The sequence below is a fragment of the Camelina sativa genome, chromosome 16 (genome assembly GCF_030686135.1).
Source record: "Camelina sativa cultivar CO46 ecotype springtype chromosome 16, ASM3068613v1".
NCBI lineage: Eukaryota > Viridiplantae > Streptophyta > Magnoliopsida > Brassicales > Brassicaceae > Camelina > Camelina sativa.
Genome location: NC_141895.1, coordinates 7,847,937 through 7,959,409, shown reverse-complemented (window position 1 = coordinate 7,959,409; position 111,473 = coordinate 7,847,937). Strand labels below are relative to the sequence as shown.

Genomic DNA, 111,473 nt, shown 5'->3' with positions numbered 1-111,473 from the left:
TAAAAAGTTTTTTTTTTCAAAAATATTAGAACAGCTAATTAAGAAAATAACATTATATCTACATAACATTACATGTTTATATAGAAAACTTTGATCTTTGATTTTTTTTTCTGATATAATTTTGTCAATCTATTGCGTGGGTCTTTCATTCGTGCGGGGTTTTTTAATGGAAGCTATCAAATGCAATGAAATGAAATTGAAGCATATAAGCCCACTAATTTAATTGAGGATAGAGACACTGATGGAGGTTCCAGAAGTGATTGTACAGTTAGTAACATTATAAGTTTGGTAGATAAGTCGGTCGTTGATGTTTTTGGTCAAAATTTAGAGTTGTCTTTTCTGAATAATGTTGATGATTTCGGTACTGAAACAAGAGCTGCTTGATCGAGTAATTGAGAAGCGGTTTCAAATTTGGAAAGTTGGTGCGGTATACCATTTTAAAATTGGTTTCAAATCGGATTTATGTAGTTTTCTATCGGATTAGGTTTGTAAACCGTTTAAACAAGGTATATAGAGAAATATATGAGAACTTTTGATTCGGGTAAAAATATGCTGAGAATTTATGATTCGAGAATATTTGAGACGAGGTCATAGCTTTAAGTTGTTTTGGTACAATTAGATATTTCTGAAGAGTAAATAGGTCATTGATCCATAACGTGATTATGACATATGTCATGTTTTGGATTATATATAAAATTTCTATTTTGTATATATGAGTTATCTAAGACTTATATATACCGTCCTGATTATAATTTTCAAATCTTTATTTTTATTATATTATATTAACTTTCTTTCAATTTCTCAACTTTTATTGAGTTATTCATAAAAATCATTGTAATCGAGTAGATAATTTTCACCTGTTGTTCATCCAAAATATCTTTGGAGTAAAACAAATTTCATGGTTAAAGAAATTATGTCACAAAACAATTTTAGTAATTATAATAACTATAATTATGCCAAAATGAAAGTAAAGCAACATAAAATTTGTTTAATTTGTTTAGAAGACATTTTATAGGTGGTGATAAAGAGAATACTTTAACAATAAAATAATTTTGGGTATAAGAACATATTTTTAATGGTTAAACATAGAGTAAAATTATATGTGGTTACTTATTAGATGTTGCTTTGATGAATTTATTGCATGTCAAATATTTTGTGAATAAGTTGTGAAACATTTTTGAAATTTGACAATAATAATATTTGTAATGATAAGTATTTGGCAAAAGTTTTAGTGGCATATAATTAGTGATATGATCCTCCCAAGGATTCGGCACCTTCGAGTTGGTTGATAGAGACACATTGATTCTAAAGACGACGAAGCCTCAAGAATAAGGATGGTGGAATGAATGGTTGCACAAGAGTTGCGGAAAGACTCTTGATATACCGGTTTGATCTTTCAGCCTCGCACCAAAAAGATCGGATCTCTCAGCCTCGCACCAAGGAGATCGGGGTTTTGACTATCGGAATCACACCAAGTAGTCGGTTTTGATTGTTGGAATCACACCAAGCAATCGGTTTTGTTCACAAAGAACAGAAGAGAATCACTCTCAAAAAGAAAAGGTTTTGATAAAAAGTTGGATTGTTCATTATTTCTTTACTCTTACATGAGTTTATATAAGATAAAAAAAACTTGGTAACAAAGCCAAGTATTATTCTTGAAACTAAAAACAATAAAGATAGATAGTTGAATGAAGATTCAACTCTTGAATTTTGTCTTCCCAAGGTTTCCTTCCCAAGGTGAGTTGAACTCCAATTTTCGTCACTTCTCTTTGACCACAAAATAAAGTGATTATTTTGGGCTTTCTTGGACTTGAATTAGGCTCAAACTGGACTGGACTTGATAGGTATCATCCCCAAAATAATTTCTCATGCTCTCTTTTGCCATAAGTTCTTGTATTAGCCCATTAAGTACCTCCTTGATCTTTTTAACTCTCTTTGACTCCTTGATCCAATTTGCTGATGAGAAACAGCATGGGCTGTATCATTTCTTCATCTTGGGCTTAGTAGAAAACAACTCCTGGTTGCCAAACATAATTCTGGAAGCTCTTAAACCAACTGGACCTGAAACTCATCAAGTTAAGAAATAGATCCACCTCCTTTGGCAAATGGGACGTAACTCTGTGGTTTGTTGGCCAAATCTTGTGTTCTTGAGCTTGTTGGAAACATAAGAGATCCATTGACATCCTCCAGTTTATTTCGTGTCCAAATTGTTTCTGAGTTGGTCTGTGTAACACGATCTTTGGCTCAGACGCGAAAATGGAACTAGGACAGATCCACTGACTTGAAATATCCATATCTTTCAAGTATGAACTGATTTTAACGTGCTTCCAATTCTCAGTGGTTCTAGGATGGATCAAGATTTCAGAACAGTTTTGTTCATAGCTTGAGTACTTCTGGCTTGGTCGGAATCCTCCTTTGAATTCTCGTAGGTCTAAGTCGCGTAGCCATGAGTTCACCTGATTTGTAAAATGAATAACTCCTTCACCTAAACTCTGATTGGACTGATTCATAACTCCTTCACCTAAACTCTGATTGGACTGATTCAACTTCGAGATATGCTCTAGATGAGGTAAGAATGCATCCCAAATAGCAGTTTGGTAGGAAGAGTTGATCTTTGACTTCGTTCGTGTTGAGCAAGACTCAAGGGTCGTCTTGGATGGTCTCATGATCATATCAATTAGGCTTTAGATTATTATAATAGTTGTTTTAATATATTTAAAATATATAAATATAAATAAATTTATGAAGGTAAATACAAATATTCTCTAACTTAAATTATTTATATATTTACTTTAAAAAATAAAATTTATTTATATATTTTCAAAAAATAGTTTAAGATTTAGGATTTATTTGCTTCAATAATTTTTAAACCAGCACAATAAATATGCTGGCCATTATCTAGTATATTATACTTTTGGGTAAAACTATAATTGATTTGATTATATTTTAAATTAATGTACTTGATTTTTTTAAATGTTATGATCCGAGAAAGATAAGACACTTAAAGTAATATTCGTTTTAGCCATTGATAGATTATGATATGAGCATCATCATAAGTTCTATTTTCATTCCTTAGCATAAAATACATGACCTCCCTAATCTTACCAAGTAACCATTGTTTTCACCAAAATACGTTATGGACAAAAAGTCTATGTAGAAGGCGAAACAACCGAGGAGCAAAAGGCCTTTATGTACAATATTCATTACAAATGTTGGTGCACGAACTATTACCCACGATATACCGATTTAAACCAAAGACAAAACTGAATAATCTTAGAATTTTATTAAACTAGGAATCTCGGGCAAGTCATGTTAAATGGACTAGTGGGCAAAAACCCACGGATATCACTAACTCGACCTTCCACATTCAAGCACACAAAAAGAAAATATACAGCAAAAAACTACAAAGGAAGTTTTAGTCCTAAATTTTAAAAAGTTTTACTTATCTTGTGATCAAGGCATTCATACAAATAGAGGGATACCCATTCCTTGTAATCCATGCAGCAATTAATACAAAAACCCAAGTTCTACATTGTTTTTCAAAAAGATTATTAAGTGAATTTATTTCCTCATTAAACAAATTCATTATGTGAATCCTTGATGCAATTGGCCCTGTCTGTGGAGATCGTTACACAAGAGTTTTACTGTCTTTTCTCTCTCGCAAAGCTAAGACAAACCAGAATATCAACAAAAAGTTCAACCATCTGAACCGCCTCCTTACAAGGCGATTTCCCGGCAGCTCCCGACGAACTGGAAGAAGAGTAACCCATATATGGATTGCCCAGAAAACCAGCTTTCCGTAGAACTTAATTTCGTTTCAATCAGAGCTCTCTTCCAAGAGATATCGTAGTTTTTTTGCAACATACTCTATCCTTCAAATACAAATCCGTCCATTTTCGACCAATCTGTCTCGAGACCGATATCCCAGCTGAGTACAATGAACCAGGTTATGAATAACCTACTCATAGATGGCCCCGAGAATCAGATTTCCATAGAATCCGGTTTCATGTTGATCGGACCTGTCAATTTATTGAAACACAGATCCGTCTTTATCGCAACAGTCAGCTTCCGGATCGATTTCCTGAAGAAGTACCATGAATCAGATTACGCATAACCTATCCACGGATAGTCCATAGGATCAGCTTTCTAGAAAGACCAATCTCAACTCAATTCGAAGTGTCTACATAAATATATCACCCTGTTTCCAGAACTGATACATCCTGTTTGAAACTCTAGTTATCAGCTCGTCATCAAGACTTAGGAGAAAAATTTATTACTAATATAGAAGAAAAAAAAAATCAATATACATATCAACTTGAATCCCCAAGGTTTAGCTTTCTAACAAGATCGACAACGGCTCAATCGGTGCATCCTATCTAAACTGATGACCAACTTCCGCAATTGTCAAATCGTCCCACATCATGACAATATTCCCAGCGATCCAGATGGAACCTGTAGTCGATCTGCATATCATTGTGAAGCCCCAAGACTTACAGTTCTAAAGAAACCAAGCTCACCTGAATCTGAACTGTCTCAAAAAATGTATCAAATTTTTTTCTCAACAGGTGTGATATGTCAAGAGAACCAATTTGAAAGACAATTTTCTGGCATTCTAGAAAAAAGAAGGCACCGTATTATATATCAATCTGAAGCCCCGAGGCTTGTGTTTGTAAAAATATCGACCTTGCCTCCATATGATCTGTCTGGTAAAACTTATCACTGATTTATTTAACATGGAGTAATCTGTTAAAACTCTAGGTGACAGATCCGACCTGCCAAAAGAACCGACTTTGAAAGCAATTTTCCGACACTATAAAAAGATCCAGACGCCGATCTATATATCAATTTGAAGCCCCAACGCTTCTTTTTCCAACCAGACTGACTTCATGTCGATCGGCTATTCCTATCGACAGATGTCACCGTGTTTCTGAAACAGGCTCATTCTGTCCGAAACTCAAAAAAAAAAAAAAAAAAAGAGTTCAGCCATGCCTCGCATATATATACCAAGTTCGTAAATCCGAACTCGTTAATTCTTTATAAAAGAAGCCACGCTAAGTCAAAGTCGGGCTCCACGCTCGAATAGTCCCTATTAAGGACAACCTCTACCTTGCAACGCGCTCCTAAAATCTGAAACCCGAGTTAGACACTCGTAACGAAACAATTATGAAATACGAGCTCTGCACTCGCAAATCAATGACAAACTCTCCTTTAAATAGACATGTTCATTTTGTCTTTAGAGAGCTTCAGTTCATCTCGTCTTCAGATAGCTTTTGAGCTCTTCTTCAAACAGCTTCAGTTTTGCTCGTCTTCAGATAACTCAGTTTCAGTTTGTCTTCATATAGCTTATGTTCAGCTCTTCTCCAGATATCTTCTATTTAGTTCGTCTATTGACAACTTCATTTAAGCTCGTCTTCATACAGCTTCAGTCCAACTCATCTTTAGATAGCTTCAGTTCAGCTTGTCTTTAGACAGCTACAGTTCAGTTTGTCTTTAGACAGCTTTAATTCAGCTCGTCTTCAGACAGCTTCAGCCCAACTCTTCTTTAGATAGCTTCAGTTCAGCTCGTCTTTCTACAGCTACAGTTCAGTTCATCTTTAGACATTTTTAGCTCAGCCCGTCTTCAGAGCTTCAGTTCAGTTCGTCTTTAGACAGCTTCAGTTCAGCTCATCTTCAGATAACTCAGTTACAGGTCGTCTTCAGATAACTCAGTTTCAGGTCGTCTTCAGATAGCTTCGATTTCTCCAGATAGCTTCAGTTCAGCTTGTCTATAGACAACTTCAGTTTAGTTCGTCTTTAGATAGTTTCAGTTAAGCTCGTCTTCAGGCAGCTTCAGTTTAGTTCATCTTTAGACAGCTTCTGTTTAGCTCGTCTTCAGACAGCTTCAGGTCAGCTTGTCTTCAGATAACTAAGTTTTGGTTCATCTTCAGACAGCTTCAGTTTCAGTTCGTCGTCTTCAGATAGCTTCAGTTTCAGTTCGTCTTCATTTAGCTTCATTTTGTTCAAACAAAGTCGAGCCTTGGCTCGCTTCAAAAAAAACCGAGCAATTCTTTGCTTAAAAAAAAACAAAACCGAGCAATGCCTCGCTATAAAAACCAAGTAATGCCTCGCTTCAAAAACCGAGAAATGCCTCGCTTCAAAAACCGAGAAATGTCTTGCTTAAGAAAAAAGCAAAGTCGAGCCAAGCCTCGCATATATTGTAACACCCACAAATCAAAACTGTGCGTTTTGGGGGAGGGTGTCGATCGAAACCAAGGTGGTGTCGGTCGACACCACTTATTCCTGGTTTGACCAGATTGACTTAATTGTCGATTTTTGGTTGGTTTGGTTAGGGAAAACCATTAAACCAAAACAATTAAACCAAGATATTACGTGTTTGTCGACGAAAAGAAGGGTTTTGGGCATTTTTCTTGGTCTCCCTTTAACACTTTTGAGATAGGAAGGGAGAAAGCATTGTTCTTGAGCTTTTGAGAGAGATTGGTGAGATTCCTTTCTGTTTCTTGAGAGATCCAAGGCTAGGAAGGAGTTAGAAGCTTGCTAGGAGGGTTGGATTCGTTGATGTTGGTCAGAATCTTCCTGCAAAGAGGTGAGTGCATGACCATGGCTGATCTAAGCCTGTGATTCCTTGTTCTTGCTTGTTTGTTGTTGTTTTGTGTGTTTTTCTTGCTAGGATTGGTTGCTACAGGTTCCTACAGACATTTATTGTATGGGTTTTGAGTATTGGGCGATTTGGAGGAGGTTGGGGGCGAGATTTGACTCTCGGCTTCGAGCGGATCGCGGTTGCATAGGGAGTGTCGATCGACACTTGGTTGGTAGTGTCGATCGACACCTCCCTTCCAGCGAGATGATGTTGTTTTTCCTGGTTTGTATGTTTGTTTGTGTTGATTGTTTGGACATTGGAATTACAATTGCTTGTGTGTATAGCCCAGTAGATGAGAGAATTGTCTCACTGAGTGTTTATCAAATACTCATGCATCTCAATTTGTGTTTGTGGTGCAGGTAAAGGCAAAGTGTGATCGTGGAATCAAGGCAATGAAGAATACGATGTTCTAGGGACTTGATTGGTTGTTGTCTGGGATTGCTAGGTTGCTAGAGTTGGGTCATTAGAACATTGTTAGGATTGTTGGTTCTATGTTTCATCATATTATTTTACGTAGGATTACATGATGTAAGGCGGGAGACGTCCTGCCACTTGTAAAGTTCTGAATGCAATAATTATTGGGAATCCGAAATGAAATCATTGGACGAAAGTGTAATATCTTCGACAATGACACCTTGAGGCAAAAACCTTAATTTGATCTCTTCATCGGTCACCAGTTTGTCCTTGGAAATTCATGCAGAGGAAAAAAGGGATTAAAGAAAGGGCCTTCGATTCAAAAGTAATCCAGTTTCTATTATCATCCCGATCTGAATCATCATTCAGTTCGGAGATCACAAACTTAATAGCCCGTGAAGATTGAGCTTCGTCTTCCGACCTCCGAGCTTCGAGTCATCAATGAGGAATGAACTCAAGTATTTATGTAATGAAAAGGGCGGCTAACTTACAAAAAGTCATCATGAACTACGACACGTCTCAACTTGGATTCACGTCGGCAACCACGTGGGTGCTCAAAATTCGGTTTTCCTATAGTTTAGATCAAATATTCTTTCCTATAGTTCGGAAACTCGAATGAATAATCGAATCTACCGAACTGGGGGAGACTAACTGTTGGTGCAGGAATTAAAACCCACGACATAAAAACTGGATAATCTCGGAATCTTATTAAACAAGGAATCTCTGGCAAGGCATGTTAAATGGGCTAGTGGGCAAAAGCCCACAGACATCAGAAAACCGACCTCCTACCTTCAAGCACACAAAAGGAAAATATACAATACAAGACTACAAAGGAAGATTTAGTCCTAAATTTAAGGAAGTTTTACTTATCTTGTAATCAAGGCACTCATATAAATAGAGAGATACCCCCTTCCTTGTAATCCATCGAGCAATTAATACAAAAACCATAGTTTTACATTATTCTCGAGAGAAAACCTACCTTCTTCATTAAAAAATTTCAATTCATTTTCTATAGGGCTTTGATCTAGGTTTTGAAAAAGATTATTAAGTGAATTTATCAAACAAATTTATTGTATGAATCCTTGATTCTACAACAAATTATCCAATAAAAGAAGTACTGGTGTGACCGACTGATAACCCGTCAATGCAATAAACATAAAAGTCAATCTTGATGTGAAGCCAAAAGTACTTGTGATACTTTAACATAAATCACAATTCTATCCAGAAAAAGATATCAAGACGTCAATGCAATTTTTCCGCGTAAGAGAGTCCGATGACCAATTTTGATAAGAAGTTCGTCGGGGAAGAGAATCGTCTACAAAACAAAAAAAATCCAAAAAAATTCAGTCAACGCTAGCATCATTTTACTGGTCTCATTAAAATTGTTATAATAAGCAACATAACATATATTTCTCTAGACAGTTTTTTGTACTTGATATTTAGATATTGGGGAAATAATATTTTACCAGGTATGTAATGTGTTACTGCTTGGAGGCTTGGAGCCTCATTCGTCGTAGGTCGCTCGGAATGTAATCAAAGGAATGTGCAAGACTTTGTAGTAATCTTCACCGTCTTCCGAAAATCTTTCCTCCCATCTCTTGTCCATATTTAGATGATTTAAGGAAGTGATGAATAGAAGCTCAGCTGGAACCTTCTTTAACATTTGACAACCCCAGATAGACACAGTATGAATCAAGGACATAGAGTCTTCTTCTACTATCCAATCTTCCAATCTATCTAATCCAGATAATCTGAGCTTGTGCAATCGAGGAAATCCACCCCCCAAGCAAACCATTCTCTTCCCACAATAAGAATTATAGATTAATTTGACCTCATATAAGTGAAGCAGCTTTCCTAGACTTGGCATCGGATCGTCCACCAAACGACAACCGTCTAAAGATATGGTTGTAAGGTTGGAAGGGAAGTGTTGTTTTCTAGGAAGCCTTGGCATATACATACGCAAACTCAGCTTTTTCAGATGAACAAAATCCAATACAAGTCCATCCATGCTGTTAGACATGTGATCATCTATCTCAAGATTTTCCAGGTGTCTCAGCCCACCTATTGACGCATATAGAGTTTTCAGAGTAATATCACTAGTTAAAGTTATTACAAGAGTCCTCAATCTGACCATACTACGAAGATCTTGTACGCTGCTGTTCTCTGTTGTAAATTCTTCCAAGGTCTCCAAGTTTACTAGTTTACTCAATTCTAACTTTGTGCCCTTATGCATAAGAGTTGGCAATGCAAGATATCTCAACTCTTGCATCCCCATCAAGACATTTGGCACATATATTGACTCCATATGTCCCATGTATACATTGATATTTAGATAAATAAGCAACATTAGATTTCCTAGAGAAGAAGGTAGATGAGATACCTTAGCCTCTTTTAAGCTTAAGAACTTTAAGTGGATGAGCTTTCCAATGCCATCAGGTAACTTCCCTCCTTGAAACTCGGCTTTATAGAGATCCAAGACCCTCAGAAGTTCCAACCTTTTAAAACTTGAACCTTGTAGCGTCCAATTTTCTCCATAACAATCCAAGACAATAAGGAGAGATCGAAGTTTAAAACTACTTATATCTCTCTCAACATGTAATTTAGTAGGATACTGGCAGACAAGTCTACGAGATCTACAAGGAGATTGGGAGTCTATGGTCGGAGACGAAGTACCGGCAATGTGTAGGAAGTTTTCTTCTTTGGCTTTAACTAAACAAAGTTCTCTCATCGTGTCGTGCAAACGACAAGTTTCAAATCTCAAAGTCCTTTTATCTCTTTCGGAAATAACCATATTCCTCCTAACCAATTCGTCTATGTAGTTGTCTCCAACATCTCGAATAGTCTCTCCATCGTAATTCCTAGGTTTGAGTATTCCTTCTGCAGCCCAATAGTAAGCCAAACTAGACACAACTATTTCATCATCTTCTGGAAAATGGGCCAGGTAGAGAAAGCAATGCTTCAAATAACTTGGCAACTCTGCAAAACTCATACATAGTACATGGTAAACCGAACAGTTGTTACCATCATTTAAATTGGCTCTTCCCATGCTACGAGATCCAATATCCTCAAATACTCTTTTCCAATCAAGCATTGTATATTTCGCAGCTAAAAAACCTCCTAACACTTTGATAGCCAAAGGCAATCCCCCACAATGTTTTATCATTTCCTTACCAATATCCTCCATTTCCTCATTAACCATAAATCCTGCACAACATTATCGCCATGTTAAGTAGTATTACATTTTGTATCATAACTCAATAATACAATTCAACCAGATTATGTTGTGGTCATCCTAAAAGAAATTATTTTTTTTTGTTATCAAATATAAAAAATTCACTAAATACGTACCCGATGAATTTCTCTTTGGAAATGCTATTAGTTGAAGAAGTGTCCAACTTTCTTCAATACTCAAGCATTCTGATTCAAAGTTGATAAATGTTGTATCACCACGTACTCCGACACTCTTATTTCGAGAAGTAAGTAGCACCTTCCAACCTGTAGAAATTCTATTAATATCCAAACACAAAGAACATAATAAGATGAATTATTTTCATCTCTCTTTTTGTTAAGTACCATAAAAAGGTCACCTTTTTCGGGTGGAAATATTGGCTTGATTCGGTCCCAATCTTCTTCTCTCCATATGTCATCTAGCACAATCAATGATTTAGATGTTTCCAGCAAACGAAATAGTTTGTCTTGGAGTGTTGATTCTGTCATCTCCAAAATTTTCTTTTCCTCTTCATTAGGTCTAAGATCCCGCAAGATTGTTTGCCACACAAGCTTCCGGGTAAACTCTTGTGAAACACACACCCATGCGAGTCCATCAAACTTTTGCCTAACCATCTCATTGTTAAAAACAAGTTTAGCAAGGGTGGTTTTACCAACACCACCCATCCCAGTTATAGAAACAACTTGAATGTTATCTTCCTCGACAAAATATCCAACCAATTTCTTAACCTTTCTTCCCAGCCCCACAAGATTGGTTTCATAGTCCCTCGCAAATTCTTGTCGCATCTCCCTTTGTCGTTCTTGTTGTGGATTTGAATAGCTGCTGCCGTCAACAATCATCTGTTGTACTCCAAAACTTTTCATATCTCGAATAACATTGGTGATCCTCTTACTTATGCCTCCAACATTAGACGCAAGTTCCCTACGATCCACTATGGTGAAAGCGAATTTTCTTACACGCTTTCTGAGGCCACTTGTTTTCCCGAGTTCTTCATTTAAAAGAAAGGTTTCAATTATATCCTCTGCATCATAGATTATCTCCTTGATCTCGTCAACACAATTTTTGACCACGGCGCTTGTATGTTTCTTTTCATCTGCATCTTTTAGAAAACAGCTTAATAAATTTAGATCACGTTTTAGTGCAGTAACTTGATCATTAGCTCCCTGAAATTGCTCGTATTCTTGGGTCAGTAGGTCCCAAAGCTTTTGTACTCCGAATGATACAAGTTCCCCAGCCATAATGACTCCTGCTAATGCAGTGTTATAATAAGAATCAAGCTACGTACTTTTGAAGAACATGTATATATAATTGTGAGGAGTCAAATACTTTTGTTCGACGTAGTAAAAACAAAAGAATGTTGGTGTTTCGATTTTACAATCAAATATATTAAAAGTGATTGACCCTAACGCATTAATATAGCATCTGAAAATACATTTTATACGATTAAATTCACATTAAAATAAGTGGATGTTATGATAACTAGGTCACAAAATAAATTATCATAGTTGGAATTGTAATGTGCAAATGTTATGAACTGTGTTCGTACAAAGGAAAAATCTCTTCATAAAACCTCAAAAGTATAAATCAATTTGACGCGGAGTATCATGCGGAAGTTTTTGATACAAGAAGTAACATTGAGATGAGTTCTTACAAGATTTAAACTTAGAACAAAAAAAATCATTTAAGTTTAAACAGAAAATTTATGTTATAACTATATATTTATGTTATAAAATTGACCCCATTGTCGTTATAACTATATATTTATGTTAACTTTCAACAGAAAATTAGATTATTTTATTAAATTTGTTAATTTTAACACCAATCAAGCCAGTAAAAATTATTATTTAATCTTTTTAATTAATTTATGACATACTCTTCTGTTTCACAAAAAGTGTCATTTTGACTTATTTCACACAAATTAAAAAATATTAAAATAGATATATATATATATATATATATATATATATATATATATATATATGTTTTTTATTTAATAATTGATTAATAGATTAATTTAGTTATAGATTAAAAATAAAAATTTTAAATTAAATGAAAAAAATGCATTGATAATATAAATTAACACTATTTGTGAAACAAAAGTAAAACTCCAAAATGACATGTTTATGAAAGTCGTATATATTTATAAGTTCACACTATTTTTGTATATTCAACCTTACAAGAATCTCTCTCGCCATACCTTAATGCAAGAGAGATTAAAGTAGCATCGATCCAAAAGTTTGACAGAGTTTTATTGTGAGAAATCCAGAATAATAGAGATATGTACTGTTCCCCGTTAACAAAAAAAATTTGCTATAAGGACTTGATTAACATTAAAGATAAAATGACTAACCTCTTGAAGACGCCAAGGAACTCTCCCGTCGTCGGGTTTTTAGGAAGAAGATTGATGATTGCTCTTTAGTAATTAAGTCTCTCAGGTTATGTTCTGTGAATAAGCGATTACTTAGAGATGAATAAAATGAGATCGTGCGAACTACTAAGAAATTGACAAAATGAAATAAGACGAAAGTAAAATAAAATCTATGCACATTATAACTTTGGTCAATTATAGGAAGAAAGAGAACATCAAATTACAAACATCTTCATGACTCGGTATGTGTTACCCACTTGTACAGATTGAGTTGACTCTAAATATAAGAAAACCATGTTGCCCACTTGATGAATAGATAAGAATGCAGTTTCCAATCAACACATAGCTCTTGCTGCTTATTCACCTAGTGTAAAATGTTAGTACTAAAACATTAGTGTTTCTTGCTGCTTTGTGTTACTAACTTACTACTGCCACCTATGGCTGTCTCATATGGAAGTTCGTAATTTTTTCGTATATAATTTCACGTTTCTGGGTGCACGTGAAGGAGATATGAAAAAATAATAATAATAATATCTGGTGAACGGAGTTAAGCTCTTGATACAGTTATAATTCGGAATGAGTGAAATGAATAAAAATGTTGAAATCGACTGTTCCAATGTTTATATATACAAACCACAATTTTTTTTTTCCCTTAGGTACTTTAGCACAAATCAAGAGTCTGATTACACAACAAACATGAAAATATATATATATATATATATATATATATATATATATATATATATATATATCCCCTCTCTTGGGATGATATTTCGTACCAGAAAATAATCTTATAATAGGTATGTACTCGGTACTCGGTAATTGCCGAAAGCATTCTTCATGATTCCTCTATGAACCGAACGTGAGGTATATGCTGGACTTTGTAATAATCTTCTCCCCCTTTGGACAGTCTATCTGTCCATCCCCTTCCCATATATACAATACGTAAAATCTTTAAGGAAGTGATATACCTTTACCCATCAGGAAGCGCCTTTAACATTTCACATCGATGAATCCTTAGAGTATGAAGAAGAGGCATGGATCCTTCTTCTACTATCCACTCTTCCAACTTGTTCTGTTCATCCAAATGAAGCTCCAGTAACTGAGAAAACCCACCCGCCAGACAAACCATTCGTCTCCCAGATAAGGCTCTGGTTCCAAGGTGGAGGTACTCTAAGTGAGGGCATTTCTCTAAAACTGACATCTGATCCTCCTCCAAAAAACAACGATTTAAATCTACTCTTTTAAGGTGAGAAGAAAAGTTTTCTTCATTAGGTAACCTTGGCGTATGTATACTCAAGTGCAAACTGTAGAGAGAAAAGCATTTCAGAATAAATGCTCCTGAATGACACTTACTGGAATTATCTTTCACATCCAGTACCATAAGGGTTTCAAGGTTTCTCAATGAACCAAGATTTGCAGATAAGGTTTCCATACTACACCCACCGAAATATACCAAAACGAGTAACCGAAGCCTCTTCATACAATGGAGATCTCCAACACTAGTAGCCTTAGTGGAGAAGTTCCTCAAAAACTCCAAGTTTACTAGATTACTCAATTCCAACATTGTAGTTCCAAGCATTTTATATGGTAATACAAGGTATCTCAATTTTGGCATCCACATCAAGCAGTTGGGCACGTTGATTCGACAACGTGAAGAAACACCAATATTTAAATAGATAAGCAACTTAAGATTTTGTAGAGAAGAAGGTAGATGAGATACCTCAGCATTCTCTAAGTTTAAGTATCTCAAGTGGATGAGCTTTCCAATGCTAGAGGGTAACTTCCCTTCTTTGAACTTGGTTCCTGAGAGATTTAACACTCTCATCAGCTGTAATCTCGAAAAATTTAAACCTGATGGCATCCAACCATTTCCCCAACTATAGAAAACCATGAAAGACCGAAGTTTTGGATTCTTTATCTCTGACTCAACGTCATTTAATGTAGTGGGTTGACATATAACAAGTCTTCGAGATGTACAAGGAGACTGAGAGCATGTTGTTGTTGACGTAGGACGACCAACTCTTTGTAGTAAGTTCTCTTCTTCAGCTTTCGAAAAACAAACTTCTTTCATCATGGCATTTATGTAAAATGATTTAAATCTCGAAGTGTCGTTGTTTCTCTCGGCAGTAACCATATTTTTTCTCACCAACTCTTCTACATAGCATTGTGCAATATCTAGAATGCTCGCTTCATCATAACACCTCAGATTAATTATTCTTCAGCAGCCCAATAATATGATGTTTCCTCAACCTCCATAACGAAACCGTCGGGTACATTGACTAGGTAGAGTAAGCAATGTTTCAAATAACTTGGTAACTCTTCAAAGCTCAGAGACAGTAAATGGTAAACCAAATTGTTTTTATCTTCATTGAAATTGGTTCTTCCCACGATATCAGATTCAATGCTCTCACATACTCCTTTCCACTCATGCAATGTGTATTTTGCAGCTAACAAACTTCCCAACACTTTGACAGCCAAAGGCAAGCCTCCACAAGGAATGATAATTTTCTTAGCCATCTCTTTTATTACCCCATCTTCCATAAATTCTGCACAACAAAAACATGAAATAATATTTTATCTCTGGGTCATAATACCAAGATGGTACAATGGGATGTGTTAACGATATATTATAGTACTTGGTTTCATTAGAGTTGAGAAATATTATGATTATCATAAAATTGATCGGATTATGATCAACATAAAAACAAAAATTTATTGAAAGCTTACCGGATGCATCTGCTCTAGAAAATGCAATATTTTGAAAAAGCGTCCAACTGTTTTCAGGGCTTAGGCATTCTACTTCAAAGTTGATATATGCTTTATCTTCACGTAATGCGAAACTTTCTTTTCGATAAGTAAGTAGCACCTTCCAACCTGTGAAATATTTAATATTTCTTACATTATCCAAAACATTAAGAGCTAGACCTTGTATCTCCTTTTTATTAAATAAATTATTTTATATGTAAGATAAGAGGTCACCTTTGTTCGGTGGAAATGCTTGCTTGATTAAGTCCCAATCTTCTTCTTTCGATATATCATCAAGGACAATCAACGATTTAAATCTTTCCAACAATAGATAGAGTTCATCTCGTAGTTTCGATTTTGTCATCTTCATAATTTTCTCTACATTTTCACCGGATTTGAGATTCATCAAGATTGTTTGCCACACATGCTCCAGTAAAGGCTCTTGTGAAACACACACCCATGCGAGTCCATCGAACTGTTGTTTTACCATCTCGTGATTAAAAACTTGTCTAGCAAGAGTGGTTTTACCAACACCACCCATCCCAGTCATGGAAACCACTTGTATATTGTCATCTTTCACCAAATAACCAACCAGTTTCTGAAAATTTTCACCCAACCCTACAAGATTGTCTTCGCAGTCCCTAGGAAATGTATCTTGCATCTCCCTTAGTTGATAAGAAAGAGGTTGCATATATCCGCCATCAGATAGTATTTGTTGTATGCCGAAACTCTTCATATCTTCAATCACCTTGGAGATCTTCTTCCTTATGCCTCCAATATCATACGCAAGTTCTCTACTCTTTGGAACAATGCAAGTGAGTCTTCTGATTCTCGTCTTGATGCCACTTGCCTTTCCAAGTTTTTGTCTAAGAATAAAGGTTTCAATTATATCCTCTGCATCAAAAATGATCTCCTTGATTTCTCTAATACAAATTTTTATCGCCACACTTGTATGTTTCTTTGCATCTGCATCTTTTAGAAAAGTGCTTAAAAAGTTTAGATCATTTTTTAGCTCAGTAACGTGATCATCAACTCCCTGAAGTTGCTCGTATTCTCGGTTCAATAAGTCCCAAAGCTTTTGTACTCCAAACGACACAAATGTCTCGGCCATACTGCCAAGTAATGTGAATGTACGAATCAACTATATTGATGAGAAAAAGAAATGAAAACAAAAACTATTGATGAGGAATCTATATCACACGCATCGATCGTGGGTATGGTCTTTTAACAGAGGCAATAACTGAACATGCAAATAAACTGAATATGCAAATAAAAAGGTGAAATTCAAACTAAAGTTGGTAATGATGTTGATTGAAAATACGACTATATTTATTAATGGCGTTATTAGGTAGAGTTTCACATAGATTAAAAAACTTGTGTAAATTAACAATTTGTAATTAATTAATTATTAGTTTAATAAGGTTATATTAACTGAATAAGGTTACAATTAATTAATTATATTGATGAGAACAATATCCATCGTCCCGTTTACTGAAAGGGATTGAGAATAAAGTTGAAAGAGATTTACGGCATATCGATCGGCGAATTTGGGATCCAGGCATAGCAAACTTATGGAGAAACGAATAATTAATGCAAGAGAAGATATTGAGTATCATCACTAATATTAGACGACTGTGGAGTTTCTTCCATGAGAAGATAGTCAAGAACGACGATCTCATAACTTTGAGATTGATTCTAGAGAGGAAAAGAAACAGATTTATTAATCTGTTGGCGAGTAAGGCTTCGGTTTCCAAAGCGTCTTGGAAATTCACTTCTCTATCGTTCTTTTTATTGATTGGTTATGTATTTGTGGATGTGTATTTTGATTTACTCAGTGTTGGTGTATCTCTAATTTATCAACTCTTGTACAAGATTCTGAATCAATGAATGAATGAGGTGTTAAAAAAAAAAAGGTTACAATTAATTAATTATCAGGTTACAATTAATTAATTAATTAATTGTAACCTTATTATAAGGTAAACCTCAGTTATCTGAATTTCACCTTATTAAACTTGTGTAACCATTTTAGCAAAAATTATAACTAAAGTTTCATAAATCTCTTATTATAAAATAAGTACTGTTTTTGTAAGCAATATGTTTCGTTATTAAATTATCCTCAAAAATGTAATTTGGTTTTTTAATTAGGTTATAAAGGTAAATAAAACAAATCAGTTAATACCAAATCATATAATTTAACTGTATACTAATACAATTTTATGATAAGTGAATCTTAGAAAATATAAATAATAAGATTCATAGTTGCTTCAAAAATTTAACATAATATTTTGCAAAAAAAATTATTTCTAAACTTTCTAACAAACGTATTTAACTTCCTAAAAACATTCATCAATTACATAGTCAAATCTAGTATAGAAACAAACTTATTTAAGTTATTTAAGTTCAACTGCTACGATGGGTGATGCACAATTAGGTAGGGAACCAATAAAAGAGAAAGAAAACTCTCACATGGATCAAGGCTTGTACACTTTTTCTGTACATACTAATTTTAAGGTTGAATTATATTGAATCTACATTATTAGGATAGTTTTCATATATAGAAATCTATAATATAAGATTTATAGTAAACTCTTTCAGAGAACACCCAACACATGCTGATCTCTAATCAAGTTATTTGGAATTTTTTTTTGTTTAATTCAAAATTTTCATGGTGAAATCCCATTAGGAGATACTGACGTTGGACATTGGACGAAAGCATATCACAAAAATGTAATTCAACTGCTAGAAATCAACTCTATTGTTTTTTCATCTCAATTCGTTCACCGCAAACAAATAATTTTGCTATAGGAAAACAAAATCACATAAAGTAATGAGGAAAAGTAAATTTACTAACTTCTTAAGGCGCCAAGGAGCTCTCCTGTCGTCGCCCTTTGCGAAGAAGAGAGATTCTTGCTTATAAAGTCCCAACTCACATTCTATGAAAGACAATGAGTAAAAGACTAAGCAATTAACAAAATAAACAAGACGATAATGAAATACAACCGTGCACGTTATACGTTGGGTCACTTTTGGTTTTGTACCCAACTTTTGTAATTCACAATGTCCTAATCACACTACAAATGCATGGTTATTGGTGGTTATCCACAATAGCACTTGAGGATCAATATATAAAGAAAATGTATCTAAGTCTAACACTAGCGCACGATCTATGTAATTTATTAGTCTAAAAATAGTAGAGTATAGACTGTATAGTGGTAGCTAGGATTAGCTATTTCCGAAATAGAGTAAGTCTTAAGGATAGTAATAAGCTAGAGAATAGTTTGGAATGCTATCTTGCTATTTTACTTTCACATCATCATTAGAGATATGTTGTATTTTAATATGATTATATTCAATTATGTGTAGCAATGGGATTATGATGATCATCCCATCAGTTATATATTACTTTTGTTTTGGTAATTGTTGAATTTACCGTTATCGCATTTACTGGTCAACCAATCCTAAAGCTTATGCAATTGCTCATGTTTTTTTTCCGACCAAACAGAATTTCAAGATTAGTTGTCTAAATCTAAGTTGCTTAAATCGAAAAAAGTTTACGAAAGTAGTTACAGAAATAAGAGATCTTGAGGACCTAGCAAGGCAGTCCGCCTTCTGAAACAACCCGACCTGTTTTTTAATAATAATAAAATAATATAATTAAATATCTCATAATACTTAATTAAACCAACCATCCAACAAATTATCATTAAACCAACAACAACCAATATGCATGGTAAAAACATACCAACAACATAACCATCTCCAACCTATCATCAATACAAAAACATTCCTAAACTTTCTATCCATCAACCTAACATATTTCTATTCAAGGTTCCAACAACATAGCAAAACATAACCATCAACACACAATCGAGACCCTAGATCATCCTCCTCCTTATCGTCATGATTCCACATCACATATCTGCACCACAAACAACAGTTGAGATATGTAAGTATTATCACAAATTCTTAGTGAGGTGATCCTCTCATCTGTTGGAATATACACACAAGCGAATACAAAACACACAAAATTCACAAAAGCAACCAAACCAAACAACTCTGAACACACGCGTCGACTCTGCACACTTATGTCGACCGACTCACTCCTTGCACGAAACATCGGAGAACAAGATCTCCTCCGTCTCCTCCCGGCTCCATGATGTCGAATCCGATCTCAACAGGCCACAACCACCACGACAAGCAATCAATCACCCAAAAACACACAAAACACACATCTAAATGATTAGATAAGTCATGGTCACACACTCACCTCTTAACAAAGAGATTCTGAACCAAAACGACAAGAAACACACCATAACAAGCTTCTCCCACGACCCTTGCCTCATATCTCAATTTCCACTGACAGATCTCACAAGAAACACCCACAGAAACCTCACAAAATGGTTTCTCCACGACTTCTCTTTGTCCTCTCTCTCGGGAACAAAAATGGCTAACCAAACCCCAAGTTCTCCTTATATACACGAGCCCTAGGTTTCCATCAACCAAACCAAGAGAATGAATTTTAATTAATTTTCGGTTTAACTAAATTCATGTTTATTTTAGTTAAACCAGAAGTCCTAGGTTTTTTGAAGTGTCGCCTCCTTTCTTTTGGTGGAGTGTCGATGTTGGTTGCTCAAAGAGTAAGAGAGAGAGAGAGAGAGAGAGAGAGAGAGAGAGAGTGAGATCTTTGGTCATGTTAGAGAGAAGGAAAATGAGCAGAATCGTTAGGGTTTGGGAGGAAACAGTTTCGACATATAACATTGTTGTCAAAGGTAACAAAATTTGGTAGCGTTAATCCCAAGTCTTTTATCGTCATTCTCCATTTTACAAATGTGGATTTGGATTTAAACTAGATGAGTAATTGACCGTTTCATGAGACAGTTCTCTTAGACGCGAATTGAGACCAACGGGTGTTGGAGGCTTGATTTCGGGTTCGTCTGAGATCTGATCATTACAAGATTTTGTTGGAAGCTTCAGAACGTCTATACAGTGCTTTTCACCAAAGGGATTGGAAAGTTAACGGTTCGTTTTAATTTCGTGGTTTCATCTGTGAGATTGTTCTTTTCTGTTTTTTTTTTCCTAGCAGTTTGGTTTCAATGTTTGTTTGTTGATGTGATTGGTTGTAGGAACAATTTTGTTTGTTCCTAGCAATTGGAGAGACTCTCTTCTGGTTGTAGTTATTTTCGTGAATCACCTTTGTTAAAGTGAGTGCGTGACCATGAGCTTATCTGAGCGATTAGGTTGTATGACTTGTTTTGTGTGATGATGTGTAGGTGTGGTGAATGTGTTATTGGGTTTTCTGTTTAATGGCTGGTTTGTTATATCTTATTTATGATTTTACTCTTGATTTTCTTGTGTGTATAGCTCGTAGATGGGAGGATCGCCTCACTAGGTTTTTATGGTAATACTCATGCATCTCATTCTGTTTTGGTGCAGGTAGAGGCAATGTATGACCGTGTGAGCATGGCAATGAAGAGGAAGAAGTTCTAGAGACTTAATTGTTATGCTTTGATTTCTACTAGGTTGTTAGAATTGAAATTATAATGTTAGAACCATGATTTAAGTTGCTAGCACTTGGTATATGATTCTGCTTATTTTGTGACTCGAGTTTTTGGATATTTAAATAAATAGTTTGGGTTATTTTTTTATTATTTAAAAACAAAAACGGGTTTGGTCGTTTTAGCATAGGACTGTAAGTCACTATTCCGGATTGGTTGAGCTATACCAGGTAGTCGTTCGATCATCGCTTCCATTGCTTCCAAGTGAGAGAATTGTTTGTGCTCGATTCCTGGCAAGCGTGCAGTATTCCCTGCTCCTTGTTTATTCATGTTTTCTTCTGGAATGAGATTTTCACAAGCATCCCTCGTGTCATCGTTTGTTTCATCATGTTCCTGACCCGGAGTTTCCAACAATTCATGCACCATCGAGGGTGTTTGAAGATTAGCTCTAGGTATCATGTTAAGATTCTACATTATATTGACTTGCATGTCGTGGAATCTATAGCTTGCTTCAGTAAACACTCTTCCTGCTGTTACGAGTGAAGCGTTTTCCTCCCGTAGCTTTGTCTTATCTGCTTCAATATGTGCAAGCTTCTGCACAGCATCGTTCAGCTTAGTCGTCAAGGCTTCAAGCTCACCAGCAACATTCACGGTGATGTTAGTCGTATCACCTCTGTTTCCCGCCATCTCACGTAGCTTACTCTAGAGCCCCTCCTTCTAGCGCCAATTGGTTGGGCAAAAATTATCGATTCGTATAGAGTCGACGGAAAACAAAACAAAAATAGTCGAATAGTATTTTTATTAATCAAAAAATCGATTGCAAAGTATAAGAATCTAGCGCATCTAGTCAATCTCTAAACCCTAGCCGCGTTTTAGATTTGAGTTGTGCGTCTTGTCATATCGTATCAAGACAACACAACTCTCTTTTTATAGAGAAACCTTGCCAACCCTAATCCCCGTGGGACTTTGGTTCGTATAAGCATCTCTTCACGAAATAAGGCCGTTTTTCCAATATTCCTTTTACAATATAATATTATTTTCTAATATTCTCTTGATGAGATCAACTTCAAATATTCTCTTGAAAATGTCATTTTGTAGTCGGTGCCGAGGTCTAGTTACGGCCCGTATTGGTTAGATGTTTATCGTTACGCCCCGTATTGGTTAGATGTTTGTCATTACGGCCCATATTGACTAGATGTTACCGTTAAGACCCATATTGACTAGGTATTTGTCGTTACGGCTCGTATTGGCTTGATGTTCTTCATTACGGCACATATCAACGTCATCTTCTAGAAGAATTCATATGAATTCTTTATTTATAGAATTTATCATATAATAGAATATATCTATTATAATTGATATGATTAAAATTATGTCCAACAACGAGCTAACTTGATACCCATTATTTTTTGCTTTCTTTCAGCCTTTTGCAATCAATAACTCAGTACAAAGGATAAACAAATACAAAGTCAAAGGATTCTTTTAACGTAAACCCCGCTGAGGAAAAATGGAACCCCTAGGTTGACCAATGAGAAAGACTTGGTAAGAAACCAAACGAATACACCACATAATCCATCTAATCTACTTACTGTCAAAACCCATTCGGCTTAACACCGTTTTCAAAAAATCTCATTAAACTCGGTCATAAGCTTTGCTCATATTGCTCATGTTTTTAACTGCTAAATTAGTTATTCAAACTATTTAATAACAATAAAATCCACAATTGTGTACTTCAGCAAACTCCCACAACTGCAACTAAACTCAGTCCTTTTAAACCAGGCCAGCTTAAGTGGTTTTACAAGATTCTAGGCAGGTAAACAAAATCGTTTTAGGCAAATTCTAGACGACTGCCTAGACGATAGATGTTATGTTATATGCATTAATTGGAACTATGCATTTTTATTAAATGTATTTTAGCAGTTTTAAACGATCATAGACAGTACTACGAAGTTCTAGGTGGTTCTATAAAATCGTTAATCAAGAGAAAATGTCGCACTCTGTTGAGGACTGGAGCCTGATGATCACTCTCTGGTGCAATATATTGTGATAAAACTTAACATCATGTTCTTCGTGAAAAGATTGTTGGCATCCCATGTTTACCAGTTAATTAAGATAAATCATTGATTGATTATATGTCTCGACCATAACGGACTTCAGCAATTCACAATTTCAAGATTCAATATTCGTCGAGAACTACAGGAATTTAGAAATTCACGAATGGGGTTTCTATCTCTAAAAATGACCACATGAAGATAGGTCTTGTAAGCCTTAACTATGTTTCTTGTTCTAGTACAAACACTTGAGCACGCTTAACTACTCCTAAACCAATTGTGGTTCAATTAGTCTTCCAGGTTAATGTCCTTAACCAATGCTTCAACACCATGAATGTCTATTGGGAAAACAGCCAAATATTAGTCAAACGCTTTTTCATACCTAAACTTCAATACCTTGCAAATAACAACCTGAACTATATGAAATGTTGTCAATTTCAACATATGCTCGAATGGTGTTAAGTTGGAGTTTAACGATGCAAACTCATATTACCTGTGACATCCACATAGCACTGAGACATACCAAAATAATGTCGTTTTGGTCATTTTTGGGTATGTTGTTGCAAGAAATGACCAAAAATGAAGTCCCACAACACACACAAAAACGATACCCCTTTTTGTCAAACGCTTTGTTTCTTGCCACAACACAACGTGGTTTGGATAAGTCTTACTATTACGTGAAACGCCACGGGTCGTCTGACTTAACATCGTTAAACTCTAACTTAACACTATTCGAGCAGATGTTGAAATTGACAATAATTGAGAGAACAAATTTAAATTTTAATATGGTTCCGGTTGTTATTTGTAAGGTATTAAAGTATACGTTGGAAAAAAACGTTTGACAAATAGTTGGAATTGATTTTGGCCATTTTCCCTGTATCTATTGAGTAATATTCATATTCATACTCTTCACTAATGTTTTACAATTTTGGTAAAAGTTAATTCGAGTGATTTAGTCATTTTTATCATTCAAGTGTTAGGTACATGCAAACTTTTGATAACAATCAATCATGCCGAATCCAGGAGTAGTGAGTGACAAATTGAATCCTAACTTAAACAAGAAGTTGAAATTTTATTAGAGATAGACAAGAAAAAACAAAAAAAAAAAAAACAGAGATAAAGAGAGTTGAATAATTCTAACAACAAAAATTAAAGAAGTGTTCAATGATTCATTTCTATACTGTTTGTTTTTATCAATGTATCCAAATCGTCGAATTGAACGGAACATTTGGGATTTTCAGTTGACTAATGGTTTAATTTGGGATTGTTTTCTAGCTAAAGCCACGTTCGTATCAAATTTTAAATGTCCCAAATCCGAATCAAAATTCAATTTTTATTTTTTTTAGGTAGATTAATTAACACATAACACAAGTTACACACATCCTTTCACAAAGACATGTTTTACACTTTTTTATACAAAATAATTTGTTTACCATGTTTAACGCACCTTCAACAATAAAAAGCTTAGTAAACAAAAGGTGCCTATGGTGTTTTTCACCCTTAAACTTTTTTTAATATACAACTAAATTTTATTTTATGTCGAAATATTCAGTTATTCTGAAAAACAAATGCCTATATAATAGAACTCGGTCCCAAGCATTGACTTATAGGATGAGTCTTTTATCAATTTCAACAAATTAAACCTTTTGATCATACTTTCGATTTAATTATGTAATTTGGACAAATTAAAAATTGTATTTTTGGTCAGTAGGTCATTTTCAAAAAAATGTCTCATTCAACTGTCTATTTTCAAAAATACTTTTTTAGATCTGAAAACTATAATATTTATACAAGATGGTTATTAGTTGGAGAACTTGATCCAAGTATTTATAGAGTTTTAACTTTTAAGGTATTTTATAAGATATTTATAAAGTTTACAATGTATTTATAAAGTATTTCTAATGTACTTATAATATTTTACACGCATATACACATATTTAAATAAACCTCATATTTTTATAGGCAAATTTAATAAAATTTTAGGGAATGAATATATTTATAAAAAAATATAATAAAATGAACATTTTTGCAATTTTCGTAAAAATATATACAAAATAGCTAATTTTCTTAAGATAAAACTTTTATTCGGACATCTATAATTTTAAAAGAAAAAGTGAGAGGATCGGATAGATGTAAAAAAAAAGCATTTCATTTCGCGTAACTAAAAGTTGACCTATCCAAATTTTTACTACAAGAAGTCCGTATCACCAAGTCAACAAAAAACCATGTTCCACTCGTATATCTTCAACACGTTATTATTTCCCCCTTTCTCAAAATTGACCTTAAACTATAATCTCTCTACCTACTTATTAAAACCATTTCATGTTCCAAAACCAAACCCATCATCATCATTATTACATCAAAACAAAACACAAGAACAAAAAATGGGAAAGAGAGGAAAAAAACATAACAGGTTCTTAAGAATCGTCACCATGCCTCTAAAAGTTCTAAGCAAAGCTCGTGATCTCTACATGAGAAGCATCACAGGCTGCGCAGCTCGAACTCACTACTCTTCCGCCGTAGACGCCGCCTCGGTTCCCTTTCCGAGAAGCCGGAGCACTTCCTCCGCCTTCTCCTCTTCCGCCTCTTCTCGGAGAAGATCTTCCGATTACACCTTCGACGATGATTATAGCGAGCTGATTAGAGCTGCTTCGGCTAGGAGTTTGGGTCATAAGAACGAGATTGACATGATCATTCACCAACAGCTTCAGCAGCAACAGCAGCAGAGGCAGAGGCAGGAGATTCGCGTTGCGGCGGTTGCTGTTTCGGGGAAAGACGGTTTGCCGAAGAGCTCGAGCGTAGGGATGACAATGGCTAGGATTGATGAAGAAGATGAAGAAGAAGGATCTATAAAGAAGGGATCTGATTTGTTATATCCTCGTAGCAGATCACATGCTGTTACTATCAGAGGATCAAAATTTTAATTCACTAATTAATTGTCATTATTAATTTTCTTTTCATCATAAAAAGTATAAGTTCTCGAAACTAAAAGGTAATTAAGAAGAAGAAACAAAACAAAAATTACGATGTCATGTACTTTTTAGTTATTTCCGTGGTTATGGAATTTTGGTGTAAAGTTTTTGTAAACAAAAGAAAAAAGTAATTACTGTCAAATATTTTTGAGAATCTAATAAGTTTCATTTTATATTTTTGGTAAAGGAATCTAGAGTTGAGAATTAAAAATTGACTAATAAATTAAAGTCAAAAAACATGCAGTCGAAATGGAAACAACATATATAAAAAGTTGAAAATAAAAATAATATTTACTTTCACTTTCAGGTAATGACCTTTTTCTTTCTTTGTAAAGTATTTCAATTTACTTTTGTCTACTTTTTTAGACAAAGAAAAAAAAGAAAGCAAATGACTCTGAAGTCTTTTTTTACCGTGATCTATAAAATATAAAATATAGTTCAATCTGTTGACCAAAATATATGATTTTTCTAGGAAATGGTGGACCAGAATCGGAATACAGGTGGTATAGAAACGGTATTTAGTATTTACTCGCCAAGAATATTATTAATAGGTTATTGGTTTTGATTGGTAATCTCTTACCGTTTTGGTATGGATATACCACTATGATAGTTAATCATAATAATGATATTAATTTTTTTATTAAAAGTGTTACTCTTAGCTGTTTTATATCTTCTATGTACTATTTTTTGTTTTTACAATTTTTCAATACGCGGTAAAAGATTAATTCTTCAGCTTACCATTTTTTGTACACTTTTATATACACCAATCGCACATATTATGATTGTCATTCCAAAAAGAAAGAATATGGATAGCAAACTAATTAAATTATATAAGAACATGTGGTGGAGAAGAGTTCTTGTCGGTTCTCTAATGAAAACATAGCACTAGGCTATATATATAGATGTCACGGTTCTTATAATCAATTTCATGGCTTTAATTTGTATCACCAAATTATGTGTAGTGTAATCTCTGGCTTAAGGCCTTAAGCAATTTAAATGTAGTATATATTCTTATGTTTTTTATTAATGATATATGAGTTCTATTATTAGAACCTATGATGATTGGTAAAGTTAGAAAAGCGACGTTGTAACGCCTAAACACGGAAAAATCAATTATTTATTGAATTCATGTTTTCTAGTTGCACTCAATTCTCAATACTTCATTGTTTACACAATCACACACACATGTATATATATATACTCGTGTCGACATGTGTAGTTGCACTTGCATTTAGATAAATATAACTTATATTTCATTTTATGCTACTTAACTTGTGTGTGCATAATAATCAATTGTTCTCTTCCGAAATATTAATTTTGCTTTCTCTTTATTGTAGCTCAAGTCATATGTTCACCAAACGTTTTTGCCGTATTAACAAAATGAAACTACCAACTTGTTATCAAAACTTCATTTAATGTCCACCAGCATATATTTGTGATGGACTTACCGATTACGTAGAGAAGGAACAAAAACACTAGTTTAATAGTTTATCTTCATTTTTACATTCAATTTAGTTATTAATTAATTTATAATTTTCTAAAAAAAATACCAAAAAAAATAAAACCTTAGGCCAACGTTTTCCAATGTTTTATTGATGTATCGTGTTTTTAGTTTCCTTTATCCTTCATATAATATATGTTTTGAGTCATTTATCGTATCTTTATTCGTTTTCATGTTTTTCAGTCCTTTCTTGAGTTAGTGATCATGTGTGAAGATGATATGCTGAATTTGAAGTCTTTTAGTTGAATTTGAATTTAACTAGAATAAAGGAGCATGAAGTGACTTTTAGAAATCTCCATAACATAAATGAATTATGAATTCTGGACAAGTATGTTGAATTATGGAGAAGTCTGATGAAATATATGGACAAATCTGCTAAATTCTGATAAAATCTGTAGATAAATCTGCCGAAGTCTAGAGAAGTCTGGTCAACTTTGCTGTCTTTCTTCCTGCGACACTTATTGTTTTTTTCTGAATTATTCTATTTTTATTTTTATTTTCTTTCTTTTATTTTAATTATAAATACCTCAAAAACCTAATTAGCAGAACACGTTTTTCTGAGTTTTTGGCTGCACTTGAGACTTTATGTGAGACACATTTTGGGATTCTAGAGATCCATCATCTTTGATAATTTGGAGAAAATTTCTAAACTCTTTCTTTGTTTATTTCATTAATCTATTATTTTTTCTTCGTCTATTTGTGTTGTTCAATTCAATATGTGTGAGTAGTATCATTATTGGGTTTTAGGGTTCTAATTAGGTGATTCAATGAATTGATATTTTGATTGTTGTTTGGAGTTCTTAATCCTTAGGTTCTTTGATTCACATTTTCTTAATGTTAGAATAGGGTTTATCACTTTATTCTAGATTCTAGGTTTTTCCACGCATCAAAAGTGTTCGATAGATTGTCTAAACAAATATGAATTAAGTAATGTATGTCTAGCCTGTGAAAGTTGATGTTAGAACGCATTGTGAACTTAATGAATTTTTTTGGTAATGCGAATTTGGCTAGGAGGTTGCAAATTAAAGTTTAGCAAACTAATAGTTGAGTTTAGTGATTAATAGTTGAGTTCTGAGTTTAGCAAAAAAAAATTCCAAATTTGGTAAGATCTTTAATACTCTGAACAAAGGATGCTTGAATATGACCACTTGAGTCAAAGTTTTTTGGTCTTAGGAGGTTTTTTCCTTTTTTTTTTTTTTTTTCGGAACTTTTTGAAGATCTTAAATCATACACAAACACTTGTTCAAACTCTTTTCTAGTTGTGGTTAACATTCGTGTTGAGACATGCTAGATTTGGGAAAAACACCCAATGAACTTTACTAGTACTCTAGGCTTGATAAAAGTAAAACACCCAATGAACTTTACTAGTACTCTAGGCTTGATAAAAGTAAAACACCCAATGAATATGTTTTAAACCAATGTTCAAACTTTTCTTTTTAAGACTTTCCCTCTCAAGTTTGAGTTCAAAAATGTTTAAAAATTTGTTTTCCCAAAACGGTATTCCTTTTTGTTGTCTTGATAAGGTTTAAAAATATTAGCTTAAACCAAGTAATCGCTAGATCATAAATGAAAGTTTCCGGATCCGATTTCGTTACTTATCTCGTCCATTTTTCATGCAGTTTGCATCTGCTTTCACATACAAAACTCCTTCAGTACCGTCCTTGTTGTTGACTGACTGACAGATTTTTATAATTAAAGTCAACTGATTTTTGAATTTTTTCAACAAATGGAATTGTCAACTGATGTCCTTTGTGTAATATCGCTAAATTAAAGCACCAGTAAGAGCCAAAGTTATAGTTGATTAACAAACGACAAGTCCACAAATAGTGGAATTATGAAACAAACAATTTGTTTCCGTTCTGCAAATCGTGATGACTTAACCCTTAATCCACCCACGAATCTTAGTATCAAGAACTTTGCCAATGTAACTATAGGCAGCTTCCGATGGATGTATCGAGTCAAAGAACAGAAACTCCGAGCGATTCTGACACATGGGAGAATAAGCATTACACATGAAGCTCGTCTCTAAGAACCCTGTTCCACAGCATCCTCTCGTCGTCTCTGTAAACCCTGTTTTAATCCCACATACGAGAATGCTATAAATCTCACAAGAATAACTTGGGGAACAAGAAAGGTCTTTGATGTATACCGTATTTGGTAGGGTTTTGGATCATGTCCATCATAGGTTCATAGACATTAGAGTAAAGAATCTTGCTTCCTGTAAGTGATGCTTCGATCTTAGGTAAGAGCTTCTGAAGTTTCTGATTGTATAAAACAGAGTCTCTGTTTTCTTGTTCCAAGCAAAACCTTAGGACGTTGCGGAATTGTGCAGTCATTTGAATCGGTAAACATCCCATTGGCGGTAAACCTCCAACCAAAAAATTCCGGCAACCTAGACTATAAAGCTCCTGCACACATACCGAAAAAAAGATTTGAGAGATGAACAAGACTGATTATAGAAAAATAGGTTAAAAGCGTTTAGAATCAGTTCCAAAACCCTAATTTCTTGTAGAGGAAATATCTTATGACGTTACCCGCACGAAATTGTTAAGCCTATGAAGCACAAAGTCTTGGTAATCAGAAATGCTAGGATACACGCGACGCCATGAGGGAACATCGTAATAATTCAAAATGAAATCATTAGGCCCTGCACTCACAACCACGAAAGCATTGTTTATGATCTTCATAGCTTTCTTGTCTCCTACGATACTCTTAAGACGAGCAATGTAACTCTTGAACATATTTGGTTGTTCCGAGACTCGAATCGCTTGTGTGATGAGACTGGTTTGGTCATCGTAACCGGCACCTGCTGATGCAAAACAGACTCCGGTCACAATTTCTTGGTCAGTGAGATTTGGTTGTAAGAAGGGAGGCACAAACTGTTTGATGTTGAGTTTGGTTGCGATTATGTCGGAGAAAATTTTTCCGTTTGAGAATCTTCCGTTTGGTGAGTGGCTTGGGAAATCAATGCCGTAAGGAACATGTTTAGCTCTGAAGATTGTTTGTGAAGGGTAATTGTTGTTGCCTGTGTCAACCGTTGAATCACCAAAGATTAAAATCGCTGGAAAAAGTGGTTTGGCGTTTGAGGGCACTAGTAGTGTTGTTGTGATGAAGAGAGTGATGGTTATGGTATGAGCAGTCGACATTTTTTTTGTTGATTTTTTGTTTTATTGATCTACAGAAATGTATTGTTTGGTCATGAATATATAGAGTTTTTTGTTGGTGATTTTTTTCACCTCCTGATTAGTGTTAAATAACAACTTTAACTAAATCATATTTGTACTTTGGAGTTCACTTATTTTTCTGCCTCTTAAAATGGTTGACCAATTTTGTGCAACTTCATTTGTACTTGGTTATGAAATTTATTACAGTATGTTTAATAAAGACCAATACAAGGGTGGACAAGTACAAAACAGAGATGACAAACATTTTTAGCTTCACCGAAGAAAGGGATCTGAACCTTCTGACTGACCGGAAGTAGAGACTCGAGAGAGTAACATCGGCGGATGCGAGAGGCACGACTTTGCGGCAAAGGCTCTGGATTGGAATCATCGTCAAAATCATTCAGAATCCAACTCTGCTTCCTCACCTTCGACTTACCTGACCTGTTACAAGTCTCCCGATATGCTCAAATCTCTGACGACAGGCTAATCGCTATTAATTGTTCTTCGCTAACATTAATTTCACATTTTTCACCAAACCTTTAGGTAGCATTAACAAAACGAAACTACCAACTTATTTTCATAACTTCGTGGTGCATTTACTATTTAACTACCCGCATATAAATGATGGACTTGTCGAGTTGTGTGGGATTTTTTTTTTCTTTTTGGTAACAAGTTGTGTGGGACTTGTTAAACCTACTATATATTTATGGCTCCATTTGAATTTAATCCTTGTCTGTTTTAAATCTACAATATCCTAACAAGTGATAGCAACATAGACCTATAAACGACTTCTGTGTTTTGTCATTTGCATATTACAGTATTACACACATGGACCACATGGTTTACATAATTGTCGACGGTTGCTTGTTTGGAATTAGATGAGGATGTAATAGGGTGAAATTGGTTACGATCACTCGGATCACCCGATAATTTTTTAAGCCCGGGAAGAGCCAACAAGTTTTAATCACTATGCAAGTTGGAATATCTTTGAAGTGTTGTAATCTAGTAATCGTTAAATACTAGAATTTACTTTTTAGAAGTGTTAAATAGATTAAGTTCGGTGACCACTCTAGAAGTAAACAGGCTAACAGCAACATTATTTTATTTATGCTCTGGCAGGTGTAGTAACTAGTAAGAAGACAAACACTACTAATAAAAGAAGACTAAAAGTGAAGGTCGAAATAATTAGGTTTCTATTTAAATGTAGTCAAAATCACATGTTGTGCATAATAAAATCTTTTAAAGCAACAATTTACGTGGCCAATTTTTTGCTCTATTTGCAACCCATCTGTAGAATTATGTGTATGTTAAGTTATTATGCACAACATGTCATTTTTACTACATTTAAATAGAAACCTAATTAAATCAAAACACAAACTTGCAGATGCTTACACACGAAACAAACAAGACTAAATTCAAAAATGGTTTTCACGGAAAAAAATTTTATAACGCAGAGACTTGGATAAATAAAAAAACATATGGTATACCTTTAGCAATAAGATACAATACAACGCATCAAAACCTATGTATATAAAAAAAAAAAACAGAGATAATCATTGCATTTTTGACATTTTTATACGTTTAAATAACACTAACACAAAAAAAACTCACGAGATGCAATTGCAATACACAACTTTCATTTTCTTTTGGATGTGTGACAGAATCAATCGGAACTATGAACATTTGGTTTCTCCTTTAACCGGAGGAGCTCTGTAGTATGCAGGTACAGTTGCTGGGAAAAACATCTGCCTAACTCCTTCCGCTTTTATTATCGGAAATATTATCCCCGATGCTCCCTGCGATTTTTCGCTTTATGCGTTAGGATCATACCGATACAACTAAAAAAATAGACTGATGAAAACTGAATAATGTTATTCGTACCAGTATCAATTTGGCTCCAAGCCAAATTCGTTTTGGGGAAGGGAATGGGATTAACAACCGTATGACTCCATAAACCGCAACCGCAAAGAAATGGCACACAAGTGTTAACGGTCGAGGGTTCAAACCCGAAAGCAGAGCTACTGGTCCACTTGTGCACATCCCTCCGAGGCCCAGATAATCGAAGCACGCTTCCCTCATCTCATTGTTTGCTTCATTGTCTGATGAACAGAACACTTGGTAAAGAGCATTGGCTAGGGTGTTAATTGTGGCTGCCACTGGCTGCAAGTGATCATTTTCAAACACTGGTCTTTGACAACAACAAAAAAACTTACACTATCTTGATTCTTATATAGACTAGAAATTAGTCTACAATTGATGTTTTTACCTTTCGCAGAGTGTAAAATGATTCGAGATATTTGCATAGACTAGCGCCGTCACTAAGATCACGTAGTGGTCTAAGAAGATTACGCAGGACAACAATGTCAGATAATGCAACTGTCATTCCTCCACCTGTTAAAGGATGACGCATGTTAAATGCATCTCCCATTAACAAAGCCCCTGGCGTAGGGTAAGGAGAAGCTGGCATGCTTCTATTTGGCATGGACTTAATGTTTCCTTTATCAACCGCAGCAATGAACGAATCATAAACCTCATGAGGCATCTAGACAAGAAGAGAAACACACAAATTTATTAACAGAGTTTAAGAAAAACGCCTTGAATAGAAGTCCACAGTGTGAAAAAAAAAAAGCTTCCATACCTGTGGAGCCACAACAGTCTTCAAATATTTTTTCATTTCACCATTTGCAATGGACGGCAATTTTTGGCCGGGAACATCGACTAGACACCGGACCTCTGTGCTACTAATTGGATACATCAAAATAGGTGATGGATCTGCTAAGACAACATGTCCATGGTTTGCATATGGAAGATTGCAATTCTCTAAGACCAAACCGACAAAACAAGAAGGCACCTCGACCTGTGAGAAGATAGCAGAGATATATAGTAATTACTTTTGAAGCTGATACAGTTTTTTTTTTTGCTTTTGTAAAATCAGCTGAGAGTAAACTCTGATACGAGAAAACAGAGATCAATATTAAACAGCATGTTACCTGAGGATTGCACAAAGAGCGACGCAGGTTTGAGAAACAACCGTCACAAACTATAGTCAAAGCTGCAAATGCTGTTTGTTCCTCCCCTGCTTTATTCTTATATCTCACACCTTTGATAGTCCCATTCTCTTCTAAAAGAGAAAGAACTGTTCCTTGCTCTAGCTGAACACTGTTGAGTATAGATATAAGTTGAAACAGTCATTAGCAGTACACAAAATTGCCTCGTATAAAAGAAAATCCGTGATTCAACCAAACAAGAACAATTTTAAGATAAGTGATTTAAAAACGATGTTTTATGCATTCATTATGTTTTAACACAAACTAATACTATTTCATAAAACTGGGATTAACACCTTGGAAATTCTAGTAAGTGTCTAGGTAGAGCAGGTGAAAAGGATAAAAGGCCAATAGGCTATATAACAACTGAAGGCATTTATAAAAAGAAGAAGCATACTTGGGAAGTGAAGCAGCTTTCTCCCGCATTCTTTGTATAAATCGTCCATTGTGAAAGCTCCTTCCTGATACATCTTCGTGAAACTTCTCCAAAGGATAAGCTAAGCGAATGCGTTTCCCATCCTTAAAAAGTCCATAACCATACACACGCTGAGCATCTATTCCCTCCACACAATCTGTATATACCACCCTTAACGTCATTTAACTAGTAAACAACTACAGAGCAAACTAGATGTCAACCAAATTTTTTACTTACCTTCAATTCCCAACTCTAGTAACTTAAGGTAACCCCCAGGTTGTAAAAGCTCCCCAACAATACGATCAGGCTCAGATAAATCTCTTTCAATCACGTGAACTCGTCGCTTATCCTATAACATCACAAAACAGAATACAATTCAGCACTTCTAGCACACTGAGACACATAAAAGTAGACAGCATATAAACCAATAGTAAACTAATTCTCCACAGGAACAACCATAACACATTTAACAACCTGCTCTGTAAACTAGTTTGTCCCTTAAAGTCAAAGAACAACAGCAAATTTTAACGTTTCCTGAAATCAAATAGTATTCGTTGACCCTGCTAAATAACCTCAAGAGCTCGTGCATTCCGCAAAACAAGTTGTTTTCGTAAAAACAAAATGATTCAAGTAAAAGGACAAAAAAGGTTTCGTGCAAAGACAAAATAGGTTTCGTGCAATGTGTCCAAAACGTTTAATATAAATCACAAAATAGTGTTGAGTTGACCAATGCAAATCTCAAGAACTCCTGCATTGGGTGTAAACCATCAAAATTGTTTTCAGAATCACTACTATGTAGCATTTCAAATCCAAATCCACGAAACCAGAACGAACACTGCTTCAATTCAACACAAACGAACACAATCTCAAATTCGCTTTCACTAAGAAATAATTAGCACTGCTTCATTCCTCATAACACCGAAATCAAAATCCTCTAAAACCATCCCTTCTCCTAATTACGAATCCTTAAAATTACGCTTTATCAAAATTATTAATAAAACAGACCTTTCCAAGAGTATAAGCAAGAGCAGAACCAGCAACACCAGCACCAACAACAATAACATCAGCAACGGTATCTCCGGTGATATTAACAGATCCGACGTCTGAGGTGACGGTGGAGACGGTTCGATCGTGACGACGGATACTATTCCGCTTCGGCTTCAATAAAAATCCGTACAAAACGAAGACGGAGGAGATGAAAAGAGCGGAGATCGATAGAGGCGACGAGATCCAATTCCATAAATGTGACTCCGTCATCGTTTTGGTTTTATCAGAGATTTTTTTGCTTTCTGCGGAAACAACGAGAAAAGAGAAGAGGTGTGTGTATGTAATGCAAGTAAGTAAGTGTATGTATATATATTTTTTATTTTATTTTTTTCTATTTTTGTTTTTGTTTTTTTGGAAAAAGCTAAGTTAGTTTACGCTGGCAAAGGTGGACAATTTTGTCATGTACATCCTAATTTTATTCGTGTTGGTAATCTCAAAACTAGTAACGATAAAAGTTGACTAATCGCTAGGTAATTAAAATATTTAACAACAAATATTGACGTTACTTTGTTGTTTTTTTTTATCACGAATTGCCACCACTGGAACAGTAGGTTATATTGGGCCACCTCGCAAAAATAGTGGAAAGCCCAATAAAGCCGAATTGAGAATCCGTTACAAAACTGATCCGACAATCCGAGTTACTTAAACTCGAAAACCGACACAAACAAAACTGATCCGAAAATTCTGAGCCGAATTTAAAACTCACAAATTTCAAATATTTAAACGGATCCTAAATTTCAAAATTCAAAAAAAGCCAAATCCGAACCTGATCTGAACAGATACCCAAATATACTCATAATGTCAATATATATATATATATATATTTATATTTGTGATGATACTTAAAAATATTTGGATTTTGAATATTCTTGAGTATCCGACAATCAAAATGATCTAAGTGCGAATTTACCGTATATGTAACTGAGCAGAGGCTAGCTCATGTAATATCCGAGCTTATGCTGCTGAGTTGAGGGAGCTAGCTCATTTTTACACCCTTAAGCATAATCCTTGGAATTATATTAAATAATAATGGTAAATTAGGGTATAATACTGCAAAAACGCAATCTTTTACTAGAGAGTCTATTGTGGTTACTGAGTTACCTTATTCGGATGCGGAAATATATAGAAATTAATTACCATGCTTTGATTTTCTGTTGGCAATCATATCTCTTTTTGTTATTACTTTTAAATGAGTTATAATGACGTTGACTCAATACCATGAGACTTTAATTAGATTTTTTTCAAGGTTATATATATTAGTATGTTGTTTGGAAAGCAGATTAGGATCAAAACAATATTCTATGGCTTTCTACTGGTTATTATGTCTTTTCATTTATCTCTTTTCTCATCATATTTCTCCAACAGTTCAGGTAACCAAAAGAAAAAGAAAAAAAAAATGATACTTAATTTATACATTATTTGTTTGGATGTACATATGTTGTTGACTCATGTATATCTACTGTTTTATGGCAGGGAGAAATAGAATACGTATGTGTTGATATCTATAAGCAACCTGCATTTCAACATCCATCGATGAAGAATCACCAAATCCAGGTATGGGGGTTCATGATCATTAGAATTTTGAATTTATGGAGATGCTTTGATCAACCATCAAAAATATTCCTCTGAATTGTTTGTTTGTCTCTATCCTAGATGAGACCAAGCGTCGAGTTTCAAGCCATGCTATCGATGGAGCCAGAAACATCAGATATGATTACTAGTAGTAAATCTGAAGAACGTTGTCCTAAAGGACAAGTACCAATTCACAAACCGCAAAGTAACTACACTAATAACTTTATCCATCCGGAGACAACAATTACAGCAGCTAATCTACATGTAAGTATTTTTAACAACGACATTAAACTACAGTATTATTTTAACAGAGGTTAAAAAGATTTATTTTCATAATTTTTAATGACATAATAAAAAAAAATTTTTGGTTAGTATGCAATTATCAAAACATTCGACAATTCCACAGAGAGATTCGGTGGAGCACAAGCGGTTTTCAGTATCTACAAACCAAGGGTATTAAAAAATCAGTTTAGCAAAGCTTGGGTTTGGCTAAATCACAGAGAAAAAGATATGATAAGCAGCATCCAATTCGGTTGGGCTGTAAGTATACTACGTACAAAATCCATATGTTCATAAAAATCATCATATGTCGATTTATAAACTTATGGCACAATTGATCTGTCTTTTTAGGTGCATACAGGGTTGTACCGAGATGATCGTCCAAGGCTAACAACATTCTCGGTAGGTAGTAAGTAATATTTACTTTATCTTTTAATTCAAAATATCTTTGGTTTTGTTGTGTTCTTAATCAAATAAGTACACATATAACAGTCAGACTCAGGCAAACACCAAAATGGATGCTACAACGCGTTGTGTCCAGGAGGATATGTCCAAGTCCATAAAACAATCTACCCTGGTATGGTTTACGACAAAGTTAGTGTTGTAGGCAAAAAGCAGCACGATGTTCATCTTCTCGTAGGTCAGGTAAAACTAAAACAAAAGTAAAGTAATTGAATTATATTTAAATTTTAGCAAGTTATACGGAAATTTAGCAAATTGTATATAATAACTATGCACCAATCATACAGGACTCCAAAACAAAGAGCTGGTTATTGATGACGAGAAAGACCTTGATAGGCTACTGGCCCTCTCATATGTATTCGATGGAAGGAGCATCACAAATTTATTTTGGCGGGTATACAGGAGGGCCAACTGGAGCTATCAGTCCTCCGATGGGGGCAGGGACTTTTCCGAGAGAAGTAAACCGTATAGACAACTTAGCAAGTTTCATGAAACAGCTTAAATCTTTCCAAGACAAAAGTCTGGTCGATATTAATTGCCATAGTTTTGAGGAATACGTAGATAGTCCAAAGTGTTATGATGTATGGTATCGTGAGTTTGAATTAGGCAGTGGAGAGATGCTCACGTTCGGTGGACCTGGTGGGGTTTGTGGTATGGTCTAATCAATGGTTTCTTTCTTGTTGTTCTTAATTTAGTTATTTTCATAACAATAATGCTAATAAATAATTTTATATAATAAGAGAAGGTTTTGTTTTTCTAATTTTGCCTATCAAGTGACATTTGGTGTCATTCTCACCAATTTTAAATTTAACATTGTTACAAAAATATATTTTTTCCATTTTTTAGTTTTGGCATCTAATATATTTCATAATGAAATCATACACCATAGAACCTAAACAAAATACTAATCAACCCAACTAAAAAATATAAACAAATTGAAACCAAATAAAAATAGAAAATGGTTTCAAACTTTTGAAGTAAAAACTGAAACCAAATTAATATATGATAGCCTAACTATTTAAAAAAATAGAATATTTTCACACACATATATATATATATATATATCTAAATCATATAATATTCAATAATCATATATAATGTATTAAAGACAAAACTCAAATTTGTATTTAATAGTATTCTATAAGTTACAATTTGACTGTCTTTAAAACATATGTACTAAAAAAATGGCTTTATAACATAATTGTTTTATCTCCCCCAAAAAATAATAGAAAACAATAGTTTCAAAATTAATTTATTGTTAATTATACTATTTATTTTAAAATGATTAGAAATAGAGACAAATTATAGAAGAAAATAATATGTATATTAAATTTGACACATTTTTATTTTCATGAATTATTATAAAAATTAGTTAGACTTAGAGTATAAGATAAATGTTTTGTGATATTGTTTTAATAAATTATTTTAAAATTAACTTATCATACTATAAAATTATTTGTTGTTAGCTATTACTTTTAGATATGAAAATAAAATTAATATATAGGACAACATAATTTATCTATCAAAGTAAGGTATTACAATTTTTTCTTAGAATACTTATCAGTTTTTTTTTCCAAAAAAAAAACAAACTACAAATAAATTAAATTATCATAATTATTTAACGAACATACAAAACTTAATTAACTTTGCTGTAACTAATTTTCCTATTACTATAAAATGGTTTCATACATTTCAAAATAAAAACTGAAACAAAATTAATTTATGAAGAATAATTTAATATAAAAGATTTTCTAATATTAAAAAACTCACATTATATTCAATAATCATATATATTGTATTAAAGAAAAAACTCAAATTTGTATTTAATAGTAATTTATAAGTTACATTTTGATTGTGTTTAAAAAACATAATTGCTTTACCACCCTATAATATAACAGAAAACAATAATTTCAAAATTTAATTTATTGTTAATCATACTATTTATATTAAAATGATTAGAAATAGAAACAAAATATATAAAATAAAAAATATATTAAATTTCATACAACTGGTTATAAAACTGGTTAAACTCTTTCGTGATATCGTTTTAATAAATTATTTTAAATTGACTTATCATATATAAAACTATTTTTTGTTAACTATTACTTTTAGATGATGACAATAAAATTAATATATATGAAAACATAATATTATTCATCAAATAAATAAGTAAGATCTTACACTTTTCTTTCTAGACTACTTATCAGTTTTTTTTTTCCAAAAAAAGAAAAATATAAGAAATATAATATATCTTAACTATTTAACGAAAATATATAGTTGACTTTGCTATAAGTAATGGTTTTATTATTATAGTAACATACTGTTTAAATCATTTCAACAATACATCGTCATCAAAAATATTTAGTAATATTTACTTTAACTTTCCTCTTTATCATGATCCTTCTATAAAAGATTACATAACATATATAAACTATAAATTGTAGTTGAGCCGAAGTATTATGAATACTATTTTTTAAGACATATATTAACAATTACATCTGTACATTTCAGATATAATTGAATAAAACTTTATTTTATATTTCAAGTTAACAATGCATACATAAAGCATGGAGTAGGCTACTTTGTAATTAATTATAAATTTGAGCTAAATTAATCTCTTAAAGACAAATTTAATCCATTTCTTCTTTATCTTTTCCTTGGCGAACTCGATGCACTTTGTAACTTCAATCCTTCAAAATCCGCCATGGATTCATCAGCCGTAGCTATAGCAGCAGCCAAAGTTTCTGACAAAGACGAAGAATTGGAGGAGGAAGATGGAGAAGTCATTGAATCAACTCATCCTCCCCAAATCAGAGAAGAAAGAGTTCTCGGTGCCTCCGACATCAAAAATAAGCTTCTCAAACTCGGTACTGGATACGAAACTCCTGAAATCAGTGACGAAGCCACAGGGTTCTCTTCGATTTCCTTTTGATTAGAAATCAAAATCACATTCACGATTTCAAATGATTGGAAACGGTAACGAATTTTTTTTGCAGTTCATTACGTTGGTACTTTGCTTGATGGTAGAATCTTCTATTCAACTAGAGATAAGAGTGAACCTGTGACTCTAACTCTAAAGGATGATGAAGTTTAGATTTGTTTCCTTTCTTGTGTTCTATTTTTCGTAGATTGACTGATCCAAGTTCAGTGATTTTGTAGTTAGGGATATTTGAGGCTTAGGAGATTGTATTATGACAATGAAGAGAGGAGAACTTGCATTGTTCACTTTGCCTACTGATCAAGGTTATGGAGCTGAGGGGTGTGATGATAATGTGCCTCCAAATTCTGTTATTCAGTTTGAAATCGAACTTTTCTCGTGGATTTCTGTTGTTGATGTTCGTAGAGATGGAAGTGTTATCAAGAGAATTGTAGAAAAGACAATAAGAATGGGAAGCCTAGTGATTTGGATGAAGTTCTTAGTTAGTATGTATCTCATGGCTAGTTGTCTTGTATGACTCATCTTGAACTGCTGATAATAATGACCAATATGTTGTATTTGATTACTGTAGTGAAGTACCAAGTTGAGCTTCTTGATGGAACCTTTGTGGCCAAATCACCAGATGAAGGCATTGAGTTTTGTGTGAATGATGGTAATTGAAAGTAATAGTGTATATGAGTTATGAAGTAGTCTTTTTCATTTCAATTCTAAATAGGTATGTGTTGGTTTTTAGGTCATCTATGCCCAGCATTGCCACTGGCAATTGTAACCATGTGTCCTGGAGAAAAGGCCAAATTGATTGACCAGCCTCAATGTATGTGGTGATGTCATTTCTAAAGTCTTAGGTTATTGCATATCTGCTGCTTAAATATAATAAATGTACAGATGGGTTTGAAGAAAAAGGAAGAAGTTCAAGTGGGAATATCAATGTTGTTCCACCAAATTTTGTGCTAAATATTGATGTAGTGCTGGTTTCCTATAAACCTGTTATTGATGTCGTGGGCGATTCAAAGGTTTTTAAGAAAATTATGAGAGATGGCGAAGGCACAAGTGTTGCAGATGATGGTTCCACTGTCACTGGTAAGTGTGTGCGTGGATGATTCAGTCACAGCTATTGTTTTGTCTATAATCTGAAACATGGTTTTACATTAGACAAAATGGGTTAGAGAACTCTCTTAGTGTTTACTTTCAATCAAGCATGACGTAGTTTGAAATTTCAATGCAGTCAGTTATGTTGCAAAGCTAGAAGACAAAACTATGTTCGAAATGAAAGCACTTGGGGACGGGGAGCCATTGGTTTTTGTAACAGATGAAGGACAGACGATGTAATCTAAGATATCTTTTGGCCTTATTAAAAGTATATTAATTTCAGCATTGACACAAACTTGAATTGCTTACTTCATATTTATAGAGAAAGTGATCTTTGGCTTAGACAAAGCTGTTGCAACAATGAAGCGAGGGGAAAAGGCGATATTGACAATAATTCCTGAGTATGGTTTTGGAAATGTGGAAGTCCAGTGTGACCTCGCTAAAGTCCCACAATGTTCAACTCTTATATATGAAGTTGAAATGTTAGACTTTGTCAAGGTAATAGCTAATACTGGGACTTGAAAGTACTTGATATTGAGTTTTGAGTTTCTTGTTCTGTTAACTCTTTATTATGTCCATAGTTCTGAACAACAGCAAAATTGTTTGGTATATTGCTTAACAAATTATGAAATGTCCTCCCTCATCCAAACAAACATTTAAGCTGAATCGTAGTTATCTTTCTGGATATGGAGGTCTTCATTTTGTTGGGATAATATTTTGCATAACTTTTATTTTATATCCGCAACATGGCTCTGAAATTACTCATGGAAAGTGACTATTTCAAATCTTCTAAACACGAATTTTTTATGTTGTTTCTTTGAAAACATGAGAAAACACCAGGGGAGATGAATAATGAAGAGAAAATAAAAACTGCTAACAGAAGGAAAGAAGAAGGCAATCTGCTATACAAAAATCAAAAGTACCAGCGAGCAGAGAAGAAATATAATAAGGTGATTCATGAGAAAATCTATTATTGAAAGTAGCCGTATTTACATCTAGAAAGTAGCCATATTTAATACTAAGGAGACATTGAGAAAACACTTGACATATACCATTGGAATCCCTGACATGATAATACATAAGCTTACAGGCTGTAGAATATATTGAGAATGGTAAATTTGAAGGTGATGAAGAAAAGAAAGTGGAGGCTTTGAGAGTATCTTGCTTCTTAAATAGTGCAGCCTATAGTCTAAAACTAAACAATTTTCTGGAAACTATTAGTTTATGTTCAGAGGTAACAAGTTTAGGAAAAAAGAAGTAGACTCGTGTCTAGTGAGACTTGGTGGCTTTTCTCTTTTAATTAAGTTATGCAATTTATAATCTTTTAGTAGTTTTAAAATCCAGTAGATGTTGTGTGTGCATGTGTAGACTGAGTAGTAAATTACTGCTATAAGATGACAAGATCTCATGTTTTTTTGGCACAAGTTTTAGTTTTTGAGTCCTAAAATGTGAAAGCCTTATATAGGAGAGCACAATCCTATATTGAGTTGAGAGATTTGATTTCAGCATAAATGGATATAAAAAAGGCTCTAGAGGCTGATCCTGAGAACCGGTAAAAGAATGCGTATGTTGTTTGTTGCATCTTTATATTTTTCTCCTGGACCTGTTATGCAATGACACTGTAAAATTTTCAGGGAAGTGAACTCTCTTCACAAGACGCTGAAACAGACAAAAGCTGATAGCAACAAGAGAGACGCTAAGTCTATGCAAACATGTTTGCACCATCTAAAGTAAGTTTCCTTTTTCCTTAGTTTTCAAGATCATTCTTTAGAGAAGTACATCCGATTTTGATTATAGACGTTGCGATGATATCTTAATATATATTCTTGTTTCAGAAATTGAAACTTATGGAGACAAAAGAAGAGAAAATGGCAACAAACATAGACACTACAGAGCATTCTAGTGAACAGCTCAGTTGAATAATACTGCCACAGACAGATAGGTAATTTGTGTGGCTATGCAAGAAAGAACCCTGCAAAAGTAGTTCAGTAAAAAGAACGGAATATGGAGTTTTGAAGTAGTGAAATCAGCTGATTTGATTCAGGCATATCTTTTGTGTAACTCATGTTGTTGCTCTAGAATATAGATTAGGAGCACGGGAACCATGATATACTTATGTCCTTAAAGCATAGGGTTCGAATTTTCTTCAATGCAATTTCAGATAATTGTCTCCGTATAAGGATTGGTTATCAAAGTTTGGTGAAGAAAATGCTGGTTAGAAAGGACTCTGTGCAAGAAAATAAATAAAAGTTGACATTGTAATATCAACTTTTATAGCATTCGAATTCATCAATTACAAAACGTAAATCACCATTTTCTATTATTTTTCTATTTTTTGTTTTTTTTTTTTTGGCTATCATTTGCTATGGCCGTACTCGTTATAGGTCTCTGCTAAAGCCAAAATGATGATTTGAGGGTGAATAGATGACATCGTGGTGGCACTACAAACCTCTAGATCACATATGTTCCATACAAATTAGTAGGTCACATGACTTTCAGATGCTTATTATCCTTAGTCAAAAAAAAAGAAAACAAAAATAGTTTAATCAACTAGTCAAATATGTATATATTCTTAATACAATGATTCAAAATGGTTTGATACATATATAAACTGCTCAAGAAAAGTGATACGTGGTAACATGTATTGCCAAAAGTTAGTTTCAAGCAAGAGTGAAGTCCTCGAACTTTCTTCTAGCTATGATAAAAATAAATTTATACTATTCCAATGTAATAACACAATGGATATAAGAATATTTCGGATAACAAATTGGATTAAAGTAAGAAGACTGTAATTAATCTAGTATCCAATGGGATTAACCGAGTTATGTACTGAAAAACCAAATATTTTAATATGTAAATAGGCACCGCACCTATAATGGATGGTGCAGGGTGTAGGTGTAAAGTGAAAAGAGTATAAGATGGGATATAAATTAATAGTACGTAAACATCTATTGCCACTATCACTAACCTATTGGCCCAATGTTCATAATCAGTAAGCCAACTGTCGATTATCTATTGCATGCAAGCTAAGAGTGTCCAAAATGAGTATTACGCTACATGACAAAAACATTTCTTAAGTTATGTTATTTCTCTGTCTTTTTGAGTTTTGGATTCGATCTGCATGTTTGGACTTGAAACGACAAAAGCAAAATAATTTTGTTTGTTCTCATACAACATGTCAAAAAAAAATATCACATCATCTTCAACCTCTAATGATATGTTTTAGTTTCTTATTGGTTGGACAACAAAAAAAGATCACATCATCTCAACCTCTAATGATATGTATTAGTTTCTTATTGGTTGGAGAACAAATAAAAAAAATAAAGAAATGTCAAAAATAAAAATATCACATCATTTCAAACTCTTATGATATTGATTAATGATTAGCTTTCTATTGGTGGAAAAACAAACAAAAAGAAAGAATGATCTCGGCTACAAACAAACTCTAACAAAATAAAAGCTTTTTCAAATTTGATTTGAACAAACGGTTTCTGTAATTATTGTTGATTGGTTTTGAATTGAACGTTAAAATTATATATATATTTTTTTAAATGGTAATAAGTCTAGTTATGGGTATTTTTTTGATAATGAGCTATTCCCGCCTTTTTATCTTGAAAAACATATGGTAAAATGTCTTATATCAGAAGTAGAATTGTTTATATGAAACTCTCCATCATCACGTATTAGTTTTGAGTTAAAAGTTCATATTGCCTTTAATTATTTTGAAATAGATAGTGACTAAAAAACCACAATTTGTTTTTGCCAACAATCATACATTTATTTTTGAATTTTTAAAATATAAATAAAATACTCAAGATATATGGTTATAGATATTTTGTTTCCAAACCAATACCCTTGTTGGCTGCACTGAAAGAGTATATCCTCTTCTTAAAGGCCTTGAAGCCTAGAGAGATAGAAAACAAATAACAAAAAAAAAAGAGTTTTTTTGGGAGAAATCAAAAGAAAATGGATATATCGGATTTATATTTCAGCGACGCGGGAGACTCAAGTTGGACAATGTACTTAGACCATTCTCCTTCTGTTTCACTGCATCGTCTAGATGATAACAATGGAGAAACAAGACAAGAACATGATGAAGATTCTTCAATGGTGTCGGATGCATCTTCTGGGCCTCCATATTACCGCGAGGAGACCATTCCTGAAGATCCCATCCAACAAAACACGCTATATTGGTGCAAAAACAAGAGCAAGAAGAAGGTTCATAAAGAACAAAGATGTAGTGAGAGAAGCAACTCTTCACTTGATGACACAGCTAGTTCATTGGTATTGTGAATTCTGAAGCCACATTTTATACATACATATGTATATATATATACGCCAGTTTTTATTTTATTTTGTTAATCTGTTATATGATAACTTATTATTGGATAAATGAGTTTTTACATATTTATCTATATTTATTTGCTTCTGAAGTTATATTCATTTTAATCTCAATATTTGGGAAAAATATTAAACAGCCGGTTGAAGAAGAAGTTTCAGCGTATAAGCAACATCTAGATGGGTATCAACGGCTTGATGATTTCTCTCGAAGCTACTCCACAAGAAGAATATTCAAGGTCTCTACATATTACTTTTTTTTGCTTCATGGTCACAAATTATAACTTTATCAGTGTGACCACAAGCTATACGTCTTCTTACCACTTTGGCTTCTCTAGAAGTTTAAAATTTCTATTTCTGTTGCAGGGAAACTTTAACTCGGGTTTCCTACAACAAGATTTCACAGTTGAGAAAGTAGCATTGGATAATCAAGGTATGATGTCCTCTTTATTTTTATTTTCTGTCTCGAACCATAATGCATATATAAGCCAAAAAGACATAATGCATAAAATATCATACATGGGTCGCTTTACTTAATCTTGCATAAACATAGATACATCAATATAGATATGTATATATATGTATATGTTTATATAATTATATATAATATGTATAATGTATCAGTTATCATGCATGCATGTATATGAATGAGTAAAAAATATGCATGTAAAAGTATAAATTAAATTAAGCTTGACAATATGTGTATCAGGTGCCAGTAATCAGAAGAAGAGGAGAGCAATAAAGAATGAACTTTGAATATGTATTATTTGTTTCCATTTTATTATTTTACATCTGCGTTCATTTCTCGAAAGTTGAAAATTAAGAAGAAAAAAAAAACAGAAGGAACACCTTCTCATCCTTTAATGTGTTTTGCTATCATGTACATTGTCTTTAAGAGAACCATGTGGTTTTTCTTTTTTCAATTAATATATGATAAATCTTATGTAATAAATATTATTGAATTGTAGTTGATTTCGACGTGTACATATACTCCGTTGAATTGAAGCATTTACATAACACTAGCACATATTATGTAAAACTTTCTAATTCGACTCTAATGCATTGAAACTAAAACCAAAATAGAAATATGCTTTTACAGAAATAGTTAGAAGATGTGTAGAATATTCTTCCATTCATTTGAATCATTTCTTATTATGGGTTTTGACGGTCCACTTTATTTACTCTCCATGCTATCTTCTATTGCCTATACTCTCAAGGCTTATATATCAGTTGCACACAAAAAAAAAAAAAAAAAAAAACTATCAAGACTTACCAATGTTCGAAATGCAATTTTTTATTTATTTATAACTCTATCGATTAATCCTGTCAGTTTTGGTAAAAAAGAACTAACTAATACAATTATATCATCCAATGCAACAATTCTTTTCTAAGATCTAAATTTTCCACCATAGAGTTTAAAAAGCAAAGTGAATTTAGGTCAATTTTGAAGTTATTTTATTTTATAACAAGAGAAATATGTGTGCACCTAACAAACTTGTAATATAATAGAGGTTATATGTCCACATGTGCACCATGTCAGAACTATAAATTGCTCTAATTATATTCTATCTGTTTTAGTTTTCTTTCAAAATACCTGTTATATGATTATTGATTTTTTTATTAGTTGTAATGTTGATTTAGAAGGAATATAAGTTACTATTGTTTTAGTTTCACACATTTATCTTTGTTATTTTAGTATACTGAACGTCTGAACCAAACTTCAACTTAATTATTACTAAATAAGTGCACTGTAGTTCGTGAAACTCCTAAGAAGAAGATTTGAGTCTTGAAAATTTTATGAGTAAGAAGTACATAAAGGGATAAATATAGTTACCCACGGAAGAAGCATAAGTACATTGATTGAACATGTAAATATATAGAGAACATTTCTACTTATTTGCTACTTTAAGTTTTCGTACTCCCATTTCTTGTACATTCCTACACAGCTGGTCATGGGCCCTTCTCATTATTGTACACTTTATGCGTATTACCAATTGGTCGCATTTATTTGTTTATACATATATCATGTTATGTTATCCATAAAGTTTTTTACTATACTTAACACTCAAAATTAGCAACCAAATTGACAAAGACATTCGAAACAAATTGGGAATTCTCGAACTCAAGATGCATTTCAAACTCATAATTCTTTTGGTTGTTCTGAGCAAAATTAATCCCTTATAAAAGTCTTACTAAGAAGCATTTATTGTAAAGTAGAAAAAATGTGAAAATAGTTTTTTGTTTTTGTTTTACAGTATTCAAAAGAAAGAAAAAGCACTTATATCATCAGGTTTTTTTTTTCTTCAACCGTTGTGGAACCGGACTAAGTGGTGGACACTTCTAAGCCTTAAGTTATATAGAAAATAAATATATATGACATAATATTTTTATGTTTGTTTTTAGTGATTTTTTAAGAACTAGAAAATAAACGTACGAAACAGAATAATCTTGTTATGATATACTCTTATGTGTAGATTGAGATGATTGAAGAGTGACATACCGATAACACTAATACAATACTATACTAATATGGTCTAGTATTTTTCTTTCTTTAGAATTTGTTCTAAAAGATTTGTTTTGACTATTCTTACGCACCTTTAAAGAAAATACATGCTTATATAGTTGTTTACCTATAACAAGACTTGGTTTAGTATATTATCTTTTTTCTTGGGCAAAAGTTTATTATCTTTAATTAAAGTTTCAAAATCCCAAGAGAAATCAGGTGTATTGATAAAATTGGAATGTACGTAGGAAATTACCTGATACGAAGTACGTTACTCAAAAAGAATGTATTAGAAAATAAAACGTCAATGAGAAAAGGTCATATATATCGTATGTTTCGGGTTTTTATTACATACAATGTTATCTACTATTGTTTATTATATAATCATGCAATCTCTTTATCTCTGATTCAATTTCTGTCATAGAGGAACGAGAAGATATCTAATCAGCCTTTCTTTGGAGCATTAGTATATAGCTAGTTAAGTACGTACATCGAACCGCACATTCTTAATCAAAGAACATGCACTTTATATTCAGGTTTGTTGCTATCTTGTATCTACTACGACTCAATGCATGTGATAACCGAAACTCACACATCTTAATTCCAATTCCAAATCTTGTTAATTAGGTTCCTAACTATAACACGTTATTCTAATAATTTTTCTTATCGTACGTAGTCAAACAAATTTTAGATTAGGATGAATGATACTTACTCCAATTTGCTAGATTCTTGCATTAACTATATTTGCTAGAGTGAAACCACTTAGTATCTAATTCTTAGTTATCCAGTCTTGAACTAAATATAATGCAATTGATCCGTTAAGACTGACAAGAAACCTATGAGGTTGTAAAGAAGATTTCTTAGTCTTATTCATCATGCCACAAACGGCTTATATACACAATATACATTAGACCTAGGTTGCAGTCATAAACCGAACTATGCTAGTACAAACAGAGACCCATCGGGCCCATTATCCCCCCTCAAGGTGGAATGTGCAGGTTACAAACACCCATCTTGATAAGAAATGCATCAAATTCTTTCTTTCCCAAAGCTTTAGTCATAATATCCGCAAGTTGAATCTTTGTGGAGACATGGAGAGGAGTAATGACACCACGCAAAATCTCATCCCTTATAAAATGACAGTCATTCTCGATGTGCTCCGTGCGAGCATGATAGACAGGATTCTTAGCCAGGCAAATAGCAGAGAGACTGTCGGAATAGAGAACCGTAGAAGCAGAGCAATCAATACCAAGTGCAGGCAGAAGTTGTCGCATCCACAATATTTCAGAAACCGTGTCAGCCATCGCACAATATTCAGCTTCAGCGGATGAACGAGAGACCACATCATGCTTCTTTGTCTTCCACGAAATTGGTGAACCACCCAATTGAATAAGCCATCCAGTAAGAGAACGACGAGAAACGGGACACGAACTATAGTCGGAGTCACACCAAGCAGAACGGTTTCTTGTCAAAGACTTTATTAATTAGTCCGCCAAAAACTGTAAAGTTCGCTAAAAGATATTTTTTCCTTTCCAAAAGGCTGGAACTTTGCCAAAAGGCTGCAAAAACAAGAGACAATTGACAGGCGATAAAAGGCGATAAAAAACGCGATCCCATTCCTTCTCCCTCCACCTTCGCCGATCTCGGCGCAGGCTCCCTCCAGCCACCATGGCCAAAAGCAAACCCAAAAAGAAACCCCCTCGGGTAATCCCCACTGGATCCCCATCCTCGATTAAATCCTCAGAGAGATCCTCATCCCCGCCTGTGTCAACCGTCGCAGCCGGTAGCCCCCCCTCTCTTCCCGCCAAGACGTTACCTGAGGCCTTAAAAAGCTCAGCTACCACAGAGATTTCTGCTCCCTCGCTTACAGAAACCACTCCACCTCCTGTAGCGATTGAAGCAAACCCTAATTCTGTACGGACTTCACTGGCGGCGACCACTGAAGCCGCTACAACGGCTGATACTCCATATCAGCCTCGCACGGAAACCCCCCCCCCCCCCGACCCCTCGGTTGAGTGCTCCGGTGTCAGTCAAACCCGATTTCCCATGGAAAAATCTGGTTAACGGAAGTTCCCTCAAATTGGAAAAGAAAGGTACGCCTTATACTCTCGATTCGGGTGAGGCTTGTGTTACTATTCCAAATTCGGTGATAGAGAAGAACAAAAAGGCCTGGGATAGTTTTATTCTTGGTCAATTTTATGATGAGCCGCCTCCACGAGGCGCAGTCCAGGCCATTGTCAATGGTATATGGAGTCGCCAAAGAAGAGACATTACCACCTCAAAGATGGAGGGTAACTCTTATCTCTTCAGAGTCCCCTGTCCAAATGTGCGAAGACGTATCCTTAGTCAATGCCTCTGGCAAATTGATGGACAAACAATGTTTGTCACCAAATGGTCTCCCGAAATCACTCCCTCGAAACCTGAGCTGACCATGGTTCCTATTTGGTTGGACTTCGAGGGCGTGCCGCTGGAATTCTTCAACAGAGAAGGGCTTGAGCACATAACAGGGTTGGTGGGTCATCCTGTTTGCCTCCATCCTCACACGGAAAATCTGACAAACATAGAAGTTGCTAGAGTCTATACTGTCATTGACCCCAGGAAGCCTATCCCTGAAGCTGTGAATGCCAGATTTGAATCAGGTCATATAAAACGCATCCAAGTCTCCAGTCCTTGGCTCCCCTCCCTTTGCTCGCACTGCAAACAGGTAGGGCATACCATCGCGCGCTGCTCAAAAGCCCCGATCACTTGTACTGTCTGCAACTCTGTTAAGCATCCTTCGTCCCTATGCCCACGAGCTAAAAAGGATAAACAGCAGAGTAAACAACAAGGCAAGAAGCCTATTCCGGAACAACTTCCAATCGTTGGTCAGCACACTAAAACAGGTCCCACTAACTCTCCATCACCTTCATCTCCTGCTACCTCTAGGGATTCTGGTCGAGAGCCACCAAAGTGTGATCATCCTGGCCCACCAAAAGAAATTCAGAGGGCAATTGTCCCAAACAAGGCTCTTCTTGGAAATCCCCGCTCCCCTTCTCGCCAAGGTCCACTGGTAGTACCCTCTTTGGGACTCGAAGAAGGAGAACTCTGTGTAGATTTGCGCACAAGCTTATTTTCTCAGTTACCTTACCAGAATCCTAACCAGGAATGCAATGAATCACTCTCGAGTCAAGAGCACCCCTCTGATGAGGATGATAACCCTGGGGGTGAGGATCGATTCCTGAAGGTGATGTCAAAGCGAATGGTGAGACAACAGTTGAGGAAAGCCAGGGCTGGAGGCCCTTTAAACCTCTAAAACCTTCCCCCCCCCCCCTTTTATGGATATTTTTTGTTGGAATATAAGAGGGTTTAACGACTCAGTAAAGCGGCGTAGCTTCGGGAAATGGATGCGTAGTAATCATCCTCTTTTTGGCGGGTTAGTAGAAATCCATGTCAGTCCAGAGAACACACAGAATATAATCTCGAGTGCCCTTCCTGGCTGGTTTTTTGTCGGTAATTATGAATTCTCTGATTTAGGAAAAATCTGGGTCGTGTGGCACCCATCGGTTCAAGTTTCTATCATCAGCAAGTCACTCCAAATGATAATGTATCTTGTGCGGTTACCTTTTGTTGCAAATGAGCTAGTCATCTCTGTGGTCTACGCATCTAGTGTCAGTAACATGGCTAGGAAGCCACTTTGGGCAGAGTTGCAATCTCTCGCATCTTCTCCCCTTGTGCAAGATAAGCCTTGGTCTGTGCTTGGGGATTTCAAACAGATTCTATATCCCCATGAACACTCAAACATGGACCAGCATGCTCAACCCCCTGGTATGTTGGATATCTCTCGATGCTTCTCCCTCTCTGCCCTCAGTGACCTGCAGTATTGTGGAAACACATTTACCTGGTCAAACAAACAGGATGCAGGGTTTGTAGCTAAAAAGCTAGATCGTATCATGGTAAATGATAGTTGGCTCTCACTCTTCCCTTTGTCTTTGGCGGTCTTCGGGGAACCAGGTTTCTCTGACCATAGTCCCTGCTGTCTGTTTCTTGACTCCCATAAGCCAAAAAAGAAGATACCATTCAAATTTCTCTCCTTGCTTAACAGACACCCTGAATTCGCAGGCCTTATAAAAGTTTGGTGGGACAATCTGAATTTCGACTGCTCAGAAATGTTGAAACTGTCAAAGAGGCTGAAAGAGCTTAAGCCAGTTATCCGAGAATTCAGCCGAGAGAACTACTCAAACTTAGAAAAGAGAGTAAGGGAAGCATATGACCGCCTAATCACATGTCAACAAAGCTTGCTCTCTGATCCGTCCCCTCCTCGGATACTGCAAGAATCCAAAGCTCATCAAACCTGGTGTACCTTGGCTCTTGCCGAGGAATCGTTTCTCAGGCAAAAATCTCGAATCTGTTGGTTAGAAGAGGGTGACAAAAACTCCAAATTCTTCCACCGGGCAGTTTAAGCCAGACAATCCCGGAATGAGATCATCTTCCTACTTGACGACCTTGGCCAAGTAGTAGACTCTAGTCAGGGAATCAAAGACTTGGCTATTACCTACTACAGAAATCTCCTGGGTGAAGAGCAGGTTTCCTCCATGACATCTGCCCAGGAAATAGCCTCTCTGGTCCCCAAGCGATGCTCCCCTGAAGCAGTAACACTTCTGTCCGCCCCTGTTACCCCTTCAGAAATCAAGGAGGTTGTGTTCTCTCTCCCTAAAAACAAAGCACCCGGCCCAGACGGGTACTATGTTGAGTTCTTTACGGCGCAGTGGGCAACAGTGGGCCATTCAGTCGTTCAAGCAGTCATGGAGTTCTTCCGCTCGGGTAAGATTTTAAAGCAATGGAACGCTATTTCCTAACTCTGATCCCAAAGACACCAAATGCTCAACGAATCTCTGAGTTCCGCCCAATAGCCTGTCTAAACACAGTCTACAAGATCGTCTCAAAGATCCTGGCAAATCGGCTCAAAAAAGTACTCCCTGATCTAATCTCGAACAACCAGTCAGCATTCATACAAGGCAGGATCCTGGTCGAAAACGTTCTTCTAGCCACAGAATTAGTCCAAGGATACAACCAAAAGCAAACCTCCCCGCGGGGAATGTTAAAGGTGGATTTGAGGAAAGCATTTGACTCGGTACACTGGGGGTTTCTATTCAACACTCTTCATGCTATGAACTTCCCACCGCCATTCATCTCCTTGATCACAGAGTGTGTCACTACTGCAAGCTTCTCCTTATGCATTAATGGCGAGCTCTGCGGTTATTTCAAGGGTGAACAAGGTTGCGTCAAGGCGACCCCCTATCCCCCTATCTATTTGTCCTAGTTATGGAAGTATTTTCACAGATGCTCTCACTTAACTACGCAAATGGTCGTATTGGAGTTCATCCCAATGCTAGTGCACCTCTGGTGTCTCACCTAGCTTTTGCAGACGACATTATGGTATTCTTTGACGGGTCTAGTCGCTCTCTTAGCTACATTGATGGGGTTCTCTGCGAGTTTGCAACACTATCGGGTCTGGCCATGAACAAGAACAAAACTGAACTACTTGTTGCTGGGCTGAACCAAGATGAAACCACCCAGATCTCCTCTCTCGGCTTCAAGTTTGGTTCTTTTCCAATCCGCTACTTAGGCCTACCTCTAATGCACCAGAAGCTTAAAATAACAGATTATCAACCTCTACTGGACAAGCTTTCCAGCCGTCTCTCCTCCTGGTCTGCTAGAGCTTTATCCTACGCGGGTAGAGCGCAGCTCATTGCTTCGGTGACGTACGGAACCCTCAACTTCTGGATGTCGGCTTTTCTCCTTCCAAAAGGTTGTCTGAAAAAGATCGAAAGTCTTTGCGCGAATTTCCTTTGGAATAGTGATCCTAACAAATCAGGTTCCGCAAAGGTTGCTTGGTCTAGTCTCCGAAGGGGGGCTTGGATTCAGGGACCTGCAAGCCTGGAACAAAACGCTCTGCCTAAAGTTCATCTGGCGACTGTTCTTGGTGTCGGATTCCCTCTGGGCACAATGGCTAAAGAATACGAAGGTAAAAGACGACATTTTCTGGTCCATTGACGCAAAAAAACAAGCTTCCTGGACCTGGAAAACTATCCTCAACCTCAGACCCCTGGCCCGCAATTTCATTCGCAGTCACCTTGGGAATGGCGAACTTATCAGTTTTTGGTTTGATTGGTGGACTCCCTTTGGCCCTCTAATCGACTTTATGGGACCTATAGGACCGTCTCAGACAGGGATTCCGTTAAATGCAACAGCCTCCAATGCTTGCTCTGATGTTGGATGGGCTCTTCGACCTGCTCGATCGGCTCAAGCAGAAGAACTGCACATCTACCTTACCTCAGTCCATCTTCCGCTGGGTCCATCTCCGGATATTCATGTTTGGTGTATTGATTCAGAGGAGCTTGACCAGTTCTCAACCAAGAAGACTTGGGAGGCTCTGCGACAAAGATCGTCTTTACAACCGTGGACAGAGCAAGTATGGTTTAAAGGTCATATCCCCCGCCATGCTTTTATCATGTGGTTGATGCACTTGGACAGGTTACCAACAAGAGATAGGCTCGCAAGATGGGGAATGTAACTCGATCCACGCTGCTACTTATGTGGATCGTATTTGGAATCAAGAGACCACATTTTCCTCCACTGTGAAATCAGCGAGGTCCTTTGGAGCAAAGTCACCCATCGTCTGGGCTATTCTGCGTTCTCCTTCCACACCTGGCTTGCGTTCTCAGTCTGGCTTGATACCAAAGACTCCATCTCCCCCCTCAGCCTCCGTCGTCTTGCTGCTCAGGCCACCCTCTACTCTCTTTGGCAGGAACGAAATAACAGATATCACAACAAGATCTCCACTGATGTTCTTGTTCTCTTTAAGAAGCTAGACCGCCAAATCCGGGATGCCCTCCTAGCAAAGCAACACCGGAAGCAGTTCGCGCATCTTCTCCAAACCTTGTTGGATTATGACTAGTTTCGCTACTCATTAATCGATTTTTTGATTCGAATTCTCTTTGTTTTTTTTTTTTTTGGACAAGGATGGCTTCGCTTGTGTATCACCTATCTGCATTTACTGCAGCTTTCATCTAATGAAATTCACATGTTTTTCAAAAAAAAAAAAGATATTTTTTCCTAAAAAATATATATATATATATATTTTTTCCTTCGACGAATGTACATGTACGTATGCATGTGACACTCTATTAAAATGTATTTATGTATATGTTTGTTGATGACTGAATTTATAAAATTGTAATAATGAAAATGGACCAAATGGTCCCTTTCGAAGTGAAATTTCATGTTCACATGGCAAATTGGTTTAGTGGCTAGTGGCCCTTTTGCCAGTCTATCGTCCGTAATCTGCGTCTATAGGTACACACACATCCATCGCTTCTGTCATTTTATCTCATGTATAAAATTTTCCGAAGATTTTTCAAAATACTAGAAAAAGTTGAAATAGTTAGATAATCGGGAATTATTTCTAAATGGGTCCAAAATATATAAAAACATATTATCATATTATCAAATAGTGTAAACATATATTAATATCATTTATACGTCTGAAATTATGTAAGAACTAAGATTTGATCAAAACTAAAAACTAAGTATTAAAGTACTCTAGTATTTTAACTAAGACTAAATTATGAATAATTAACAATTGAGGTAAATTTTGTCACTAATATAATATCTATGTATTATGTTAATTAATCAAACGATAAATAGATTTGGATTTGTTTTGTTAGATGCAATAATATGTCTAGGTAACAATTCTAACATATATTTGGAATTAAATATTGAAGTAACCCATCAATGTAGAGTCTGCTATATATATTACTAGTATATGACCTGTGCATACGCACATAATTATTATTTGTAATAATATAAAATAATAGAATTCTTATTTGTAATAAGATAATATATAGCTAATTATTAATTTAGATTAAAGTAATAGAATTTTAAGTAATTTTACAATATTATTTGGTTGAATGTTAGCAAAAATGTTACTGTACTAAAAGTAAATTAATTTGTAAAAAGTAATATATTTAAATATTCTACAATATAATTTGGTTGAATATTTGCAATTTTTTTATGTTACTACTAAAAGTAAATGTAACAAATTAAAGACTAAGATTTGTGTAACTTATATGCAACACCACATAAACTAATATTAATTTAATTTCTGAAATTATATATTTAAACGGTTATTAATATAAAATCAAATATATATATATATTTTTTGTCAACAATCAAATATATATATATATATATATATATATATAGTTTTTTTCTCACAAACCACAAAACGTTTCCTTTTACTCTTAGAAAATAAAATAAAAGGAGATAAGATAAACCCTCTCTGCTGTGAATTGACCTTAGTGCAGTGGCCAAAGGTAAGTCCTTAATGCACAAGGCACTATCACACCCAGGGATCGAGTCCCGTTCCCTATGAATGTAGGGATTAGGCTAATGGCCGGCCTGTTGTGGCCCAATGGTTGACAAAAAAAAAAAAAAAAAAAAACCCTCTCTGCTCAGTTGAAGATATACTTCGCCGCCGAGTTTCGATGTGCTCCACTGTCGTCCATCCCATCCTCTTTCTCTCACCACCGTTCTTTCGCCGTCTTCTTTCTTCTTTATTGAATACATGCTGAACATGTGTTCGCCAAACCCTTCATCTCTCCTTCCCACCAAATGAGCCCCAAAACAAATCATTTTAACTTCTAAAAATTGAGTTGAGGAATAAAAGGCTCCTATTCTCTCTGTGACTCTCCTGCACAAACATAACAACACACAACAATTAAAAGATAAACTACACAGACTACACTATGAAGATAAAGAAACAATCTTCAAATAAACATCTTTTAACTGACCGTGGCTCAAGCCCGTTTGCTATACTAGCATGAGCATATCAGAGTCCTTTGGGTGACTATTCATCTTTACAAAAACAAATCAGCATTTTTTTATTGAAGAATGTGCGTGTAGAGAAGATACATAAGAGACTTACGAGTGTAGAAAATGCTCCAAGAGCCAAGCACGGAGAATTAAAACAGAGGAGGTTGTGGTTGTTCGAACCGAAGGTATGGATCTGGTGGCTGGCCGTGAATACGGTGGTGGTGACTGGTAAAGTGGTAATCAAAGATAAAACTGGTTTTATCGTGCTATGATTTTTTGTGTTTTAGATTTTGTTTTATAGAGAAAGTTGAAGAGAGAATAAATTAAAATTGGATTTATATAGAAGATGGATTCGTTGTAAACCACCATGAACGTGAAGCTGTTAGTGGGAGTGAAATTAGGGACGGTTTTTTAAGCTGTTGTGTTTGTCGTAATGGAGAAAACGCTAAAGAACGTGAAAAATGGGTTTTCAGGCTTCTAGGTTCACAAAAGGTTGGGCTTATGGGCTTGTACTTGGTCTTATAATACACATACAGAAAATCGAAACCTCATTAATAAAGAGTCCAGAAGTTTGTTACAGTTTCGTACATGAAGTTGGTTAAGTTGTTTTTTAAAAAAAGATTCCTATTTTTTTTACACGATCTGGTGTACATTTGTTTTTTTTTACCAAAATAAAAAAATAACACAAAATCTGATGTGGCTTTATTTGATTGGACATGTGACTTGTGCTTTATAGGATAAAGGATAGTGGTTTTATCTACGACTTCAGTTGAGATCTTTCGGGTTTGTTGGATTCTTAGGTTTAGAATTACAATTTGAATTAAAAATAATAAAATTTGGTTTGATGATGGTCTTAAAATTTATGTGTTAAGTTTCTATGTTACCTTAACAAACTTGATATTATTATTTAGACCATGTTATTTATTCAATTGAAGTAATTTTTTTTTCAGCCACACGTTAATTAAAATACACAATTTATTTACTTTTATAAAGGAAATACGTCTGTTTATATTGATAAAGTATTTAAGGCAATAAAAAATCTTCTTCGATTTCTAATGCTTTTTTCTTGAAATCTTTAAATATATTGTATAACTTCTTTTATTTTAATTCAGAAGCATAGTACACAAGAATAGATAATTCATTGATTTACATCAAAGGTTCTATCTCGTACTATGCAAGCACAAGGTATTTTTGTTAAATGACTATTAATTTTGATTATAAAAAATACTTGGTTGTAAAAATAATTAATGATAAAAAAAAATTTAATACAATATTACTATCTTTTTTTTAACAATTTTAATATTACTTTTGATATATATTTAACATCCTATATTGTTTTGAGTTAATTTTTTTGATAAAAATAAAAGATCTTAGGTGAGTATTTTTTTCCTAGAAAAAATGAATTATACATATCTGGAGAGAGAAATGTTTGATTTTTTCTAATTATCTTTTAAAATATACGATAAATGAAAAAAAACTTTAAAAAAATATTATCTTATCTATCGATTTTACGAATTACAAAACATGTTGTTATTTAGAAGAAAAAAATTATATATACCATCCATGTTGGGTTTACAACCTTTGCATAAAAGCTTCTAAAAAAACAAAATGTGCCTTCACAATATTAGGAATTCAAATATGTTACTAGCAAAATAAATCCAATGCTAATACAGCTTCATCCAAGAGTGAAAATTCAAATGACGAAAGCGTGAATGCAAGATGCTAGTGTAATGAAGCTAATTCCAACCTTAAGTCTAGAGTTAAACTTCTTAAATGGTACTACTTTTAGAATGGTTTTCGTCTTTTGGTTTTTAATTTTCAATAACAATTTTCTTATCCAATCAAGATTATAGAAAAGTAGTTTCCATAATAGAGAATCTATAGTTTTTATAGTTTATACATTTTTTTTCAGAAAAGCCAATATTAGTTTTTCAGAAAATCCAATATTAGTTTTCAGATACTTTGATGAGTTTTTAAAAATAAGATTTGATTTTTGTTTTCTTCTTTTTCATTTATTTGCAGAATCCAAAATCCAAAAATATAAATCTAAAATCTATAATTTAAAACTCTTAAACATTCATGGCCTAAATGTTTAGCTTCCTCATGTTAACCTTTAAACATAAATATTCTATACAAAAATCTACTCATCCAAATTTTGTCATACCACTTAAGCTATCTTTTACAAAATTTAAATATTAAACCAAAATTTTAAAGATTATCTTGTACAACGAGCTAAATTTAGGGAGTGAGTGGTGACACAATAAAAAACGGAATTGACAAACAAAAAAAACCCGCATATGGTTACCAATCAACAAACCCATTAACTTTTTGCTTTTTTTTTTCTTTCTAAAAACAAAAAGTTGCGTATTAAAGCAAATATTACACATGGACCGCCTTTCATTGTGGAACAATGTTTTAAGCAGCGGTCGACTTGAATTATGCGGTGCATTTAGGCCATGGACCGCCTTTAATAGTAATATATTTATTTTGATTATTTAATTAAGTTATATATAGGTGCAATATAACTCTTCTTAAATCACATATATCTCTCCTTAATTAAGTTACATATATATATATATATATGTTATATATATATATATATATAAGTTTATAACTATATTATGATCTGCGGTATATCACATGGCAAATTTTTAACTTTTTATTTTTATTTTTTTAATGTACTATTTTAATATTAATTTTGCTAATGTACTATTATGTTAGTTCGACTGATTGACTATATAATCCATAGTATACCGCACAAAAAAAATTATTTAATACAATCTTAACTAAATCAATTTGATTTGATATATTTTATATTGGTGTTGTTAAAATAGTAAAATAAAGATTTAACCCATATTGAAGTATCATATCAATAATATTTTATTTTTAATATTTTCAATCCAACATTGTCATATCATATAACCCGCCATGCAATATCCGGAGAGAAAGTCTATATGTGGGTTGCACCTCCTCTAGGGATTAGTCTGAAGCCCTTCCATAGACCGGATGATTTATCTGAGTTATATATAAAAAAATTTCAGATATGAAATCTGCATCTCAAATAATTTTTCACCAATCAAACAGTTTTTATCCCGTTTATTTTGCATAAACCGCACTTATCCCCAAATATTTTTCTCCCGCACATACTGTAATTGAACCGTACTGCACCATCAAAGTGCATGTTCCGCACTACTAAATCCATTGTCACCATTCGGATACTAAATATATGAATGGTAACATAAATCAGATTTTTTTTCAATTACACACTTATACATAAATATCCTCTCCTCTTTTTTTTTTTTTTTGAACCAAATATCCTCTCAGAAAAAAAAAACTTAAAATAAGCACTTATACATATTACCATTCACATCCTAAATATCCTCTCCTCTTATTTTTAGTTTTATTTTTTTTGAACCAAATATCCTCCCGCTCTCTTCCCAACAAATAAACAATCATACTTGAGGAAAACATAATATAATATTTGGGCCTTAAATTGATAATGGCTTCTTAAGGCCCATATTCTACGTTGTCCATATAAATGTTTAAAAACAAAAAAAAACAGGTTAAACTAACTGAGGGAAGCTAAAAAGAGTTTTTTTTTTTTAACTTTTAACTCTCTTGTTTCGTCTTCTCTCTCTCGCGCCGTGTCAAATCAATCTACTGTTTCTCTCTCCTATCTGGTAAACTTTTCCTCTTCTCTTCTTCCATGGCTTTTCTAGGGTTTCTTTCTTCTACAGTCCTTCCCCCCCCCCCCCCCCCCCCCCCAAAATTTAGGGCTTTCTTTTTAATTTCTCAATTTCGTGTCTCCTTTCTCCTGTTTTTCCATAATCACTTCTTAATTTAGAATCCCCAAAACTTTTCGAAATTAGGGTTTCCGTACATGATGATTTGGGGGTTTCTTGATTTGATAATTCTAATGTTTTGATTGTGCAATTTCGAAATTAGGGCAATAATTTCGTCTAATCCCGAGATTTAAGACAAAGCCTGCAATTTTTAGGGTTTTCTTCTCTTTTGGTTTTTCAGGGTATGGATTATTATGATCGGTTTAAGTTGTTCGTTGGTGGTATTGGGAAAGAGACTAGTGAAGAAGCTTTGAAACAGCATTTTAGCAGATATGGAGTTGTGTTGGAAGCTCTTGTAGCTAAAGACAAAGTCACTGGAGTATCTAGAGGGTTTGGGTTTGTTCGTTTTGCTAAGGATTATGATGTTGTTAAAGCTCTTAAAGATACTCACTTCATTCTCGGTAAATCCGTAAGTTTTTTTTTCTCTTTAACACTTGTTGTTTCATCTATGTCAAGTTTGGTTTTTTTTTGAGGGATTGATAAAGAGTGTCTTTTGTATCTTTAACAACATCAGGTTGATGTGAGAAAGGCTATTCGGAGACATGAGTTTATATATCAGAATCGGTTTAGTATCCCTCTATTAGAGGGCAAAGTTCAACAGCAACAGAACAATGGTGGTTTCCATGAGATGCCGAGTAATGGTATGATGCCTAGTAATGGTATGATGCCGAGTAATGGTACGATGCCGAGTAATGGTATGATGCCGAGTAATGGTACTGCTACGCATAGGACCAAGAAGATATTTGTTGGAGGTTTGTCGGCTAACACGACTGAAGAAGAGTTCAGGAGCTACTTTGAGAAGTTTGGTCGGACGACTGATGTAGTTGTGATGCATGACGGTGTGACAAACAGGCCAAGGGGTTTTGGGTTTGTTACATATGATTCGGAGAAGTCTGTTGAGGTTGTTATGCAGAGTAGTTTCCATGAGTTGAGTGATAAGCGTGTGGAAGTGAAACGTGCAATACCTAAAGAAGGAATCCAGAGCAATAATGGTAATCTTAACGTTCCTCCTACCTACAGCAGCTTTCAAGCAACACCTTATGTCCCTGAACAGAACGGATATGGGATGGTTGTACAGTATGCTCCCGTCTTTGGTTATCATCAGAGTGTCCAAGCCCCTCAGTATCCTTATGGTTGCCAATTCAACCAATTCACAGCTCAAGGGCCTAATGTTCCATGGAGCAATCAGTTTATGCAACCCACTGGTTTTTACTGCCCTCCTCCTCCTCCTCCTCCTCCCACCAACACTCTTGGTTATCTCCCTTACATGAACGGGTTTGATCTTTCGGGTACGAGCATTCCAGGGTACAATCTTGTACCATGGTCTGTAACAGGGGATGCAGCTGGTGGGCTAATACATCAGTTTGGAGATTTGAAGCTCGGGGTCGCTAGTCAAGCTCATCAGAGAATGAGTGGAGGTAACATGGGAAACCCATTGCAGAATGATACATATAGATGACAGTTGCAGAATGATAAATGCAATTAGGTTCACAAGGTTAGTGAAATTCTTTGGACTCTTTAAAATGGTTTTTTTTTAGGTTTCTTTTCTTTCTTCATTAACTCTTTGGTAAATGCGTTGGTTGGTATGGTTGGCTTGTATATTTGTTTAGGTATTTGATTTTAACCCCAAAGACATCTGTAATATATTACTGCGTTGTAATATATCACACACTCATTTCGTTTATGTTGGTTTTTTATGGTTTTGTTGGTTCTTTAATTAGACACCTTTGGCATTGATGTTTTAAATTCTAGAGGGAATACAGAGAAAGAGATATGAGTTAAAATTATATAGTCCTCTTTATGGGTTGAAAGGGAGAAAATGTAAAAATGAAAACAAACGAATTTTAGAAATAGAACAGAATATGGAAATCTCTTGTAGAAAGAAACAATTCAAGATTGGAGAAACCGTCGAGCATCCTTGAGCTTTAAAGTTGGAGAAACCGTAGAAGTGTTTGAGGGTCTTTGTTGCAACTTGCAAGGTTAAACACAGAGATATCTAGGGATGAACTTTTCTGGTGACAGACACGATCGTGGCGGGTGAAATAGATGGAGTCTATTTCGATTAGTAGGCGCAGTGATACCCAAATCAAGAATCAAAGCCTCATCGCCAAGAGAAATCTGCCTTGACCTTTTGGGTTTGGGTTGTAGATAATATCATCGTCTAGATTAGAATCACTCGTGTAAAGGCAGAACACAAACATCATCCCCTGGAAACAGAATCAGCCATATAGATTCGAGTTTTAGATGTATCGTTTGTTTCGAACATAAATACCAAAATCGTGTGGAGGAAACCGACAAAACTCAAACGTTCGTACCTAGAATTGACAGTCTCCATGCTTCCAAAATTTTAACGATCTGTGATTTTTGCCAAGAGGGTTTAGCACTCAAATTTTAGTTATTTGCTGTAGTGTGGCCTGTGTGGGCTTCTCGTAAGATTTGGTTTTGGAAAGTCTTTCGTTTCTCTCTGTTATAGTGAACAGAAGTCATGGTTTTAACTTTTAACCATTGTTTCAATGTTTGTTTTGATTATTTTACTAAATCAATGTTTGTTTTTATAAGAGTCTTTAAATTATTTTATCGAATCTTTACATCTTGTAGTTTTTGGTATGTAACGCGCATTTTGGAGATAAGGTTATGCAAAAGTTGAAGTTTTTTGACTAATAAAATGATAGCTCTAAAATGCATGTGTCTCATTGTCTCACCATCAGAATATGCATATTTTATCTTCATAACAAACGAAATTTGAAATAATTTTTCTAATCTCATATATATATGCATATGCTGAGATATCATGTTCAACTTTTACTCTTTTTTTTTTGGGTTCTTAATCAATGTATGGTTATATTAATGAAATTGGTGTATATTCCAAACATAGTATATTCAAGTTATAAACCAATTTAGTTACCATTTTATTGTAAGACATAACAATTGAATTTCGTTGTCGTTCCAACTAATGTCAAAACGTAATAACTAATTAGAGATATCATAGAACCTAACAACTACAGTTCAATAGGACATAATTTAGCAATCCAACAAACAGAACACAAGATATATAAGCATGCACACATGTCTTTGAATTTGTAAAACACAAATAAAAATCTCAAAGCAGAAAACTAAACTAATCAAACAAGAGAGAATGAAGTTTCAAGTGTTATTGATCGCTTTGGTATTGATCGCCATCGAAGCCAATGCAGCCAAGCAAGGGAAAAACGCAACAATCCCAGCACTAATCGTGTTTGGAGATTCAATAATGGATACAGGAAATAACAACAATCTTCCAACTCTTCTAAAGTGTAACTTCCCTCCATATGGCAAAGACTTCCCTGGAGGCTCCGCCACCGGAAGGTTTTCTGATGGAAGAGTTCCTTCTGATCTTATTGGTAACCCATTTGAACTATTCTTTCATTTTTTTCTAATATCTAAATTATAGCTATTTATATGTATGTTATAAATTATTTCAGCTGAAAAGTTGGGATTGGCTAAGACATTACCAGCATATATGAATCCTGATTTGAAGCCTGAGGATCTTCTTAAAGGTGTAACATTTGCATCTGGAGGAACTGGTTATGATCCATTAACAGCTCAAATGATGGTAAACTAATGTTCTCTCATCATGATCGTTAGTTTTTCTTGTGGGTGACGATTCCTTTTTTTTAATAAATTTATGTTTTGTTTTTGTAGTCAGTGATATCGGTGTGGGATCAACTCATATATTTCAAAGAATATATATCAAAGATCAAGAAACATTTTGGAGAAGAAAAAGCCAAAGATATTTTGGAAAACAGTTTCTTTGTCGTGGTGTCTAGTAGCAATGACCTTGCTCACACCTATTTAGCCCGAGCTATTACATATGATCGTACCTCGTATCCCAATTTTTTGGCTGACACTGCTGTCCAATTCGTGAGGGTAAGTACTATAACTAATATATAAACTAATAATCGATATACTTGCATCCAAAAAAGTAATGTATCTCTATATTATTAATGTTTAGGAATTACATAAGCTTGGAGCTCGCAAAATAGGAGTGTTTAGTGCAGTGCCTGTTGGTTGTGTTCCACTTCAAAGAACTGTATTTGGAGGTTTATTAACAAGAGGATGTAATCATCTTTTAAACAACATGGCAAAACAGTTCAATTCAAGACTTTCTCCAGCACTAGATTCTTTAGATAAAGAGTTGGATGGTGTTATCCTTTACATTGATGTGTATGAAACTCTCTATGACATGATCCAGAACCCTAGAAAATACGGTAAGTCCATCTAACAGATTTATCTATGTATTTGTTTCTGTTTAAAAAATTTATTATGTTACTTCAAAGTACATATTATATTCATCAATTTTATCTCATTTCGCTTCAGGTTTTGAGGTAGCTGATAGAGGATGCTGCGGTAAAGGAACTCTTGCGATATCCTATTTGTGTAACGCATTTAACCCATTCACATGTACAAATTCTTCAGCCTATATATTCTGGGATACCTATCACCCGACTGAAAGAGCTTATCAAGTGATCGTTGACAATCTACTCGACAAATATTTAAAGAAATTATATTGATGTAAATCATTTAAGTCAAACATATTTGTATCTTTGTGTCTCATTGTCTTTTCATCTTTTCATGTCATTCATGTCTCTCTATGTATTCATTCATTATTTATTCACTATATACCATGGTCAAAAAGAAAACATGATTAGATTTAATTAATCAAACCTTATTTAGTATACTATGCAATGTTTCCCCAAATTTCATCTATACCATTGCGTCTTTCAAGTGCAATCACGGCACACCACATATCCTTGTATTGATCACAAGTACCATGTCGCACAAACTCATCCCATAGGATTAAGAGTTTCTCATTGTAATTAGCTGTTTCAATCGTACCACTACGATGGTACCAATTCAACGTAGCTAAACCTCTAACCCCTCTCCATTATCTTTGTGTCTCATTGTCTTTTATCTTTTCATGTCATTCATGTCTCTCTATGTATTCATTCATTATTTCTTCACTATATATCATGGTCAAAAAGAAAACATGATTAGATTTAATTAATCAAACCTTATTTAGTATATACTATGCAAGAAAACATATGAGCTTGGAACCGTAAGCACAATATTAACCCACTCAATGTTTCCCCAAACTTCATCTATACCATCGCTTTTGATAACCGCAATCGCCGCACTCCAGATATCTTTGTATTGACAAGGGGTTGCACAAACTTGTTCCGTAACATTAAGAGTTTCCCACCGTAATATACCAGAAGGATGATTCATATCCAACCTAGCTAAACAAACCTCTGACCACTCACCATTCTTTACAATTTGTATCATACCAAAAGCAGCTATGTTCATCACAACAATACATTCTTTATTGTACATTGTTTTTTTTTTCTTTTCTGTAAGCACTAAGCACAATACTAGCCCACTCAATGTTTCCCCAAATTTCATTTATACCATTGCGCCTTTCAAGTGCAATCACGGCACACCAAATATCCTTGTATATATTGATCACAAGTACCATGTCGCACAAACTCATCCCAGAAGATTAAGAGTTTCTCACCGTGATACCAATTCAACGTAGCTGAACCTCTAACCCCTCTCCATTTGTCGTAATTTCCATCATACCACCAGGCACCAGCACCTGTTTTAATCACAACGATACCATACATTGCGCTAAATAGTCTTCTTCAACATCCCATATACCTTCTTTTGGATCATAAACAGAAGCCCTCTCCTCATTGCTTCTAACGTAAAGCTTTCCTTCGATTACCTGTATTTGTCTAATTGAAGAAAAGCAGTGCTTGACGCCAGGGTTAGGTAAAGGTTCCCAAGTTTGAGTCTTTGGGTCGAAAACCTCACCATAGTTTGCGTAACTTCCCATTACGTATAGTTTCCCATTGAGGACGTCTGCCATAACGTTCTCTCGAGCTACACAGCCTACACTCATGTTTGAGGCTTAACCTCATAACCTAGTCTCTTTATTACATACCCACATGCTGGAGGACGGAGCACTAGATCGGCTGAATCCGTACATTTCTGAACCAGCCGAAACGATGTGCAATGGTTGATAAGAATAACAACAGGAAGACGTTATTTGACCAGGTTTTATCCAGAGAGTGTACCAAGAGGGACGATGATCAATGGGAAAATGTAAACAGACTTGAAACACGGTTTCTTTTGTTTTAAGGTCCAATCGCGCATCGCTGAGCTCTTTTGATACGATGAGAGAGCGAAAGGTCTTGGGAGAGTTTCGGGTAGTACGATCTCGGTATGCGGGCTAAACAGGTAAATATGATTTCTTCAGGAAGTGACAAAAACGATGGATTCATAGCGGTAGAGACGTCTTGTAAACCTTAAGGAGCTTAAAACACGCTTTAGGTTATTTTTCTCTGTTTCATTCATCTAAGGAAACCGACTGAATCAATCATCTAATAAATAATTATTTTAAAGAAAGTTATAAGTAATGGTCAAAACAGAAATAAACATGATTATATTTGATCAAACCACATATAGTACACTACGCAAGAAAACACATGAGCTGGGACCCGTATGCACTTCATTAGCCCACTCAATGTTTCCCGAAACCTCGTCAACTGTAGTTCCATGACGTCTTTCCAGCGCAATCATCGCACACCAAATGTGCTTGTATGAGTATCCAAGCTGATTAAACGAAATCTTCTCCCATAGAATTAAGAGTTTTCCACCGTACTCAGCTATTCCAGGCATACCAGTAATACTACCATACTTATTCAACTTTTTTAACCCTCTGACCACTCTCCATTCTTCTCGATTTGTGTCATACCACGAGCAGCGCAGCTTTCGATCACAACAATACCATACATTATCTATCTCACACTCCACATAGAGTGGTTTTGGGGCAACCTTCCATTCATCTGTTTCTGGATCATAAACAGAGTCTTTCTTCTCATTGCTTCTAACGTAAAGCTTTCCTTCCATTGCCTCTATTGTTCTAATTGAAGAAAAACGTAGCTCTGGGCTAGGGACAGGTAAAGGTTCCCAACTTTGAGTCTTCGGATCGAAAACTTCACCCAAATTCTTAGGTTTTTTACCGGCGCAGCCTCCAATTACATATAATTTCCCTTCCAGGTCACATGCAAGGGGTTTCTCTCGAGCTACAGTCATGTTGGTGGCTTCACACCATAATTAACCATGTATACCCTTACTACGGATATATGTGAGGGAAGACGGAGCATCGCATTGCCTGAGTCCGTACCATTCTGAACCAACCGAAACGGGGAAGGTTGGTATATAAGAAATATATGAAGAAGGTGTTTGTACCAACCGAACATCTCCGGTAGACAACCTCTCCTTCTCCTCGAGTTGGTTATTTAGGATTTAGTCAGGTTTTATCCAGAGGGTGAACAAGGATGGATGATGACTGTCGGGAAACTTTAAGTACACATAAACTACTGTTTCTTGTGTTTTAAGTTCATATCGCGTCCAATTGAGATCACGGGACACAATGAGAGAGCGAAAGGTCTTGCATACTAGGTATAGAGGAGAGATATATATTAAGGGCTAATGTTGTAATTAGTGATTGATAAAAACCCTATTACTCATCACTATATATATTGAAACACACACATGTATAATACAAGCTTTCCTTATATGGTATTAGAGCAAGTAAAATCTTAAACCTAAAATTTTTTTCCACCGCTTCTCTACTTTCTTTTCATCTCTTGTTTCTTCGATCTCTCGCTTACCATGGCTGCTTCTCCATCTGATGTCATCAATCCTGCTTCTGCATCCCAGCTTCATAACATCAATATGTCCAATGTCACCAAGCTCACCGCTTCCAATTTCCTGATGTGGAACCGTCAAGTTCGTGCCTTGCTTGCAGGTTACGGTCTTGTCGGGTATCTTGATGGCACCACGGTTGCACCAGATGCGACTGTGCTCCAAGGTGAAGCTTCTATTCCTAATCCAGAGTATAATCTTTGGGAACGGCAAGATCAACTCATTGTTGCTAGCCTTCTCGGTGCGATCTCGATTGAGATCCAACCCATGCTCTCCAAGGCTTCCACATCGGCCGAGATATGGAGTCTTCTTTCCTCTATGTATGCTAAACCGACGTGGGGACACATCAAACAGCTTCGAGAACAGATCAAGCAATGGCGGATGGGTTCTTGTACTGTTGATGAATACGTTCAAGGTTTGGTTGTTCGTTTCGATCAACTTGCTACGCTTGGTAAACAATATGAACATGAAGAACAGATCGAGTATCTGTTAGGTGGGCTTCCTGAGGATTATAAGCCTCTTGTTGAACAGATCGAGGGTCGTGACACGCCTCCCTCCATCCCTGATATTCATGAAAAACTCATTAATTATGAGTTGAAGCTTCTTACACAAGGTTCTGCGTCCTCCGTTGTTGCGGTCACGGCCAATGCTGCTTTTTACAAGCCCTCCAACAACAACAACAACAACTCCTCCTGTCAACATCGGCCTTCGTCCCGTGGTTCACACCACCAAAACTCCCGTGGCTTTCATGGCAAAGGTTACCAAGGTCGTTGTCAATTATTTGGTGTCTTTGGTCATAGTGCGCGGAGGTGTTCTCAGCTCCCCTCCGGTGGTTCTTATCAACCCTCCGGTGGAAACTATCAGCCTTCCGGCAGACCCTCCACACCGTGGCAACCTCGTGCCAACATGGCTATTGTGCCTCCTTATAATCCGGGGAATTGGATCATGGATTCGGGTGTCACACATCACTTAAGATCTGATCTTGCCAACTTGTCTCTTCATCAACCGTATACTGGTGGTGAGGAGGTGCAGATTGCGGATGGTTTTGGCCTCAAAATCACACATACCGGTTCTACCTCCCTTCCTACTTCATCTCGCTGTCTTGATCTCAAAGATATTTTATATTTTCCGGATGTTCGAAAGAACTTGATATCAGTTTTTCGATTATGCAACACTAATCAAGTTTCGGTTCATTTCTATCCGGCACTATTTCAGGTGAGGGATCTGAGCACGGGGGTCAAGTTACTCCAAGGCAGAACTAGAAACGAATTATATGAGTGGCCGATGGCTGGTGGTTCCATTACGGCGTTCTCGGTCTCACCATCTCCACCAACGGACTTGAGTTCATGGCATTTATGACTTGGGCAACCCTCTCTTTCAGTTTTAAAAACCATTGTTTCTCAATTTTCTTTACCATTTTCTTCTTCTCCACAAAAACATTTGTCTTGCTCAGATTGCTTCATCAATAAGAGTCATAAACTCCCATTTTTTACAAACACGATTACTTCTTCTAAACCTCTTGACTACATCTATACAGATGTTTGGTCTTCTCCAATCACTTCCTCTGAAAATTTCAAATATTATCTGATTTTTATTGATCATTTCACAAGATATACATGGCTCTATCCACTTAAATTTAAATCCCAAGTCAAAGATGTTTTTGTTGCCTTCAAGTCTTTGGTGGAGAATCGGTTTCAGGATAAGATCACCACTCTATTTTCTGATAATGGAGGAGAGTTTATTGCTCTTAGGCCGTTCTTGGTATCACAGGGCATCGGTCATCTAACTTCACCGCCTCATACGCCTGAGCATAACGGTGTGGCCGAACGGAAACATCGGCATGTGGTTGAAACGGGACTTGCCCTCCTTGGTCATGCGTCTATCCCTCAGTCCTACTGGCCGTATGCCTTCGCCACTGCCGTTTACTTGATCAATCGAATGCCCACTGATGTTCTACATGGTGATACACCGTACCAACGACTATTCAATACCACACCAAATTATCTTAAGCTTCGTGTGTTTGGGTGTGTATGTTATCCATGGCTTCGTCCTTATCGACGTCACAAGTTCGAGCCACGGTCCACGCCTTGTGTGTTCCTTTGGTACTCTCTCACGCAAAGTGCCTACTTGTGTCTTGATGTCGCAAATACACGGTTATACACCTCTCGCCATGTACAGTTTGTTGAAACAATTTTTCCGTTTGCTCAACAAACTGCTCCGGCTCCGCCATCAGTGCCTCCTGGGCAATCCTCCTCCACGTATTCTAGTTCGATTCCGTTTTGTCCATCCCAGATGGTCACAACAACACCGACTCTCGTTTAATCGCCTCCGTGCTCCGCTCTCCCTCACCATCTCCGTCACTGCAACAACTGTCTCCTTCGCCGTCGACAGCTCACCAGTCTTCGTCTGACATCGCCGTGTCGTCTTCCTCTCCGTCCCCAGATCGGTCTCATGAGTTGCGAACAAAACAGGCCCAAGATCGCCCATCTTCTGCTACTCTCCCAAGCCCACAGATCACAAGCCCAATACCTGATAGCACAAGCCCAGGTCCAAGTTCAATATCCTCGTCCACCTCCTCCTCGAGTCTGTCACCTTCGCCTTCTCTGATTGTCAATCCTCTGCAACAAAACAACCATCCTATGCAAACTCGATCGAAGAATCATATCACCAAACCGAACACCAAATTCTGTCTTACCGTCTCTACACTTCCTGTTATTCCAACGTCGGTTGTCGAGTCTTTGAAGGATCCATGGTGGCGCAATGCAATGGTGGAGGAGATCAATGCTCAAATTCGTGAATATTCTTGGGACTTGGAGCCTCCAAAACCTGCACAACATGTCATTCCATGTAAGTGGATTTTCACTATCAAGTATAAACCCGATGGATCGATTGATAGGTACAAAGCACGACTTGTGGCTCGCGGTTTTCGGCAAGAGTATGGTCTTGACTACTCGGAGACCTTTAGTCCTGTTGTTAAAACCACAACCATTCGTATTGTGCTTGAAACGGCGGTGAAACGAAATGGGGCTATACATCAGGTAGATATCAACAATGCTTTTCTTCAAGGAACTCTAGAGGATGAGGTTTATGTTTCTCAGCCGCCTGGTTTTGTTGATCGGGATCGTCCACATCATGTGTGTAAGCTGCGGAAAGCATTGTACGGTTTAAAACAGGCTCCAAGGGCGTGGTATCAGGAGTTAAGACATTTTCTTGTTAACTCCAGTTTCAAGACGTCTCTGGCTGACAACTCGTTATTCATATGCAAACATGGTCCATCTTACATCTATGTGTTAGTGTATGTAGATGATATAATAATTGCAGGCCCAAGCTCTTTGGTTCATCAGTTTCATATGTTGTTGGCTCAGCGTTTTTCCCTAAAGGATCTTGGCCCTTTGAGTTACTTCTTGGGTATTGAGGCCACAAGGACATCCAAGGGTCTTCACTTAATGCAACGGAAATACATCACTGATCTTCTTGCTAAAACCAACATGCTTGCATCCAAGCCTGTTCATACGCCGATGTCTACTTCGACGAAGCTCACTGTCTTCTCGGGTACACCACTCGCGGATGTCACAAAGTATAGGATGGTTGTTGGGAGTTTACAGTATTTGGCTTTTACACGTCCTGACATAGCATTTCCGGTAAACCGGCTCGCTCAGTTTATGCATAAACCGACTAATGAACACTGGCAGGCTGCAAAGAGGGTCCTACGGTATCTCGCAGGGACGCGCACACTTGGTATTTTTCTACGCAATGATGCTCCACTGACAGTTCATGCATTCTCAGATGCAGATTGGGGCAGGGATAAAGCGAATTATGTGTCCACAAATGCGTACATTGTGTTTGGAGGAAGTCCGGTTTCGTGGTCTTCAAAAAAACAGAGGAGCATATCACGATCATCGACTGAGGCGGAGTATCGTGTTGTTGCGAATACGGCTTCTGAACTACGGTGGATATGCTCTCTTTTATCAGAAATGGGAATCACACTACCTACTGCTCCGGTAATTTACTGTGATAATATGGGAGCTACATATCTCTGTGCAAACCCAATTTTCCATTCGAAGATGAAGCATGTGGCTCTAGATTATCATTTTGTCCGTGAGCACATTCAGTCTGGCACATTGCGAGTTGCTCACATCTCAGGTGATGAACAACTCGCAGACTCTCTTACTAAACCATTACCTCCTGCTCGGTTTCTCGACCTGAATCACAAGATTGGAGTCAAAAGTCTGCTTCCATCTTGAGGGGACGTATAGAGAAGAGATATATATTAAGGGCTAATGTTGTAATTAGTGATTGATAAAAACCCTATTACTCATCACTATATTTATCCTAATACACATGTATAATACAAGCTTTCATTACACTAGGGAGAGTCTCGAGTAGTACGATCTCGATATGCGGGCTAAACAGTTCAAGATGATTTCATCAGGAAGTGACACAAACGATGGGTTGTTATGCTTATTTTCCTGCGATGGTTCTTCATAGGTTTCATCTAGTTTCGTTACCATATCCTGTTAAAAAAATCACAAACAAACAAAAAAATTGAAAAAGTCATGTGACATTATCGTGTAAACAAAATCAACGATAACAACGTGGAGAAGAATATGAGAAACAGAAAAAATATGTCAATTTCGTGGGGAAGAAGAGATTGGCACGTCAATGTAACTGCCGGCGCTTATGTTTGAGAAGATGTTTTCTGTAAAAAATTGTAAACCCCTATATTTGAATCTTATATATAAACCCTATGTTTGATTATATTTAATTTAATATTATAAAATTCTAAAGATAATTTATTTGCAATAGTGGGTGGGTTCTAAAACAAAGCATACTCGATATATCACTATTAAATTTAAATCATATAGTTACATTTTTTTTGCTACAAATAAATTAATAACAAATATTAATGACAAATAGTTATAAATGTTGTGTACTTCTATTTTATTATATAAGAGATATAGTTACATGCATAGTAACTAATTAGCTACAATATCTATTAACTAAAATTTTGTCATATCTTTTACCCGACCCGACCCTAACGGATAATAGAAAAAAATTACTCGTACTCGACCCTTAAATAATGGATATCCGGAAAAAAATAGTTGACCCTTTAGATACCCAACCCTTTACCCTTATCCGGAAAAATGAATATCCGAAAAAAAAAATTTCAATAATCGCAATAATAATTTCATATTCCAAAATCCAAAAAGGAAAAATTCATAAATGTATACAATATATAGATCCAAAAATTAGAAAATTACAAACTTAAAAAATAAAAATAAAATATTAATTTAATTTAGCGTTGTATATATCATTTCAGTTGGACTAAGTTGAACTTAAGCTTTAACTTTAACTCTATAATATATTTCTAAATTAATAATAAATAATAATAATACAAAATATTAAAGGGTATTTACGGGTAGGGTAACATAACAGGTAAATGGACGAGTAACGGGAGGAGTATTTAAAACTAAACTAATATCCTATATTCGTCCCTTACTCACGGTTAATATAATTCTAATACCCTTTACTCGACCGTAAAGCTGCGGGTACCTTTTTTTGGGACGGGTACGAGCCAAGTAACGGATCGAGTACGGGTAACAGGTATTAGTGCCCAGGCCTATTTTGTAGCATATATAATTTTAATAAATTGGTTACAAATAGATTATAAATTAAGTTTTATATTATTTGTATAGTCTCGATTTATTGTTTCCAAAAATCTTAAAGAGAATATTCTAAAGAATCATTTGATATCATCTAACTTACCATATTAATTTCTTTTATTAAATTATTCATCAAATAAAATCTTTTAATATCTAGCTTAAAATATTAATTTGTTAATTATCATTATACTTCACCTCTCATTTTTATATATGAGTCTATTTTGTGAAACAAATAAATTATCATATTATTTATTATAATTAAAAAATAGTTTTATTTCCAGATATACCATAAATTGATTTTTTAAAAACAAATATAAATGATTCAATCTATAAAATATTCAAGTTTTAGTAATATTATTCTTTAAATATAATATCTATTGAATTAAAAATTTTACTGAGTAAAGAGTCAAAATTTGAATATTTAAATTCAATTTCATACTTTTTTGTTGAATTGTATAATTTTATATAATATAATAAACTTTAAATAATTTATTTTGAAATATTTTTAAAATATTGAAACTTGATATAAAATTTATAAACTATAAACACTCTAAATTGGTTTGTTATAGCAATGCCACTATTATATGTCACTATTATATGAAAGAATTTCAAAAAACCAAGTATATTATACCAAAAAGTATAACAATATATGAAATTACTCATAATATAATAACTCGCTTGTTAAAAACCAAATTCACAAAATTATATCTTATAATGACATTCAAGTCATGCTGTAGAATATACATTGTTGAAATCACTTCACGTACGTAAACTAATACAACATTTTAAAATTTTATTTTAAAATAGAAAATATACAAAATTTGTATAAAATATAATTTAATCAGTGTTGTAGCACGAGTACTAATCTAGAATCATTAACAATATAAAACTCATAAAATAAGTATCATTTTTCAAGTCATCATATTTAGCATATGATTTTATTGCATAATATTTTATCCAAATTAAAAAAAAAAACAATCACATCAATTCTATTATATATACAAATTACAATATAAATAAAATGAATTTCAACCCTTGCTATAGCACGAGTCTTAATCTAGTAATAACAAATAGTAACATGTACAATGTGTAGCAAACATACTACAAGTTTAGTGACACAAAAATGTTGTAGCATTATTGCACACAACATAAAAAGTAACAAATTCTAGTTAAAAAGTTACTAAAATAATGTACTTTTTTTTTACAGTCAAAATAATGTACATTTAAAAAACAAAAAATGACATTTGGTTTTATATTGTTTGGAGAAAACAAAAACAGAAGAACGAGAGAAATGTCCTCCGCCGTTCGAGAAAGTGCGAGCCCTCTTCTCCGCCGTTATGGCTGAACCGTTCCCATCCTCCTCTCCTCAATGTCCTCCTCCACCTCCACCTCCCAAACCCTAACTCACCTCTGATAGCCCCTCATTTGCCGTCGTGACCACAAAACCCATATGACTCAACCAAAACCTTTTCACTTCCCCAGATCTTGCAGATGATATGTGGGAGAATAGCGAGAAGCTAGGGTTGTGACTGATCAGCCATGAGCCAGTCGAGGTTAGATCATCATACATTTTTTTACATTTCGTTTTCTGGAGAGATTTTGCGATGAAGAAGAAGTAATCGGAAGGCGTTAAGAAGAAATTTGATACAAAATCGAACCGATCTGGAGAAGATTGATATGCATTTTGATTTTTAGGAGTTGATTTTATGGATTTCAATTCTGAATATTGTTTGGTGATTTTTCTCGTTAAGAGCAAAGAGTTGTTGAGATCGAAACTGTATTTTTTTTTCCTCAGGGCAAGGACTGGTTTTCTTCAGCTTGAAGTTTCTACTATTGGTAGTGAGATTGATGCTCTTAAGGTTTGGCTACACATTTTTTATTTGAGTTTTAATCTTTGTGTGGTTTGATTTCTTCGTTTGATATTCTGGAGTTTTTGTGGATGAGTTGATGGTTGGTGACAATAAAGAACAGGGAAGGATTACTCAGGTTGTTCTCATCTTTCTAACGTCTTCAGATTTTCAATTTCTTGACATATAATATTTGTTTTGTTTGGTGATGGTTTAATTCTCTTTGTGAAATACAGATGGGGTGCACGAGGATGTGCTCGGGTTGCTTTTCGGGTAGACTCTCGGATTGTTTTTCCTGCTCTTGGATCCTCCTCGATCGTGTTGGGGTTCGGACTGTTCTTCTAGCTCGATGGCTCCTTCGGGTACATGCTCGGATTTGTCATTGTTTCTCTCCATTTTAGGCTCTAAAACACTTGTTTTCATCCAAAGTATGCAAATACAAGAATGCAACACCTTATATGGCCTAAAAGTGAATTCGTACAGTTAATGACTTAAAAATGCTAAGGTAAGGATATAAACAATGCAAAATATGGACAAAAAAGATGCTAAAAACATGGAAATTAGAGAGTTATCACAACTTATGATGAAGATCTAGAAAGATAATGAATTCTACATAAACAGATCTAATAAATCATAAAATCCCTGTGGAAAACCTTGAACCTAACAAGCAAACTACTCAGACATATTCAATGAAAAACAAATCATAATTCTGAATAATAAGCAATTGAAATTATATGAGTAAAGAGGGAGTTCAAGAATTCTTCTCTCAAAAAGCAGTTCAGATCTCTCTCCTAAAAGTTCTCAAAATCTCACAGGGTTGCAGAAAAGAAAACCTGCTAGAATAAAACCTAGGGTTTCTAAAACCCAAAAACAATATATATATATGTCCTAAAATACGTCATGGACTAATGATGCATATATGAAAAACTTTGGGGCAGATTTGTAAAACTTCCAAAACTTGGGTTTTCTTGCGGCTAACAGGGGTGTCGACCGACACCAAGGGTGGTGTCGATCGACACCATCACTCTTGATTGATTCCAAGTTCTCTTCCTTAGCTGAATTGCTCCAAAATCCCTTTTAATTGCTCCATTTTGCTCCTTTCATACCAAAATCCTAAAAAATCTGTAAAGACTCAAAAACATCATAGAAAACAAATCAAACCAATGACAAGTGAAGTCACCAGCAGATGTGGAAAACTGAGAAGGATGAACTTGTTGTCTCAGCTTTCTTTCATCCCTCTTTTCAGTGGTATAAGACTTCGCTTCTATGTACTTCATATATCTTCTATTTGTAAGTGTTTCTTAACTCTGTCTGAGAGTTTAAAACTCTTTATCTTTTTTGAATGTATGATATGAAACTAAGTTTTAACATTAGTTGTATTTGTAATTGTGTACTTTAGTTTTGCAATTTAATTTTTAACATATTTTCACATAAAATGTTTTTTTATATATATTTTCACATAATTCTTTTTTGGTGCTAGATATAATAAAAGCAAAAATAATTGTAACAAATTTACGACAAGTATTTTGTGGCTTTGTGAAGCTAATTTGTTACGTAGCTTTTAGAAACTTTGTGTATCAAACATACACAGTAAACAGTCATAAATAGTAGCAATTTGCCATATATTGTGTAGTCCCTACGAAAATCATGTGATACCTACAGAATTATTCGTAATTGTATGACAAGTTTTTTGTTATATATATATATATATATATATATTTACTTTTCTATTAAACCGCCACCCGGCCGGTCTAACCATCATTAGCATGGGAATAGGGATTAAGAGTGGAAATTCCTAGGTATAAAAGACGTGGATTTTAGCAATAACCCTGGACTGAGTATACCGGATTCATCAGTCGCTTAACCACCCGTTGCGTATATTTTCTGACCAAGGATTACCGCATTTTGCTCGAGCTAACAGTCATATCGGGCCACAACCAAATCTCGGTATTATGGACCAGTTACATGAATACATGATGGAGTCTTCGGGTCGAAAACTTCACCCCAATTTTTAGATTCATCAGTGGCGCAGCCTCCCATTACATATAATTTCGCAGTGAGGGCACATGCAAGGGCTTTCTCACGAGCTACAGTCATGGTGGGGGCTTTGTGCCATAAGTAACGTTCGTTATTAAGGATCCACAAGATGGAGGATGGAGTATTGGATTGGCTAACTCCATACTCATGTTTGGGGCTTTACCCCATAACCTAGTCTCTTTATAACATACCCACATGCTTGAGGATGGAGAACTAGATCGACTAGATCCGGACATCTCGAAACGATGTGCAATGGTTGCTAAGAATAACAACAGGAAAACGTAATTTGTACCAACCTAATATTTCTGGTAGACGTCGTCGTCTTCTCCTCCTCGAGTTGGTTGGTTAGGGTTTGACCAGGTTTTATCCAGAGAGTGTATCAAGAGGGACGATGATCATTAGGAAACTGTAAACAGACTTGAAACACGGTTTCTTGTGTTTTAAGGTCACGATGAGAGAGCGAAAGGTCTTACAGACTAGGACGAGTTTCGGGTAGTACGATCTCGGTATGCGGGCTAAACAGGACAAGATGATTTCTCTGTTTCAAAAAAGATGGACTCATAGCGGCTGAGACAATAACCTAAGGAGGCTTAAAACACGATTAGGGTATATTTCTCTGTTTCATTTCTCATCTAAGAAGAAATCGTACAGAGTTGGGTTACTAAAATACTAAAACGGGAATGGAATTGAAGAGAGGATTGGAGTCGGTTCTCTCAATGAGGTCAGTTTGGTTTAAGTTAGAAACTCTATATAACGAGGAGGGTTACGTTCACACTTTCCAGTTCAACACTGATTTTTTGATGAAATAACCATTAACAACATAACCAAAAGGAATTTTAATTTTAAAAAATGTAGGCTTATTTGGGTGTATCGAACATGCCATGTGATTATGTGAATGAGATTAAATCTGGCAAGCAATGTCATTAACTCAATAAAAGCAAACAGAAACGTTTTGAAAGTATGAAATGAAAATCATCTAATAATAATATAATGCACTAAAAATCTAACATTCTTATATAGGACAATCGTTCTCTTCTCTCTCCTCTAAAAAGTAGATCTAGGGTTTTGGCAGCCGCTTTAGGGTCGATGGGCTGAGAATGAAGCGGTGGTGGGTGCCTCTCTTCTCCGGTGGTGTGAGGCATGGTTGTGTCCGTTGCTTGATGCAAGCCGGTGTCTATCCTCACGGCAGCCATGAGATGATATTCCTGCGTTCTGCTGGTTGAAGGCTACGGCGGATCTGGAACGGATTTCTCGGCTCGGCGGCTTGTGAGATGTAGATCTGGTTTGCGGCGGAAGTCGAGTTTCGGATCGGTGGGTGCACCACTTTGCGAAGAGATTAACGGTGGATCCTTAACCGGATCCTAGATGGCTAGCGCGGGGGATCCTTAACGGGATATCGGTGGCTGATGGCATGCCTGAGCCAACATCTATCTTCCGCCGCCGTGTTTGGCTTTCTCTTCGCAGGATCTGAAGGGAGGTTGCTTTGGGAGTAGTATGAGGGTGTGCTTTGCTGGATCTGAGGGTTCGTTGCGAGGTTTCTTCTTGCTAGGTCGGGGAGAAGAAACTATTGGGTCTCCGGTTGTGGCGGATCTACCTTTACCGAAAGGAAAGTTCTGGGTTTGGTTTGTTCTGGGTGATGGTCTGCGGAGGGGTTCGCTAGCTCCAATCAAAGGCTTGATGCCGAGTTCGTAACCGCAAAGGAGCCGTCCATGCTACCGTCGGTTTTAGAAGGTGAGGTTTGTGTTTTCCGGTGTACTGCCCGTTTTCAGATGTCGTATTCGGCAGCACCGATTTGTATTTTTTCCATTACTATCTGTAAATTTTTGGCCCATCAGCCAACAAGCCCATTAGGGTTTAATAATAATAATTAAAAAAAAAAATATATATATATATATATAATGCACTAAAATAATTATTTTAAATAAAATTATTAGTAATAGTGAAAACAAAAAAAAACATATTTGATCAAGCCGCACTTAGTGCATCATTACTAATGGGGTTTCTATTAAAAATACTCTTGGATTTGGGCACTAAAATATTAATAAAAACCCATATATCAGTCCAACTGAGAATCAATCATTTCTGTCGGAAACATTCCAAGCAATTCTAAAAGTAAAGATACGTGGTGTTTCCTGAATGGTGGGTTCATAAATATAAAACAGTTTTTTTTTCTCATTTTTTTTTCTTTTCTTCCCGACTGTCTCTCTCTTCTCTCTCGTTTTGCGAGTGAACATGCGATTCTTGTGAAATCGTAGAAATCTCGTGACAAACGACGACGGCGGATAAACAATGACGGTGTAACCGTGAGATACGAAGGTTCATCTTCTCAATTCCGATTTATTGATGGGGTTATTCTGATGTTATGGTTTCGGATCGTTTTCGAATGATGGGATTATTCTGATGTTAAATTGATTATGAGCTTAGTTTGATGTTCAATTGATTATGAGATTAGTTTGATGGCGTGTTGATTTGGAGATTTGTTTGGAGGGGTTATTTGATCAAGTGTTTGAGTTTGAGTTTGAGTTTGAAAGTGTTTGAGTGTTATGTTTGTTTGTGTTTTGTATAAATACGCATTTAACGTTGTTCAGATGAGTCAGCACAAATACGCATGCGTTTCGATTTGGATCTTTTTTCGTAACACTGTTCTTGGGGGTATAGCAACAAATCTGTAGTTGTCTTGTTTGGTATGGGAAATGTCAATGGTTTATTTGGTTGCATTGAAATGCCATATTGAATATACATATGTGGTTAATGTCCCTTATCATGTTTCGTTTTAACACTCTTCTTTGTGTTTTGATGCTCTTCCATTTGGTGTTGTGATTTAGTGGTGCAGGTCATGGAATCCTGGAGATACTTGGCATCGGAAGGTTGGACCGAGAGTAAGCGGTAAAGGCCACTTCAAGGATAGATACTTGTTTCCTCCTAAGCATCTTCCCGGTTTAGATACTGAAACAATGCCAAGAAACAAGGTTTTTAGGAGCAGGCGCTCACTCGAACGATACATTCGTCACACCTTCCCTGGAGCTGATGTTTCAAAGTTCTTTGCTTCTTTCTGCTGGAAAATACCCTGAAGAGATGGTCAGTTTCAATCAACTCTATTCCTTCTTATATGCTTTCTATGTTTTTCCTTTTGCTTCCTGAGTTATTAGAGCCTCCGGTTATGCCCCATGCATGTTTCTGTTTGTTCTTAAATGTATCAATTACGTTTTATCATTCTAAAGTCTGATAAAGTAGATGTTTTCTCTGTTTGATAGGCATTATGCCTCAGAAGCAGGTTTCATTTCCAGTCTATAGCTCAGATGAAGATCCAATGCTTGAGATTGGATGTGATACTGCGGTTTGTAAGGCTGGTAATGAAAAATGTGGGAGCCTGATGCCACAGAGTGAAGCCGAAACTTTACCCAATATGCCTTGTGATATTTGCTGCGCTGAACCTAAATTCTGCTCTGATTGTTGTTGCATCCTTTGCTGCAAGTTTATGTGTTAGGGTTGGTCAAATGCAAAGCTTTTAATTTTGATATTTCTGCTGCATTGTACAGTCTCAAATTTTCAAATTTTCTTTTGTTTGTTTGATTGATTATATCTATGGTATTATTATTTTGCAGGGGCTGATTCGCTTGGGAGTTTTCTTTTTCTGCCTTTATTTTGTCAAACAGGTGCTGGTGGGAGGTTTTTGTCACTGCCTCTTAGTATGTTACAGGTAATTCACAGGATCTACCATATCTTTTGAACATTAGATACCAATTAGATACCAAAGGATATGTTTAAGAGTATAATTTATCAGCCTATGCCATATCTTGCTGAAGCTCCCATTCTCACATTAGGTTCTTGGTCTTAGCATTGTTGAGGTACCTTTAGGATTTTGTGTAAGACTGGTTGTGTCACTGTATCTGCATTGTCTCGTTTGCAAGACAAATAGATAAAAGAATTTAGAAAAGTCATGAGAGTATGTTTCTGCTTGGTGCCTCTAAGTCTTTGTCTGTGGTTTAGTAGGAAGCCTACTTAGCAAATTGATTACTTTCTCTTATGGTCTCTCTGTTTCTCAACTGCTTGGTTTTGTTGTTCCTTCAAATTTTGTTGGTCTTTTGTCTAGTCTTGTTGATCACGAGAGAACCCAATGCAGAACAAGCCAACCACTTACAACAATGCACTTCTCGTTGGACTTTGTCTAGTCTTGTCACTACCTCTTCAGCTTTACAATCGTTGAAGTGAAGCTATTTTTTATTGAAATCACATTGCTTTTGTTTTACGACATGTCCACTTTGTAGCATGTTTTTGATTAATCAAGCCTGTTTTTGATTAATCAAGCTTTTGCTTCTTTTTTTAATGTAATATAAAATATTTAAATAATTGTTTTGTCAATTTAGATAATTAATTAACATAAATTAAAAAATTATTATTTAAATACTTGAGTAACTTTCTTTTGGGTTCTCTAGGAATAAGATGATTTTGCTTAAATTTCTCTTAGAGCTACTTTCCTTAATTTAGTATTAATTATATAATTAATTAATATGAGAGTAACTATGGTGATTAACTATGGATAATGATGGTCTTAGTAGACTACGCACGAAAACGTATGAGCTGGGAACAGTATGCACTATATCAGCCCACTCAATGTTTCCCCAAACCTCGTCAATTATAGTTCCACGACTTCTTTTCAGCGCAATCATCGCACACCAAATATGCTTGCATCCAGGCTGACCAAACAAAATCTCGTCCCATAAAATTAAGAGTTTTCCACCGTAGTCAGCTATTTCAGCCAAACCAGTAAATATACCATAATTAATCAACATTGCTAACCCTTTGACCTCTCTCCATTCTTTTCGATTTGTGTCATACCACGAGCAGCACAGGTGTCGAGCACAACGATACCGTACATTATCCATCACACACTCCACAAAGACAAAGAGTGATTTTGGGGTACCCTTCCATTCACCTGTTTCTGGATCATAAACCGAGTCTTTCTTCTCATTGCTTCTAACGTAAAGGTTTCCTTGGATCGCTTTTATGTTTCTAATTGAAGAAAAGCGTAGCTCGGGGCTAGGGTCATGTAAAGGTTCCCAACTTTGAGTCTTTGGGTCGAAAACCTCACCCCACTTTTTAGATTCATCAGCGGTGCATCCTCCCATTACATACAATTTCCCATTGAGGGCACATGCAAGGGGATTCTTTCGAGCTACAGTCATGCTGGAGGCTTTTTGCCATACGTAAAGCTTCTTATTAAGTATCCATAAGGTGGAGGATGGAGTATTAGATTGGCTAAGTCCGTACTTTTCTGAACCAACTGAAACGAAGCACATAGGTACAAAATAAAAGTAGGAAGAAGGTGTTTGGACCAATTGGATATTTCGGGTAGAAGTCTTGTTCTTCCCGAGTTGGTTGGTTAGGATTTCACCATGTTTTATCCAGAGGGTGAACCAAGAAGGACAAGGATCATTGGGAAACTTCTGTAAGCAAACATGGAAAAACCTTTCTCCGGTTTTAAGGTGACGTCGCGTCACACTGAGATCATGGGACACATTGAGAGAGCGAAAGGTCTTACAGACTAGGGCGAGTTTTGGGTTGTATGATCTCGATATGCGGGCTAAACAGTTCAAGATGATTTCATCAGGAAGTGACAAAAACGATGGGCTATTCCGCTTCTTTTTTTTCATGTGATGGTTCTGCATAGGTTTTTTCATCTGGTTTCGTTACCATACCCTGTTAAAGTTTTTAAAAAAAAAATTGAAAAGTCATGTGACATGATCACGTATACTTGATTAACAGGGAGACAAGACCGATGATAGCTAAAAACAAAGAGATATATGAAAAAACATAAAGATATGTCAATTTCGTGGAGAAGAAGAACAAACTTGTAAGTCGGAAACGTCAATGTCTGCCGCTTGTGTTTGACAAGAGGATTTTTGTAAAAATTATAAAAGTAAAAACCTAATTTTTTTTGTAGGTTTTGTAAAACCCTATATATATTTGAATCTTGGCCCAAAACCTAACTCTCTAATTGCATTGAAGGGGTTCTAAAACAGAACATACATACTCTTGACTTTTCTATTTAACCGGCCGATCAAACCATCTGGTATAAGCATCATTAGCACGGGTTTAAGGGTTAATAGTTGAAAGTCCTATGTTTAAAAGCAGTAGATTTTCGCATTAAGCCCGGACCAAATTAAAATCACCCGTTACGTATATTTTCCGACCTAGGAGGCTTGGACTACCGCATTTTGCTCGAGCTACAGTCATGTCGGGGCCATTTACGACATCTCCGTTAGTCCGTTATTATGGACCACTTACATGAATACATGACGGCAGACAGAGCAATGCACTGTTTGATTCCGTATCGTATGTTTATGAACCAACAAAAACCATGCACAATGGTACAGAGTCGGCCCAAGGTTTCCAAATTTGATTTAAGACTATACCGGTATTGGAAATTAAACGGGGGGCGAGGGTTGGTTATCTCACTGAAACCGGTTGGGTTTTAGTCAGAAATGTTATTTTAGGTTGTTTGGTTGATTTTAGCTGTGTCATACATGTTATTTGCCTTAAAGTTTGATCCATTTGTTAAAACTTTTACCATTATATTGATTTGAACTTTTGGCCTTAAATTTTATTTTTCTATTGTGTTTACAATTCTTTTTAATTCAAAATTAATCACCGATAAATTATTATTATTTATAAATATTTAATTATATATAAAATGATTTAATTAAAGAAAATGGACCTTATCTTATTTTCTTCCTAAACCTTAAAGTGCATAGGCAAAAAGCACAGCACTTATCACAAATGGGGAAAATTTGGAGAAATATTTTATTTGATTTACTTATCACAAATAGGAAAAATTTAGATCCATCTAATTATAATCATGTCCACCGTATATTCTATTTTACTTTAAAACCTTACTCAGGCCAGTCTTAGGCTATAGGCAACATAGACATTTGTCATGGGTCCAAATCAATTTTAAAAAATTTCTTAAGAGAAAAGGGTTCAGTTTTACAAAAATAAAAAAAAAAATAGTAAGAAACTTTGATTTTTTTTTGGTTTTCCAAGGACCCTCACATCTAATGAGACGACACTGACCTTAAAAGATAAAAGGCCAAAAGATAGTTATTCTTTTCCCCTTTAATTATCTCATCCTTAAAAACAAAAAATTGTTGGATAAAGATATACATTTTCAACAAAAATTACATTAAATAAATAAACAAGTAGAGTTTATGTACTACTAATGGGTAGATGTACAGATCTATTTTAATTCCTTCTTTTAAATAATGGGTAGATCTATTTTATTCCTTTTGTAACATACTTTTTGATACCCTAATCTACTTGTATGTATTACTTTCATAAGATAAAAAAAAGGCTACACTATTTTAGCATTAAATTATAAAACATAACTTTTTTATGTCACAGTCATACTCATGCATACCTCACACTTACAGCAACAGCAAGAAACACATGAATCCAAAATCCATTATTCTTTTCCTTCTACACCTTTCATTTTTCTTTTATTTCCACAGTCATAACAGTTTTAACTACCACACTTGAGCGAATGTTGACAAAAACGCGTCACCCACACGTGTCACTATCTTACCCATAAACCTTAAATCCAACGGTCATAATAAACTCGTCCATAGAGTAAGTCGCTCTCACATAGTAGCAGATCTTGGAGTATTAACCATTAAATTATTGACACGTGGCGTATCGAACCTAATAATATTTTTAATTTTGGGGGCTTGTATTAAATTTTAAGCATGGTTTCATTGAATGAACTGTAAATGTGCGAACTCTTCGGAATTGGAATTGCAAAGCAATTGGGGTGTCTCTCATTTTTTTATTTTATTTATTTTTGTTTTTTTCTTCTCTTCTTCTTCTCTGCGATTTCTTAGGGTTTCTGAATCTTCTCTGGTTCTGTTGCGCAATTCGAATTCTCTCTTTAAGTCAAACCAAAGTTTTTCGTCTTTCTCTCTGTAAGTCATGTGGATTTTTTTTTTTTTTTTTTGTATTTTGCAATTCTCTTCGAATTGGTTCTCTTATGTTATCGTTTCTGTAGATTTGTTTGACGAATTGGTTTTGAATTCGTTTGTTTTTGCTATCGATTGATGTGTTTTTTTTTTTGGTTCTTCGTGGGAATCGAAATTGTGGTTTTGTTTCACTGGATTTGAGTGGAATGTTGAAATTTTCTAATTCACGGTTTGTTCTAGGTATCCGTGTTTTCGTATACTACTTTTGTTGTTTTAGGCCATTGTGTTTTGGGAATCGTAATTTTGATCCGACTGTGTTGTTTTGGGAATAGAGAAATTGATAACTTGAGATTGAATCTAACTGCAGTTATTATTATGTTGTGTGTTACCAACTTATCTTCCTCTGCATGTTTAAGATGATTTTGTTCTTGTTTCTGTTTCTTTAATGCAATGAAGAAATTAGAGGTTGTTGTATAAATCATGTTCTTACTAGATAATTATATCTGACATGGTATGTATATTAACGATATGATTATGTGATTAGTCGTTTAGAGTACGCACTTAGATTGAATGTTAGGTTGTTTGAATTTGGTAATGAGATGTTTGGCCAATTTGTTTTACTGCAAGATTTTGTTTATAGTCATTTGCATTGTCATCTGCTTAATACGCTTCAGTTTGGATTCTTTGGGCATTGGATTGCAGAATTTTGTTTATATATGTGTCTCTAAGATCTTATGATCTCTAAGCTTCTTATTTTCTTATTTTGTGTGTTCTTACAGTTCTTCTGCGGATCTAAGAGCCTACTTACTATATTGTTTGATTGGCTATCTCTCTGTTTTGGATCAAAAGTTAAGATGCTTATGAAGTTCTTCCCTGCCTGGAATTTTTAGTAAGGACGGGGTTGAACTGAGAGAGTGAGATGGAGATATCAGCTCTTCTTACATCTGCCGGGATTAATATTTCGATATGCATAGTGCTTTTATCACTTTATTCCATACTTAGGAAACAGCCATCCAATTACTGTGTCTATTTTGGCCGAAGGCTTGTTTGTGGAGGTGCTAGACGTTATGATCCTTTTTGGTATGAGAGGTTTGTGCCTTCTCCTAGTTGGCTGGTTAAAGCATGGGAAACTAGTGAAGATGAGTTATTAGCTGCTGCTGGTCTCGATGCTGTTGTCTTCCTCAGGATGGTCCTTTTCAGGTTACTTATTGCTTTTTTTTTCTTTTTCTGTTTCTTGATTTATTCTACAGTTACTTATGTTACGTTTCATAACCCTCAGGTTACTTATTTCCTCTGTGTTTTGTATTTTCTGCAGCATTCGTACTTTCTTTATAGTTGCTGTTGTTTGCATTGTCTTTGTGTTGCCTGTTAATTATTATGGGCAACCGATGGTGCATAAGGAAATCCATTTGGAATCATCTGAAGTGTTCACTATTGAAAATCTTAAAGAAGGCTCAAAATGGTAAATGTGATATTGCTTTTATTTCTACCTGTATGCCTCTTTTAAAGATAGTTCAACATTATGTTATACAGAGAACTTAAAAGTGCTGATTTTTTTCTTGTAACATTTATTGATCTCAGGCTGTGGGTTCATTGTCTTGCACTGTACATTATAACCTCAGCAGCCTGTCTTCTTCTTTACTTTGTGAGGACCTCGTACCTTAGTTTATCTCATGCATACAGAATACTTACTCTTGGTTCCTCAATTTAACTTCTTTTTAGTTTTTTTCCCCCAATCTTTTGACATTTTTTTTATACTGTAGGAGTATAGGACCATAGCAAAAATGAGGCTTGGACATATTACTGGAAGTGCCTCAAAGCCAAGTCAATTTACTGTTCTTATCCGTGCTATTCCATGGTCTCCTGAGCAATCTTATAGTGACACACTGACCAAATTCTTCACAAACTACTATTCATCCAGCTATGTGTCCCACCAAATGGTCTATCATAATGGCATCATTCAGAGACTGCTGGTACGTATTCTTCTTGGACCAGTCAGATTTAACCAAACAATTATTCAGCCCACCTTCCTCTTCGTTTACTAGTCAGATAGGTCAGATTAAAACTGTCACCTAGAAACTTTAGTAAAAAACTGTTATTGCTCTTTGAGATGTGAAAATTCTTGCCAGCTTTAAGTGTTTCTTTTTCTTCCACTATCTATTTTTGTTGATAGCTTTCGTAGTTGGTGTAATACTTCATGGTTCTGAAGTATTATGTGCTTGTTGGATGTTATAAAGGGTTATTTATTTGATAACCACATGCAGAGATTGATGATATTTCAGAGAACACTAGATCTAATTAATTCTAGTTCAGCTAAAAGGAATTTTATATTAGACACATATTTCATGGAGTATAAAAGGATTTTTTAGAGGAACTCTGTTTGTATCATATCTGTACTGCTTTCATTCATAGTTCATGATTTTTGATGCTGTGGTTGTTTCAATTTTACCACATCAGTTTCTCATTGGTTCTCTGTCATGTTGAATGAAAACAGAAGTTGTTAGAAATTGGGTAAATTATATGTGGACGGTTTGCGCTTGTGATATTATATTTGAGATTCATTGTTCTGTGTCATAGAAAAAGTGTGACCTATAGATTATCACAATTTCTGTCTCAGCGTGATGCGGAGAGGATGTGCCTGAGTCTAAAACATGTAGCTCCTGAAATCAATTGTAAACCGACTTTAAGGCCATGCACCTTTTGTGGAGGACCCACAGCCACAAATTCTTTTCATATCCTATCTAATGAGGGGGACAGTGTGAAAGGAATGGAGCTTGGTGAGTTAACTATGACTACGACTACGGCAGAGCAAGTAAGGAATTCTTCTGACTATCCCTGATCTAAGCATAGAATGTGGTTATCTGGTTTGTCTGTTCAGTTCAGTTTTAAACCACCATTAATGAGTTGTAGTACCATAAACACTACGACATTTTTCACTTTTCTGCTAGAGCTTAGAAGTAGCAGTGCTTAATTTCATATACCCACAATATAGAATAGTTAACTGAAGCCACAGATTTTTCTGCGTTTTTTTAGGAACGTCCAGCTGCTTTTGTGTTTTTCAAGACACGCTATGACGCTCTTGTTGCTTCAGAGGTTCTACTATCATCAAATCCTATGTTATGGGTGACAGACTTAGCTCCGGAACCTCACGATGTGTATTGGAAGAATCTCAACATTCCTTATCGACAACTTTGGATACGGAAAATAGCAACCCTTGTTGGTGCAGTTGCCTTCATGTTTGTTTTTCTTATTCCTGTGACCTTCATTCAAGGGTTGACTCAACTAGAGCAGTTGTCTCATGCCTTTCCCTTTCTAAGAGGCGTCTTGCAGAAGTGAGTTACTTGCAGGTTCCTTACGCGTGTATACATATATGGTTTTGGTTTATATAGACATGACATAGCATTCTTTATAGATTTGAAACTTGAAGAGAAATCAAATATCTATGTTCTTGTTTTGTTTTATCATCTTAAAAGTTAATCAACACTTCAAACCATTTTGCAGGAAGTTTATAAATCAGGTCATCACAGGGTACTTACCCAGTGTGATCTTGATTCTATTTTTCTATGCCGTTCCACCATTAATGATGTATTTTTCGGCCTTGGAAGGATGCATTTCACGGAGTATAAGGAAGAAGAGTGCGTGCATCAAAGTCTTATATTTTACTATTTGGAATGTATTCTTCGTGAATATATTATCAGGGTCTGTCATCAGACAGTTGAATGTCTTTTCTAGTGTCAGAGACATACCTGCACAACTTGCAAGAGCAGTGCCAACACAGGTGATTTACCCATAGCGTTTTTACAGTTCAGAGCAAAAGTTTGAATATTTGCTAATGTTCATTTTCGACAGTCTCTTGGACATTAGTTGGGTTACATTGTGCCAAGATCTTGCAACTTTAATAATTTTGACTATACCAGAGAATATTAATCCCATTGGAGGAAATTTATTCATTGTAGATTCATATGGGATTAACATTTTCTGGTTGCTTGTGACCTCCATTGCTTGAGAACCTTCTCGTGTTTCATATAAGTAAAATGAAAATGTATTATTGTTTCTGATAATGGCTTTATCCATGAATGCAGGCTGGCTTCTTTATGACCTATTGTTTCACATCTGGTTGGGCCAGTTTGGCTTGTGAACTAATGCAGCCTATGGCTCTTATCTGGAATATGGTAGCAAAAGTTGTTTCCAAGAACGACGATGATTCATATGAAACACTTAGGTTCCCATACCACACCGAAATTCCCCGGGTGCTTTTGTTTGGGCTCCTTGGTTTCACCAATTCAGTCATAGCACCACTAATACTGCCGTTTTTGCTGATATACTTTTTCCTTGCATATCTCATATATAAAAATCAGGTAAGTGTGCAATCAATACGTTCTCTGATCTTTTTTGCACTAAAAATCCATCATAATGGACTTGTATCTAGCTAAGATGTAAGAAAATTGGATTTGTGCTTTTGGAGTGATTGCTTCTGCAATGCTTATAGTCATGTATACCGTCATAAGAAGAGGCAGTAGTAGTGCCAGGCTCAGGCTCATGCATCAGAAAACTCTGTATATAATTTTTAAATGACAATCCTCCCTAATCCTAACAGAGTTGTTTCTTTTTGCAGATTCTAAACGTGTATATCACAAAGTACGAAAGCGGTGGACAATACTGGCCTATTTTTCACAACACAACAATCTTTTCACTGATCTTGACACAGATTATAGCTTTGGGGTTTTTCGGATTAAAGCTATCAACGGTTGCTTCGGGTTTCACCATACCACTAATTCTTCTCACTTTGCTTTTTAGTGAGTATTGTCGGCAGAGGTTTGCGCCCATTTTCCACAAACATCCTGCCCAGGTAGATTAAATGTAACCAAAACCTTTGATGTTCCTACTGCAGGTTTATGCGTTTTCTCGATGCTTAATAGATGGGTTTCTTTTTCAGGTTCTCATAGATATGGACAGAGCTGATGAAATATCAGGAAAGATGGAAGAGTTACATAAAAAACTGCACAATGTGTACTCACAGATACCATTACACTCTCAGAAATCATCTACTAGTAAAGCTGAATGTAGTACTACTCCTTTGGTAAACCAGGAGTTACCAGATCCTAAAAAGTTGAAGCCAGGTTTCGAGTTCATACAATTGTTTGTGTATGATTTCAGATTTTTTACTTGAATACAGACTAATGGGACTTACATATTTCAGAGGAAGGGGATGCGATAGCTAAAGAGTTATGGGGCTTCCAAGGCAGTGACGCTGGTCATGAACATGATGCTAAGCCCTGTCCCAGTGCTTCACCAGACCATCTTTCTCCAAAGATGATTGAACTTCACAAACGGAATTAACTAGACAGAAATCATCTTTACTAGTGAAGTAATCATGGAGGCTCCAACAAATCAGCGCTTTAAGGACAAGAGTTTTGTCGTGGGCTCAGCTCCAAAACCAATGTTACTGGGAATAGTCTCACTCACTTGAAGAAAAGTGTATGTAAATTGTTTTTGGGATATTTTATCACTTTTCTTCGATGGAAATTCTTATTGAATCTGTACAAAACAAATGGAGGAAAGCATTAAAGCATGTACAGTCTTCTTGCCGAGATAAAGATGTACATTTCATAGTTACTGCAAGAAGAAATGGAAGTGTGTATAGATTTGCTAAGAAAAGGATTTTTCTTAATATTGTGGAATATGTAGGAGCAAAAGAGCTCTTTATTCTTCTAACATCTTTCTCACATAGAATCTTCAACCATGCTTTGTTGGAAGAACAATTTTTGGTTCACAATAGCCAATGAAAATACTACATTTATTTTAGAATATCGTATTATATATATATGTCATCTAATACTATATATCAAAATAATAATAAATTAGAGGAAAAAAATATGTATATTTGTAAAATCGAAATCATCATTTACTAACCCAAACCAACATAATATTTGAAAAATACATTAAAATAGCACCAAAACAAGTTTTATTGAAAAATGTTTTATTTAATTTACAATATTTTATTTAATTTATAGAATTTTTTTTATAGGTTTGAGTTCTCTATTTTACATTAGGATATTATTTTTTTAGGGATAGAGTTTATTACTAAAACATGCTCAAAAGTTATTATGTGCTTCTATATTATATATTTTCCTTTCGATTGCTCTTTGCACTAAAAATAAATTAGGAAGCATTATATTATAAGTACTACTAAGTCATTTATAGTATTTGTAATTGTTTTTTTAATAATTTAAAACATATCATTCATGTAACAAATCTATCTGACTATTTTGTTACCGATAATTACAATTTTTTTTACTAAAAATGAAAATAATCTAAATACTTTTTAACTTGATAAAGAACTTTAAAAGCTCAGGTTAACATTAGTATGATTATAATTTTGGCGTAAAATTTCTGATTTTATATAAAACGAGTTAAATGAGAAGTGTAAGCCAACCCTAATCCACCCATCAAACTCATATCTAAAACTAACTACCTGTATATATTACAGTATTCAAGAAAGCGTTAGGTTGTATATGGGCGGTGACCCAACGCCTAACACATAGAATGATTAATCAGAACCTAAACGATTTTTAGACGGTTTAGGCGTTTACAACATAAAAACATTATATATATAATATAATATATAAAATTATGTAAAAGTATGTGTTAAAAAAATAAGAAAATCATAAATCATAAACAAAAGTTCGAAAAATACATTTATTTAAGTTACCTTAACAACATATGAGCGTTTATAATTACTTATACATATATAAAATTTAATAATTTAAATATATGTAGTTAAAAATCAAAGATAGATATAAATAAATTTTCTGTAATTTTAAGCGATTTAAACAGTTATCTAAGCGTATATTGAGCATCTAGCACCTAGACGGCGCCTAGGCGGCCGCCTAAACCACTTTTTTGAACACTGATATATTATAATATGGACTTAAAAATCTAATATTGAAACTTACAGTTTGCATAACAATTAAACTATACTAATTTAAAATAAACTATAGTAAAAAATTATCTACACATACAACAAACAACAACAATATCTTTAATCATTTAAATCGTTACTTTATTTTAAAAAAATACTAAAAATATCGCGGATTATATCCTAGTAAATATATCATTTTTAAGCATTATTGAAGCATCTTAATGGACTTATATTTAACTCGTGAAAGTTTGGCTACTTATCTATCCTTGATTGTTACTCCGTCTGCATATTTACATTTTAAAAAGAAAATGAATTTTCTGTAATGATAATAGTCGTGTGTAGTTTACCAATTAGCACTACCAGATCCTGAGAAACTGAAGCCAATTTATATTTAAAAGAGATGCAACTGTGCTGCAATGGTATCAAATGTAAATATTGATTAGACGAAAAGATTTTTAATATATAATGGTCTTTCAATACACAATCATACTTCAGTCATTTCTTATTATCTTGGTTTGAACTTCATTGCGAAAATAAGGAAAGACAAAGAGAGCCCTACAAAACAGAGAACAAGGTTCACCGAGTTGATTCAGTTTTTGGTATCTTAAATGTTGATTGATGAGTTGCTTTTTTGCGTTTCCCATTTGGCAGGAACTTCGAGAGACCATTAGTTAAGGCAGAGGTTGTGACCAAGGAAGCTCTAAGTAAGCTTAGTGCCTGCAAAATAAGTGTAGTTTCCGAAGAAAAATAAGTAAGAATTGTCTAGCAAGTAAGAGTAAAAAAGTTTGTAGTAGAGACATCATACCTCAGGTTTTGCCAATGCTGATTACTTGCTCCTCAATATCATTGATGTTCACTTGCAACTTACTCAATTTAGAAATTGTGGAGGATGAGTTCATAGCAGTGATATGTAGATCATCCGACACCATAAAATTTGTTTTTCCTTTAACAAATCCAATACCAGGAGAATCTGAAGTGCCTTTGGATTTTGGATTCATTGGACTTAACTCCACGATTTTTTGACCTGATCGAAGATTGTTTTTCTCAATTCTTTTGCAGAGCTTGCTAGCATTATATTGAACACCAGAAACTATAGTTACCAAACATTCATACTCTGGCACTTCCTGGATAATAACATCAAGAACTTGTGCACGACAATTGTAGAAATGAGGAAGCACACATTTGGTAACTGTAGCTTCTTCCTCCCCCTCTAAGTCTAAGCTCAACCGTTTCACGATTCTACACAGGTTCCAAAGACAACCCATATTGGCATTGTCATTAGATAAGTCTTTCACAAACTCAAGAGGAATGGCAAGAAACGAAAAAAGAAAATCGACGAATTCTTCTCCGCACTCAGCATAAAGAATGACTCTATCCACCTTTCTAACAAAAACTTTCAAGGTTTGGCCTGCAACTATGCTTTCCTGCACCAATGGAGTCCAACATTTCCGCTTCCTTATCACACAATTTTTACTGAGAAACGTGTCTGTCAAGGGAGTATCTGAATTGAATAAACAACCTAGCAAAGTCACCACCTGCATAAATCAATTAAAAAAAAAAAAAACAAAGTATGAGACGTGAATAAAACAAAGTATGAGACACAAAAATAAATAAAATCTGAAAGTAAGACAAGTACCTCATCAGAACCAACTTTAAGAAGCCTTTCCTGCAGCTTGTCAAATCCATCATAGCCAAGATCATTGAGAACACTCAGAACATTACCGATAGAGTTGAAAACCACTTTCAGATCATCAGTGATGATGAAAGAACTTCTGCAACTCAGAAACACTCCATCACCTTCGTCTTGATCTTCTTCCTCAATCTGAACCTCACGGTTCATTAGTTTCCCACAACTACACAATGAGTTGCAAATATTGCTGTATACCTTACTGCATGACTTGCCATAAACAAACCGAGGGCAGACAAAACATTTGGGAGACTCAGTATCATCTAGATTCAGCTTTAGCCGTCTGCAAGACTCTCCTTCAAACTCCTTGGATACAGTAATAAATCCTTACAAGCTTGAGTCTCAAAATTATCGACACTCATGTCAGAGACACTTTTGTAAAGATTCGTAAAACAACCTACAGTAAAATACTCAGGGTTTTGATGCTTCTCCAATAACCTGACAATGGTCCCCATTGGGAGAGTCAAAAGACCACAAAGCACATCAACAAAATCCATATCAGCTTCAGCCATAACAACTTTGTTTTTCTTCTCATCGATGAGAAGTGTCAAATTAAACTTTAGTTTCTCTGAACTTTGATCCATCAAAACAGAAGGGCAAAAAAAAAAAAAAAAGGTAGCCGAGAAGGAGAGAATTGTGTTTAGAGACAAGTTTTAGCCGTATTATAATCACAATGATAAGATCCAAGGGGTGTTATATAATCTGACATTTAATGACCACAATGACTCCTATTGCCAAACCAAGAAAACTTTTACGCTTCCCCAAGAGGCAAGACCGTATGAGTTTGAATACATGTCCCAAGAGTCTATATATTTTGTCTTTAAGACAAATAATGCAATCAAAGTGCATCGATTAAGGAGAAGCCGCCCAAATCCTCCATTAATTACAGACTTAGTAACTACAACTCTTTGCATGGTATCCCTTTGTTGACTTTTGAGATTAAGCATGTCCTGTTACACTACGAATCTCTCGTTCCTTGAGCCGGAAATTAGAAAGGTCAAAAGCTACATAACCCTTTTGGAAACTGTGTTGCCTGTCGTTAAGAGCGTCGGATGTGATATAACGTGGGATACTCTTGATGAGATTTTGAGATTCGCTGGTCTATCTGGATTCTGGAACACTTCCTAGCTGGAAGGCCAACTGAGATACTCACCGTCAGCAACGCACCAACCCATCAAAGGAGATTGGATACTAGGGAGAAGGTGGTAGCATGGATCAAACAGTGGTGCATCCGAAACGCCGGCAAAGTAGGTTTTTTATTTCGGGTTCTAAATTGCCATGGTGAACAAGGGAGATGACCAGTTTAAAGGTTCATACAACCTGAAGAAGGTCTACGGTTTGAGGGAACTCGAGAATATTTACTATGGCCACTATTATTTAGGGTTGGAGCATTTCCTGGATTACTCCGCCTACAAAGCAGAATCAAGTCGTGAGAGCCAAGAAATAGTTTAATGGACTGGCTCATCTCCTCTCTTTCTATTTTTTGCTCTTCAATCGTTTGTCCCTATGTTTTGTTTCGGATTCACTATGTGATATGATCCAAAAGTTGTTTTCATTTGGTGATAAATTCAATTTGCTTCTTTCGTCATTATACACACTTCAATGTAATATATTTTCTTGATCAGTTATATCATTCATAAGTTAATTAACCATTTTGCAGGAATTTTATAAAACAGGCCAACATCACACAGAGTATATTTAAGTGTGATCTTCTTTCTGTTGCCATTCCACCATTATGTATATTTTTTCAAACCTTTTGAGGATGTATCATGTATTGCAAAGAGTATAAGGTAGAAGAGTGTGTGCATAAAATGCTTATATATTAAGGAAGTAACCTTTTATAATGTCAGAGACATACCTCCACCACTTACAAGAACAGTGCCAACACTTGATGATTTTAGATTTGAGCTTGGTGCGTTTTCTTCTATGTCCACTTCAGCTTCGGTTAACAGAAGACAGAATCAAACCCAATGAAAAAAGAACCAAGATCAATCAGTCAAAGATAATGAAACATAAAAAAAACAACAATCAAATTATGAAATGGTTTAGAAAATCTTCAAGAGGATCTAAGGTCATCTACAAATTGCATTTGGTTACACTTGCAAAGTTTAAATAGGTAAATAAAACTAATATAAAGACAACTTACTATTCACAATCACATAATTAACTAGGGATTGATGAGGTAAATTAAGAATCACAAAGATACAATGTGCAGTCTCCACATAATCCTCATAGAAACAACTAATCACATTATCTAAATTCATACCTTACATATGATTTCTTCAGTTAAACAACTAAATGAAATTTTGGATGAAACATGAATATTTTGTATTTAATTAATCTTATTTATTTAGTAACTATGATTCTAATCCCATCAATGTCACCGAGGAAAATATTTCATTAATGTCTAGATCAAATCCCTGTAATGTTACTGGGAACATAAATTGTATGCAATGCCAAGGATAACTCAGGTAGAACTTGAGAACAGGCCCGGCTCTAGTGGTGTGCTGGGTGTGCCAGTGCACCAGGTCCACTCATTTTTTTGGTTTTTTTTTCATTATATTTAGGGTCCAATTTTTTTTTTTTTGTACCATGAAAATTAGGGTCCAAAATTTTTTATAGTTCAGGGTCCGTATATTTATTGGGCCGGGCCTGCTTGAGAAGTATCAACAAATTAGTAGGGAGGAGCTATTTGATTAGCATTACATGTTCACAATATCTTCAGATGGTCATGATGTGTTCTTCTTGAAGAACACAAGAGAGTCTATCATTAAAGTGTATTCACCAAGAATGATTTGCGTCAGTGGCAAGAGGAAAAACATATTGTATTTGGTGACGACAAGGACAAGCTCTGTTCTGGTCGATCTATGTAACATTATAATTGAAGAGGCTTTGGAAGAATGCTACAGATTCTATTACTAGATACATGCTCATCTATTAAAGAAGCCTTGAGTCCAGTTTTCTCATCGACATGGTGGGACGTGTATGCAACCCTGAAATTATAAATTCAAATAATATAATGAATGATACATACTCAAACTAAAACAAGAAATAAAATTCCAATCTTACGTCTCATAAAATGATTTCTTAGTGTTCTTGTGAAGGTTTGAGCAGCAAGCTGAAAATAAATAAAATGGTTTACATACAAGAATTTCAAGTCATTTATATTTATTTGGAAGAAAAAAGGAAAAAATACTGACGTACGTAGGCATAATGAGGATGGTTACATGACATGGAAGCAGCAGCATCGGTAGCCCACTCGTCGAGTTTAGTCGTGGTGATTCGGTTGTAGAAACGAGCCGAGACTCGTCGAGGGTCACCATGGTAACTGCTAAGCCCAGAGCTGTGCGAAGACTAATTAGTATAAGAAGCGAACAAAAAGAAAATGCCTTAGTTTAAATAAACAAAAATGTCCACAAAAATTAATCACATCTTTGTATAACAAAACTAAATAAAAAACAAACTAAAACAAATATTAGTTCTTAAACATTTGTTTTCTTTTTTTATTACATTGCAATTTTAGGAAAAAAACACTTAACCAAACAGAATAAATAGAAAAGAAAAAAAATATATAACTATAGAAGGAAATATTTGTTACTGTGTTATCTTAATTAGAATCAAAAAATGACGCTTAAGGACCAAAGAGAAAGCTATGGAAACTGAATTTGTAATTTTAATGTCTAGTTGTTTAACAGTGTAGGTGTCATAAAAAAAACTTATTATAAGGTATGTGTCTAGTTTTTTTTAGTTCATTAACATACTGAGACCATGTTTAAAATAAAATTGCAATATTATAAATCCATAGGGATAAACTATATATAGTGAGTATGTGACCTTGATAAATATATGCCCTAATTATTTTTCAAATTTGGATGCCCGAAGCGGTTGCTTCTTTTTCTACAACTGTTGCACGGCTCTGGCTAAGCCCATAGCTTAGCTTCTTAAGTCGCACTTTAATCTTCTCCAAGTCAAAAGTTTCAACCCATCCATCGCGCTTCACAAAGTATAGTATCTGATTTATTTAATTAATAATTCAAAATTTAAATAAAAATTAAATTTTAAATAATCACCTATTGACATGTGTTTAACGAGTTTCTCAAGAGTTTTTTCAACAATTTTCAAATGAGAAACAATTCTTATCTCTCACTTCCACTTTTTTTTTATCTTTTTAAAAAAATTGTTGAAAACTTTTGTGTGAATTTTTTAGGGAATTTTACACTCACTTACTCCAAAACTATTAACACCCACATCCACTTTATACTATCACTATACTTTTCTTATGTAAAATTACCACTTACCCCTCAAACTAAATAAAACAATTCTCTTCCAATTAACTTTACCTATGTCAACCATGATTTCTTAAATTTATCAACCAACAAAAAAATTCAACTTACCATCCCCTCAATTATTCAACCAAACAATACATCTTCTTCTTCCTTGTTTTGGTTTTGCTTGTTTTGCTTTTGCTCATCCATTGAAAGAGAAAAACTTATTTATGTTTCTCTCTCTTCCTCTCTCCCATTCATTTTCTAAAGTTTTCAAAAACCATTCCAACAATGGTTGAAATCTAGAAAATGTGAAATCTTTAGATCTTTTTCCTTATCACTATAGATTATATGAAATTCGATCTGGGTTTTCTTGGTTTTATTGTGATTTTGTGATTTTACTGATTAATTATGGTCTTGTGAGATTTTTAATATTGAATTTGTTTCAGTTCGATCTGGGAAAAAGTTTGAGTTTTGTTGTGTGAGTGTTAACCATTACTTATAGTGTATCCACAAATAGTTATCCATTTGGATAAATTTGACAAATAATGTATCTACAAATAATGTACCCACAAATAATGTATCCATAAATAGTTATCCATGTGGACAAATATCGTATCCACAAATTGCACTATAACCTCATATGTTTCCATATGGACACATTGTCATAGACATCTGAATTGATGGGTATTACTTCTATTCTGTATGAATAAACACAAGTAACTACTCCCTCCGTTTCATAATATAGGATGTTTTAGAGGTTTTTGCTTGTTTCATAATATAAGATGTTTTCAATTTTTGAGGCAACTTTTAGACAACTTTTCTATTTTCTTATCATTTATTTTATGCAGTTTTGTTTTTGATTAGTTAAACTTTTTAAAAGTAAACATTTATTATTATGCGTGCTTTGGCTAATACATCTTATATTTTGAAACGGAAGGAGTATCTATTAACAATACTCCATATGACTATCCACTTATCATTGAACAAATGTTTAACGACAAATGAATACTTTATAATCTAAAAATTCATCAAAAATATAGCAATATATATCTTAAAATGTAGAAAATATATAATCATAACATATTGTATATAAATAAATAGATAATTTGTTTTATGTTAACCATTTAAAGTGTTAACAAAAAAAAAAGTAGAGAAAATAAAAAGAAAAAGAGGAGAGGGGCAAAATTGTCCAAAATATGTGTCTATCCTTACAAAAAACTTGTAAAAGTATAGGAAGGAAGAAAAGTGGGTGTAATTGAAAAACTTGAAAGACAAAGTAGGTGTGAGTGTAATTCACCAATTTTTTTACTGCATATGCTTAGAAAGAATTTTTTTTTTAAAGATTTTGGAAATATAATTTATACTGTAATATATATAAATAATGGGCAAATTAACTACTGAAAGGAATTTGTGTTTAATAATGGTGCGTGTGAAAAGGGTAAAAACAAAACCATGGGCCAAGGAAACGTAGTTGACGAATCATTGAAGTATTTTTCGTTATAGTCGTCGAGGATTACTGCCAATATTTTCCGTGAAATGTATTGAGAGAAAAGTTGGAAGAAGAAGACTCCACAAGTAGTTGCTGTTTCACGAGCCTTCCTACTTGTCTGTAACTTGGAGTAAAGGCCGGCCTCAAACTTATCATTGACATGAGCTGGTGAAATAAAATTGGCCTTTAATTACAATCTAGGAGAGTACGTATATATAAGCATGTTTTTCAAATATATTTTTTCTAAGATTTGAGATAAGCGACTATATTAGTTCTTTGATAAATAAAATAAACTTCGATGTTTTATTTATCATCGAAGATCTTGTGATCAACCGTATTCCTTGGTTCAGTTATTTTTAAAGTATTTCTTGGCAAAATTCTTTTAACTAAAGTTAATTGGTTGAAATTGAAAGAATGAAATAATTATAGAAAAGATTATAAAAATCTCAATTGTGACTAGAGAATAATATGCTACATGCAATTGATAAGCATGATTTATGTATACATTCAAAAGTTAGTACTACAGTAATTATTATTTTTTATCCATGCTTGAGACTCAGATTTGGATGAATATTGGCCTTATTTATATGACTGAATCATAATAAAATAAACTTTATAGCTGGTATGAGATGTTAAACACACATATTAAATTTTGTTAAGTTTTAAACTTTATAGTCGGTACCGATGATTCAAAAGCAATTTAGAAAAAACAAATAAAAATGATACGAGAATCATAATTTAAAAACTTAAAAAAATTTACAAAATATCTATAAAAGTAACTGTGAAACATTGTATGAATATTTTTAATTTAATAACTAAAGTTAAATATTTTAATTGTATTGGTTATATGAATAGTACTTTTTCTTGGACAAACAATTGTTTTGAGACATGAACATAATTATGTCTCTATTTTATATATGCTCATAATGTTCTAACCTATTTTGCCTTATAAATAATCCCTTTTAAATACTGACATTCTTATAATCGAAGGTTTGTTTCAAATAATTTTTAAAATATTAATATAGATGTCTAAACTTATTTTCTGCAGACTTTCTTAATCGGTGGATAGTTGTTGAACATTGAACCCTCAAAGACGGCATTGCTTGGAGAATTACGTTAAAAAGTAATTTGTCGTTTTAAGGTGGAGACTTGAAAAGTCTGAAGTAAAACGTTTAGTATGGTGTGATTCTCATTCTTCCACAATATAAGTCCTCAAAATTGAAAGGGACAATTGCTTTATTTGGTCTTCAATGCAATAGTAGATCTCATATTTGATATTTGAAAAATATAACCATTAAAAATACTAAAATTACAGTTGATTTCCTTACGACCAAACAAAAAACAGAAGCTTAAATGACAGATATAACTTGGAGGAAGTGTGCAATAGATTTCTTTAAGGTGGATTACAAATTGACGTCAACAAGAAGACATAAAAATACATCTACTCCTTAATTATAGTTTAAATTTTAATTAAAAAAATTATAAAAAATAATTTGATAAACCTATTGATCAAATAATAACCACATACACTTCCTGCATTTATATAAAATAAATTTACATATTAACGAGTCAAAATTAAACAAGGAAAGATTGATTAGGTTAAAATTATTTGATTTAGGGTTTACTTAAGTAGACTTCTATGTAGACTATTGGTGGTTGACTTTGTTATGCCATCACTATTAATATTATGTTATCTTAATTTCTCTGAGAATTTAACCAAACCGATAGCTGAACCTAACCGAATCCTTGATTTTAACCTAAACGGATAATTTAACCATATATATACTAGGCAGTGTAAGTCAACCCTAGTTTTTTATGTGATCTCTCTCTCTCCAAAATTCTGATATTGTTTCTCTCGAAAATTCAGATTGTCTTCCGTCTTCGAAACTGAAGGACATCTCAGATAAGTATTCTCATCATTTCTCTTCTGCGATTTAGCTTTGTAACGCTTTAGCTAATTTTGTTCGGAAATGTATATATGTTCTCATCGTTTTTTGTTCATTTTGCACACAGATATGAGGTTACACAACTACACTCAGCCATCTTCTAGTTCTTTGCAAGGATGGAGTGAATGTCCACCCAAAGTAAACTTTCTTGGCCTGACATTTGGAATTCCTGACAAATGTTTATGCGGACGGGAAACCGTTATTAAATGTTCCACTACAGCCGACAATCCTGGAAGGATTTTCTTTGGATGCAATAACCATGAGGTTGTGAGACTATGTGGTGGTATATTCGTTTGGTATAATTATTATTTCAGTATATTATTATTTGAGTATAAATAATATTCTTATGGGTATATTTATTTCTTTGTATAGGATGGAGAGTCAGAGGACCATATTATGAAATGGTGGGATGAGGCTATTATACAAGAACTTCAAGCAATAAGAGATGGACTTGCTAACCAAAGGAATTCTTTTATAGCCATCCGGGAAAATAAAGATATGCTAATGGTTCAGCAGGAGCTAGACAAGGTGAAAGATCAAATGAAGGAATTACGTCTGTCACATCGTCGTGTAAGCAGGGGGTCGAGAATGTGTTAATCGCCGGTATAATCCACATTGTTGTATTAATCTCTTTGGTTTCGTAGATCTTTCAATTAAGATCTAAAATCTGTGAACCTTTCTTTCGTATTCGTTTGTTTGTATGGTGTATTTATGTCTGTAATATGTGAACTTGCTTCAGTTTCTGTAATATTTGAAAGCAGGAGCTAGACGACTTTGTTGACTTCAGTATTTGACTTATTTAGTAGACTTCAACCGTTTACCTAAATACTTAAAAATTAGATTATGAAGTCATTCATATAATATGTGTAAAGAAGTCAGGCAATGAAGTCTGCGTGGGAAGTCTACTCGTTAATGAGTAACGACGCAACGGTTAGCGTTATTAATTAATTATATGTAACTGTTCATTGGAACAGCTTTGTCTCTTATATATAACCCAAGTCCTGTGTCTACTGACTATTTTTGCAACTGCAACCAAAAAAAGTAATTATCAAATCATTTCATTCCTATCACAAAAAACAGTCCGTAGTTTATCAGTTTGCACGACGTGCTTTGGGAGATTCAAAGTCTTTCAGTACTTGTACCGGTCAATCTAACTCATCACATCCACGTAGAATTGGTGAGGCCTATATCATCCACGGTTGGGTAATTATTAGGTTGCCTTCTATATTAGTTCATTTTCATACTTATAAGTGTAGAATTATATTTTCACCCGCAATCTTGTTCCTATATCAAAGAAACTAGTTCATCGTCGTTAATCTAAGGGGCTAGTTTGGATTAAAATGATTGATTTGCAGTTTAAAGTACGGTTTAGTTTCCCAGGAAGAAGTCTTCATGATAAGTCTTCGACATAATCATTACACTTATTAAATTGATTTGATTGATTTGCAGACGGTTCAGCTTCCCATGCAGAAGTCTGCCGGAGAAGTCGTGAACATCATCATTATAAGGTTTAAATTGATTTGATGTTAGTTGGCAGAAATTTTTTATTGTTTAATTTACCGATAAGCGGGAAAGTGTGTGGTTAATAGGAGGGATCCGGTTTTTGTCGATTAAATCGGAATCGGTTTTCTAAAACCGGGATTATTATAATAATTATAATTTATTTCACTTAAAAACCACGACCTAACTGCCTATGAAAACCAAAAACTTGATTTCTCCATATGTATAATATATAATCATGTCAAAAACATATACAAGCAAGTACATAACATATATCAAAGAATACAACAAGAAAACGTTTAAAATTATTCACCAATTTGTAAGAAATTGGTTTTCAAATTTTTCCGACTTCATGTTGATGTCAAACGAGTAGACAAAAAACTTGAAGTCTATTTTGTGGTTTATTTTTGCAATTACAATTTAACAAAGTAGACTACAGACGAAGTCTACTAGGTTAGTTGCCTTCTTTTGCGGTCTTCCTTTTTTTGCAATTGACCAAACTATTGACTTTGTAGTAGACTTCTAGTAAAAGCATAGACTTCATCTAACTGTCAACTTAAAAAAGTAGACTTCGTCGTGGTTAGTTTTGCAATTGACCAAGTTTGAATTTCCCCAAGTAGACTGCAAACGAAGTCTCCAGATACGTTGACTTCGTTTGCAATCTGTCGTGGTCATTGTTGGGGTTGACCAACATTTTAATTTATTAAATTAGTAGACTTCTTTTGCAGTCAATTATTTTTTTTTAAATCAATAATATTGCAGTCAATGTTTTTATATTTTGGTCAACCCCAAAAATAGCCAAAATAGAAGTCTACTCTTTTATGATGGTAAGAAGACTTCGTTCGGCAGTCGTAACTAAAAAGTCAAGAATTTGGTCAATTGCAAAAATACATATTCGTAGACTGCAAACAAAGTATCAGTCTACGAGCTCCTTAATTGGTAAAAAGTCAATAATGCAGTCTAAACCATATATTTTTGTTTTCAACTGAAATTAAGGAGACTGAAATTTCAGTCTACGAGCTCGAAACTCGATAAATTTCAAATTGCAAAACTGACCACATAGTAGACTTTACATGATATTAATTATGACGGTTGGACTAACAAATGAAGTATAATTTCTACAAAAAATCAAAGAAAATCATGAAATCTACCGGAAAATAACATTAGCAGTGGTTGTTTTGCAATGTCAATCACCGAAGACGTCGTCTTTAGTCACCACGGAAGAAACCCAACACTAATTTAGTCGATCACGACATATAACAAGATGAACACACTTTCAAATTTTTTGGAATTAAAATGGAGAGGAGATGGAAGAAAATAAAGTTCTTATAATATTGAGTGTTATTTAAGCTCACAAATTTGGGTTGTTGAAACGTTAAGAGCTTCAAATTTGGTTGTTCATGGTTGTTAGATAATTTATGATGGTGGCACAACCGTAAATAAAAGAAGAAGATGAAGATATGAATGTAATAAACATTTTCGCAAGAAATTCAAATAAATCAGAAATAATGACATTTTGTGAATACAATAAACACATCCCTTATATATTAAAAGATAAGCATTCTCACACAAAATGCTGACGTGTCGCACTCACAGAGCTCCATACACTATTTTCTTTATTTGTCATCAGTTTCTAATAATAGAATATTTACATTTACATACCATTGTATTTTTTCAAAAATATAATTAACACCCAAAATTAAATTCTTATATTCTCTTTCTAACTTAATTATATCTTTTAATTACATTTTCATATCTTTAAAATGAATTTTAAGAACTCTTTGTTCATATGATATGATAATATAAGATTGATATTATAATAAATTTTACAGGTTAAATTTTAATTATTATAAAAAATTTATATATTTTAAAAGTATATATATACTACACGATCGAATTTTGATTCCAATTACCGATATTTTGTAAATAAAAATTACAGTAAAAATATTTAATAATTATTTTATACTACACATAGTACGGGTTGTTATCTAGTAAGGATTTAATTGGAAGAAAATGGCAAATGTTAGAGAGAAAATAAGAGGGTCTAATCTTGCAATTGACTCAAGTTAGGGGTCTAGTTTTGGAAGCGGGCCAAACTGAAAGACATATATATGTATCTCTTCGTCCTAAAGGTCCAGGAGTATGAGAGTTTCTCCGCGCCATTAAGAATCGAAAGAGGTTAGTCATTTTCTTTTATTGTTGCTATAGGTGTGATGATTTTACATTTTATCTCTAGCTAACGTTTATTCTTGACATTATTGTTGCTCTTTCAAGAGAAACACAAACTGATGACAAAAGGCTTGAATATATATAAAGTAAGGTATATTAATATTTGAATTTAGTGATACATGTAATGCAATCAATATTTATTTATAGAGGAAGTGTGGTATATTATATTGACTATAAGAGTATTTGTCATGACTAGCGCTGACGTTGAAAGGACTTACGCTTAGCTTAGCTTGTTTACCATTTGATCATTGCTCAAAAAGATACGTTATGAATGTTATTTACGTAAAATATGTTTTTGTTAACCTGTTTTGGGTGTTTGTAATCAGATGGAGGAGATTGTTTTGGAAGCAAAAGATGCAGTTGATTGGTCATATAGAGGCGAAGGAGCTGTTAATTTAGTTCTCGCTTACACTGGATCCTCTCCCACTTACGTACGCTCTAGTCTCCTCTTTAAATCTGTTTCTTAATCCCAAAGATGATCATATATTTAAATTCATCGTTTATGGCATTAGGAAGAAGTAGATAACAATGATTGCACTTTTTTTTGTTTTTCTCTTTTATGGTATATATGTGAAGTTGGGAAAGGTGATGAGGATAAAGAAAACGCTAAAGAAAGGGAATGAAAATGGAGGAGACACAAGTGGAAATGGTCTTACCAGTCTCGAAAATATTATTTGGGGAGGGATAATTAAGGATCTTGCATCTTGCCAAAACAAGGAGATGGTGGATTATTTGTTTGCCGAACATGTCATGAGACCTTTTTTGGGTCACAAATATGTTAATGTTGGAGTATGTTTCCCTTGTCTTAGCTTTATTCTAATGCGTTCTAACGGTTACAAGAATTTGGAAGTTGCATTTGGGATGTTTTAAAAGGAATTTAAGTCTTGATTAATTATTTGGGAATGTTGTAGATTCGTCGTCTTGTAGCAATGGAGTTTCTTGAGTCTGTTGAGAAAATGGTGACATCTCAGCCTCTTTCTCGGCGAGCTAATCCATCCAGTGTGGATACTAACCGCACTTCGGTGCTTCTCATGGATGATTTAACACGTTTCACCCACGGCAAATTAATTTTGTGTAGTCAACTACAATATTAATGAAGCTCATTCTGTTCATTGTTTTACTTGGCTGCAAGCTGCAAAAGTTGATGTGAGCTTGTATGCAGTCTCTTGGTTAACTCAAATTAATGATGGATTAAGAAGCTATGGTTTTTGGTTTATACAGTAAAACCTTTATAAATTAACACTCTATAGATTAATAAACGCTATAAATTAATAAATTTTGCTAGTCCCAAGTCGGGCCAATGTAAAAAATAACAAAATTCGATAAGATAATAAGATAATATTTTTTTTTGAAATATTCATGTAAATTTACATACATATATATGCTGATAGAATAAAGTATGCTACTCCTAAACCTCATATCTATAAAAGAATTGTTATGTTGTATCTTCAAACTATAATGATATAAATTATTCTATAACATTTCATAAAAATAGCTAAAACTTTGTAAAGTTTTATATTTCTAAATATACATAAATTATATTTTTGATAGTTTGATAGAATATTAAAATACGACAACTGATATACTTGTTCATAGATTGGAATTGATGTACGTCATGTGTATAAGTGAATTTATAAAACGACCACACCTGGATTCTCATTCCTTACACATGATCCACAAGAAACTATCTCACCGGAACCCTTAATTCCGACGAGACAACCGGCGTAGAAATCGCTCCTTACAAAAACTCCCACAAACACACCAAACCCCACCTCATCTAGTTACTGAGTCGCACAACCAACCACCCCTAGCGACCGAGTAACAAGAAAGGGGGGGCTGGAATATTTGATTATGTCCAGCCACGGACAACACTTCCCAACAAATACTCCAGTTCACTATCAACTCCTCTAGTGCCTCCGATGCCCACGTCACTTCCGTCAATCTATTATCATCCAAACCTAACTCCAGCTATCTTCCTAGGACCCACACACACAACAACATGCTGGTGTCGACCGACACCAACCTGGTGTCGACCGACACCAACCTGGTGTCGCTCGACACCCAAACCTTACCACAAAACCTTCTCTACGAGACCACAATACAAACACTTTATTAAAACAAAAACCAACCGTTAATTTCACAAACCCACCGTTGGATATAAAGCTCATATCACCAAGAAGCTCCCTACCAAATTTCAGCTAAATCGGACTCCATTTCATCCTCTAAACGTTGCTCCGCAGTAGCCATCCCGGACAAGTTATCATGTCTGTCGTATTGGTGTCGACCGAAACCACCATAGTGTCGAACGACACCAACCCATAAAACAAGCTCTCTTTCGCGATAAAACCCTAATCCGCCACAACCATTGATTCTCTAATCTATCTAACACTAAAACAACACAACATACCTGGATAATAGCTTGGATAGAGTCTCATTGTCTCTCTTAAACCACCACTAATCCCCCATCCTTCCCCTGACACATGAAGGAGATGGATCTCCGTTCTTCCTCCTCTGATGCTCCCAAACCATCTTCTCTCTCATCCCTTCCAAGAGAGAACCCACAACTCTCTACTCTTCTTCTAAGATATGAGACGGCTCCAACAGGAACATATCTCCAAGGAAAACACCAAAACTCTCTAAGTCTCTCCAACACCCAGCGTTCTCTTTTCTCCCCCTATTTCTCTCTCAAAACGACGCTAAGCTGCTTCCCCCAAACCCCTAAGTCAATTCCTATGACAACCCGTCCCGCGGACCGCACTAGCCCACCGCTAGCCGCCCTAATGGACCCCAAGCTGGCCCTGCAGGGCATCGATCCTAACTCCTCACCGTGGACATCCCAATCCACTAGTAGGTTATTGGTGCGCCAGACGTTCCTCGAACACTGGTCCCCACCCTTTAACAACCTTCCCACAGGACAAGCTGTCACCAATTTAGCTGGTCCCCACCCTTTAGATGATAAAAGGCTCCTTCCGTTTATGTGACAACCCGTCCCGTGGACCCTACTAGCTCCTCGCTAGCCACCCCAACGGACCGTCTGTTGACCCTGCTAGCCCCCCGCTAGCCGCTCTAACGGACTCCAATCTGGCCCTGCAGGGCATCGATCCTAACCCCTCACTGTGGATATCCAAATCCACCAGTAGGTTATTGGTGCGCCAGACGTTCCTCGAACCCTGGTCCCCACCCATTAACAACCTTCCCACAGGAGAAGCTGTCAACAATTGACCTGCAGATCAAAACGACGCTAAGCTGCTTCCCCCAAACCCCTAAGTCGATTCCCACTTAAATACTCCGGTTTAGGGCTTCCCAAACCGAGCCCTTTCCAATTTCAACAATTTGAAACAAACCAGTCGAACCGGAAATTATTGGTATCGACCGACACTCTCCGTAGTGTCGATCGATACCCACCCCTAAACCACACTTTTTGGTTCACGGATGTTACAATTTATCTATAGTATTTATGATTTACTGTCAATAATGTTTTCTAAGTATTTCAAATTCAATTCGAATACTATAAAATTTACAACATCCTAAAATTTAATCTTATTTACACTATAAAATAATTATTATTAATTTATAGATAAATTAATATCACTATAAATTAATAAATTTCTTGGTCCCAACATTATTAATTTATAGAGTTTTTACTGTAGATACATGTCGCCAGAGTTAATGATCTCCTCTACTTTCAGGTCATGTTGAGGATGATACACCATGCTTAACTGTTGAAATAAAGGTGTACATGATCATTCTCTTGTCCTTTCTTTCTTTGTTTTTGGCTGATATATATTTACCCTGATGAAACAGCCCAAATATGGATTTCTTCCATCTTCAAGTTTCATTGCGGAAGAAAATCTTATTAAGAAGAGTGTAACTCGTTTCAAAATGCAACAAGCTCTCAAGCTTAGGCAAAACGAGGTACTTTTTCTTATACATCCCTCAAATACAAAATCCAACTTCGAAGCTAACACATTAAAGCCATGCCTCAGATATTAAAAGTCAGTGAATATGATCCCTTAGACCTTTTCTCTGGATCCAAAGATAGAATACACGAAGCAATAAAAGCGCTCTATGCGACTCCTCAAACCAATTTCCGTGTGTTCTTGAACGGTTCTTTGGTATTTGGAGACTTTCGTGGTAGCAAATGCATAACAACCTCAAAGGTGGAATTAGCTTTTAAGCATATACTCAAACGGATCTTGAAAACAGAAGATGACGACGTATGTGCAAGTAGTTTCATAGAGCTTGTTGCTGACACTATTTACGCATCTGGAGCTCTTGATCAGCTTCTACACGTTCAAAAGCTTGACAAATATAACATTGAGGGGGTGATACACGCGTACTATGACTTAATTGACCAGCCATGTAAAGCGTGCCAAGAGTTGGAAAATAGCAAATTGTCTAATCAATTTGGTGCCATGCATTCAATGTCACATGATGAAAAAGTAAATATTTTGAAGAATTTTCTAATATCTTCCACTGCAACGGATTGTAGTGTAATGGTAAGTATTAGATCAACAGAGACTGGTCTGTCAAGTTCGTCTTCTCACGGTAATGTTCATCTTGAATCAACAAAGCAAGATTTTGAGTACAAGGTACATGTTTTTTTTAATTACTTCCAGTCCAGATTTTTTTTGTTGAATTGTTTCTCTCTTATAATGAAACTGAGGCTGGTCCACATATCGCTGGCAGGTACACTTCATTGATCTTGATATGAGACCTTTGAATAGAATGGAAGCCAATTACGAATCAGACAAGATGATCATGAAATCATACCAGGAGATGCTGAAGACGTAAGGAGATCAACCTTGATGCTTCTAGAGAACTACAAGCCGAGAAGCAGATTTCATATCTTATAGAGGATGCTCCCAAATTTTTTTTTATGTTTCACTTAATGTAAAATTTTCCTACTGTTTCACTTGTATCAAGTCATAAGAAACCGTTTATAATTGCTATATATGGTTACAACATAATAAAACTATATGACATGCAAAAAAATCTCATACTTGTTGACAAGATATTGTACTGATGTGACTGTATCCTGTCTGTTCCGCTTGGTTTATTGTGTTTTTCGCTCCCCTAGCTGGCCTTACCGGTGAAGCCATTACAACTTTCGAAACTTATTCAGCTTAGATATAAGAATCTGGAGAAACAGTGTAAAGCATGGTCATCACCAGGATTCAGTGGGTTTCATTTATCTGTATAAGATTGTTTTGCATTAGT

At 35.0% G+C, this 111,473-nt stretch overlaps 13 protein-coding genes, 1 long non-coding RNA gene and 6 pseudogenes across 23 annotated transcripts; 12 read left to right on the top strand and 8 right to left on the bottom strand.

The window, feature by feature from the left end:
• Nucleotides 1-8,080: 8,080 nt before the first annotated feature.
• Nucleotides 8,081-12,796, bottom strand: LOC104750190 (putative disease resistance protein At1g58400). The gene is made up of 5 exons (XM_010471956.2): nt 12,631-12,796; nt 10,639-11,526; nt 10,400-10,546; nt 8,518-10,255; nt 8,081-8,366 (listed from the first exon to the last, which is right to left on the bottom strand). Exons 2-4 carry the CDS (start codon nt 11,516-11,518, stop codon nt 8,556-8,558), a joined length of 2,727 nt encoding a protein of 908 aa, XP_010470258.2. The 5' UTR covers nt 11,519-11,526; nt 12,631-12,796; the 3' UTR covers nt 8,081-8,366; nt 8,518-8,555.
• Nucleotides 12,797-13,493: 697 nt separating this feature from the next.
• Nucleotides 13,494-16,507, bottom strand: LOC104750189 (putative disease resistance protein RF9; annotated as a pseudogene). The gene is made up of 3 exons (XR_015583910.1): nt 15,631-16,507; nt 15,379-15,525; nt 13,494-15,197 (listed from the first exon to the last, which is right to left on the bottom strand). The product of XR_015583910.1 is annotated as a putative disease resistance protein RF9 (transcript).
• Nucleotides 16,508-25,220: 8,713 nt separating this feature from the next.
• On the top strand, nt 25,221-26,068 carry LOC104750188 (uncharacterized). Its single transcript, XM_010471953.3, has one exon. The coding sequence runs from the start codon at nt 25,327-25,329 to the stop codon at nt 25,864-25,866; it is 540 nt and encodes a 179-aa protein (XP_010470255.2). The 5' UTR covers nt 25,221-25,326; the 3' UTR covers nt 25,867-26,068.
• Nucleotides 26,069-29,194: 3,126 nt separating this feature from the next.
• Nucleotides 29,195-30,723, bottom strand: LOC104750187 (GDSL esterase/lipase At1g58430-like). The gene is made up of 3 exons (XM_010471952.2): nt 29,950-30,723; nt 29,565-29,823; nt 29,195-29,485 (listed from the first exon to the last, which is right to left on the bottom strand). Exons 1-3 carry the CDS (start codon nt 30,559-30,561, stop codon nt 29,292-29,294), a joined length of 1,065 nt encoding a protein of 354 aa, XP_010470254.2. The 5' UTR covers nt 30,562-30,723; the 3' UTR covers nt 29,195-29,291.
• A 1,297-nt stretch (nt 30,724-32,020) lies between these two features.
• LOC104750186 (squalene epoxidase 1) lies at nt 32,021-35,377 on the bottom strand. The gene is made up of 8 exons (XM_010471951.2): nt 35,047-35,377; nt 34,279-34,390; nt 34,024-34,198; nt 33,570-33,738; nt 33,218-33,436; nt 32,846-33,121; nt 32,461-32,739; nt 32,021-32,375 (listed from the first exon to the last, which is right to left on the bottom strand). The coding sequence occupies exons 1-8, from the start codon at nt 35,296-35,298 to the stop codon at nt 32,253-32,255; spliced, it is 1,605 nt and encodes a 534-aa protein (XP_010470253.2). The 5' UTR covers nt 35,299-35,377; the 3' UTR covers nt 32,021-32,252.
• A 999-nt stretch (nt 35,378-36,376) lies between these two features.
• Nucleotides 36,377-38,158, top strand: LOC104753492 (protein neprosin-like). The gene is made up of 7 exons (XM_087490233.1): nt 36,377-36,458; nt 36,562-36,642; nt 36,742-36,924; nt 37,033-37,200; nt 37,291-37,341; nt 37,432-37,584; nt 37,689-38,158. Exons 1-7 carry the CDS (start codon nt 36,390-36,392, stop codon nt 38,061-38,063), a joined length of 1,080 nt encoding a protein of 359 aa, XP_087346359.1. The 5' UTR covers nt 36,377-36,389; the 3' UTR covers nt 38,064-38,158.
• Nucleotides 38,159-40,105: 1,947 nt separating this feature from the next.
• Nucleotides 40,106-43,347, top strand: LOC104753491 (70 kDa peptidyl-prolyl isomerase-like; annotated as a pseudogene).
• A 1,772-nt stretch (nt 43,348-45,119) lies between these two features.
• LOC104750185 (protein SOB FIVE-LIKE 6-like) lies at nt 45,120-46,750 on the top strand. Its single transcript, XM_010471949.2, has 4 exons — nt 45,120-45,712; nt 45,907-46,005; nt 46,133-46,199; nt 46,476-46,750. The coding sequence occupies exons 1-4, from the start codon at nt 45,395-45,397 to the stop codon at nt 46,520-46,522; spliced, it is 531 nt and encodes a 176-aa protein (XP_010470251.1). The 5' UTR covers nt 45,120-45,394; the 3' UTR covers nt 46,523-46,750.
• A 3,803-nt stretch (nt 46,751-50,553) lies between these two features.
• Nucleotides 50,554-51,561, top strand: LOC147925272 (uncharacterized). The gene has a single exon (XM_087492551.1). It carries the CDS (start codon nt 50,554-50,556, stop codon nt 51,559-51,561), a length of 1,008 nt encoding a protein of 335 aa, XP_087348677.1.
• A 91-nt stretch (nt 51,562-51,652) lies between these two features.
• On the top strand, nt 51,653-53,568 carry LOC109129468 (uncharacterized). The gene is made up of 3 exons (XM_019237725.2): nt 51,653-52,638; nt 52,810-53,069; nt 53,174-53,568. The coding sequence occupies exons 1-3, from the start codon at nt 51,653-51,655 to the stop codon at nt 53,566-53,568; spliced, it is 1,641 nt and encodes a 546-aa protein (XP_019093270.2).
• A 2-nt stretch (nt 53,569-53,570) lies between these two features.
• Nucleotides 53,571-55,120, top strand: LOC147925271 (uncharacterized). Its single transcript, XM_087492550.1, has 3 exons — nt 53,571-54,273; nt 54,464-54,733; nt 54,783-55,120. The coding sequence occupies exons 1-3, from the start codon at nt 53,571-53,573 to the stop codon at nt 55,118-55,120; spliced, it is 1,311 nt and encodes a 436-aa protein (XP_087348676.1).
• Nucleotides 55,121-60,682: 5,562 nt separating this feature from the next.
• LOC104750184 (RNA-binding protein 1-like) lies at nt 60,683-62,648 on the top strand. Of its 2 annotated transcripts, none has more exons than XM_010471947.2 (3): nt 60,683-60,802; nt 61,146-61,373; nt 61,479-62,648. In XM_010471947.2, exons 2-3 carry the CDS (start codon nt 61,149-61,151, stop codon nt 62,421-62,423), a joined length of 1,170 nt encoding a protein of 389 aa, XP_010470249.2. In that variant the 5' UTR covers nt 60,683-60,802; nt 61,146-61,148; the 3' UTR covers nt 62,424-62,648. The 2 variants fall into 2 exon arrangements, with proteins under 2 accessions (XP_010470249.2, XP_087345984.1); XM_087489858.1 differs by having other exon boundaries at nt 60,697-60,802; nt 61,146-61,365.
• Nucleotides 62,649-64,050: 1,402 nt separating this feature from the next.
• Nucleotides 64,051-65,681, top strand: LOC109124912 (GDSL esterase/lipase At1g59030). The gene is made up of 5 exons (XM_010471941.2): nt 64,051-64,344; nt 64,426-64,556; nt 64,646-64,870; nt 64,956-65,211; nt 65,321-65,681. The coding sequence occupies exons 1-5, from the start codon at nt 64,101-64,103 to the stop codon at nt 65,512-65,514; spliced, it is 1,050 nt and encodes a 349-aa protein (XP_010470243.1). The 5' UTR covers nt 64,051-64,100; the 3' UTR covers nt 65,515-65,681.
• A 338-nt stretch (nt 65,682-66,019) lies between these two features.
• On the bottom strand, nt 66,020-67,301 carry LOC109129467 (putative F-box/kelch-repeat protein At5g28160; annotated as a pseudogene).
• Nucleotides 67,302-67,453: 152 nt separating this feature from the next.
• Nucleotides 67,454-68,098, bottom strand: LOC109129466 (F-box/kelch-repeat protein At4g39753 pseudogene; annotated as a pseudogene).
• Nucleotides 68,099-79,082: 10,984 nt separating this feature from the next.
• LOC104750182 (uncharacterized) lies at nt 79,083-82,665 on the top strand. Of its 5 annotated transcripts, none has more exons than XR_015584252.1 (5): nt 79,083-80,576; nt 81,086-81,338; nt 81,515-81,610; nt 81,866-81,960; nt 82,384-82,665. It is a non-coding gene; the product is annotated as an uncharacterized LOC104750182 (long non-coding RNA). The 5 variants fall into 5 exon arrangements; XR_015584253.1 differs by having other exon boundaries at nt 81,515-81,748; XR_002035696.2 differs by having other exon boundaries at nt 81,515-81,748; nt 82,354-82,665.
• Nucleotides 82,666-82,762: 97 nt separating this feature from the next.
• LOC104753147 (putative F-box/kelch-repeat protein At5g28160 pseudogene) lies at nt 82,763-83,929 on the bottom strand (annotated as a pseudogene).
• Nucleotides 83,930-85,951: 2,022 nt separating this feature from the next.
• Nucleotides 85,952-91,870, top strand: LOC104750181 (hyperosmolality-gated Ca2+ permeable channel 2.1). Of its 2 annotated transcripts, none has more exons than XM_087491063.1 (12): nt 85,952-86,218; nt 86,992-87,412; nt 87,528-87,674; nt 87,794-87,857; nt 87,976-88,185; nt 88,830-89,024; nt 89,246-89,544; nt 89,714-89,990; nt 90,295-90,570; nt 90,828-91,061; nt 91,149-91,332; nt 91,413-91,870. In XM_087491063.1, exons 2-12 carry the CDS (start codon nt 87,132-87,134, stop codon nt 91,550-91,552), a joined length of 2,307 nt encoding a protein of 768 aa, XP_087347189.1. In that variant the 5' UTR covers nt 85,952-86,218; nt 86,992-87,131; the 3' UTR covers nt 91,553-91,870. The 2 variants fall into 2 exon arrangements, with proteins under 2 accessions (XP_087347189.1, XP_087347190.1); XM_087491064.1 differs by having other exon boundaries at nt 85,992-86,218; nt 87,984-88,185.
• A 1,840-nt stretch (nt 91,871-93,710) lies between these two features.
• On the bottom strand, nt 93,711-95,405 carry LOC109129465 (uncharacterized; annotated as a pseudogene).
• A 10,699-nt stretch (nt 95,406-106,104) lies between these two features.
• On the top strand, nt 106,105-111,248 carry LOC104753487 (inositol-pentakisphosphate 2-kinase-like). Of its 3 annotated transcripts, none has more exons than XM_087489752.1 (9): nt 106,161-106,202; nt 106,299-106,344; nt 106,580-106,684; nt 106,830-107,042; nt 107,165-107,312; nt 109,943-109,986; nt 110,058-110,168; nt 110,240-110,845; nt 110,943-111,248. In XM_087489752.1, exons 3-9 carry the CDS (start codon nt 106,580-106,582, stop codon nt 111,045-111,047), a joined length of 1,332 nt encoding a protein of 443 aa, XP_087345878.1. In that variant the 5' UTR covers nt 106,161-106,202; nt 106,299-106,344; the 3' UTR covers nt 111,048-111,248. The 3 variants fall into 3 exon arrangements, with proteins under 3 accessions (XP_087345877.1, XP_087345878.1, XP_010474037.1); XM_010475735.3 differs by having other exon boundaries at nt 106,166-106,202; nt 106,299-106,339; XM_087489751.1 differs by lacking the exon at nt 106,299-106,344 and having other exon boundaries at nt 106,105-106,202.
• Nucleotides 111,249-111,473: the final 225 nt, after the last annotated feature.

Bases quoted from the DNA above. Each gene is read 5' to 3' on its own strand.
- LOC104750190 (XM_010471956.2), bottom strand. From the start codon at position 11,518: ATGGCTGGGGAACTTGTATCATTCGGAGTACAAAAGCTTTGGGACCTA. The intron at 10,547-10,638 runs GTGACCTTTTTA...GAATTTCTACAG, and splicing joins AATATTTCCACCCGAAAAAG to GTTGGAAGGTGCTACTTACT. The intron at 10,256-10,399 runs GTACGTATTTAG...AATGTTGTGCAG, and splicing joins TCCAAAGAGAAATTCATCGG to GATTTATGGTTAATGAGGAA.
- LOC104750188 (XM_010471953.3), top strand. From the start codon at position 25,327: ATGGGAAAGAGAGGAAAAAAACATAACAGGTTCTTAAGAATCGTCACC.
- LOC104750187 (XM_010471952.2), bottom strand. From the start codon at position 30,561: ATGTCGACTGCTCATACCATAACCATCACTCTCTTCATCACAACAACA. The intron at 29,824-29,949 runs GTAACGTCATAA...GTATGTGTGCAG, and splicing joins GGCTTAACAATTTCGTGCGG to GAGCTTTATAGTCTAGGTTG. The intron at 29,486-29,564 runs GTATACATCAAA...GGATTAAAACAG, and splicing joins CCAAAACCCTACCAAATACG to GGTTTACAGAGACGACGAGA.
- LOC104750186 (XM_010471951.2), bottom strand. From the start codon at position 35,298: ATGACGGAGTCACATTTATGGAATTGGATCTCGTCGCCTCTATCGATC. The intron at 33,437-33,569 runs GTAACATGCTGT...ATCTTCTCACAG, and splicing joins GCTCTTTGTGCAATCCTCAG to GTCGAGGTGCCTTCTTGTTT. The intron at 32,376-32,460 runs GTACGAATAACA...GAAAAATCGCAG, and splicing joins TTGGAGCCAAATTGATACTG to GGAGCATCGGGGATAATATT.
- LOC104753492 (XM_087490233.1), top strand. From the start codon at position 36,390: ATGGCTTTCTACTGGTTATTATGTCTTTTCATTTATCTCTTTTCTCAT. The intron at 36,459-36,561 runs GTAACCAAAAGA...GTTTTATGGCAG, and splicing joins ATATTTCTCCAACAGTTCAG to GGAGAAATAGAATACGTATG. The intron at 37,201-37,290 runs GTAAGTATACTA...CTGTCTTTTTAG, and splicing joins GCATCCAATTCGGTTGGGCT to GTGCATACAGGGTTGTACCG.
- LOC104750185 (XM_010471949.2), top strand. From the start codon at position 45,395: ATGGATATATCGGATTTATATTTCAGCGACGCGGGAGACTCAAGTTGG. The intron at 45,713-45,906 runs GTATTGTGAATT...AATATTAAACAG, and splicing joins ATGACACAGCTAGTTCATTG to CCGGTTGAAGAAGAAGTTTC. The intron at 46,200-46,475 runs GTATGATGTCCT...TATGTGTATCAG, and splicing joins AGTAGCATTGGATAATCAAG to GTGCCAGTAATCAGAAGAAG.
- LOC147925272 (XM_087492551.1), top strand. From the start codon at position 50,554: ATGGAGGGTAACTCTTATCTCTTCAGAGTCCCCTGTCCAAATGTGCGA.
- LOC109129468 (XM_019237725.2), top strand. From the start codon at position 51,653: ATGCGTAGTAATCATCCTCTTTTTGGCGGGTTAGTAGAAATCCATGTC. The intron at 52,639-52,809 runs GCAAAAATCTCG...TACCTACTACAG, and splicing joins GCCGAGGAATCGTTTCTCAG to AAATCTCCTGGGTGAAGAGC. The intron at 53,070-53,173 runs GTAAGATTTTAA...GTCTAAACACAG, and splicing joins CATGGAGTTCTTCCGCTCGG to TCTACAAGATCGTCTCAAAG.
- LOC147925271 (XM_087492550.1), top strand. From the start codon at position 53,571: ATGGAAGTATTTTCACAGATGCTCTCACTTAACTACGCAAATGGTCGT. The intron at 54,274-54,463 runs GTAAAAGACGAC...TGGGACCTATAG, and splicing joins AATGGCTAAAGAATACGAAG to GACCGTCTCAGACAGGGATT. The intron at 54,734-54,782 runs GTCATATCCCCC...GCACTTGGACAG, and splicing joins AGAGCAAGTATGGTTTAAAG to GTTACCAACAAGAGATAGGC.
- LOC104750184 (XM_010471947.2), top strand. From the start codon at position 61,149: ATGGATTATTATGATCGGTTTAAGTTGTTCGTTGGTGGTATTGGGAAA. The intron at 61,374-61,478 runs GTAAGTTTTTTT...TAACAACATCAG, and splicing joins ACTTCATTCTCGGTAAATCC to GTTGATGTGAGAAAGGCTAT.
- LOC109124912 (XM_010471941.2), top strand. From the start codon at position 64,101: ATGAAGTTTCAAGTGTTATTGATCGCTTTGGTATTGATCGCCATCGAA. The intron at 64,557-64,645 runs GTAAACTAATGT...TTGTTTTTGTAG, and splicing joins CATTAACAGCTCAAATGATG to TCAGTGATATCGGTGTGGGA. The intron at 64,871-64,955 runs GTAAGTACTATA...ATTAATGTTTAG, and splicing joins CTGCTGTCCAATTCGTGAGG to GAATTACATAAGCTTGGAGC.
- LOC104750181 (XM_087491063.1), top strand. From the start codon at position 87,132: ATGGAGATATCAGCTCTTCTTACATCTGCCGGGATTAATATTTCGATA. The intron at 87,413-87,527 runs GTTACTTATTGC...TATTTTCTGCAG, and splicing joins CTCAGGATGGTCCTTTTCAG to CATTCGTACTTTCTTTATAG. The intron at 89,545-89,713 runs GTGAGTTACTTG...ACCATTTTGCAG, and splicing joins CTAAGAGGCGTCTTGCAGAA to GAAGTTTATAAATCAGGTCA.
- LOC104753487 (XM_010475735.3), top strand. From the start codon at position 106,313: ATGACAAAAGGCTTGAATATATATAAA. The intron at 107,313-109,942 runs GCAAATTAATTT...CTCTACTTTCAG, and splicing joins TTTAACACGTTTCACCCACG to GTCATGTTGAGGATGATACA. The intron at 109,987-110,057 runs GTGTACATGATC...CTGATGAAACAG, and splicing joins GCTTAACTGTTGAAATAAAG to CCCAAATATGGATTTCTTCC.